This window comes from Drosophila innubila (assembly GCF_004354385.1).
Source record: "Drosophila innubila isolate TH190305 chromosome 3L unlocalized genomic scaffold, UK_Dinn_1.0 0_D_3L, whole genome shotgun sequence".
NCBI lineage: Eukaryota > Metazoa > Arthropoda > Insecta > Diptera > Drosophilidae > Drosophila > Drosophila innubila.
In genome coordinates this window covers 15,144,713-15,266,608 of record NW_022995376.1, presented here as the reverse complement: position 1 = coordinate 15,266,608, position 121,896 = coordinate 15,144,713, and the positions used below count along the sequence as shown (strand labels likewise).

Here is a 121,896-nt window from a genome sequence, read left to right as displayed (position 1 = left end):
AGCAAATGGCATTTCGCTGTGCAAGCTATAAGAGCGCACACAGTGAGCGCGAAAACAAACAAGAGAGAGAGAGAGAGAGTAACCAAAAATGGGTTAAGAATCAAAGTAGGCAACGCAGACGCAGACACAGCCAAAGACACGCAGCAAACCTGCCGCATTCCAGCGCTGCAGCGCAATAGTCGAGCAGCAGCAGCGGGAGAGGCAGCGGCTGCGCAGACGCCTAAGCCGCTGTGCCGTCAGTGAGCGTCGAGATCTTAAGCGAGCAAGTCGGCGAATTGGCGAGCGAGAGCGAAGTCAAAGCAAAATAGAATAAAGAAACGTAAAATATGCGCGTGCCTTAGCACACACATACATACATATACATTAAATTTATTTTTGGTGCTCTTTAAATCGTGCGTGTGTGTGTTAAACTTTCTTTTAGCTGCTGGTTGTTTGTACAGAAATGTAAATGTGCTGTTGTTGTTTGACGAAAGTAGCAAAGAAAAGTGCAAAAGCTTCTGGCAGCAGGTTTCTTGGCAGACGTGGCACAAATATAATACATGCCAATAACAAAGGGAGCGCGCAGTGATATAAATAATTCAATACATAAAAAGTGAAAGTGCAGCCAGCAAATGTCTGTCAATTAAATAAAAACAATAACAAAAAAATTCTCACGCTGCAACAATTGATGTTTTTTATATCATGTCCAGTCACAACAACGTACTGCGACGTAAGACAACGCGCTCAAAGTCTAAACAACACCAGCAACAGCAACAACAACAACAAAATGTTGCGGAAAATCTTATCGAAAATCAAAACGCCAGTAATGAGCAAAACGAAAGACTTCACTTTCGCAGCCGTTCAGCAACCTCAGTCTCAGCAGCAGCGGCAGCAGCAGCAACTACAACTACAACATCAGCGTCAGGCAATTGCAATTCACCTTCACCACTGTGCTGTAACGGCATGCTGCCCACCACAGCGAACATGTTCAATTGCTGCCGCGACGTTAACTGCCATTTGAACGCACCACTGCGCGGCAGCGTTGAGCGCAGTCGACGCTCTGAGAGCCGGCAATCATTTCTAAGCGATACGTCTAACTCAACATCTGCGCCAGCGGCAACGCCGACGCCGACGCCAACAGCATCTTCAGCTTCGCCTACATCTGCATCCAAAAAGTCGTCACGTTCGCGTTCACGATCGCGTTCCTGTTCGTGTGACGTCGGCGATGTGGTAGACAATGCGAAGCAGAGCGCTGGCAGCGCAGACAGTGCCATTAATGCAGCAGCAGCAGCAACAGCAGCGCAATTTACCGTTAGCTTGCATATTGATCTCTTCAGTTGGGGTCTCTTTCTGTTGGCGTTCTTCACGCGCTTCTACAAACTGGCAACACCGCCGCATGTTGTGTAAGTAAAGGTGTAATTTGCAATGCAGTAGAACTGCTTCTTCTCCACTTATGGACTTGTTTATCTGCAAGCACTTCTTCATGTTATTCCGGCCATTGTTTGTAAACTCGTAATCTACCCTACCTTACCTAAATCGAAACTGTGAATCGAGAAAAAATCCCAATATAAGCAATGTTGTTGCAGAGTTAATAAAGAGGCGTAATAATAATTAAATTGATAAAACGCGGAAAAATCGGTTAGATTTTGACAAAGTTAAGACAGTTTGAAGTTTTGGGAAAATGTCAAAGGGAATATATGGAAGAAACATTTCTAACTTTGCGGAATGCACAAAGAAAAAAACAAATTTATTTCTTATTTTTAAATTAAAAATTTTGTAAAAGTTTAGATTACAGAAAATATGGCCCAAACATGTTTTAGTGTAATACTATCTCTATTTTAATAAAATTCTTCCCAATTTTCAAACATTTTTCTCAATTAAAAAGCAGTTTCATTCTTATGGCGACTTTTTTAAACATAGAAAATACATTTTTTGATATAGTGTTGTTCGATTTCTGACTTCTTTTACTAAATACTCCACTCTTCATTCTCTTCACAGTTTCGATGAACTGCACTATGGCAAGTACATTTCCCACTACATGCGCAACGTCTTCTTCTTTGACCAGCATCCTCCGCTGGGTAAACAGCTGATTGCGGGTCTGGTGAGTTTCGCTGGCTACGATGGCAACTATACATTTCCACGCATCGGTGCCAGTTATGCCTCTAATGTGCCCATCTTCTGGATGCGCTTTTTACCTGCTCTTTGTGGCAGCCTCTTGGCTCCAGCGGTCTACAAGCTCCTCCAGGAGGCAAAGCTGCAACGCTGGACAGCCGCACTTGGCGGTCTGCTTGTCGTCCTCGATAATTCCCTGTTGACGCAATCACGTTTCGTGCTAATGGAATCGATGCTGCTGCTGGCCAGCACAGTGGGCATTGCTTGTCTGCTGCGCTTCCAGCGCTGCTCCCTCGGCAGCCTCACCTGGCTGTGCAGCGGAGCGGCAGCTGCGCTCTCTCTTGCCTGCGCCGGCTGCATCAAGTATGTTGGATTTCTGGCCCTGGCTCTTGCCGGTTATCTGCTGTGTCGTCATCTTTGGAATCTTCTTTACGATGCTAGATTGACAAGTGAGTAAATAAAGCACAACGTGTGAGAAAGAGATAAAGAGAGAGAAAGAAAAAGAAATATACATATAGAGAGAGAATATTGAAAGAAAGAGAGAGAGAGAGAGAGAGGGATAGAGAAAGAGATAGCAAAAAGAAAAGATACTGAGAAAGAAAGGATCATACAGAGGAGAGTAGAAGATAGGAAAATTGAGAAAAAAGTATAGTAGAATGAAGAGAAAAATAGAGATAGAAGCGACATAGCCAAACGAAGAGCGATACAGAAAGTCGAAAGAAGAAGAGAAAAAGGTAAATAGAGAGAGAGAGAGAGAGAGAGAGAGAGAGAGAGAAAAATAAAAAGGTGGAGAAGAAAGAGACCACACGTTAAGAAAGAAATAGAGCTGGAAAATATGAAAGAGACAGATAAATATGTTATATGGAGAGATGGCGAGAGTATCTCTTGCAAACAGATAATGAGAGAAAAGTAGAAAGAAAGATCCATGAAATGAAAAAGCTAGAATAGAACATGAAGATACATTGCTAATAGGATAGATCGAGAAATGCAGAATGAAAGAGACGTAATGAGAATATGTAAATAGAGAAAGAGGTAGCTTTAAATGGTATTACTGAGTTAATAAGCGAATGCTTCTCTTCTTCGCAGCTGGTCAACTTTGGATGCACACTGTGGGCAGACTGTTGTTATTTGTTGGAATTCCGTTGGCCGTCTACCTGGGCATCTTCTATGTCCATTTGAGGACGCTGCATCGAGCTGGGCCACACGACAGCATTATGACGAGTGCGTTTCAGGCATCGCTGGATGGTGGCTTGGCATCGATTACACGGGGTCAACCATTGGCTGTGGTCCACGGATCGCAGATCACGTTGCGGCACACACATGGACGCACCTGTTGGCTGCATTCCCATGCGGCGGTTTATCCGGTGAGGTACAAGGATCAACGTGGCTCATCGCATCAGCAGCAGGTTACGTGCTACTCCTTCAAGGATGTGAACAATTGGTGGATTGTTAAGCGACCCGATCGTGATGATCTCGTTGTGGGTGATCATCCGGAGGCCATTAAGCATGGCGATATCATTCAGTTGGTGCACGGCATCACCAGTCGTGCCTTGAACTCGCACGATGTGGCAGCACCGATGACGCCGCAGTGTCAGGAGGTCAGTTGCTACATCGACTACGAGATAAAGATGAAGGGCGAACTTCTATGGCGCGTTGAGATCCTCAACAGGCAGACGGAGGGGAATCGCTGGCATGCCATCAAATCTGAGATTCGTCTCATACACGAGACAACGGGAGCTGCTCTGCGTTTCAGTGGACGCCAATTGCCCAGTTGGGGATTCAATCAGCACGAAGTTGTCGGCGATCGCGAGCAGACGCATCAGGATGCCATCTGGAATGTGGAGGAGCATCGCTACACCAAAAGTAAGTCGAACATAACATAGCACAACACTAAAATTACAGCTTAAACTAATCAAATCCAAACACATCAACAGCTCAGGATCAGCGGGAACGTGAACGTCAATTGCTGTCCGCAGAGATGATTCCCACAAAGCGAACGAAACTCTCGTTTTGGGCCAAGTTGCTGGAGCTGCAAACGAAGATGTTTTGGCAGGCAAAACAGGTGCAGAGTCACATGTACAGTTCCCAGCCGCACGAGTGGCCACTGCTGGACAAGGGTATCGCCTACTGGCTCGACTCTTCCTCCAGTGCCCAAATCTATCTGCTGGGCAACATTCTCATCTGGTATACAGCCAGCGCGGGATTGTTTGTCTACACCATTCTTCTCATCTTCTATGCCGTTCGCCGTCGTCGTCTTTGCTTCGATGTGTCTTCGGAGGAATGGCAGCGTTTTCTCATTGTAGGCGACACCTTCTACATGGGTTACCTGGTGCACTATTTGCCCTATTTCTTTGTGGATCGCACTCTCTTTCTGCACAATTATCTACCGGCATTTGTCTTTAAGCTCCTGCTACTCTGCTATGTGCTGGAGCACTTGGATTACTTGTTGAGGCGCCACTGCATTGGACGTGGTGCTATGCTACAGCATATTGTTCGGATTTATCGCCTGGCGTTGATCCTCTGGCTACTCGCTGTCTGCTATGTCTTTGTCAAATTCTTGCCCCTGAGCTACGGTTCTACAAAGATGTCCGCCGAGGAGATCACAAATCTACGCTGGAAGGACACCTGGGACTTTATACTACAGAAGAATTATGCGCTGAACTAAACCACTCAGAAGGTGGTTAAAACATGTACAATAAATCACAATGATTCAACTGAGAAGACACTCAAACAGCTTGGCTGGAGCCAGGCTATGCTTAACTTATATACTTTATTCTGTTTTGCCAATAAAACAATTTATTTATTTAAATTAATGTTTGTTTATGTATTTTACGACTATTGGAAGGAACTATCCTAGATTTAAATCCATAGAATATTACATCGGTCTTCAATTTCATTGAAACAATTTTTTTATATTTGTCCTTAAAATTCACTAATCTTTAATACGCAACGAAAAATTAAAAGTTATTAAAGGTTATCTAACGACTGAGCGTCTTTCAATTCAAGCAATTTTCAGCCGAGCATTTATAATCACTTTTCGAAATTTAATACTTTATCCTAGTGAAACACTCAACAAAATATACAAACATATATTTTCACACTAATAAAAAAGAAGAAGCGAAGAAACGAGTCTTGCGGTATGGCCAATATAGGTCGATTTAAGGATCGAAATGCGGATCTGCGTGCGGCGGGTGTAAGTTCAGCTGTGGATTATGAGAACACAACCGGAAGCTGCATGGTTATATCGCATCCCGAGGAAGTTGCCGAGCAATTAATTCGAGCTGAATGCAAGCGATTGAGATTAAAAAGTGCGGGACAACTTTGGCCGGAGTCGCCATGTCTTCCCGGTATTAGTGTGCCGGATCTGCTGTCCATTGAGAAGTCCAAGTCGCGTTTCACCGTCTTCAAGGAAAAGTTCTCCGAGGACATGTACCTGAAGCAGGCCAAATTGGCCGAGGCGAAGCCAACGCACTCCAAACCGGACAGCGTTACCAACTGGAGTCGCACATTCGGACGGGAGACCAAGGCCAAGGAGAGGCTCTACGATCTGGTGCTGCCACCCAAGAAAGCCGAGCAGGTCAATCAGGAATATGGCGAGTTCCATGACAAATATGTTGTCAGTCACAATCATTACTTTCCCTCGGAGCAGATTAATCGCAAGTAAGTAAAAGTTTTTATTGTCTAATGTCGAAAAAACTATTAACAGGGGCAATTCAAAAGCTATAGCCTTGAGTTTGGGCATATATGATATATAATGTAGACTAAATCTGACCATAAAATTTCATTACAATCGGATAGTAATATTTAAAGTTATACAAGAAAAAATTGTACACTGTATGTATATTTTATCAAATAATGTATATTTGATTTACAGATATGCTGAGCCCTTTAATCGTCAAAACACTTATGGTGAGTTAACCCAAGGCGATATTTCTGGACAATCGGCAAAGCGTTGCATGCAACAATGCGCCGGTCATGTGATCATTATAAGCAAAGAGCAGATGGACTTTATCGATCGCACTTATTCGAGACTGGGCAAGAAATTTAAAAAGTAAGCTAGTAATTAAATATTAAAGTTACATACGATATTAGAATCTGTAAATCACTTGTTTTAGATATCCATATGCGGTGCCACAGTACATGAGCTATGGTACGCCGACTCCTGTGCCGGATTGCGATTGCAAAATGCTGATCGAGGATATATCGCCATGTAAGAGCAATAAACATCTGCTGGACGCATTGGGACATCTTAATATGTGGCGTCACAAGCTGCAGAAACGGGCAAACTTTCAAATGTTTGATCTGATTTCGGTACTGGAGCATAGTGATCAGGAGCAGACCCGCTATTTGCCGCTGAATAAGATCTTTGAGGTTATGCACAAGATGCATCTGTATATCGATATATATAAAATGCGCACAACACTCTCCCATTTTCAAATGATCCACGATGAGGGTTGTGCCACGGAGCGTGTTAACTACGACGACTTCTGCCGCCTGCTTAACATTCAGAATCCTCTGCCCACCACGGGCAACATCTCCACCATGCCGGCCAATGTGTACAACAAGGATACCACCTATCGCCTGCTCTGCTCCGATCTGAGCAAGGAACCAGTAAAGGCACCGCCTATGCGCAAGTTGCGTCCAAAACAATTGGATGATGATTCCACGCATGTCAAGGATCTACTTTCACCGGATATATCCACACTATATGGTCTGGCGCCAAGCGATTTCCAATTGTTGCGTCCCCGCGAACAATTGCAACAGATATTCAAGGATATAGTCAATAATGAAGACTTTGAATCGATTTGGCAGCAACTCATGCAGAATGATGGACTCAAGGAACAGAATGGTTTGTTCTCCGTTCAGCAGTTCCGTGAGGTCATGGACAACATGGACACACAGCGGGCCAATGTATAAGTAGGATCATTGCAGATCAAACATGTTATTTAATTTTAAAAAACAAAATAAATTCAAAGTTATGTTTACATATCAAATATTATTATATCGAACATTCACACTGCGAACATTCACACAATATATTATATTATGCTGCAAAAATAATTTTAAATCAGTCTAATCTACAGATAATTTACGATCATTACTGACATTATTATAATTATTTTTTTCACTTAGTAATTAAGTTTTATCTATAAACATTATAATTGCAAAATTAGATGAACCAGATTGAATTAGAAAATATTTTGACAATATTGTGGAAAACATTGCTCTTGAAAATGTATAATTATTGTTCTCATCCAATCTTAACTTGAAATTTTGATATACATTAACTTAATCAACGTCTTCCTTGATAAATTATACATGCTTTAATAGGCATAATAATTAATGACTCATGTATTCAAATTTTGCTAAAAATATCGTAGAACCCTATACTATACTACGAGCAGATAACCTTGCCAAATAATTTAAGCTTATTGATAAGCGAGTCGAGACGCCGCGGCGCTACGATTTCTCTACCAAAAAAAAAGTCTGTCTTCTATATACATATATGTATACTTATATAATTGTAGTTAAACAAAAAAAAGGTATTTGGGCTGAGCTTTGATTCGATTTGGATTCCACATTTAGTCTATCTTTCATCTCGTTGGAGTAAAGTTCTACTCTATAGCTATGCTCACTACGATAAGTTTAGACTGGGCAGTAAAAGAGATTACTACGAAGTGACCAGATTGGAAAGTGTAGTCAGGAACGACTCTTCTATTGAAGTACAGGTGTATCACAGATATCCAAAGTTCTCAACATTTGACCGCATCGATGATGATTGGGAGAATTATAGCTGTGTGTTGGCATGTTTACAATACATGTCTATTGTATAATTACATTTATTATTTGTTTTATACGCAGAGTGTCAAATGGAAGATAGTCGAGGATAAAATACATGATTCGGAATGAAGATGAATTTTTGAAAGAAGTCGGGATGCTTATACGTCCATCAGATTAATGAAAAGAAGTAAAAGAGTTATCACAAATATGGACAAATAATAGAATTTGTAAATTAATTAATTATTTGTAATATTTAATGCCATCTCTGCAATATATAGCAAAATAACTTTATATTTTCAGTTTATAATCTAAATTTTAAAAGATTTAATATGAAGGAGTTCCACTATATATTTTGATCATTCAAGCATATCGAAAGTCAATAGAAGCTAAGTACTAGAATATTCTTTCAAGTATTATCTTCTCCTTGTCATAGGACATTCTGTGTTCCTATCATCTTTCAATTAATTCTTGACATCTATACACAGATGATCCAGTTGCACTACTTTTCTTACCATTGAGTAACTAAAGGTTATTTTCAAATACTTGTGCCCGATGAATTTAAATGGAAAAAAGAGTCAAATTTCGTATACTTTTATGGTAGTATATTTGAAGAAGTACATATCGATGTAGAGCACTAGTATGAAACGCCGGAGACCTTTTTGATCCAGTCCAAGTGGGCAGTGACCCGAGTGAAACCGGCTGGAGCGACAGAAAGACAACTACTCGCATCGCTGAAGGACGTAATGCCAATGAGTTTCTTATGGGCGATCAGAGGACCACCAGAGTCACCATCACATATCGATCTGCCCTGGGGTGTATCCACACACAATACACTCTCTGGCAAGGCACCATAGCTGAGGGAGCACATCTGGTTGCTGATGACTCTCAGATCGACGCACTGCAGCCAGTCGGGCAGGGCGCTGCCATCGGAGGTGCTGCCCCAGCCACAAGTGGTGGCCAATGACTTCTCGAAGGTCTTGTTGCGTTCCTTGAGGCGTGGCAGTGTCACCTTATTAACCAGGGACCAGAAGCCCACATGAGGTGTGCGAATCAGGGCAATATCGTTGCCTATGCTATTCGGCCATTCCGGATGCTGGATGATATTATTAACGGTCACATTCACAGTGAACAATGGCTGTGAACGTCTGGTGGCGCCATAAAAGATGGTCACCGAGTCAATATCATCGGTGCAGTGTGCCGCAGTCAACACCCATTTGTTGTGAATTATGGAACCACCACACCAACTTCCCGCCGCTCCCGCCCGCAGCAAGAGGCCCACAATGTAGGGCGCTTGTCCCAATGTTGCCGGATATCCATTGGTTATAATATGATCGGCATTCTCTGCACTGACCGAAGGTGCAGCTTGAACCTCCATAAGGAGCACAACACTCCACACCAGAAATCCGAGCCACATCTTGTAACTTGAGCTGCCGATGGACTGAAGTAAATCTACCAAAGTGATTTACTTTTCCGCTTTTATTAGTCTCCAAATCCTCAACTAAATTAGCCAGCTTAAGTCTCACAAGTCAATTTCGTATCGTAATCAGTAACGACTTAAAGCTCTTAATGCGTTTTCACATTAACAAAGTAAATGCGAATCTTCATTCTAATGCTAAAAAAAAGTGCATGTTGATTATCTTCAGGAAATACTAGACTTCTAAGCTTTGTATACATATGTAATTTATATTAATAAATACAATTTTAGGTTTTCACAATAATTAAACCAAAAAAAGCTTATTAAATTACAAAGAAATCGAATAAATATATTTTTTAATTAACAATCAAAGAACATTTTATATATTTGCCTTTTGTTTTCTGTGAAAATACCCATGTTCCAAGTAACAGACGTGCGTATACAATACAAATACAAATTGATAATGCATGATTATACAGAATTATCATGCGTGAACCTTTGATCTCAGCCAGAAGATGGGAATATTCTTGGGCACGTAATCAGTTCTTTCGGCGCCTATAAATGTCATACAAAGCAGCAGTCGACATCAGATTGATTTCAATATTCAGTTTATTCGGTCGTCATAATGCTATTGAAAAGCATGCAGAATTTATTCCTATTTATTTGCCTACTGCTGGTATCATGGAAATCCACTTCAGCTTATTCAATTGAGGTAAATACAAAGAAGTGAGTGTGAAAAAATGTATTACACTATTATTATTTGTTCTAGACTGAAATGGCAGTTGACTCAAAAGATGCATCCTATCATATTAGCACATTCGATACTGTAAATCCAATTCTAAATAAGCTAAACGAAAAATTCAGGAAAATCTATGATAAAATTATGCCATATGATAGCGATTTGGAACAACAAAATGAATCAAAAACTAACTATGGGAAACAAGAATTTTTAATCCGAGAATTGAAAACCCACAATTTCGAATTACAAAACGCCAATGAGTTTTTGAAGAACACTGTTGAACAATTAACTAAAACTTTGGAATCAACAGTTCATAATTTGATCGAAGAACTAATAACACTAAAAACTGAAAAGTTACAAAATGTAATTACGGAACACGAGGCAACTATTGAGGAACTTAATAGCCAAATAGCAAAACTAAAACCCGAATCAGATTTCAAAACTCTTGAAACAATGTTTGAGAAAAAGTTGGCTGAAATTAGTGCTTCCAATGCCAAAAGTCTTGCAGAGAAAGACGAAGTGATTGATACACTAAAAAGTCAGGTCAAAATTAATCACGAAATGGAAACACAATTGAAAGAATTTCGAAATGAATTAAAACTGACAGAAGTGTCTTCTAGTTGCATTCGCTTTGGCGAAGATCCAGGTTTACATGAGATCAAATTGCCAGGCATCGAGTCTTTTGAAGTGTTATGTGACAGTGAGACAGTCGGACCGGGATGGACTGTAATCCAGCAGAGAATAAACGGAGAGGAGGACTTCTATAGAGATTGGAACACGTACAGTTCAGGCTTTGGCTCTTTCCTCGGCGACTTCTTTTTAGGTCTGGAGAAGATTCATCAACTAACGAGTTCTCAGCGCTATGAACTCTACATTCACATGGAAAACTTTAATGGTAGCACTAACTTTGCTCGCTACGATGATTTTAAAGTGAGCGGAGAAGATGAAGACTACGAACTGAGCAGCTTGGGAGAGTTCTCCGGCAGCGAGGGAATAGATGATATGTTGAGATGGCACGAAAACCAGAAATTCACAACATTTGACCGTGAGAATGATGATTGGGCGGATGGTAACTGCGCTGAGGACTGCCATGGCGGCTGGTGGTACAAAGCTTGTGCATCAAGGTAGGACAAATATTATAAAATTCAGATAACTTATATCTGTATTACTATATTTTAATTATGCAGCAATTTAAATGGAATATACTCGGACGTTGAAAGGACGGGAGGCCAAACCGTTTACTGGGCACATTATGTTGCTCTCAAAAAGGTCATGATGCTCATACGCCCGAAAGCTGATTAAAAGTAAATTATGAGATGATGAATTAACATTTTAAATCGATGGTTAGGCGGCTCTTATAAAGTTCAAGATTTAAAGTAAAATATAAACAAGTCTATTATGTTTGTCAAAATCGCATAGCAAATTGTTTCTTAAGTAACTTTAACTTTAAGTTTATTATCCGATCGATCACAGAAGACATTCACATCAGATAAATATGTATGTTAATGAGTTAAGACTAAATACATTTTATTTCATACATATAACAATTCTCAAAACAAAATCATATAGAAAATTAAGTGACGTATAATCGAAAAATCAATTAAGTCTAATAAAAATAAAGAGAAATGTTTTTAAACTCAAATTTAAAATTAACATAAAAATACCCATTTTCCATTGAATATGTGTATAAATGAAATTCAATTATTAAGAATTCTAAAATTTAGCTGACAACAAATTGCAGCCGGAATCAATTCACAGAAAAACCGTTTATTACATTCTAGACCTTTGATCTCAGGCAATAGGTGGAAATCTTATTGTGCACTTAATCAGCTCCCTTGGGTTCTATAAATATCATGTGAAACTGCAATTGACATCAGATTGATTACAATATTCAGTTGATTCGGTCGATAAAATGTTATTAAAAAGTGTGTGGAATCTATTCCTATTTATTTTACTACTACTGGTATCATGGAATTCAAGCTCAGGTTATTCAATTCCCGATATTGAGGATATTGAAACAGTGAGTGCTGAAAATGTTATGATGTGTCTAAAAAGCGTATAATGGTTTTGTGCAAGCGGAGGCGTGAAAAACCCCAAAAAAATATATACACTTTTAACCAGTATCAGTAGCTTAGTTGGTATGTCTGTCCGTCAGTCTGTATAAATGTGTCAATCTCAGAAATTATAAGAGCCAGAGACTTTAAATTTGGCATGAAGATTCCTGGATATCATAAACAGGTCAAGTGGTTTTTGGTACAGTTCCGTCTTTATCTGTCCGTCTTTTTGGTGTTTCTAAAGATATGTCAACCAAATTTGCAATTGTGAATCTCGAACAAATTTGGTTGAAATGTTCAAAACTTTAAGGTTGTCATATCTTAGGCGTGCCGAGTGGCTTTTAGGGGAACCGTCGTTTTTGAATAAAAATTAGTTCGCAAATATATATTGCGATATCAAAGTGCCTAGACGTAGGGTATCCTCTGTTGAGTGCACTCGACTGTAGCCTCTTCCTTTGTTTAATTATTGTTTTTTGTTTTAGAATGACTTGATAGTTGACACAAAAGATGCACCTCATTACTTGATTGCCTATAATACTGTGAAACCCTTACTTAGTAAGTTGAAGGAAAAAGTCAGGGAGCTCTATCAAATAATTGAACCTAATGATAGCGAGATGAATTATGTGCAGGAATTGAAAAGTCACAATTCCGAATTACAAAACACCAATGAGTTCCTGAAAAAAACTGTGCAACAATTAACTAATAATATGGAATTAACAGTTAAAGATGTGATCGATCAGCTAAAAGCACTGAAAACTGAAAAATTACAAAAAGAATTAGCGAAAAAAGCGACATGTATCGAGGAACTTGATATTCAAATTGATGAGCTGAAACCCGAAAGAGATTCCGATGTCCTTAATGCATTTGAGGACAAGTTAGCTGAAATTACGTCTTCCAATGCAAAAAGCCTTGCGGAGAAAGACGAAGAGATTGATGGGCTAAAAAGTCAGGTGAAAAATATTTACGAAATGGAAACACAAATTAAGGAATTTAAAAATGAGCTTAAGCTGATAGAATTGACAGCTAGTTGCATTCCCTTTGGAGAAGATCCAGGTCTACATGAGATCAAATTGCCAGGTATCGACTCTTTTGAAGTGTTATGTGACAGTGAGACTGTCGGACCAGGGTGGACTGTAATCCAGCAGAGAATAATTAACAGCGAAGGGGATTTCGATAGAGATTGGGACACATACAGAGCTGGTTTTGGCTCTTTTGACGGCCAATTCTTTCTAGGTCTAGAGAAGATCCATCAACTAACGAGTTCTCAGCGCTATGAGCTCTATATCCACATGGTTAGCTTTGGTGGTGTCATCTTTTACGCTCGCTACGATGACTTTAAAGTGGGCGGAGAAGAAGAAGACTACGAACTGAGCAGCTTGGGAGAGTTCTCCGGCAGCGAGGGAATAGTTGATACGAAAATGTTAAGATTACACGAAAATCAGAAATTCACAACATTTGACCGTGATAATGATAATGATGATTGGGCGGTTGGAAAGTGCCCATTGGACCAGCCCCTTGGGGGCTGGTGGCTCCATGCTTGTGCAAAAAGGTTGGCAAAATATTAATTTAATTTTAATATTTTATATATATTTAATAATAACATCTTATGCAGCAATTTAAATGGAAATCACTGGTTCGTTGAAATAGAGGAAGAGGAATCCGATTACTTTACTAGTAATATGGCTCTCAAGAAGATCAAGATGCTCATACGTCCTAAGTCGTATTGAAAACAAATTATAAGCATAAAAATGAGCATGGAAAAATAACAAGATTTGTAAATAAAAGTATTATTTCAATTTCTTAAAAAGTCAAGATAGTCATACGTTGAAAAGTAGACAAAAAATAATGGGAACTTTAAATGAAAATTAAAATGTAGATAAATAGATTCATTTTATTAGATGACATCTATGCAACGTAACAAGATACTCATACTTACATTTCTACTTGATGAATAAAAGTATAAACAACAGTTTTCCGGTTCTTAAACTCTATATACAGTACTTTATTTACAAGGCGTTGGATACTTATTTAGCATTATCCAGAAAGTCTTTGGCCTCGTTGATCTTGGCCGCCAAATATGGTGATCCACCGCGATCTGGATGATTGAGCAGCATGATTTTCTTATGGGCATCCTTGATCTGCAACATTCAGCATTATTTGATTATATTATTTATCCTTAATGTAAGATATCACTTACCTTCAGCTTTGGGGCACTTGGACTGACGCCGAGAATGAGAGCAGCTTCGCGTTTGTTCATTTTGGGATCGAAGCCACCTTTGTAGTACTTGGCATTGGCCATGCTTTCGGCATCGAATTTGGGTAGATTCTTGAGGGCCTCATTGAACTTGCTTGTCATCTGTGGCATGCGGCGCAGCAAGTGTTTCCCAGCGAAGCCAACAGCTGCCACGCCGAGACCGGCTAGAATAATCGAGCTCGTCTTGTGGTATTTCCGATTGAAGCCGTGATGCGTTGGCATTGAATTTATATATGGAATGATTGGCGAAATATTATGATAGTTAACAGTTTAGTTATAATTTAAATAATCTAATATTTTGCAATTTTGTACCATTTTTATGTAATCGATGTTATGTTGTTGTCGAAACCAGCTGTGACTTAAATCTGAATGTTACACAGCAATCGACAATCGATTTTGTGTTCACTGCTCAGAACAAAACGATAGCTAAACTATCGTGCGGTGCTGCATTTTCACGAGCAATCGAACATGCTACACCCACATTGTGAGAGTGTCACAGAGTGACACAGTGTCAAAATGGCAATACTAACTGTTTGTAGGAATGTAAATAAAAAACGAAAAAAGGACTCTACATTTTATTTGAAATTAAATATTTTAGTTTTAATAAGTTGAATAATATATTGTAAAAGAATTTAAAGTTCAGATTTGAGTTAAGAACTTCGTTTTGCATTAGTGAAATAAAATTATTTGACTTCTTTATACAAAAATTGACTACTTTTTAATGAACTCGGTTGTCTTTTAAATTTTTTTGGCGCATTTTTAAGGGCATGAGCAAAGCTTAACGATAGCTGAACTATCGTGTGGGGCTACAATATCACAGCTATCGATTATTTAGCAATCGCAACATTGTTATTGTGATAGCGAGCACATCACTAACACCATTTGTTGTGAAAATTTTAAGAATTTTGCTATAAGTTTTGCTGTCAACCTTTCGAATGGAGCGAGTTCGAAAAACGCCCATGACATGGTCAAAACTGCATGAAAACATGGTCTTAAAACTTTGGGAGCAAAATCTAAATGTTCTGAGGGATCAAAAAAACCGTCGAATGTATGAGAGAATAGCTGAAAAACTTGTTGAAAATGGCCTGAAACTCGTATGGCAGGATGTTCGAACCAAAACTGATAATCTTATCGGAAAATATAAGTATGTTTTGTTGAATTTATTAACTAATGCCTTGTGATAATAGAAATTATTATACAGGAGAGAAGTGAAAGAGGAGAAAACTGAGGGCCGTCCATCTACCTGGAAGCACTTTAACCAAATCCGTAGAATCCTTGAAAAGATTGAGTGCATCAAGTCTAACCCAGAGGTAGTCACAGGTATGTGCGTCGTATTTACTCCAGTAAAATTCTATTAATATTATTAATATTAATTCTATTAAATGAAAATAGATGAAATCATTAAGGAGGAATCAATTAATTATGACGACTTGCCTAAAAGTTCCTATTCTGGGGCATCGACATCTTCATTTGTGCACGAGGCTTCGGCAGAAGATCCTTTCAAGAGCTCAAAATCATGCCCAGTTGCAGCAGAAAGTCCTGTACCCAAAAGGCGTAAATCAGATGACAAAAACCAAACGACGCTCTATAATACATTAAAAATTCTAACAGTCGGTACGATTTCGACAGAGGATGATCCATTTGATTATGAAGATTTGCCTATAAGTTCCTATTCTGGCGCATCGAGATCATCAGTTGTGAACGAGAAATCAAATGAGGATCATTTTAAGAGCTCAACAACCTTTCCAGCTGCAGCAGAAAGTCCCGCACCCAGGAAACGGAAATTAGTTAATACAAACCAAATGACGCCTTTTGAGTTTGCAATGTTAGAAATTGAAAGAGATCGAACAGAGAAATTAACGGATATTGCAATGTGGAGACTTGAGGTAACGAAGCGTATGGCAGCTGAGAATGCAGAGTTTCATAGTAAAATTCTAGCCCTAATGAAGAGTAAAAAGTAAATATAAAAATGTTAATATAAAAAGTAAAAAGTAAATATAATTATGTTAATATAATATAGTTACAGTATTAATAAATGTATTTTAAGATTTGTTATGTTTAAGACAACTCTTGTTGCAATTTAAATAGTTGTGTAACATGCAACAACACAGTAAAATATGTCTAGGCCTCAATTCGAGGAGATCTCGCCTTTAACTGTATAAACGTTTGCTCCACAACTTGTCTAGTCTTAAAAATTGCCACGTAAAATAGCTTTTGTGCTGCAAATTAGAGTTTCCACATGCTGCAAAGGGCTTCATGAGTGTTGGGGTCAAAAATCATGGGAAATTGAGCAAAAATTTTGACTTGTAAAGGTACTTGATCCAATACTGACCAACTTCAAAACGTCAGAATTTTGTCAAAACTAAACCGATTTTTAAGCGTAATGTCATTTTAATCATAGTTTGGCTTCTAAATTCATTCAACATAAAATTCTAATTAATTTTGCCAAAAAAAAAATTTACAGTTAGAACTCCTTTCCCACTAGAGTAGACTAAGCAGGGTCATTTCGCTGTAGTAACACAACATTATACTTCCTTTTTTTAAATTAAATTAAGTTAAATTTAAATAAGCAATTAAGAATTTATCATAACAATAGCAGCTGTTATCGACAAAATGCAATAGCAGGCCCTTATTTTAACCAGGGCTGCAGCGATAGCTCAGCAGCAAAAACTGTTGTGGAACGGTTAAGAAACAGTTGTACAGCAGTTGAGAAACAGTTGTGGGACACATTAGTCAGCTGATCCCACATTTTATATACAAATTGGCCATATGCCATATACAAGAACTTAAAAAAATATGTAATTTCACTGCATTTTAAGACATTTGATTTAAATGCATGTATAATTAAAATTAGTATGAGGGAAATTTAAAACTATTCCTGTTGAATTGTTGTTTAAGCTATCAATTGCAACACTGCTGAATGCATCCATTATTAGGTCCCACTATCGAATGCATAGTTATCGATTGTCCTTGCTATCGCTCGAATCGTATCGGGCTCCCACAAAACAAGTGAAGAAGAAGCGTGAAAATTTGATGTGCAAAGTTTTAAAACGAAATTCGTATATTATTGATTAACAAAAAAGTAAAAGTGTCAACTGTCTTGCTCGGTAATAAATCAGTGCCGTTGCTATTGACGTTGTTGTTGTGGTGCTGCTGGGTGTGTTAGCTGTGTGTGTGTGTGTGCGTGTGTGTGTCTTTTAGGCGACAAAAACGCCATAGGCAAGAATCGAAAACTATTTTTGGCGAAAGGCAACAACAACAGCAGCAGCAGCCGTCAAACTGGAGCGTATTCCGGAGTATTTGCGCGACACGGTCGATTGGTTGATGGGGTAAGTAACAATTGCAATCCAAACTGGATACAAAATAAAACAATGCAAATGCAGATTATGATTATTTTTATAAATAGCGATAACACAGCGAGACGACAGCGACAACGACGTCGACGTCGCGACGTTACGTCGCTGCTCGTTTGCTTGGTTGTCGTTTCGTCTTCTCGCCGTCTCTTGGTGGTGTCTTTTATGTCCTCTGCGTTCATACTTCGTCGCCATTTGGCATTTTGCCAATTGGCCTCGTTTCTCATCTCTCTGTCATCCAAAAGAAATTTTCATTTCTTCGTTGTTTCTCCCTCTCATTCCTCCGACTGCCCACAAAATTGCTCATCTCCCTCATCATAGGAGTTTCGCCAGCCCCTATTATTATTATTTTCGTTGTTATTATTTATCTGCTAAATCAATGAAAGGCAAATAATTTTTATCGATTTCTCAAATGTAACGCAAGTCGCAAGTGTTTTGATTTTTTATGTACTCTCACGCATACAAACACACACACACACACACACAGAGACGTACGCATGCAAAGGTATTTGTGCATTTATGCACTCTGCTTCCTCGTCCATTCATCAAGGCCACTGCAGCTTTTTTTTCTTTTGATTGCGTTTATTTTGTCTTCATCTTTGACTCGCTCATTCACTCGCTCGCTCGCCTATTCGCGCCTTCTCTCGCCCTCTCCCTCTCTCTGGCATTGTTCGCCGTTCATCGCTTGTTTATGTTTCTACGCAGGCGACGGCGACGCCAAGGAGATAAGAGAAGCCGGTTTAATGAACTTGCCAATTTCATTACAATTTCCAATCACAAAGTAAAGCAACACACAGCACTAATAAACAACAGCAACAACGACAGCAACTAAAATAAACAGTTACATAGATCATTCAAAACACTTACAGATTAACCCATAAGTTTGTATCTGTGAAAGGTCTTGAACTCATAATAGTTGCACTCCAGTTAGTCATGCAAGTGTTTTCACAAATAAATTAAATAAAAATCCACACAAAATATATTTTCAGCAAAGAAAATATTTATAAAACATTTTATTGATTTACTGTAGCGCAAATATAACTAAGATTAATTTCACTTATAACATCTATCCATCATAGATGTATCTAAATTATTAATAGCTAAGATTTTATAAGAGGACCATAAGCAACTATTTTAAAATTAGAATTAAAACCAAAATTCAAGAAAATGAATGGGATCGTAGCAATTATGCTTTTTAAAATAAAAATTAAAGTAGTTTAATAAAAAAGAAGTTTTTTTGAGGTAGAGGTCAAAAGTGCATTAAGCTATGCTCCGGTAAGGGCTTTAAAAGCCATATAATAGTATTTTTTTCAAAAAAGTTCCAAAAGTGTGCTTAAAAGCCATATTAAAAAAAATTAAGTTTAATTTCTCGATCTAAATTACAATTACTATCAAATAATAAATAAACTCAAATTTTATACACAAGTTCATTAAAATCTGATTTTTTAACTAAATCAAAACCATTTACGCTCATGTTCAGCAAGTGTCATTATGAACTAAGTGTTGCGGAAAACAATTAGGAATTTTACTGGAAATGCAGATAGGAAAATATATTGTATTTGTAAATATTTTGTGGGGGATAAGCACTGTCGTCAACTGAGTTCAAATAGGTAGAAAGAGGGGTGGTAAAGGGGGTAGGGAGGCCTCGGCCTTGAGGCGCACTTAGTACAACTCTAATTAAATTAGACAATAAGCGCACACAAAGTGAAAGAAAGAGAGAGAGAGAGAGAGACAGATAAATCGCAAGCTGGCAACATTTGGCGCCTGGAATTGATTGACAAGCTTGACAAATCATTTGCTAAAATCAATTTTCTGCTTTGCCGTAAGAGAAAGAGAGTGAGGTAGAAAGAGAGAGAGAGAGAAAAGTGTATGTAGCGGGTCAAGGAAAGAGTGGGATGGGGGCACACTGTATCGTTGTGTTGCACTGCACTACACGACACTCAGTTGTATTTGGAACCTGCACGCGTCTAGTTCCATTTCCATTGCTAAATCGTGTTTCGGCCATGAATTGGGCCATCTCGAATCTAACGGGCGGCAATCGGGTGAGTCGTGCCCTTCTTGTGCGCTACTCCTCGGTCCCTTTGGCGGATGATGGCACCTCGACGCCAGCGGCAACAACTCCCCGCTCCTCCACCTCGCACTCGTCCCTCTCCTCGACATTTGCAGCCACATTTGCTCGTCATGTGCCGCGACAGCAAAATAACAACAACAATGGCAACAGTAATAATAATAATAATAACAGCAGCAACAACACTATAGGTGCGGCAGGTGGAGGTGCAAGTGTTGCAAGTGGAGCTGCCAGCAATCCATCCACACAGCTGTCACTGCCTCTCGATGTGGAGGAGACCGTCACCTGTTTCTGTCGGTAAGCCACACAACGTGGAATGGCAGGGAGAAAGGGAGAAGTAGAAGTGATAAATTGCAGACAAATCTCTTTAAAATAACACTCTTTTCTCCCTCCAATTTTTCATTCTTTTTTTATAGTTTAATTTAGGCTGCAAACTTCAAAAATTGCGGTTCGGTTCGCTTATATACCCCCTGAACCCAAGGTTTAGAAAACCATAAAATTTAAGCAATTATTTGTTTTTCGAACGGAACCTACGAGGTTCGGTTCAGAACCGGTTTGCAGGCTTGAGTTTAATACTAGTTTAAACATTTTAAGATAATCTTTACCACTAAAAAAGTTACTAGTAAAACTTTCTGGCTCTACGTTTAGCGAATTTTGCTCTCTTTAATTTAAGGAATTTTTAAGGAACAAACAGAAAAAAATATTGATTATTCTGAAATAGCTATAAAATAAAAAAATGATATATATTTCTCTATTATGAAATTTCTATATAATAAAGCGACTTTCTGTTTCCGTGTTAATTATTCAAAACAAGAAGCATAGATTTAATATTCCAATATTTAAAAAATTCCATTTGAATGAATTAAAGTTTTACACAACGGTTTTTGATTACAAATATGACATAAATATATAATTTAATATCCTACTAGTTCGTTTTTAATGTAGTTTGACTTTAGTCGCAAGGGAATAGTTGAAAAGGGTCTTTGTGTACAACAGATGTAACTTTGAACTAGCTTTATCAGTAAATTTTATATAGTCCACAGTACTGCAGATTTTACTGCCTACTCACACACACACACACACACAAACATATTTATCTTCATCGACTTCTTTTTAGTAATCATCAAAGTTTGCATAAACAACAACAAACATAGCGATAGAAAGAGAAAGATGGAGCTTTTTTTTGCACTTACTGCTTTTCTAGTTGTTGTTGTTGTTACTTTTGGTGCTGAAGGGAGAGTGTTCAGTTCTTCATCTTCTTCTTCTTCGAATTGAAATCGCTTGCAATAACAGCTGATTTTCATTTCGGCATTGTTATTGTTATTGCTATTAAAGTTGCTTTTGTGTATTATACAACAATGTATCTGTGTATATTTGTATGTGCGTGCGTGCGTGTGTGTGTCCTGTCTATACTGCGCATTTACCAAGTTTCCCCCTCCCTAGCAGACACACCCCTTCTTCGTGTTTTATTTACGTTTTCTATATTATTTGTAGGGTTTCCATTTGCACAGAAACCCCGCAAAGGGTCTAAGCTGATGTCCCAACTATTAAATGTACTTTGGATATTCCCTATGTGTGTGTGGAGAGTGGGAGAGGGATGGGTGGGGAAGGGGGTGGGTCAATGCCGGTTCACACCTACGACGCATTTAAACATCGCTCGATTTGTCACGCCCCCTTTTGGGTTGCTGGCGCGTCGCTTGAATAAATCACATAGCGCCTTGCCACAAATTGCACAAGTAAACGTGTGTATGTGTCAGCACACTATATACCCTAGAATAAGAATTGGCTAGAAGGGTATGCGTCAGGGTTTAAAACCGTAAGCGGAACTGTAACCGCTAACAGATATTAACCAATTGAAATTGAAAACCATAACTGAAGTCGTAACTGAAATAAACATTTTTATTATACCGAAATCGAAATTACCGTGTTGTAACCGATTGATGTAAAACGGCTAAACTCAGTTCAATCAAGCATTTAATTCAACTAAGTTGTTATTTTTTAACCCAAAATTTTACTGCTGTTTCGCAACTGAAATCGATAACCAAAAATGCGAATTTAACTTATCGGTTTCATACACTGGATATGCGTTATCACAGTGATTTATTTCCTTAGCATGGTAAAAATAATAAAACTATATTATTATGTACTAGTCGCCAACTCTCGTTGATAGGAGTCCAAGCTGTGCCTTTTTTTGTTTTTGCGCACTTCTAAATTCGTTGGCTACATGTGACGTCATTTGAAGTGCGCATGACCCAAAGCAACGGACGCTGCTCTAGCTGCTAAGTTGTTGTTGTTGTTTGTCTTATTTATGTGGTGGCGTGACCGACTAAACGGAACTGCCTTCGCTGTCGCAGCGTTGCCACAAACAAAAGATTTGTAAATAGCAACAAATCAACAAGCCGCAAGAACAAAACAATAGAGATGGAGAAGGAGAAGGAGAGAGAGTGTGATATTTATATTTATTGCAGAAAATAAACTCTCTTTATGTCTCTCTCTCTCTCTTGCAATTGCATGCAATTTAATTTATACTTTCTTAAAGAGTTATTTACACACTTACTGATTGCTATCGATTATGATCGATAAACTGAACTAAATAATTTACCGTTTAACATTGATTCTAACCCATTTGCTCCGTCTATGCTCTTACTTTTCGGCACAAGCTCTTACTTAAATTAACAGACGAAGAGACGCCGCAGTTGGCGGGGGGCATGAAGGGGATGGCGGAGGATCGTGTGCCGTTTGATTGCTGGCCGTCTGCACTCGACTGCAACGAGGCTGCAACAGTCGCTGCAATAAATAATGAGCGCAAAGCAATTCAAATAATGGCGAATTGCTTTGCTGCTGCTGCGACGACGCGTCGCTGTTTGCTTTGGTGTAACCGCTAGAAAGCAGCCAAGCATCGCAGTTTGCAGCACAGCCCACTCTCCGTTGTATGTGTGCGGGTGCGTTTGTGTGTGTGCAATATGAAGAGGTTCAGTGCAAATGAACTTGCTGGTCACACAGCAGTTGCGTTGCGGGCGGTCACAGGTGTTTACTGTCCAGCAGTAGAAGTAGAAGATGCAAGAGAACGCAACGAATTGCCCTTGTTCTCTCTCTTCCCATCCATCTCTCTCTTTACTGACATCTGCTTGGTTGGCTTGTTGTTGTTGTTGTTCTTATAGTTCCTGTATTTGTGTTGAATGACGGTGCCTCTTTTTGATTTTGGCATTTGATTCTATGGAAGCCATGAACCAAATGCAGTTCCTGTGTTATTCTGTTTATTCTTTGTTCTTTGCTTTATGTTATGCTTATCAATGGCACACACACAGAGTGTGTGATAATTATACACAAGAGTAGAGGGTAGATGGTGCTAATGACATTACATATAAATGGTCATGCGGGCTATAATGGTGGATCCCTGTTTGTGTTGTTACCTGATAATATCATCATTTAAGTTTGTCTCTTTGTCTATTTTATATAAACATTCTATTTTTCTTTTCTTACAGGTGAGTGTTCCAATAATTTAAATCATTTACCAAAAACAGGTAATTTAAATTTAAAATATAACTTATAACAACGTCCTGTTTTACCTTCTTCACTTGGTCGTAAATTCTACTACTATTTTCATTCAGTACTAAAATATTTGGCTGTCTGGCAGCACTATCTGCTGTCAGCTGCTGAGCGCGGGCAAGCGTATCGAAAAAATGGAATATTGTCTCTGTATATGTGGGACTCAGCTGTTGCGACGCAGCGCAGCGAGAGCATAAGTCAGAAAGAGAGAAAGTGTGTGTGTGTGTAAGGGAGCGAGCGAGCATGCTCAGCTGTCAAACAAGTGGTCGTGTATATGGTAAAGGTGTGTATGCATGTATGTATGTATGTTCTGGTCTTGCTTGACTGCCGCATTTGTATGCAAAGCACACATAGAAACATTCACTGGCTGCTCACTTGCTCTCTGTCTGCTGGCTGTTGTTGCTCTCTGAGCAAACCAGTTAATGTGTGCAAGTGTGCGTTTGACTTCGGCAGCGACTGTGACTGCGACGCAGACAGCATGAAAAGAAACTAACTGCAGCAACAACACCATCATCATCATCATCTTTGGCTCTCCTCTGCTCAGCTCAGCGCTGCTCTGCTTTCATTCGGCAGCTTCTTTGTGTGTGTATGTGTGTATTAGTGCTAGTTGGCAGTCAGTCAGTCAAGCAGCTGTCAAAGTCTTGCCGCTGCTTCAGTTTAGAAATTTCCTTTGGCATGTTTGGTCGTACGGTCGTCGTCGTCGGGTCGCCGTCTCTACGCGTTTTAATTTGTTTGGAGGCGCGCAGCAGCGTCGCAGTTTTAACATGAACAATTCTTCTATGTGTGTGCAAATGAAACAATTAAATAATGCATTTAAAATAAATATAAAATGTGAAAATTGTGGATAGAAAATAGAAAAACAAGTAAGCAAGGAGTTCACACCACTGTGCTAGTGTTGTTGTGTATGCCTGAGTGTGCGTGTGTGTCTGTGTGTGTAAGTGTAAACTGTGTCATTCACAGCGAACTGCATACAAGTTTTCAATACTTGCAAAAAAAAAGAAAAAACTCAACTCTATTTTTTCTTTAGTTGCTACCTCTTCAGCAGTAGCCGCATTACAACTTTTATAATTGTTGTTGTTGTAGTTGAAGTTGTTGTTGCCACGGTTTGTTGCTTCACTGATTACGCGCAATGCAGCAAGCAGCAAAGCAGTTGGCAAAACCGGCGAAGCGCGACTGTTGCCAATGCAACGTTTAGAATTGGCACAGCGAGCAACAGCAACAACAACAACAACAGAAACAACAGCAAAACAAACAACATTAACTGTTACGCTGCATCGAGCTTTTGCTTTGGCCACTAACTGTAACCACTAAGCAGACAAAGCAGCATCACAACAACAATAACAGCAGCAGCTACTAACAACAACAACAACAGCAGCAGCTGTAAGCGCCAGCAGCGTTTACCAATTGTTGTTGTTATCGTTTTGTCGGTTTTTTAACCACTTCCTTTGCCACACTCTCAGCCACTGTCTGTCACTTCCTTTCCGGACGTGTTTCCTGTCTCCTTCCTGCATCATCCCCTCCTAAAAGACCATTTTTACACCGTCAGGTGGCAACCCTTCGCAAATAACAAAAAAAAAAAAATATATATATAAAGTCCTTAAACATGCCACTCAACAACAACAATTCGCTGCCCCCTTCCGCAGCCACTTCAAGTTGCGCCAATTTTCTCACTTCTCCACCTCCTCCTCCCCCTCTTTCTCCTCCTCCTTTTGCTCTTTCTTAGTGTCAATGCAAATGCGTCACCATCTCCACAGCCAGTATGCCACAGTGTGGCAAATATCGATTTCTGTTTTTGCGTGCTACATTATACAGTGTATGTACATATATATTTTTGCAAATTTTATGACTCATAATACAGTGGGTCAAAGTTTATTTGTGCAGGCTTATAAAATGTTAAAAGAAATAAACAAGTAAGCTTTATGTTAGCCTGTTTATTATAAAAAAAAATTAAACCAACTTTTTTTTTTTAGATATGAACAAATAAAATAAATTACAATTTACAAAATAAGCAGAATCTTTAAAGCAAAACTTCTATTTCTTCTTCAAATTTAATAAGCTGTTCCGAATTAAATTAAATCTTTAAAAATAAATCGTACTGCTATTTGCCATTTAAGCTAAACAAAAATGTAACTTAATCAATTAACCGCATTATTTCAGTATTTCTCTCTGGGATTTACCTATTTTCAACAATTTTCAGAGGCTTGTTAAGAGTTAAGGTAATTGAGATGCCATAAATTGACTATGGGGTAATACTCGCATTAGGGACGTTCCCAGCGATCTAAACGATTGCCGGCATGTTTAATCGTGTTCAATCGTGTCATTGCATGTGCATCTTTCGCTCATGTCACACAAAAGCAGCAGCTGCCACAACAACAGAGACAACAACAACAGAGACAACAACACAGGTTTACAACTTGATATTGGAGAAACTAGTTTTATTTCTCTTAATAGTAATAATTCTATGTCTAAGCTGAGAACGAGAGCGAACGATAGAGAGAGGGAGAGAGATAGAGGTGGTAAGATAGGCTAAAAGCATTGATTGTTGTTGCCGTTTCATTTCGTTTTCTGCCTTTGCTTTTGCTGTCTCATTCTGCGTCTCTTGCTAAATGCTCGTTTGACCTTTAACGGTACTTTGCCTGGTCGCGACTTACACACACACACACACACACACACATATAGTAAAGTCGCCAACAATTAAGCTTATTCAAAATGCGAGCAATGGAAATTGAACGTACACTCAAAGCCGTTAAATTAGAATCACTTCATAAATTTTGATTTAATTGCTGAGCTGTTTGCTTTTGGCACATTGTGAAAACACAAATGCCAAAGAGGAGAGAAAGAGAGAGAGTAAGAGAGGGAGAGGAAAAAACCAGCAAATTGACTTCAATGCGAGTTGAAGGTTAAAGCGCGTTGAAGGCGACACGGAAATTGAACGCTGGGAAAGGGGAACTCGAATTCGAATTCGAATTGAAATTGCCAGTTGGCAAATTGGCGAATTGGAATTGGAGTTTGCATGCAAGAGACGGAAACAATGAAGGAAGGCATTAAAGGGTGTAATTATATGTAAATGAATACATTATGCAGTTGATTGTGGTTAGAAATTGATAAATAATGCACACATAAGACACGGGAAGTGGGCGATAAACTATCCAAAACGACACTTTTATTGATTTCCGATATATGCAGAAATATTATATGTATCGTTGGTTCAACTTTTATCGTGTGGACAACATTTCTCTTTTTATTATTTATTTATGATTTTTGTCATTTCTGTCTTATTTTTTGGCTTTTGGTTTTTACTATAAATAACCTTAAATGATTTTTGTGCGCCTCAAGCAAACGATGAAAAGTGTCAATGTCAGCTCAGCTGTTTTTTTTAATACTCTTGTTGTTTGTTGTTGTTTCCCCCCAAAGTCATAATAACAACTACAACAAAGGCAAAAGATGAACCAAAAAAAAAATCGAAGAGCTGTGCTAAATTTAACATGGGGGACTGTATTTTTTCTATACCCCTTAAAAAATACCCTAAGGTCGGGTAGATACAAAGTTTGTAAAAGAACAAAAGCAAAAACTGTGACAAGCAGTGCAAACTTGCAATTATACAATATATAAGTCTATAGATTTGTACAGGGTATTTACACGTCACGCATACCCTATAAAAAGGCACACTCTTAGTTGCTTTTAGTGGGATTTGCTCTCATTTTGGTTCTCATCAAAGCCTGCAATGCGTTGGGCAACCCGTTCTCTCTTTCTTTCTCTCTTCACACTCTTTCTAACGGTAACACGTGCCATTAATTGCAATACAGGACAGAGAAAGAGATAGAGGGAGACAGGCAGAGACAGACTGTGTTGGCAGGCTTTTTAAATAATTACCAGCTGTCACTTGTTGTTTTTTCCTATTTTCTTTTTTAAAAATATTAAGAAAATGTGTATAAAATTCATGTTGCAATCATGCTGTTTTCCATGCCACAAAATCTTGCGATAGTCTAAGAGCTCAACACACCATAAAAAAAATAAAATGAAATGAAAATTCTAATCCAGCTCCCACAACTGTGTGCCAATTGTGTTCCACCCACTGACAGCGTGACCCACTATGCACAGTGGTCTTGTAGTAGGCGGAAATCGGTCTCCACCTCTCTCCCTGCCTCCTCCTCCTTCCTTTAAAAACTGGCCTTAAGGGACTACACAGCGAAACGTTAATTGCATTTTCCGAATAACAACAGCTGCATTTCCGTAGAGCAAACGTTTCAATAAATAACAAAATTGATTATACAAAATTTAGAAGATAATCGATAGCATTTTTAATGGGACACTCGAAAACAAGTATGAGTAATGCTAGTGAATGCAATTTGATATAGAAATAGAATAAAAAGTATTCGTAATATATAGAAAATATTACGTATACGCAGTGTTGACTTCCTCTGTAATTCAAAGTTTTCCAGCATAACTTTATAGTTTATTTTAAATATGGAATAAAATGTTCAGCAAGTCTTTAATGTTTTTCGATTTTTTTACTGCACTTCCTTATCAATAATATACATAATTTTTAGCTCTACCTCTGTCTTCTAAGCAATATATTTGTCTTACAAACCAAATACACCCATTAAATTCAGTTTATAGGGTATAAAAAGCTCTTAAGCGTTACAATGTTGTTTTGCCTTTGAAAATGTTGCAATAAATTATGAAAGATTTCAGATTTTTTTTTTATTATTGTCTGTTTTAGTTGATGAAAGACCCTCTTAAAGATCTTCCCATGTGGCAACATACCATTTGGTGGAACATTGTCTAAATGTTCCACTGTGCAATTTGAAGGTTTCGTTGTTGTTTTAATGCCATTGTTGTTGGATGTTCTTCTTGTTGTCGTTGTTGTCCAAATGGCCGCCCACTGGCAATAACGTTGGCATCTGTGGCGACTACAACGCAACAACTATAATTATGCGGCATCTTTTGGCAGCAGAGAAGAGAGGGAGAGGGAAGAAAGATAGAGGCAGCCTGTCTCTCTGGTTACTGGATAGTGAAAATTGAGCTGATTTTTCATTGAGAGTTGAACGTTTCTCTAGCTAATTTTCGGCTACTTTTGTTGTGCGGACACGATTCCCTCAGTTGTGCTTTTTTCTGTTTTCCTCTCGCGTTTCCCATTTCAGCCAAATTGAGTTAACTGAAAATTACTATAATTTTGGTGGGAAATTTTATGGGTCAAATTTCTGCCGAGTTGTGTTGACAATGCAAAGGCAACGACAACAACGACAACTGAAAATGTAGGTAAAACAAAAGCAGACGAGACGCTGACCACAGCTGAGTTTTGTTTTTGTTTTTATACTATTATTATAATTTTTTCCATCGGTGTTGTTGTATTTTTACTAATTTGCTTAATTAGCGCGTCTTACATATTTCATTGTTTGTGCTTTTAAATGGGTCTATGTGCTTGTTTTTATATCCTATACCAATTGAAGGCAATCCGATAAGGTCGCTATTTTTATGAATACTTTGAAATCAGAGACTCAGAAATAAATGGTATTATTCAGCATTTTAAGTATTATTTTGGAAAACAAAATTCTTATTAAACTCTCATTATAAATAGAGATATCACGAAAATTTATCCGCAGCATTTCTGTTATTTTCCTTAATCTTTGTTTTTTTTATACTTTTATGGATTTCTTTTTTTTCTATTTCAAATTCATTTGACATAATTGTATAGAGTATCTTCTTGTTGAGCACATTGCACTGCAGCAAACTACGTAGTTTTCTCAATTTTGTATTTTATTTTTGGTAGTTTCAATGGGTCTCTTTTTTATTTCTATTTCTATTTCATTTGACATTTTTGCATTTCTCTCACGTCTTGAGCTCTGTACAAATTTATTGCCATTGCCTGAGATCGTCGTCGTGGTGAATGAAGTGGATGGGGAGTACAGTGGAGCTAAAGTAATCAAGCTAGAGTTGAAGAGACGGGGGAGAGCCCTGAGTGGTAACTGAGTTTCATGATTACTGGAAACGTGATGTGCGGCGTTTTGTGTAATTCGCCGTGAGAACTTCGCAGTCCCTGCAATCGCTCAAGTTTCAATTCATTTTGTTGAGTGAGGAGAGGGGAGCGAGGAGAGGGGGTAACCCTGCCCAGTTGCACGTAAATACAAAATAAAGCGAGTATGCAGATCGATTGACGATTGCAATTGCCTTTGCGATACATACACACACACACACAAAACAGAAACAGATGCAGAAAAAGATACAGATACAGATAGAGTTATATATATGTAGATACATATACATATGTCTGTACGTGGCACACTAATCACTCTCCACTCGACTCGAATCGGTTTGTGGCCTTCAAAGTGTGAAGATTGAGGCAATCGCTGCTTGGGGCATGCATCGAGAGCCTTGAGAGCAGTTGCAAGTTGCAACGTGTCTCAATTAGATTGATCGAGCGTGAATCGCATCAGTTTCAATTATTATACTATAGCATATCATCCCCAAACCATAGGGGAAGTGTAGTGTAATCGATTACAAATCGATAATCGCTTACAGCTGTCAGTTTTTTTATTTTTTGAAATTCTTTAAATAATCGAATCATATTATTTAATTTTTGATATTGAAAAAGTAACGAAGTACTTTACATTAAGAAAATATTTTGGCTAGCATTGAAATTAATCGAGTGTCGATAACATGCTAACTGTTTCTCTATTTTCTTACGAATTGAATGAATGAATTTAATGGCTTTGAGTATTGCTTTCCAGTTAATTTGAAATGAGATTGTAATCTATAGCCTCTTCCCGTGTATTGATATTGTATCATTGATATTCTTGCTCATCTTCAATCTGTTGCACAGATAACAATGACCCCAAAGTTATAGCCAAAGCTAAGCGTGTGTCTTAATCTTAATCATCAGAATGATGATGATGATGATTACGGGAAAGAACCGCAGAGCTAATTGCTTATTCACAATGCATAACCTTGCCACTTGACGATGTGTCTTGCTTCGCTGTACATTAACACTTGCCGCAAACCCTTCTCCTTCACTTGCCACAACAACAGCAAGAAAAGATAAAGAAAAAGAAGTGGAAAAAAGGAAAACTTTCATCATTGAGAAACGTTGAGGTTGGAGACTTAATTGAAAATGCTGTGTAATGCCAAGCTGAAAACGACAGCTGCTTTGGATTGGGTGTTTTGGATTGGGGAAAAACAGCGACAAGGAAAAAGTAGAAAAGAAAAACACATTAAAATAATATAATTATTATGATTATTTCAACTCTTTTGTTGGCTAGACTTTTATTTTGTTTCTACCTCTTTTTTATTCTTTCATTGAGTTGGTTTTTCATTTTGCTTTTTTGGATTTAAGCTCAGAGATTTCCGCATGCTTCTTCAACCGTGAATAAGCACGAACTTTCATTTTAAAATTCTAGCAGCGCAAATCCCCTCTCTTTTCCCCCTATCTCCTCCTCTCCCCGCCTCCTACCAATTTCAAGTAGTGTCAATTTGTCGAGTTGTGCATTAAAAATGAGACCAACGAACCGCTGTCTCTCTTTAACTGTCTCCAACTGTAGCTCATCTGCTTCCCAAATCAACAGCAGCAACAGCAACATGTTCATTATCACCATCTTTATCGTCATCATTAGCATTAACCGTACTCGCATGTGAGCTAAATTTTCTATTGAAATTCTAGAGGTCTTAGAACGTGCCTGGAAATGTGAATATGCTCGGCGAAAAAAAACCAAAATGTAGCATGAATTAGTTGAGAATTACAAGCGCCCTTTGATTCCATTGAAATTGTAGAAAGTTTCTAGAGAAATTGGCAAGTTGATTTTGAACTTTTGCTTTTTAATCTTATCCGAAAACTTTCAATAAATTTGTAACTCCCTGCCGCCCAATCTTAACAATAACAATTTTCAACTTCTTTGTGAAAGTTTTCTTTACTTTTCTTTCTCCTCTTCTTTAAAACAAAAGTGTCAAATCGTTTTGAGCACTTTAGTTTCTTTCACGCCTTTTTCTTTTACTTTTCCGTGTTGTCGTTGCCATTTGTTATTTAATAATGTTGTTGTTGTTGTTGGTAGAGCACCCCATTTACCAGATATCCCATACTCTTATACTCGATGTCTTTGCGTGTTTCCAGTTTGCTTGATTGAATCAATTTGCCACTTTGCTATAGCACGTCTATTCATTCATACTGATGTTTTACCCATCCAAGAATTGCAGATAAGCGCGTTTAACTGTGACAAGCGTTGGGAATTTCGCATCTTGTGTGCCTTTTTTCCCCTCTTTTTATTTTCTTTTTCATATGAAAAATCTAAAGATGCACGCCTCGTTGGCTTTTGAGTCATGAAATCGCAACTCTTTAAGAATCAATGTGGCAAAGACAACGGATGTCGAAAAATTCACAATTTGTGTCAATCTGTGTTGCAGAAATCTTCGCAAATAAATCTTTTTTAATAGTTATTCCATTTTAATATAAGGTCAGTAAAAGTGGACAGTAATTCATAGTTTTTTTTTTGTTAACAGTTTTAAGCTTAAGAATTTTGTGGAAATTAAAGTGTTTTTTGAAATAACTTTAATAAATGCATTTTGATTGAATGCTGATTAAATTATTTATAAATATTTTTAACAAGATTTGAGTAATACAAAAAAAAAAATCTAGATTAAAAATAGATTCATTGGAATCAATGCGTATAGTTACAAAAAAAATAATTTGACCTGTTTCAAATAAAAATGTCGCTCGATTCATAAATTCCCCTTAGGGGATTTTATTATGATTCACCTTTAATGAGTAATCAGAATTAAAACTGTAGTTTCTCCGATGTGATGTCCAACTTTTGGGCTCAGCCTTCTCATCGTATAGGTTCAATTTGTACATCTATATTTGGGTGAAGGTTATCCGGTTTTGACTCCTGTTTGACATGCTTCCCGTTCGATTTTTATTATGCTGCCAATTCCCCCTTTATGAGCTGCCTCTGCCCCTCCCTTTTAGCTTGTGCCTTCTTTAATGATGGGTTTTAATTTTGGTTCGTCTTTTTCGGTTTTGTGCTTTGTTTTTTTTTGCGAATTGCGTAAGCACTGCGGATGACACCACCTTTTACTTTCCTTTTAGGCCCTGCCGAGCTAAAAAAAATATTTAAAAATAAAAAACGAAGCAATTTGAAGATTATGATGTGATAGAAGAAAGGGAAGATAGTTAGACAGAAGATGCGGCAGACTTTGTATGGAAATTATCATTGCTTTTATTTGATTTACAATTAAAATGTATATATGTAAATTTTTTGCTGCTGCTGCTGATGATGTGAATTTGCATGAATTAATGTGCGCATAAAAGAAGAGGAAAAATAATAGATATAATAAAGAAAAAAAAAAGATTAGAAAGAAGTCCACAGCGAATACTTTTTAATTCATTTTTGTAGTAAATCTAATTAACATACATATGAATAAGCGGATTTTAGCTTAGCAACCTCGCGAAAAAAATAAATTTATGTACTTATTTACATACTCACCCATAGCTCACACTCACACACAAACACGCACACTCACGCAGTTGTGAAATAGCTCACAATGAGGCAGAAAAACTCACGCGATCGTGTTTTTTTCCAAAGGCGCATTATATTTATAATAACAACAACAACAACAAGAAAAACAACAACAACAATTATAAGAAAAACCAACAGCAAAGTTCCAATATAGAAACGCGCACATTTGTATATATGTATATATATATAAAGCAATCATTACCTAAATAATAAATATAAAACATAAGCCAATGTTCCAATCGTTGCACAGTGCTTCAAGAGTAGTGAAAACAAATGTTGTCATATTCTTTATATTACTAACAGAAATAAAACTAAAATATATGTCTTCAGTAGAATATTTCAGTAACAACACTAAAGCATTTTACTTCAAGTAAATTTTTAGCTGAAAATCATAAAGTTAAACTCGCAATAAATAACTAAAGCAATTAAAGAAAGGACACACAAAAAAAGAAGCTTAAAATATTAAATTATAATTGCAAAATTTATGTATAATTCAGGTAACATTTTTTATTTTCAACAAATCTTAAACCACTGTCCGCGAATAGCGTTTTTCTTTTGGTCTGAAGTTGGTAACAAGAAATTGAAACTAAACAAAACTTAAGTTGAAAGTTGTGAACTAAGCAAAAATCGAAAATCATTTTGTTTTTGTGTTTTACTTTAATTTGGATCTTGCAATATTTTATTTTCTAGAAGAAAGTTGAGCTCAAAAGTGAAAGAAAACAAAACGAGTTGAGCTAAATTTAAATCAGTACAACATTCAAATGCTACTAAAATTGAAAATTAAACAGCGAACAAATGTGCAAAACATAAACAATAACAACAAAAACAATAACAACAATAATAACAACAACTGGAACAACAACGAATCAAAAGCTAAAAGCAAAAGTGACTGTGAATAATGTTGAGAGCGCCCACACAGCACATTGTGGAACTTGGTTTCGGTGCGACGGCAGCAGCAGCGACAGCGACAAGCGAAAAGCAACAGCGCAAAAGCTTACTCCAAAAGCTCAAGCAGCAAAAGCTGTACAAGCCATTGACAGCGACGGCAGCAGCGACAGCGGCGCAAACGGAAGCGCAGGAGACAAATCAAAAGAGAGCAGCGATAGTAGCAGCTGATTATTATTTCAAGCAGCAAAAGCAGACAAGCGAAAAGTGTTTGTTATTGCTGGCAACAACAATTAACGCAGACGAGCAGCAGCAGCAAAAAAAGAAGAAGAAAGAGCACACTAGCTATAGTTTTGCAGCAGCGCTGCGACGCAACAAGAAGCCAAAAACAACAACAACAACAATAGCAGCAGCAGTGACTGCAACAGCAACAACAACTACAACAACAGCAACAATAACAGACGACGACAGCAGCAGCAATCAAAGCTGTCGCAGCATTAATAGTAATAGTAATAGTAATAAAAACAACAACAGTTTGTCTAACCAAAACAACAACAGCAACAGCCACACTCATTATAAAAACAGTAAAAACTGCAACAGCAGCAACAACAACTACATAAGTAATTACAATTTCAAAACAAGTGAACAACAAGCGTGGAAAACGACAGCAGCACCAACAACAACACAACAACAGCTGCTCATTAATAGACACAGCAGTAATCGACTCAATAACATCCACAATAACAGCAACAACAACAACATGTCACCCACATCACAGGCGCCAACACGAACATCGCTCTTCGATTCCTGCCATCGCAAGATCCGTTTAATTGGCGGCGGTCCAGTTGCCTTCTTGGGCGGCTTAGTGGCGTAAGTTGAAACTCCCCATTTGATATGTCTACTAACTAAGTCTCCTTCCCACCCTCCTCGCTCTGTCAACCCTCACTACTATACTATATGTATTATGGCAGCGCCATCAATAAACCCGTTTGCAATAACATTCTTCCCAAGCGTGGGATTTGTTTGAAATTACTTCAATAGTTTGACAATTGAAATACCAGGGATCGTTGTGATTAAATTTAAATTTACAAATAAAAATTATTTGTTGATTTTTATCATTTAAATTAAAGACCTAGGAGTCTGAAATTTTCACACAAAATGGCTGGGACAATTTTATCGTGAAATAAGACGGCGTTTTGCTAAATTCGAATTGTAACTTTAAATATTTTAATTTATTTTTATTTATTCAAAATAAGAGTTAAAATAAACTCATTAACATGGAACTTCAAATACAATTTCAAAGATATTTCATCCATTAATTATCCAGATCATCAATTCATCCAGATCTTCTTTTTTGTCTTTATATTTAAACTCAACTGATTCCTTTCATATAAATCGTATTTATATTTACAAACGTTGTCATAATATTTAAGATTTGTTGCCTAGAAGACAACAAAGAGACGATATTTATGTTTCAACCCTTTTAAAATACATTAAGGTATCTAAAATTGTTTGGTGTTAGAATAGAAATAAATGGTGCAGTACACTGGTCAAAAGGTCATACCAAAGAACAACAGAGACTTTTGGGTCTAAGATAAATAACATGTTCAGTCTTATTTGCTCATTTTTTATGACTTTAATTACTATTATTTCTCAGTCGGCTTTTGTGGGTAAGCCTCTAAAAGCTCTTTGTAGTGCAAATTCAAGGCTTTTGGGGCAATTAAAGTATCAAAAAGGCAAAACGAAACAAAGAGAAACAAAAACAAAAGAAACTTTTTGGAATGTTTACACACAAAACTCCGACTCAAGCTGGCAAATAGGCCTAAAAAGCATTTTGACTGAAGGTCAACTCTGGGTCAGTGTCAGTGTTGACACACGTGCTGTAAAAGCGTTGTAACATGCACTTAATAGAATGCTGTTAAGAACTGTAAACGGAACTGTTAAAATGCAGCTTCCTCGTTTACTCAAATTATCAAAAAAAAAAAGTGGTATATGCGTAAGCAGTTAATTTTAAGCACAATTAACAACATTAGCTTTACTTTTGTTGTTGTTGTTCTCTTTTAGAATGCAAAGTTAAACGAACTCAAATTGTGAAGGTGGCAGATGAAGGCAACCACAAAGCGTTGACACTGTTGTGCGTTGACGTCGCTGTCGCTGAGGCTGCTTCAGTCAACACAAAAGTGCGCTGAACTGATAATTAGTTAGAAATGTAAATATTGACTGAAGTGAGCATGCATAAATACATACGTAACACACATACACACACACACACAAGTGAAGGAGGCGCGTTTTAAACTTTTGCTCTCTCGCCCTCCAACTCACTCTCGCATTCTCTAAGAGCGTAAACTTTGGAGCTGTGGAGGTTGCCTTTGTGCATGCATTGATGACTCTGCATGTCTGTTGGTATGTTTGCATATGTATGTATATGAGAACAATGACTAAAGATGTGAGTGTGTGTGTGTGTAGCAATAGGAGGACAAAGTAAAAGAACAAGCAGCAAACCACGTAACAAGTCATTTGTTATTGTAAGAGGAAGAGCAATGATGATAAACCTGTCAAAGCGTACGGCACAAAGTGTCAATGAAAGAGAATAGGAAATTTGCATAATAATATCTATATGCGTTTTTCAGTTTCTTTGCTTCAACGTCTTCTACAAGAAGTCCAAATTTGAATAAAAAATGATGTAAACAAACAAAGCTATAGAAAAAGAAATCTTCATAAATGAGTAATATTGTATTTTACCAGTCATTCATTTACCATTTTGTTGCTAACTGTACTTTGTTGTTTGCCCGATGAAGGGTATCGGATGAAAGGGTGGTGAGGACAGGGGGGGAGAGGGCTAAGTGATTGCTATCAAGCGTTACATTGTGACAAACTTTGGAGTGTGGCGGTCAGCTTACAGCTTTTTAGCATTGAAACTTTGCCAATTGGCAAATTGAAAGCCCAATTGGACTGAATGAGACCCATTCAATTCATAAGTTCAACATTGACGGGTATAAAACGAATTAACTGTGGAAATATAATGAAATTTGCATGCACCGAATAAGTGTAATCGATAAATAGGGCATTAAGTATTTATATAGTATTTAAATAGGCAAAAAACATGTTTATTGAAAACTTAAAAAATCGTTTAAGATGGTTGATCAAGGCTTAATTAATTGATAAATATATACATATATAAATTTTTATAACCCTATAATTTTAGTTTTAAAAGTCTTGTGTAACATTTAAGGCTTTTGTAGATCCTAACATTGTTCCTTCTTGGCATCAACCATAACATACTATAATTTATTAAGCTTTCATAGACAATTTTAGGAATTTTTTCATATGTGGACTACTTTAGTTTGAAAACTGAATGGCCAGAAAAACGATGAAGCAAGTCTCCTTCCCCTTAACATCCCTTTCAAACTGGACATGTTTTATGTGCTTACTTGCACTTTTTATATGTGTGTGTTTTTTTTGGTGCTCTTTACACTCGTATTTCTCCATGTTTTCATTATTCATCTGGTGTTTTTGGGCTCGGCACAGTTACTTTCTTCGCCACTGACTGAATTTATGAGCCAGGCTAACAAGAGTTTGCCTATATTTAAATTGGGGCAAAAAAGAAAAACAACATTAATTTCCTGCTCTATTTACCGTTTTCATATGTCGGATTTTGATAGACGATGTGAAATATGTATCTGTATCTGTATCTGTGGGAAGTGACAAATGTTGGACCTCATTAAGAGTTGCCAAGGTTTGCACTTAACCTGCCAGACCAACAGCTGCTCTGTGATCTGAACTTGAGCTCATATTTATTTACAAGAAGGTCCCTAACACCTGAACACCTCTTGGACCACCTGTTCTTATTTCATTGCCCTCAGACCGTTTGTCGGCGCGTTCATTGACATTCCAAACGAAGTTACTTAATGACTTCCCAAGATGATTATGGGGCCAAGAAGAACAGCTGTTGACTGTACGCTGAGACAAAAGAGTTTCAGATTATGCTGAAATTAGCAGACTCAGAAGGCGTATCAAAGTTTCTTCTTTTTTTTTTTTGCCTTTATCATCTGCAACTGTCGGCTTAAAGACTCTGGAGCAGCAGCCCAAGACCAAGAAAAGCCGATCAACGAGGTAGAACGTTCATACCGGAAACATCAGCAGGAACTACAGTTTGCAGCAGCTTAAAAGTTCGCTGAATTGTGTTGAATTAGTTGAACATCACTAGTTAAAGAAAGAAACTGTAAAACTACCGATAATTCTACTATTTCAATTAATTAAAAATAGTATTAATCATTCTAAGAACCAATTAACAATCATCATCTATAAAAATACAATATGCAATGATACTAGATTTTTACCAGATTAGTTTAAGTAGCAATCCCAATTACAATTTCAATTGATTTAATTGAGATTAGTTTAACATATATTTTGTTATCAAATAGTTTTTCGACACACCACGCTCTATTTTTTTTTTATTATATATCTGTGCGAAGAATTAAGGACAATAGTCCAATCGTTGTCACAAGTCATTTGTCAATTCTATTACCGTAATTATGAATAAACAATTGCCATAAAACCAGCTAGTTTGCTTCCTGCCAATTCCCCCCGAGGTCATTTGTCTATTGTCCATTGTGCTGGCAGCAACGGTAGCCAGGTCAAAAGCGTTAGTTAGTTAGCTGTATAGTATGTGTGTTGTTGTGTTTGTGTTCTGATGCTGACTGTAATTATTTGTCCATTAGCTGTGGCAGTTGTTACAAATTTGGAACACGACACCGGAGGGGACACCAATGGCAGAGCGCCAGAGGTCAAAATCAACATCAAACGGAAATTTCTATTTCCAAGAAGAACAACGATAAAAAGATGCCAAAATGTTGACAATGGAGTGCGATTTGCACAATAAAATTGCATGTAACGGCAATTGTTAAGTATAAATTGGGTTAATCTAATGGTTTTTCATATTTCAGGCGTCTTTATTGTAGTTTTCAATTCATTTTCTGAGAAATTTCAGTCATCGTTGATAAGCAATAAATATCAAAGTAATTTTCTATAATTATTTTCCTTGTAAATTCTGAATACGAATTCAAATAATGACAAGATATAATCTTAGATTTTTGTGGCTGATATTAAAAAAAAATAGTGACGTTTCAATTTAATTAATTTTTTTTAATTAAAGATAACATTTAACGTTAACAGTTTATCTCGAGTTGCTTTAACAGGACTCTGTTAAGTTGACGATAGCAGTTTACTCACGTGTCCATCTCTAGTTCTTGTAGCATATGCTAACTGCGCTCTGTTAAGTACACAGAAATGTTAAGTTGGCCGCAGCAGAGTTCAGTAGTTGCAGGTGAAACTCATTTGGTTAATTGTTGCTGTTGTTTTTGTTGTTGTGAGTCGCTAGAGAGCCAAAGGCGAACGGAAAACATTTAAAAAAGTTCATTAAAAAACAAGAGCATAATGAGTTGTTGTTTTTTATTGGACTCTGTCAACTGCAATTGCTCACACACAGACACACTCGGTTATTTTCACAATATTATTTTCAATTTCACCCGCATGCAAAAAAACAAAAAAAAAAAACAACAACAGAAAAACACGACTGTCATAAAACTTCACCTTGAAGCTGTCTGACGTCGACAGCGTCGCGAACGTCGCTTCGTCAAGTTCCGGCTGTGGCTCATTTACTCTGTGCTGGTTTGCTTCTGTTTTTGTTGTCCCCCACCTCTGCTGTCACTCTCTCTCTCTTGCACTGTCAGCCGTTTCACACCTTCTTTTCTTTTTTAATCCATTTAGCTGCATGTTATCGCCCATCATCAACATCATCTATCTACATAACTGTCTAGCTGTCTGTCTTTTAAATACTTTCCATTATAATTATTATTATTATAATTTTGTTGATTTTTACCTTCATCAGCGATGACAATTAACATTGGCTCTCTTCTCTGCATGGCCTCATGACTCACAACTCATTACACACGAACACACACACATACAAAAGCTCACACACACAAAAGCTGCTGTCATCAATGCGCGCTCTGCCTCTCACTCCACTCCCTCTCCCAGCCCGCCCACTGTGATGCGTTTGTCTCTCTCTTTCCTCTAGTCTGTTGCTCTCACAGCGTGTGATTCTGGTTGATGTTCTTGTGCTCTTTTTCTTATTAGTATGCTAACAGAGTGCGGTCAAAAACGGTACTTTGCAATTTATGGCTGGTTTTGTCTTTGTCTCTCGGCAACAAACAAACGAAATACCAAAAAAAAAAAAAAAATAACATTTGGAAATTGCGCTTTTTTTGGCAGCAGCTGATTCATATCGCACCATTTGGCTATTTCCCCTATTTGCCAACAGTGGAAGCGACAGTTTCTAACATACTCCAAAACTTAATTAAATTGTGTATTCTATTCACACAAACACACACTCATACACTCTCTTATGCATATGTTGTAAATGTGGTTTGAGTTTGCGCTTGATTAACGCGTAATTTGGTATTGTTAATTGTGACACACATTTATTCGAGTCTTCCTCCCCCTCCACCTCTCACTCCACCCATTTAAGGAGGGCGTAAATGGAGCGTGGCTTTGATGGATTATTGTCTTTGGCCACATTTTTATTTGTTTGCTTGTAAATCATCATCAATATTCACTAACCACATCCAAAATCAATAAAAAAAAAAACGATGTAAACAACATACCAATTTAAGCAATTTACTTATTGTGTGTACACACTGGCAAGCATTGCATGTATATGTGTGTGTGTGTGTCTGATAAGACTGATAAGTTTGTTTCCTTGTTGGATATCTATTTCAATTTATCGATTATCGATTGTTGGCTCTTATCCGATCACAGTCAAATTAACGCTAATCAAATATGAAACAAGCTTAACGGGAAATCACAAAATGTTCTGTTAGTTCTTGCTTAAAGACAGGTTTTTCTTAGTCATCTTTTTAAGATGTTGTATTCCTAAGTGGGTTTATGTATGTGTCTGTTACGAATATTCTAATCATTGTAAATGGCACAGTTATTTATTTTATTGTGTTGTTTCTCTTTTTTTGTTGATTGTCTATTTTTATTAATTTATAGCTCAATTTTTGACACCTTCATTTAAAGCAGCAATCATGTGGGCAGAGAGGGAAGCAAGGCAACAACTAATTGAAAGTGTTCAAGCAAAATGAATATTAATTGTTTTAAATAATTTTGAACTTGACAAAGGCATAGATACACACATACAAGCACACACGCACACTCACACTCCTCATATTTTGTTGACAGCAGCTTCGCTGTCGCTGTCGCTGTCATCGTCAGCGTCGTCGTTGTCTCTTTCTCTGTCCCTGTCAGCGCAGCTGTTTTATTGTCGCACGCTGAAAGGCAAATCGTACGTGTTCTTCCTTCTCTTCTTCTTCTACTTGTATTACGCTCATTTGTCTGCCGCAGTCATCATCGACAGCGACAGCAGCCGGCACAGTTTTTGGGGCATTTTGTGTGCGTCATTCGGCGATGTCGGCGTCGATTTCGCTGCAGAGCCGTTTGCATAACGTATGTTCATTTAATTTATTTGTTGTTTTTTCTGTTTTTGCTTTAAATTTGCGCAATCCAATTGGAAAGCACACACTACCGTTACCAATTTCATTCAAAGTGCAACGAGCACTCAAACGACGGCCTGTGAGAGCGCGCACAGCTGATTCGTTTGCGCTCTCTATGGCTCTCTCTCTCTCTCTGCTAAAGCACACGCTCTGTTCTAACAGCGCTACACACACAGACACACACACACATAGACACTTACACACAATCAGAAACACAAAACAAAGCGAACTGCGCTATGGCAAAGGTGCGCGGTCGCGTCAGCCAGTCTTCTGATTCTGCTGCTGCCGACAGTGAAGCGCGCGCGCACGCAAGCAAACAACAAAACAAGAGGAGCAAAAAAACAACAAAATAAAACTTAAAAAATACATAAATAAAGCAGAAAAAATTAAAGAAAAAAAACAATAACATAATTGCTACAACGATCGCTTCCTCTTCCTACTCCATTTAACGGTGCGCGCATTCACAAATCTAACATGTGTGTGTGTGTGCAAAAATATCGAAATAAATGAATTTCAATTGAAGACTTTGAGGTGAACTTTGACGCAGCTCTCTTTCTCTCTCGCTATCTCTCACGCTAGCTGCCTGCAAGCGCAATAAATCACAACAAAAGTTGACCAAGTGACAAACATCATCATCAAGTGGACTTGAAAAACGCGTTCCACAATTCACAATCGCTAGCCTAACCGGCCTGATCGGTCCGCTCGCTCGGTCATCCATCCAGTTCCGCCCACCCGCGCCCGCACGTAACCTTCAAAATAAGTTTGTTGCCTCCGCTCCCCTCTCCTCCCCTCAAATGACGCCAATGCGTCTATGCCATGATTTCTTTGGCCTCTCTCTCTCTCTCTCTCTCTCTCACACACTCACTCACTCTTGCTCTTGCATGCGTGTAAAACAGTTACAGTTAGATTTATTTGCGCGTGTGTCTGTTTGCATTTGTATGCGACACTTCACGTGATCAGTGTTGCCAACTCTACGGGTCCTAAAAAAGATAAACTAGAAATAGCCAGAAAAGTTTGTTGGTAGAGTAGATTAGTAGTGAAGCGATATACTTTTTAATTGACTTAATCCAGTATTTTTGAAAACTTCTCAAGTTCGTCAAGCATATCGTTTTCTGCAGCTGAACTTATGTAGGTCTGATTGGTCCCTATCTTTTTTAAACATTGTTCATTTGGCTAAAGACTCTTTCCCCCTCTGCGTTCGACCATGGCAGCGATAAAAGGCTTAGCGCAAATGATGCCAGTGCTGAAAATTTTTTATTTCCTGTTGCATCCACGTTCGAGTATTGGAGCAGAATCTCTTCAATACTGGTTGATTCTACCTTGCTCGGAAAGTAGCTATAATTCCCTCTAGCCGCTATTTTACAATTTATCAAGCATTTGCCAATTGCAACCCGCTAGATCTAGCGGGAAAATTGCTAAATTGGCAACACTGCACGAGATCGCAGATTGCAGCTGGTGAAACTAATCGTGCAATTTAATTTTTATCGATACGTGCATGTTATGATAAATGTGCATGAGTGAGTCACGTTATTTTAACATAATTTATTTTGGAAAGAAACCAAAGGATGGGTTTATTGATATTTTCAAATGTATAATTATCGATAAAATATAAAAAAAAAAAAAATTTATCCTTATTAGTTACTAACAATTATGTACGACTCTTATCAGATTTTGTTTAGTTAAAAATCGTATTATGTATTAAATTTGTTTATAAATAGAAAGACTTCATTATCATTCTGTAGAATGTAGATTACTGCAGTACACACTGATTTTTTAATCTTTACAGTTGCACTCTTCCTAAAGCAAGTCTTCCAGTTTTTTACGAACTGAGAGCTGATTCACAATTGACATCGATCAAAAGGGGGCAAACACTCTTCGTACTTGACGATCATGTTGTTCATTTGTGGAATTGCCATTAATTAAAGACTGCAATCGTTCGATATTTGCTACACGATAATTTATACGCACATGCGAAATTTACTAGTTTCCCCCTGGCTTTTATTTTTTTGTTTTTCGTTTTGAATTTATTTACAGCTCGTTTGCTTGGACTTGTTTATGTGTGTGTGTGTTTTTATGCAAATTTCAATTGGCTTTATTAAATTATTCGTGTCAATAGTTGCGATGATCGTCATTTGTCGTTTGTCGTAAATGAAGTGAACTGATACTGAACCGAATGTGAAGGCGAATCAATAATTGAGAAAGTCATTGTCAGGCATGACGTCATCCTCTTGATCAGCTGACTACCAGTTTTATAGTACTACATATACATAGTGTTATTGTTGTATATTTACTCGTATATTTTGGTGAGAACATTACAAACCGGTTAGTTGTAAGTCACAATATCATGCGATATTTGTACAGGCTGAAATGAGTTGTAATATTAATATAGAGTAGTCGATGTATAATATAATAAAGTAGTTTTCCATGTATATCTTTCTCTCTAAAAACCCATTTATGATTGTTATCGCTACTGTTATCTATAATCATATAATGCATACTTTTAATGTATTTATTTGAGCTAATTGTGTATCGTAAAATTGATCAAAATTGGTAATATTGTTTTGGTAATTTTTTTTTTACTAATGTTTGTTTATCATCATTATAACATAGTATAAACTGTAAAAGACTTTCTGCATTGGTTTTGGCTTTGTAACTATTTTTTTCTATATATTTTTTAATATTTAATAATAAGGAATACCAATTCACTTTTGCTTAGGAGAAAGCTCAGCGTTATCGATAGCTCTGTAATAATTCACACTTGTTCATTAGTTGTAACACGATATGGCATCAAGTTGTACCAAATGAGAATCGTTCTTTGTATATGGCTCAATGGAATGAGTATATCAATGGGTTCTTTAATGTTTTGCCATTATTCTGTCACGTTTTCATGACTATGACTCAATTGTTAAGTCGTCGTCGTCGTTGTCGGGGTCGTCATTGTGGTTGCTGTTGTTGTTGTTGTTGTTGGTTTGGGCCATTTACTTCAAGTGTGGCACAGAAAACAGCAACACCAAAAAACGAGCAACTGGAGAACCAAGTGAACTCAAGCAATGAAGCCCAAATTTATAGCGTCTCTTGTAACATTACATCATCAACGTCATCATTATTATTTTTTTGTATAATTTATGGGTAAAGAAACTGAGAGAGAGAAGCGAATAGGAAAATTCAGTTCTGTTGAGTTTATATACATATAGTATATCTTATCGGGCATTGAGTTGCTGATATTGTGACGACTGCATTTTATTTACAAAAGTTACTTAGCTCTCATTTGTAGAGCTTTTATGGTTATTAACTTATCATACGAGTCAGCTATTACTACAAAATCTACTATCTATTGTTGTTGTTGTCGTTTCAACACCTTTGGACACTTACATAGACACGCGGAGCCGTCGCAATTGCTTTCAACATCGTCAACAGCAACACACCCACACACCTACACACACTTGTTTGTTGTGTTGATAATAGTTGGAGAAAAACAAGAAGAAGCGGAGGGGGAGGAGTAGAAGAAGAAGCAACCTCATTGTCTATTGTAGCTGCTTTGTTTCTATACTAAAGATACTCGTGTAGTCATTGTCTCTGATATTTGGTAATATTTTGTTATTGTACATCGTAATTCCATTTCCAATTTATGCTATAGTCTCTTTCCTGGTACCGTTGTAATCAGTCCACCATATTTGCGTGACCCATTTGATTTCATCAGCCGATCCCCTAACCCCGTAACCCCGTCTCTCTTCCAAACAAAATCACAATTGCATAGGCTAAACAACCAAGTTGTATCATCATTTATACATATATACATATATGTATACAATGTGTGTAGCCCCATTCTACAACTGATTCCCCCTGTTATCTATTCGTTATGATTTGCCATATGCTGTCTATATAGGTAAACATGTTTTTATAATGGACAAATCAAGTTCTATATATATTAAAGATTAGATATATGTGAAGAAGGGGGTTTTCACAGTTGTGAAAAATAGTTTAAAGTTTAAACAAATAAAGTCTAAGCTTCGGTTTGATTGTCACACCATATTCAAATATCTGTAGATCTTGCCAGTCATATATCAACAAGCTATGGCCTCATAAGAAAATGAAAAAATTATCAAAATGCAACAAAAAATAAATAAAAAAAAATTGTTCCGGTATTCCAAACCACTAGGTTCTCTCTTTATTATCCGATAATTGCTCCTTTAATTTATGCAAATTTATTTCTGCTTTGATCGTTATTTATTTCTCTCCATATATCATCTGTAATGAACTTAACCTTAAAAAGTTTCAATGAGCTGTAATATTCTGAAGCATTTGACATAATTAGCTCGACCTTTCAATAGACTGGCGAGTTTTCAGTACTCTTACTATAATTATTATTATTGTTTATGTGAGCAATGAGGCAAATGAAACCAAAAAGCTTTTAAAATTGATGGATCAATTTGGCGCCTATCGAAAAATGTACTGAATAAATAGAACACACGGGGGAACACTTGCACTTATCTAATGTTGTCGAATGGGGGCAGTGGCAGGGGCAAGATAGGAGAAGGTACGCGACATATGGGCTCATGGTCAGCCAACAAACATAGGTGGATGCGGTAATGGGGATACAGGTCTGTGAGTGATTGCATATGGCCCAAAAAAATTTGTTGTGTTGCAACAAATGTTGATGTTGCCACATGTTTAATAAATATTCTATTGGGACAGGTTCTCTCCCACCTTAAGGCATACAAAGCTAACGGTGTGCTCTATTTAAACTAACTGTTTATCAGGTGAGTGGGTCAGGGTTGTCGTTCCATCAAAATTGTATTATCGCCAGTTTTATGAACCCTATTTTGGGTTTCATTTGGATTTCCGTTTTGTGTTTTTAGTCTCTCAGCGAAATGCGACTGAAAAACATAACGTGCCAATTTTTTTGCGGACTACGCTGCCCCATTTATATGAGGTCTATTATAGATTATACACAAATGTACGTAAATAATATCTATATATTCGCGATGTGATTATAGTTCTTGTGAATTTCTTCGGAATTATCGCGACGTCATTCAGATTTAACAGTCGAATTGCCACATCCCTGAGATAGTGTCGTCTTATCATATAGCACGTGTTTCTGGTAATACCTACATAAGTACAATCTATAGATCAATGAATACTACTACAATTACTATCTATTGGGAGTATGGACAGGAAATGGATCTTATCTATATATCTTATCTACAGATAATATGCAATTTCACCATAATGATAAGTATTTGCTCATTTTGAATTTGGGTCAAAGAACTTTAAAAGTGCATTAAATGAATGGATGTGAATTGTTGTTGGGTACATTAACTGTAATGCGTTGAGTGTTTGTATTTAGGGTTACCATGTTAGACATAATGATGCTTAACTATTTGTTTGTACTTTTATAGTGATTATAATCACTATCAATAAATATTAAAAAAAGTGGATAAGGATAGTAAATATCTTAAACGGTGTTAAACTTGTTAAGTTGTCAAATATCCTTTCATACTCTATCTCTTCTTAGTTTCCCAACACAATTTATAAAGTTTTTATAGCGCTTTACAAGTGTTTAACTTAGATTTGGATTAGTTGATTGCAGTATTACAATCTTTTTGCATTTGCCCTAAAATTTGTATAGCTGTCGGAAATATCAAACCTCGCCCCGAATCAAATCTTTTTGGGCCATCAACAGAGTTGCATTAAAATTGAAGCACGACCTTTTAAGCGCCTCTGACACGCAAATTACTAACAAATTGAAATTGAAAATGAAACTCAAATTGAAATGTCGAATGGAGGGTCGTTTCTTGGGGTCGCTTCAAAGGTTGAAAAAGGGGCAACAACGACTCGTTTTTCCACTGTTATCAGAGTGCGACCTTGTCCATGAATATTTAATTCTTTATTTTGTTTTTTTTTTGTTTCTTCCATTTATTTATTTATTTTGTTACGTTTTAAATTTGCCTGCCCTTAGTTTCATTTGTCAACTTGACAATGGAGGCCACTTGTGCGCAAAATGGGTCGGATAATTTGAATGGAACGAGGGGAGGAGAATGGAAGGAGGAGGGCGCAAATTTTCATTATCACCTGCACAGACAATGGGGGGCCAGTGAACTGACAAGTCGATTGTGTACACCTGCTTACCCAAGCAAATAATGGCACCTACCTCCCTCCCTTCCCTACTCTTTGATTCTTCTTCTTCTTTCCCTATGCTGTATTTAGTGCTCTTATCGCGCAAATTTGGTCAGCATGCTTCGTTGCTTTGTTGTACAATGTACATACTAAAATAATCATACTCCATATGGGATTTATCTTTGTAAAGCCTAAAGCCTAAATATCCGCTTCTCCACACAGCAATTATACAAATGGAGCAACAACAACAACAACAATAAAAGAAACAATAACAGTAATATGTAAATTTTAATTCAAATGTTTTGTTAGTTTGTTTGTTTGATTTTTGGTCTCTGATAAAAGGTCTTACGATGTGTTCTATCTGGCTTAGAAAGCGTTACCAGTTCTTAGTTATTCTGTTTATTTTTATTTTCTGTAAATTTAAACTAAGTTATATGTTCTTATAAGTTACTGTTGGTGGTTGCCTAAAGAGAGATGTGGCTTTTATTTAGAAAATTTGTTTACTCCGAGTCTAGACTCTTGTTCTTTCCACAAATACTGCAGGTGCTTAAAGGAACTTTATCTGTATCTTATTTGTATGCTCTTTTACGCTCTTAATTCGTTGAGATAATTATATTCTTCTTAGCGAAAAGCTATCGCTTTTTTCTCTGAAAGTATCTGTTTTTTCATTTATGCTTTGTGATGCATTCGTAAACGTTTCTAATGCTAAGCACTAATTTATTTATGATCTATTGAAAGATCTCTCACTGCAGTCTGTTCTCCTGACGTTTTGTAAACGTTCTTTGACAGTCTTCTATGTGGAATTCGTGTAAAACTTATATAATTTTGTAGCCTTGAAATGTCAGCGCACAGAAGTTCTTTGTTCGATTGAGAGAGCAAAGAGAGCAGCGAGAGAGAGAGGGAGAAGAGAGCATAGAGAGCGCTATCAAGAAGTCAGCATATACAGAAGTTAAATTACTATATGTAGTCGTATATTCCGTAATGCCAGGGGCAGTGGCATTTTGTCCATGGGCACGACGGTCGTTAGAGTCGATTGTTTGTCGGTTTTGTTCGGGCGATAACGTTGGCCGTAGATTACGGGGTTTTGTGGTACGGCTACGGTTACGCTTACGTTTTCCCATTTTGCAGTTGTTGTCGGAAGCAGAAAGAGTGAAAAATGCCTACATTTAAAATAGAATAAATAAAACATGAAAGAATTGCCAAATCACAAGTTGCCAAAAATTATAGAATACGAAACGCAATCCATAATCGATAACAAATTCGATAGCAAATCTGAAAAGTCAAAGACAAGAGCAACAACAACGACAACAACAACAACAACAACAGTTCCTCCCGCACCTGCATCATTTGTGATTAAATGTCTGTTGCGAACCGCACGATTTATGTGGCAAGTGACAACGATACCCGCCAAAATCGGTGATACCATAGGCACCCTGTATCGCTATGCGCAGGATTCGGTTGACACTTTTCTATGCGTAGCTGGGTGAGAACCAATCACACGGTCTTTTCCCCATTCAACTATTGAATTCTTTAATTAATTCGAACTTTTCTTCTTCTTTTCTTTGTGTCTTTGCAGAAAAGCGCGTCGCAAAGAACGCGATGGCGATCAAAATTCAACAGATACCAAATTGTATTTGGAGGAGAGCGTCCTAGAACGTAAACTACCTGAAGCTGATCTCAAAGCCCTTGTCGATCTTCCAGCTGGCTTGGACTACAATGAATGGCTGGCCTCACACAGTGAGTATCTTTAGAAATCCAATCCAATTCATTTTCAATTTTGATTTATTTACATCTCTATTGTTATCGCTTGCTTTCGAAATTTGATAGAGTCTAGTCCCTCGTGACTTATTTAAAAAGAAAGAAAAAGAATGGTAGAGAGAGCATTGACTGATTACACAAACTTGGCCAACTAAACGTGCTCAATGTGGGCCAACAACAGGAAGCTGTAATAGAGCTATCTTTAAACACGGCTTACAGAGCTGACAAAGTGGAAGTGGAAAAATACTCAAGACAGATTACAAAATAGAAAGAAGAATTGCTATGAGACTTTAAGAAACTAAGATAGTGACAATTACAAATACAAACTCAAGTATCTCTATTTTATCTATTCAAAAATATAAAAGAAATATGGAAAAGTTCTATAAAGCATATTTTAAAGCTTAAAATCGTTTATATTTAAAGGACTGAGTGTAAAAAGAAAGTGTACAGAATTGAATGAGAAAGTAAAACTTTAGCTAAAGTTTTGAAAGTCTTAAAACGTTAAAGGATGTTAGACCGCAACCTCCCTTAAAAAATTAAGACATGTAGAGCTTTGCTAAATTAAATCATTGATTAACTAAGCCCCCCTCTTTTGGGTGCTTAGTGATACCAGCTGTTGGTTAGTTAGTCAATCAATGGGGGGTACTTTTAATTAATTGCTTACCCCCTTACATCATCGTCTGTTAACCAAATTTGTCAGAAATTACATCATCTGGTTGGTTTATTGTTAATCTGTTGAAAAATTATAGATACGCAAATAGAAATGGCTTGCAGCGTTGTTGGTTGTAAATAATTGGCAATGTTTCAGCAATTTGTATCGTACATTATTCTTTAACCCCTCTTCTGTTTTACATACAATTTTCTTAATAATATTGTGATTGGTTCGAGGAGAGGTTTTGTAATGTCGTCATCTGAGAAACAAAAGAATTCGCCAGTTGACTTCATATCTCTCTTTACCCCTACCCCTCTCAGTGGAAAATGAGCTCATCCAATGGGTTATTTACCTCTCCCCCGCTGTCTGCTCAAACAGCGCTGAGAATGCAATTTCGTCTGACGTAATATCATACTCCCTGATTTTTCTTTTTATCTGTCTTCATTGTTGTCTTAAAATTGAACTTCTAATCGATAAGAAGCCTCTTTGCTTATTAAACGGCTGTTTAAATGTCAAGTTTGACACATATTTGCAATCGATCTGCAGTTGATTATGATAAGAGACTTCTTCTCTACCTATCTAGTTATTTGTTTCACCATTTAATGCGAAATTTGCGGTTTATTAAAAGTGTTTTGACTTTTTCTGCTTTTTTCCCGAAAAAGTTTTATAACTCTATTAATTTTACTTCAACTATTTTACAGTTCCATTCTCCCTTATATTAATTTTCTTTTCTTTCTTGTTTCTCTCTCATTCTTTCTTTGTTTTCTATAACCTCTCGGTCTTTCAACTGTCTCCTGATTCTCTAATATCCTTTCGTTTCATTAAATCTTTGCATTAATGCTCTGTTTAAATGTTTCTTACAGCTTTGGCTCTCTTCGAGCATGTGAACTTGGTCTATGGAACTATTAGTGAATTTTGTACACAATCCGGTTGCGCAGACATGACCGGACCAGGCAACAGGTAAGAGGATCAAGCAATCTATTAACTTGTTTATATACCTTTGACTAATATAATTGTATTTATTGCAGAACGTACTTATGGTTCGATGAGAAGGGGAAGAAGACGCGGGTCGCAGCGCCGCAATATATTGACTATGTGATGACCTTCACACAGAAGACGGTCAGCGATGAGTCGATATTTCCAACCAAATACGCGAACGAATTCCCAGGATCGTTCGAATCGATAGCCCGGAAAATATTACGCTTGCAATTTCATGTGATAGCGCATCTGTATGCGGCGCATTTCAGAGAAATCGCGCTGCTCGGCTTGCACACCCATTTAAATTTGACGTTCATGCACCTCACGGCCTTGCATCGCCGCTTCAATCTGATTGACGAGAAGGAGACGGACGTGTTGCGTGATCTGGAGGTGGCGCTGCGTCTCACCGATGACAACACTAGTGTTTGTGGACAAGATGCAACAGCAACAACTGCAACAGAAACTAACAACAGTTCCAACTGCGAACAGTTGCAGCAGCAGCAGCAACAACAGCACAACAACAGCAGCAACAACAGCAATTCATCTGCAGAGGCGTTGCATGTCAATTCGCAACAACATAGCACCAGCGGCAACACAACAACAACAGCAACAACAACATCAGCAACGCCATCATTGATCGATGGCGATGCCGCTGCGCCGCCAATTTGTACACAGCCGGAGGCTGGGGCGGGTGGAAAACCACTTGGCAGCGGTAACTTATTGGGTGGCATACTGGGCGATTTGACGAGCGGTGAATTTGGTGATACAACACGTTACTGCACCTCGGCAGTGCCGTCAACACAACATGCAACGTTGGATGCAACGTCGGCAACGGGGGCAACAGTGGCAACAAATGGCGCTGGCGCATTACATTTAAATTTTAGCAACAATAACAGCAACAATCACAATTTGAATCACTATCAACCACATCAGCATCATCATCATCATCACCACCATCACCATCATCATCATGGACATCCGCATCCACAAACCCATCTGCAACATGCCACATCGCAGGCAGCGCAGTCAACGCAACACAGCGGCCTCATACAATGCAATGCGGCGGGTGCAGCGGCGGGAGGTGGTGCCACCGCCAGCAGTAGCAACAGCAACAGCAGCAGCAGCAACAACACCACAGCAACCACATAGTGTGACAGCAACAGCAACAACCACAACAAAACAAATACAACAACAAAAGAACATTAGAAATATTAGAATTACGCAAAAATGTTATTTAATGTTATTACTTCTATGATCCTAAAGTTGAAAATATTGTAAAAATAATAAAAAAAAAAACAAAAACAAAAACAAAATACAAAAAAAAAGAGCAACACAATTATCGATAATTAACTATCGATGTGCAGTCGATAGTTGCGTAGTTCCATAGAGCACACACACGTTCAGTCGAGACATATAAAATGTATAGACAGTTAGACAGATATAGAGAGAGAGAGAGAAATAGAGAGAGCTGCAAGCTAAGACTTAGAAAGAGATAGAGAGTGGGGTCTTCTGCTGTGCAAGACGCTAAGCTTTACAAAGTATTACCTATCCCCTACCTAACAACCCCCTTCCCTTAACGTTTTCAACACAACTGACAGTTAATAAATAGGCATAGCCTAAAAGGCCACAAACAAAGCACTTGAAAAACAAAAACTTAAAACTATCAAATAAATTACTAAATTGTTTAAGTACACACTGGCACGGTCACACTGACAGCTTATACTACTACCTAGCAAAATAATCCAAACAAAGTACTTCAACTATTACATATAATATGGGATCTAATTATATCTGTCGATCATTTCAAGTCAAGCAAAATAAAACACATGATTATAATATACCTCAGAATTATTTAAATGTGCAAAATCTTAAGTATTCCAGTTATTTTCTAATGTTTATGTTAAGTGAAGAAAACTCTTTGGCCTTAAACTATTTGTCGTCAATTTTCGAAAAACACAATGATAACAATTAAAATGTTTTTTGTAACAAAAAAAAATTAAAAATATAATGTTATGCACATTTAAATATTTGTATGTTGATAAAGAAAGAATAACAAGAAACATGTTGTATATAGTTATTCTCAGTTCTCTTATCTGTACAATTATTATATTTTGAGGTTAGTTTAATATATCTTTCGTTCGCAAAGCTTTCATAAATTCCTAAAAAAAAAATGAGAACAGCTTTTGGCCTTGAACTTAAATGAGCACTTGAACTTCTTATAGAGTATATACTCTTAATTGCTTTTAACTTAACCTCGTATACTTCTCATACATTTTCCACACACTGAATGTTGCACCAGTTTTTAGCCAAAATTACACAAAAAATACACACTAAAATAAAATAAAAGATGTTAAAACTGAAATGAATATAACGACTTGACATACCAAAGGCAATGAAGCTAATTTACTTTAAAGTTTAAACTATAAACTATGCAACAAAACTTAACGAAACTATTAAACAAAAAAAAAAGTTCAGTGTATATTAGATTGTTGTATGTTCGTGTGTGTGCATGTAGGTCTGAGTGTGTGTGTATGCGTATATGTGTTAGTGTGTGTGCGTGTTTAGTTGAGGAGCTTCATTTGTGCTGTAGTTTTTTGACCCAGACAACATTTATTATTCAGCTCACTGCAAAAAGTCCAGGCTTTAGGCTTTATCCTTACCAAAACCAACCTAACTTAATCCTATATACACATAACGTTTTAGATCCGTTGACACCTAAACAAAATATGTGAAAGATTATTAAATGCATACGGGATATGACAGAATCTTGAGATACTGTGCGAGTTTCCAAATGGAATTAAAGCAAACAAATACATTTTATGATGAAAGACAACAACAAAAAAAAAAACAAAAACAAATCAACAAAAATACAAAAAACAAACAAAATGCAAAAATGATAATAAAATAAACTGTTATGTTCAATTAAAAAACAAAAACTGCGTCATGTCTATTATTTGATTTATATCGATATTGTTTGGAGATAGAACGCCTGAAATCAGCTGAAATCTGTATACATTTTGATATACACAGTATTTTTGATCAATTTGATGGATGTTAAACTCATTAATTGATTGATTACATTACTAAGTTTAATTATTTTAATCCGACTTTAGTATATTTTTTAGTATTGCATTTTAGCTAATTTTTTCCTCTGTTACGAGTTTCAATTTCTTTAATTTTAGAGTAAAAAGGAAATATTGTAAGTATGATCGCAAAATATTAAAGTTATTTAAAATGTACACTAGAAAATTAAGTAGCAATCCACCAAGTGCTTATTCTGCTTTGAAACTGATTTTAGGGTATCTAGTAATAACAACTTACAAGATTGATCGCATCACAACAAACATTACAAACATCAACACATAAATACGTATCTACTCTCAAATAAACAAATATATCATGTGCAAATATTCATATCAGAGTCTCAACAGAGTTTCTTTCTCACTTGATTTTCACTCATAAATCTATATAGATTTGAAACTACACACACATAAGACTTAATATAAATAGAATAACAACTCGAGCACATACTTATACACATGAGAATATACTTAAATTGGTATATGTATATATACATTCATTCCAGTTCCCGTTCCAGTCGCAAACATAAACAAGTATGAAAATTATATACTTGTTGTCCGTCGAAGATTGAATACTCTTTAATGATTTATGGGATATACAAATATTTTTAAGTCATAACCATCCTCAAATCAAATTCTTCTTGAAAATTGTTAAGTCCGTATATCAAAAAAAGTTGTTTTTTTTTTTGTATTCAGAAATACAAAAATTCTTAAGTTCTGAGCTAAATTATTAATTCGTTACACAACAACTGAAAATAGATTTATACCCTTAGGTAGGGTATAGCAATTTGCCATGTTCGTGGTTAAGTAGAGTGACGGATGTGCTCAAATTGAGAACTCTCTCAATTCAGTTTGGATTGGAAACGCAGTCGAAGCGAAACGTATTTCTCCCTGGTTTAATTAGGGGCTGATACACAAGCCCTGATAAGAAACATGAGCAACTGTTGGCTCATACTCGTAGCACTCATCTATGGAGTCTCTGGACAGGCTCCGCCGGGTCAACGGAGCAGGTACGAGCCGAATTGGGCGAGTTTGGATCAAAGGCCGTTACCTAGATGGTATGATGAGGCAAAGGTGGGCATATTTTTGCACTATGGCGTCTACTCAGTGCCCAGCTTTGGATCGGAATGGTTTTGGACCAATTGGAAATGTGAGTCTGAAGCATAAGTATTTACTTAATATGACAAGAACATTTTTAAATGATTAAATTAATACAAAACTCTTAGATATATTGGTTTATTACTGTTTTCGTATACAAAATACCCTCACATTTATAAATATTAATATAACTAATAAGAAGCAGGCCAACAGACATAATGTGGGTAGAAATAGGGGTAAAATTTAACATAGTAAAATTTGAATTGCAATAAAAAAATTGATCAAAATAATATATTTTAAAAATGTAAACCCAACTGATTCAATATTTTTTGTAAGCGGATATAAAATAAATAGATGTGCTGGGTATAAATGATTTTTGACGTTACAGCTCTGCGAAACCCGGATTATATACGCTACATGCAACGGAACTATAAGCCCGACTTTACGTATCAACAATTCGCAGAAGATTTTACCGCGGAGCTTTTCAATGCCACACAGTGGGCCTTACTCTTCCGAGACAGCGGTGCCAAGTATGTAACTAATTAGAAATAGATCAATTATTCAGTTATTGGTAAAGTTATATATCTTTTTAGATATGTCGTGTTGACCAGCAAACATCACGATGGCTACACGTTGTGGCCCTCGAAATATAGCTTCGGCTGGAATGCAATGGATGTGGGACCCCAGCGAGACATTATCAGTAAGTCTTAGTACAGTCGAACTTCCCTATATTGTACTTCTAAATAATGAAGTTGTCTCTCTATTTGGCTAAGCTCAAGTACACAACTTCATCTTTCTGCGTTTCTTCTAATTATAATTTAAACATAATTATCATATATTGAATTTATCAACGCCAAATTTTAAAAGCTTTACGCTCCCTGAAAGCTATTTTTCTCTGAAAAATTTCCTGATATCTTACAATTTTTATTGATATCAAGTTTTTTAAATAAAATATAACAGGGTAGAAATGCAATGATTTTTTTGAAAACTTTTTTAGATAAAAGTTATAATTAATAAATATAATAAATTTTATTATTTCTTTATTTTTTACAAATAATAAAGGCACTTTATAGGAAAGTTCGACTATACATATAAAGACGATTCATAACTGTAATTTCATAAAGTATTTTTTCACACTTTCTAGAGGAACTGGCAGCAGCTATACGTAGCTCTACGGATCTGAAATTTGGACTGTATTATTCCCTATTCGAGTGGTTCAATCGCATGTGGATCGATGATAAGCTGCATCTGCTGCTCCAACAGCATTTCGTAGACTTTAAGGTGAGACCGGAGCAAATAGAGCTGGTAGAAACCTATTTGCCGGAGATTATATGGTCGGATGGGGATTGGGAGGCACCGGCCAAGTACTGGAGATCGGAGGAATTTATTGCATGGCTTTACAACGATAGTCCGGTCAAGGATACGGTGGTGACCAATGATCGTTGGGGATTTGGAACCGCCTGCATGCATGGTGACTTTTATAACTGTGCAGATCGGTTTAACCCTGGCGTGCTGCAGACCCACAAATGGGAGAATGCCTTCACATTGGATCGTACCAGTTGGGGACAACGCTTTGATGTTACTTTATCCGACTTTATGAGCTCCAAGGATGTTATCAAAGGTTAGAAACAAAGCATATATATAGATAACAGAATTTATCCTTTTTTATATTAAAATAATGTCTATTTCAGAGATCGTCACCACCGTCAGCTGCAACGGCAATGTCCTGATCAATGTGGGACCCACCAAATATGGCACTATTCTGCCCATATTTGAGGAGCGTCTGCGCGACATGGGACGCTGGCTGAAGATCAATGGCGAGGGCATCTACAGCAGTTCTCCATGGATCTATCAGAATGATACACTGACTCCCAATGTATGGTACACCCGAGGTCAGCAGTCTAACAACGCCAGCGTTGTCATCTACGCCTTTGTTCTGGAGTATCCCTACGACACCAATGAGCTGGATATTTATCCGCTTGGCAAGGAAATTAACATATTCCGTAATGTGCTGCTTACGGGCTTGGACATGGGCAGCGATAGCGATGTGCTCAACAAGGAAACCACTCAGATTGTTATGCTGGGCATGGAGGACACTAAGATATCGGTTTGTAGTTTAACATTACCACCATTAATAACTTTAACTAACCGTTATCATTCACAGTGGACGTCAAGTCACAATAAAGTGCATATCGCTTTCCCACCTAAACATCATATCGATAAGCGCGGGCTGGATTTCGCTTGGACATTCAAAATAACTATCTTAAATTAAATTTAATTATTAAATTTTTTAATATTTTAGAGAAGTGACCAACTGTTGCCACGATTTTAGGGGAATAAATTGCTGTTTCTGTCAACTTTCTTAGCACCGGCCTTGGCAATTATTGCTAAAAAAAAAAAACTAAATAAATTCAAACTGCGCGCGTTTGCAGATTGTTAAGTGAGGAGCAAAGAAGAAGTAACGTTAAATTGTATACCTAAAATATACCAGAACATCTGCTAAATTATAAATACTGAATTAATGAGAACGCGTTATTGGTCGCGCGTGGGCACTTTAGAAAATTTAAATTTATGTTAATGCAAATTTCAAAATGCAGTAACTTTGCAATAAATTAAAAAAAAATAATTCAAAAAATTCTATCTTCAATATTAAGAAAAATTTAAACCTAGGGGAATTTTCTGGGGTGCAACCAAATTTGCAATTTGATTAAAATGGTACAAGTTGCCAGATTGGGAAATTTTCAGGATGGCAGCCTTTGAACAGGGTGGCAGCCTTTCACACCAGTGCTGTCAAGTTTTTAGGGTGAACAATAGTTGTTTCTGGCTGGAAAGCATCTAAATACGATTTTTCTTGGTACAGTTGCGATTTACCAAAAATGTTACGAGCAAAACTTTGCTGAATATGTATTTAAGATAGCAAGATTTCCAGCTTATAGCAATTTTGAAATTGTTTTAACAAACGAACTCTGAATATAGTCAGAACTAGCTATAAGATAGCTAAGTTGGCAACAGTGGATATATCGCGAGTTCAACCATCTCTAGTCTGATTGGCACAACAAACGCGAAAAGCTGCAAATTTTGGCGCTGGGTTTTCCTTGCATTTTGCAACACGTAAATGCATAATATTTGTTACGAAATTTGTGTTAAATTGTTAAACGAGTCTTGAAGTGCACTTGCCAAAAGAAAAATGCTAACTGCTAGATTTTAAAATAACATAAATTAAATAGAAAAAAATTAACACTGAACAAGTGCAGGGGCAGCAAAAATACCAATACAACAAATACTCAGAGAGCGTGCGCGTGCCAGGGAGAGCGAAAGTCAAAAACAGTGACAGAGGGAGAGTGTAAGAGCGAGCTTGCGGTCGTGGGTGCGTGTGTGAGACATGCTCTTATCAAATGATGCGGCAATTGTTTTTGTTATGACTGCGACAGACGTTTATCCAGCTGCGGCAAAGTTTGTGTCTTCTACGTTTGTAAAAGTTAAAACAATGCGACGTTCGTTATAAAAATAGCTAAAACGACGACATGCGAAGGCCACCTGTCGTGTGCACTGCCTGCTGCCTGAGTAACCTGTGCTTATTCAGCCGTGAATTATGAGGTGCTCAATGTGGCAATCATTGGATGTGTCTAATTAGCGTTGATTTGTGCTTGCCTTGCAAACAATTATCAATGGACTAACTTGCGAGCATATTAAGCCAAAACAATCAATGCGTCATGGGAGTGTGTGTGTGCCCAAAGAGTACGGCTTGGGGTGGAGATAAAGAGCGAATTCAAACAAATTGTGTGAGAGCCGTTATCTAGAGCGTTGCCACCTAGTTGCATAATTATGTGGAATGACTGCTCTGCAAAGTAAATAAACGTAATTTAGCTATTAAAATTGGTAAATATATTGTAACAAATTATTAAAAAAAAACTATCAATTATTCTAGTGAATAATTAATATAGTTGGGTTCAATTCGATTAGTTCCGTGAACTGTTTGAATAATGAACGATGACTCGACAACCCTAAATATGCCTCTGAGCAACGGCAACTCCATTGTCAAGAGCGCGCACTTGTTCTCCCTCTCTCGCTCTCTATGCTCTCAACCCGTTGCCATACGTCACTTTTGGCCAAAACACGCTAGCGTCTGACTCTTTCAGTCTTAACTGTGGCTACTAGCGTGAGTAAGCGTTTGGAGTGCGTACGGCAAGCAGCAAAAGCAACGCGTGTAAAGAATTGAATTGATGTAGAATGAAAAAACTCAGATAAAGCTCTGTAAAGATAGAGTTCATTATCAACAGTGACTAAAAAAAGTGCATAACAAGTGCAAGTGCAGTGAACCAATCCCAGCGGACGGCGCCCTTGAATGTAAACTGTCTGTCTCTGTATGTGTGTGTGTGTGTAAGTGTGTATGTGTCGGGTGATGTTTCCAAAAATGTTCAACGTAAAAGTAAAAATATAAATATAAAAATACAACAACGCATAGCAAAATTCGATTAACAACAAAAGCAACCTTGAAAAAGGCAAAACAGCGACTGACTTGGCTATTTTTGTTTTCAAGTGGAAATGCTTCAATTGTTTTCCATGTGCTATGCTTTGTGTGTCCAATAAGAAAAGCGCAGCCAGCAACTGAGAGAGCGGCCAGAACAATTGAACATATCGTCGCATGGTCATTAACACGACGACGACTCTCAGTGCCTGTGTATGTGTGTGTGTGTGTGTGTGTTTGTGTATCGCTGTGTCTGTTCTGTTTTGTGCGTGTGTTCTTGATTTCTTTATGTAATTTTTAACATTTCTTTTATTCAACGTAGGCGTGCAGGAATTTGCATACGCATAAAGCGCAGCAACGCCAGCAATAGCAGCAGCAATCGCAGGAAATAGTAGTAGAAAGTGTAGTAAACATGGCGCGCTCGTTAATTAACTAATTAAAATAAAGTGAGGGAACGGGAATAAATAGGTGTAGCCTTAGTCGACACCAAACAAGTAGAAGACCCGAATATCGTAGTCAGCATATAGCCAAGTTTAATATGACATCATACGCAAATGACACAACGACTACGGCAGCAGCCCCAGCAACAACAACAACGGCAAACGCAGGAGCTGCAGCGACAGCAGCATCAGTAGGAACAACAACATCAGCGTCTGCAGTCGACGCAACTGCTGCGCAGCTCAACAAGCAAATGTCGAGCAACAACAACAACAACAGTCGTTACGACGAGGACGACAACAACAGCTTGGATGGGCGAGAGAAAGCCGACACGACACCCGAGAACATCAAGAAGATTGCCGAGATCATAAGTGACAAGGAAGCAGCGGCCGCAGCAGCAGCAGCAGCAGCGACGCCTACTTCACCTACGCAACGACTGCAGCAGCAGCAGAAGCAACTGCATGCGTCGGGCTTTGTAGGACTCGGCGCAGCCATAGATGAGTCAAACATTAAATTCTGCCTTGGCAAACCGCCGCCGTCACCGGCTGAAAAAGGTGAGCAAATCCATAAAGAGTTGCGGTTGCTGTCACCGTCGCCGTCGCAGTTGACGTCGCTGTTGACAAAAGGCAGCAACTATAACGACAACAACAACAATGTGCCAATATGCTAGCGTCATTATTCATGAGCTTGCTGTTGTTATTGTTGTTGTTGATATTGTTGTTGCTTGTCTCTTTTTATTTTGCTTTTAATTTGAATTTTTAATGAAGCTATTTGGCGAGTTTTGGCCACGGCTTTAACGCAAATATTTATTGCACTAGTCATGGCAAACAAACACAAACAAACACACACATAACACACAACACACCCATTAAAGAACAAACGGGAAAAGACAGCAGCTGCACAGTGGGACAATAACTTTAGAAGCCTGTGCAAATTTTAGGCAGTTAATATTAATAAAACGTAAATGATTTCAATTCAGTTGTTATGACAAATAAATATTACTATTCAATCCATAAATAATAACAACATAAATTATATTTTGTGAATTCTAGAATGGAACTTTTTGCGTATATAAGCAACCTACACAATTTCAAATCAATTTGTTAGACGTCAATTATTTAGATATTAAATCAAATTGAAACAAATAAGATGACGAAATATGAATGTACAAGAAATATTTGAAATTTCTCAACATTTGTTAACCTTATTTTATTTTTGGTCTATGACGACCTTAACGTGGTCTAATCAAGCGTGCGTAGAAATGATCAATTTGGACACAAGGCCATTTGCAGCATTTTTTGGCAACTTGCCCATCGTTTTTTTTATATATTGATATCATGACATAATAAAATTGCAAATATTTTGAATACAATAATAAAATGTTAATTCCAGTAATTGCAACTTAAGTAATTGTTTAAATAAAAACATTTGTTGTTCCAATTCTGTGCAATTCAATAGCTCTGATTGTTTATGTGGTTGCAACAATCTCGACTGAAACCCGGATGACATAATCAACCGATCAGCTGCTCTGCAAGTTGCCAGCTTTCCACAGTAATACTATATAACTGTAGTGTATAGTCCCCAGCGGTCTATTTCTATGTTGTCATAACTTTAATCAGTCTTTTTTCTTTTTTTTTTGACGGACAAAAATCTTACACAATCGGCCAGTTTGCTATCATTATCTCCCATTTTTACCCACAGCAAAAAACACAATTTCAAATGATTTTTTGAGTGTGAGTCAGCGCGCCAACAATGATCGATTGAATAAGGGGGAGGCCAAGTTGTAGCCAAGTTTTAGAAATTCAAATGTAAACATTTTGGGGCGATAAGCAATTAATTGCTATTCTACATTTGGTATCTCAGCAAATCTGCACAATATCAAGCAATATTTAACGATCTTATGAACATTATCGAGTGCAACTCTTAAATATGGAGATCTGTTAAAGATCTGCTGATTAGGAACATCAAATTCAACTAATAACTAGATAATAAACCAAATAGAAATATTATTCAAATAACGTCTACACGCAGGCACTTGACCCAGTAACAAACTCAACTTTAAATTAGTTTTTTTTTTTAGTTATAACTAGCGATATCTAATCAAAACTTGACAACCTTCATTACAATCAGTTTTAGTTGAAAGAGTTAAAATTGCTCAACTAACTGCATAATACCCTGTGGCTTGTACTATGAAGAGGTATGCTTTAAACTTAGCTAAGTTTACCATAAAATTGGATACTAAATGATATACCACTTAGCTTTAAGCTATATCCTGAAATCAGATTAATCTGTTTTGACTAAAGATACTCTCCTCTTAATGCTACCTTTATTAGTTATATTATCAAGTTATTTCACAAAACTAACCCACTTAAATATTTCAATCTGGGTAAATTGCATTATGCAATTTTATTGCAAAGTAGAACAGAAATTTGCTCGCATTGTTGCCTCACAAAATGATCGATTGCAGTGAACTGTGGCAGGAAATGTTGTACTAATCCACTGTTCCATTATTCCACTGTTCCGCTGTACATTTACAACTGAATGTAGCCACAAAATAACAGTAATTACATTGACCAACCAGCATGCCAAAATGTTGTCTTTTGTCTGTGATTCGTCGTCAATATTCGTGGAGTTGAGGTATTCACTTTAATGACTGTGTCAAGTGACATTTAAGTCTTTTGTTACAGTTGCACATACCTGTTAAAAATAGAGTATGGAGCGCATTAGTAAGAGATATCTATAGACTGCATTAATACCCTACACATAAAATATTGATAAATATAGCTACCAATAACATTCCTTTTTGCATAAAGGAATCTATTTTCAAGAAAATAGATTTTGATTAAAATTAGTAAATGCATTTAAGGAAATTTTAAAAGAGATATTATGTACGTCTGTTTGAAAATGTACAGACAACAAATCTAATTTTTTGATATAGGGCTAGCTATGTAAAAACTGAAAAAAAAAGTTTACAAACTTTGTAATAAAAAGAATTTGACTTTTCCCATAGTAATTTTTCACGCAGAGTATCCGCTAGTCGAGTTTTGTTAATTGGGTCACTTTTTTAAAACTTTGTTATTAGTTTTATATATTTTTTTGTTACGTGCGCTTTTACTTTTTGCAATAAATAAAAAAACGTTTACTACGCCACATTTGGCTATTTTATTTTCTGATTGCTGAAACTTTAAGTCATTATTTTGTTTTGGTTTTTTGTGCTTTTTGTCGTTTGGAAAGTTGTTCACTGAATATTGAAGGGTCCATCGCCTGCTGTTAACTTGGGCAACGCTTTGTAAATTGCGTGTACTCAACTATTTTCAAAGTACCGGTAGAAAGAGCATTTAATCGAGGAATTGACAAGCGCGAGCATCAATAGTAATTTTATCGGTCTTTTTAGTCTATAGTAATTAAATGGCAACAGGTTCCAATTGGTTTCTAATTGGGTTCACTAAACGCGTGTCTTACGTCATGCACAGCTTTGAAAGTCGTTAAAAAATTTTATTTGTAATTTTATTGCAGTTTTGAACCTGTTACTTAGTTGCTATTTATTAAAAAACAATCTGTAAATGAAAACAAATGCTTTAATCTTGCGGTTTTGCATCTGATTATTATATTATTTATATATGTATATTAAACAACAGAGAAAGCCCCCATCATCATCAATTGTCAACTTTGATTGAGGTCATCGCCTCGTCCATTTGTCGTGCGATGATTCAGTTGATCAGTATATGGAAAGTGGACAAATTGAATCGACTGTGTAGATTCTTGTGCTTGAGAAATTAGAATTTTATTAAAGATAAGAGGAAAGTTACATTTTACTATAGAATCTTATGCAGAAGAATAACAAAAACTGTTCCTCAAGTAGTTAGTGATGAATTAGATTGGAAATGATTGGAATGAAAAAAAGAATAGATCGATACAATATTGACAAAATGAACTGTATATTAAAATTTATGTTAGTTAAGTTTCCTTATTCGAATGCCAATCTTGACCCACGGATTTCTTTCTTATACAATTTTAACGTATTAGTTAACTTTAATCGGCATAATTAATATTTCATCAAATCTTTTATACTTCCCTTAATAAAATAACCCAAAAAATATGCCTTTAATTTTCATAATAAAAACTAAATTAATTAAATCACAAGCTATTTAAAGCTTTTTGCCAACGTTTCCTGTCCCCAATTTTAGCCCATATTTAATAAACTAATTCGACTCAAAAATAAATTGATTTTTAGCCAAAATAACAAAAAAAAAAAATTTATTTTTTTGAGTGAAATCGCGTGAGATTAATATGGTCATCTGCGAGCAAACAGAAAAATTGAACGGCGGAACGGAAGACACGTACGCCCCAGAGTTCCAGTTAGGAAGAGCATTATTATAAATGTGAACGAAATCAACGAACTCTAACCTTCATTTTCTGCCTTATAAGATGCCATAGATCACAAGTGCCGTCCGCACTCCCAACCTGCCTCTCTATACTACTACTGGGCATTGGTGTGGCAAACCATAAAGCAAACCATTTGATTTTCTTTCTTTTTACTTTGCCTTTGGCGCGGAAACGTATAGAAATTCGCTGGCGGAAACAGTGGGGAAATAGCTTCATTGAAGGTTTAGGGGCAGGCTCGATAGGAATGGTCAGCTAGGTAAATAACTGGCTGGAGTCACTGTAGTCATTCAACTAACCATAGCTCTCATATTTTTGGGTGTGCTTCGAATATAATTTTCGTATCAATTTCACTAAAATTAATTTCACGGAAAATTGGGGCTATTAAAAAACGGCAAGTGTGTTGTGTACATTTCAATGTAATTCTGAAACTGTAATTTAAAACACTTAACGTGCTGAAAATTTATCTTAAAAATGAGAATTGTGTTTATATTTTCCTCTCTTTATTATTACCATTACTTGTTTAATTATGAGTTTTATAACTCCAAAAATATATCCGAAAAATTCTATCTCTGGCCATTACATCGACATAGCGATTGATTGCTTATAATAGCAATTGTTATAAATATGATGAATAAATTTGTAAAATGCCAGCAAATTTTCAATTCTTAAATTTAGTTGTAGAACTAATTACTTCATTATTTATATTCAGATGAATTAATTTAGAATCTTTGTTAAATTTTCGGGGCCAACACTCTTGTTGGCGCCCAATAACCCGCTTGCAGATAGAACCGGCCGTGTGTTGCACTTGTGCTCACTCGCTTGCCACTTGAGTTGTTTTGTTGTGTTGTGTTGTGAATTCTTCGGTTGCAAGTTTAGACTCGTTTTCTCCGCTTAAATGGTAATAATAATAACTGTAAATAAATGTTAATTTAATTGTATATCTGTTGCTTCTGTTCCATTGCAGCGACTGTGCTGAGCCGAACGAATCATCATCATCAAAGCAACAGCAGCAGTGGCAACAGCAACAGCAACAACAACAAAGATATCTCCACGGCGGATGAAGACGAATCGACGGCATCGAATTCAACAACAACAACCACAACGAAGCAATCGCTGGCCTTCACCATTGATCACTTTGACGCCACGGAGAACGAGGCAGCGGCGCAGGCAGCGCGTTATAAGAACATGATGGAGCGCTTTCAGAGTCGCCACAAACGTGGCGCCTCGCTTTCCAAGCTGGAGACGGAGGGCAACAGCAGCAAACCCATAACAGAAGCTGCCTCAGCGGCTGCCACGCCCACAAATGAAACGTCTGCAACGCCAGCGGTGAAGTTGCGAGTACGCGAACGCAGCGCGTCGCGGGTTCGAGACGCCTCCAAGCGGCACAGCTGGTCGCCACGCAGCTCTGGCAGCACAGCAGCGACGCCGGCAGAGGCAGCGCCTCGGGTGCCCAGCAGGACGAAGCAGTTGCCGATGCAGACACAGCCTGCACCGCCAAAGGGAACCGCCAATCAGTTGGCCAATCGCACCACTCAGTTTATGCCACGTTCGACGGCCATGCAAATGGCGCTGCAGCAGGTGGAGCTGCTGTGTCCACATCCGCCGCTGGACGATGTGAAGCAGCGGCTGCAGGAGGAGGAGGATGCTGTCAGCGAGGCGGGCACCTATACCCTGGATGGGGACAACTATACGGAGGAGCAAAAGGATCTCATGAACATCGATAGGAATGCAGCTGCTGCGGCCAAGTTGCGACCCAAACAGCTGTCGGTGAAGCCAAGCCGGGCCAGCAATGTGCTGGAGGTCAACTATTACCACGAGACGCCGCAGCAGGAGCACAAGGGCAGCAGCAGCAGTGCGACGGGTGCATATCTGGAGCAGCTCAAGTCGCGTGTGCAGCGACAGCAGCAACCACTGCATCCTCAGCATCCACAGCAACCACAGGCACCTCCAACACCACCATCGCCACGTACACCAGCCGCTGATGTGGGCTGCTTCACCAGCGTCACCACGAGCGGTGTGTTGGCCAAACAGCGTGCCTTGGACACGCATCCCAAGCTGACGCGGCACACGCACAGCTTGTCCACCTCACAGATCGACAGTTCCGAGTACGTGAGCAACGAGGCGAAGTTGAGGCATGCCCAGGCAATGGCTGCCAGTGCCACGGATCGACAGAAGGCCGAGTATCGACTGAATGTGTTCACCACCAGTACCACTCAACAAAATCATCAGCATCATCAGTTGCCCGAGACGCCGACAACGCCGACAATGACGGAGGCAGCGCTGCTGCAGTCGGCGCCAACGAAACAGGACTGGATCCAGGAATGGGCACGCAATGCACGTGCTCGCAGTCTGGCCCAGGATGTGAGCAGCAGCTCCGCCAGTCGACGCAAGCAACAGGCGCAAGCTCAGGCACAGGTCAGTAAGAGAGCAAGAGGCACAGTATTGAGTTTGTATAACCTAAGCTAAGAGTATTGTCCAATCAAAAGAGCTGTTAATTAAACTCCGTCTTCTTTTTGCAGTTGATGACACGCAGCTACAACTGCTCGGACACGGGTGCTGGAGCGGATTCGCTGACCGATGATAGCCTCAGTCTATACAGTCAACAGCAGCGACAGTTTGCGGCTGCAACAAAGCTCAATCGCAGCCTGGCAGAGCGCTATCGTCTGCTGGGCGACTGTGACTACGCGAGCGATCCGGCGCTGTGCAGCCATGGCGGACAGGGACAGGTGCCCGGTGGTGAGCCGTATAAGCCACCGAAGAGTCCCAGCAAGATACCCTCGCCGCTGCACACGCTGGGACGTGCGCGCAGTGCCAGTCGCTCATCCAGGCCAGCAGCCAACCAGGAGCAGCATCAGCAGCAGCAACAGCAGACGCCATCGTCGCGTCGCAGCTCGGTTAAATCGCCGGCAGCCCAGTGCAGTCCACAGCATAGTCTGGAGACGGGCTATCGTCGATCGCCGCTGCATCGGGCGCTCATGACCAGCAGCATCAATGAGGCGCAGCTGCAGCTTCTCACGAGCGGAGAGTATCTGCTGAAGCAGCTGCATCGTCGCAAGAACTCACTCGATGATGTGGATGATGAGTTGCCGGCTACCGTGTCGCCGCTGCGACGTTCCAGCTCCTTCCAGCAGCAGCAGCGTCCGCTGCAGAGCGTGCGACAGGCGCGTCCCAATTTCCAGAATCTATACACGCCGCCAGCAGCGCGTCACGTGCAACAGCAACAACAGTTGCTACAACTGCAACAGTTGCAGCTGAAGAAGTCGGCGAGCAGCAACAACTTTGAGCAATCGTACAGCGATTACGACAACGAGCTGCAATATTATATCAACGATGAGGACGAACTGGGCACCACGGGTCCCTACTACTCCAGCGGCGAGGAAGAGCTGGCGGAGGAGGAGGAGCAGCGGCAGCAGCCACATGTTGCTGTTGACACCACAGTGCCGCTGAGCAACACGCGACTCAACAAGGCGCTGCTCATGCGCATCGAGCGCAGCAAGCAGCGTGTGGCAGGCAGTGCAAGTGGAGGCAGTGGCAGTGGCAATGGACACACGCCAGCCAAGCCCAGCTCAGCGCCAGCGGGCAAACTGAGTGTAGGACTCGTAGCCTGTCCCAATACGCCGGAGTTGCCGCGTCGTGGCATCAAGAGTGCGCCACGTGCTGCCTCCGGCTGTGGCCCCAAGCTGCGGCAGTCGATGCCGCGCGAGACGAGCCTTAGTCGACTGGCCCAACAGGTGCCCAGCAGTCTGGCCAATGCCAAGAAGCAGCTGCTGCAGACGGCCAATGCAACGGCGAGGGAGCAGCAGCGTGTGCAGCCCAAGTATCTGGACATATCCAAGTACAAGTCGGCGCAGTCCAATAATTTTCTGCGCAAAAACGATGCCAAGAGCACGTTGAAGCCGGCGGAGCAAATGAAGCGCAGTCCCAGCGCCTCCTCGATGGGTCTCAGTCGTGGTGAATCGAATCGTGCCAGCAATCGCAGTGTACGCTCCACTGTCTCCGCGATGAACAGCAGCACCACATCCCTTGGCGGTGGCGGTACACGTGCCACATCCGCCGTGCGACGCGATGCCTCCAGTAAGTGGCAACAAATTTTCAAATTAAATAAAGATAGTCTCTTAATCTATTTTCTATCTTTGGCTGAGCAGTGAATAAACAAAAGGAGGCCGAGATGGTCATGTGGAAGCGACGTTCCACCTACGATCCCATGAAGGCGGCTGCCGAGGATCGACGTCGCAAGGAGGAGGCGCGTCGTGTCCAGACTCAAACTCAGACTCAGAATCAGATTGAGGAACAGCGTCTGCTCAACGATGAGGCCAACGATGTGCCCTTCGAAAGGTAAATTCTCAGCACCTGCGAGCGGTGACAGCGTTAGAAATAATAACTTTTAATAGGATTATGACATTATTCAGGTCTCCTACAGATGTATCAGTAAGGTTACCCCAACATTCTTCCTATAAACCCAAATTCCCAGTTAGGCAGAAAATAGAATAGAATCGAAACTCTATATAAATAGTTATAGTTAAATTAATCGGATTGAATCAAATATACGATTAAGAAATGTACGATTTTCATTCTCAGTCTGCCCCAAAAAGTATGCTTTATAAAATTGAAAACCTTCAAAAGGGCACTTATAAATATTCCTCTTTAAATAAATAGTAACTTCCTTATTTTTAAACAGACTAAATGAAACTAAAAAGATCTAAGATTCGAAGATTTTTCTCTACATTATGATGTAATATTATTAAAATATGGCTCATGAATTGATCATTTATTGCAGAATTTTCAACTGATTTTGTGTATAACAATGATATATTATATGTACTTCTATATGTTTACTTAGATCTTCACTAACTTTTAAAATAACAAATACTACAGTTATTTATCTATATTATGTAATTGACAGATCGAAACTATTCGATATTGGGGAATGACCTTAGAAAGGTATCAAATAAACTGTAGAAATATAGGAGCTAAAAACTCACTGATCTCAAATTTAAGAAAGTAACTAAAATTATGACTAGAAACAGGCTTCATTTAGTTTATAAGTAATTAATTAGATTGTATAGAATTTTAGTTAAAATTAGAGAGTTATGAGACCTTTGTTTGTATTTACTTTTTGTATATTATGCGTAATATTTCTGGTTCTTTTTCTTTTTTAATATTTCTTTTATTATTAGCTTAAGGTTTTGGGTAATTTCGCGGCTAGAGGTAAAGGTGCGTTTAACGGCCATAGATGCAACAATAACAATATATTCTTTCTTATGCCCATTAAAACATAATCGTCAAAATTGTAATACACTTTTGAATTTCCACGCTTACGACCCACATCAATTGTAGAGTCCTTGAAATAATCTAGGAACTTAGTTAATGTAGAGAGAGCATATTGAGAAGTCCTAATAGATAAAATATTCATTTGCTATTATAATTTTGCTAATTGATTTCTTTTCTTTTAATTTCTGTACACCTGATCCAATTCCGATAACCGATAACCACAAAAAAAAACTCCACAAATACACACAATCTGTAGACCATCACGATCACACTATCGCCGTGGACAGTTATGACCAACGGATGGTGTGCTAGTTACCGATCTGTAAACCAAAACAACAACCAACAACATTCGAACAACAATCTTTCCACACACAAATACACACATAATACACACTCTACATTTAATACACGGTGCAAGCAGAAGACTCCAGCGAATTGCGGTTCCCTAACAGCGTAATTAATCTTGATTGTGACACTAGAAGTTAATTCCAGTGCAAGGCAACCTCCAAAATCAACGTTATTAATTAAGGATATATACATATATACAATTGGTATATATGTACATATAAATACGATTCCGAATTCCTTCAACGACAACGAATTGCTGCGATGCTGCATTAATTCGACGAGTTGCCAATGTAATGAAGAAATTGCCACATTAAGCGATTAATCGCTACACGTTCACTCGTTGCTCGTTGCTCGTTACTTGTTACTCGTTACTATTTATTGCATTGCCTAGCTCATTTTATTCGTTGCTCTTGTTGCTCGCCTATTGTGCAAATGTCTGAACAAAATTGTATATATACCACTCGTTAATATAAGAATAACTTGATCGTCAGCTCGTTCTCGCAATCGTATGTCTTGTGCCGCTTTGAAAAGCGCCTTAACAAACACAAAGTACTTAGTCTAATCATATCATTTGGCATCTGGAATAACCTCTCTAACTGCTAACAATCAAAGTAACCATAACAATTTTAACAATCGTTTGTTAAATGTACAAATGTTTGCCTTGCTTTCTTTCTACTCGTACTCATCCATACAGCCATAAATCCATATAAATATATCCTCATATATAATATATGATATATGGAACAATTCTAACAAATCAAGTAACACAACATTCACACAATTAATTAGACTACAACAATTAATAGCTTAGTTAGTTGCTAGTTTAGCACTCAATTTGTATTCACCACATTCATTGAATACATTTAAAGCATTCTAATAATTTATATACAAACTCACTAACATGTTTCTTCCTCTATCGCACAGTGTCCTCAGACCGGCAAACAATTTGACAATTACGGGCAGCATAAACTACAGTCCAAGAAACTCAATGGAAAACGACGCCTGGATGCTTGGTGAATCATCGGAGTTTGGTGAATATCCTGAGGATTACGACGAGGATGTTGAAGAGGACGATGAATATGTGGCCGGCCAAGAGTCTGACGATGTATTTGAGGTCGAAACAGCGGATGCAACAAGTTAATACCAGCAACAGTGATATCTTTAAACGATCTAATGATCATTATGAATAACAATACGAGTATATATTGTATTTGATAGCAAGCGCAATGCGATTTAGTTGTAATCTGATCAGTCCTGATATCATATGATATGATTTTGAATCTGCTTAACTGAATTATTTATATGAAATGAAGTATATACACTATGTATATATATATATATATAGAAAAACAAAAGAAAGTTCGAAATAAAATGAGTAAATGCTTTCTGAAATATCAACAAATATTATTTACGATGCTGTCCAAAACGCCATAAAAGAATACTACTTATATACATTTTATGATTATCGACTAACGATTTTAAACGAAATTTATCAAAATAACTGATCTACCTAAGTTACGATCATACTTTCAGATATGTAGAACAACCAATACTCAAAATCAGCTCTGGTCAAGTCACAGTGAACGAGCGGATTTGATTTGCTATAAAACTAACTATACGGAATTGAATGAATTTGCTCGATTACTGTTGCAGTTGCCCAGATGCTGATCACAAACGAATTGTCAGTAGATTTTGTATACATATATGCCTGTACTAAAGGCATACATACTATATATAAAGATTTATGGATCAAAATATAGTTTTATATATAACATACGAGTAGGGATTATATATGTGGTATTTGCTTTTAAATCGCAATAATTATTTAAGCAGCTTTCAACGCTTTCTGAACAAAACTTATTGATTGGTTGTATAATTGATTAATCTACCAAGTACTGTACTATAACTTCACTTCAAAACTGGTGTCGGTGTCCATTTTAACTGCTGCTCTTCAAGTGGAATCTAAGCTTTAGGTGGAACCAAAAATTTTGGTTCAATCGATTCCACTTGAGATACTCTGAAGCAGCTTCTTGATTTTAATTTATTAAATAAATGTATACAAACATATATAAATTTATATATTTTAATTTAAAAAAAGGTCAAAAATAATTTTAAATATTGTGTAACTTTCAAAAACAATATGTATTGTACAACTTGTTTCTTGTTGTTTTATTTCTAGGCAGATATAAATAAAATGCGAATATTTAAAGTGAAAATGTGTTTGTGAAATTAGTTATTTGGGGTGTGTATTCAATCTGATTTATATTTGGCTGAACCAATTATTATTTTTTTATTAAATAGTAAACTTAAAACTTCTGAAAATGTATTGGAAATTTATTGCAATTTTCACTACCTAAAATTTAAATTTAGCTAATGGTTGTGGTATCTGCTATGCTCAGAAATAAATTGTCCAAATATGTTGCCTACTTTTGGGCTGACACAAATAAAGAAATAAATGTGGCTGTTAAATTTAAAATCTCTGTATAGAGAAATGTGGCATCTTTTCAATTAATAAATAATTATCTCTACAAATTCAGAAATAATTTGACAAAGCTAAAAGCTGCGATGATAACAAAGTTTTATTTAATCTACTTTAAAATTTCCACTTATAAGCGAAGCTAAAAGTAAGCACTAGTGGGGGAAAAACAGAAGGGGGAATGTTTTAGGGTCGGGATTTAGCAACGGAAATGCCAATTAGAGATTTTGTGTAATACTCAAAACGAAAACTAAACAATCGAAACAAAACGAAATAAAAGTATTTCTGTGAGGGGAAAAGAGCAATTTTATGAACTGGCAGCGGACGAGGACGAGCAAAGGGAAAAAATTCAGGGGCCATAGCAGCAAAAACAAAAAGCAACAAAAATAACAACAAAGCATAGTAAAATGAAGCAAAACTAATTAAATTAAATAAAATAGAGTTGTAAACAAAAGCGAAACAAAACAAAACAGAAACACCTACAAAACAAATAAAACCACCATAAATATTTATTAAAAAAATAACAAAACAATCTGAGAACAAAATTCCAGAAATTAAGAACAATGAAAAGTTGTTGTTATGCAACTCGCCTGATAAATGAATTAATTAGTTTTTATGCGGCAACACCTAAATACAGAAGTTGAAAAAAAAACATTTCAAATTATGAATAATATTGTTATAATTACTGAGCTGAGCTGAAAAACTATTGAATATCGTGTAGTCAGATTCTAAATTAATTCGGTTAAAATATCATTTTTTAAGTCTTTAAGTTTATTTCAGCACAAGGTAATTTACATTTAATAATTACAGGGTATACAACAAATATGTATTATTTTAGAGCATCATTTGCGTAATCGCTCAGTCTCTTAACCTCTGGCTTAATACGCAATGTCTTATCATTGGTAGAAATATATGTTTCGAGCTTCGAGCATTATAAAAACGGTCAGTCAAATTATTGTACAAATAAACACGGAGTGCAGTTTACTATTGAAAACTATGAAAATCAATTGTATTCAATTTAGTTTATATATAGTCCCGTTACTGGGCATAATTGAAGTATATGGTGAAAATTCGGTAAATATCAAGAGACTACATACTTAGTCTGATTATAGTCACTGATAGCTATCAATAATACATGCACAAATTCTATATTTAGGTTTGTCAAGCATCCAAAGCATTGGAAAATCAGTGCGGATCATATACGTATACTGTTGTTAAGCCATTGCTTGACTATATACATCAGTTGAAAGAAGAAATGAGTAAAAGCGAATGCAAAGATACAGAAACAATGGTTTTACGGGCAAAATTGGATCCACTTCAGGAACTGGTCGACTCGTATAAAAACCAAATTCAAGATCTAAAAGCACACGTTGAAGATTTACGCGAATCTCTAAGATTTTGCAAGGGAAGAACGACAACCAAAGATAGCGATTCAACGACTAGCAATGATCTTAAGAATCAGAAAAGTAATACCCGCATTCAATCGAAATTATATGATCTGGATTTAAAGGACACGGACAAAGCAATTGCGGGGACTTCTTTTTCTAGAAGTTGTCTTGACTTTGAAGAATCCTCGGATATTCATCAAATTTCTGTTCCTGGAATTGTTCCATTCAATGTTCTATGTGACGCTACGATAGCTGGACCTGGATGGACAGTTATTCAGCAGCGAGTTAATGGAAAAGTTCATTTTTACAGAGATTGGGCCTCATATCGTAAAGGGTTTGGTTCCTTTGACGGTGACTTTTTTCTTGGTCTAGAAAAGATTCATCGGTTGACGTCCAACAGTCGTCATGATCTCTACATTCATATGGAAAAATTCGATGGATCCACCATGTATGGCCATTACGACAACTTCAAAATTGCTGGCGAGGAAGATCATTACAGACTTATCAGCTTGGGGAAATGCTCTGGTACCTCAAGGTATGATGCATTGAGAAGTCATGAGCACAAGAAATTTACCACGTTCGATAATGATAATGACGAATGGCCTGAAGGAAATTGTGCAATCTTTAGTGGTTCCGGATGGTGGCACGACCATTGCGTCAATACGTAAGTAATAACTGATACGACTATATTATTTAAACTAAATATCATTTCTTTTACTTTTTCCTAGTAATTTAAATGGAAAATACTTTAATTCTGAAGTTCAAAATGAGCAAAGCATATTCTGGGAGAACAAAACTTCGCTGAAGAAAGTTAAAATGATGATACGCCCGAGAGGGAATTAAATGTCTTGCAAATTATATTATATTATAGTAAACTGTTTGGCGCTACCATTTCTTTAAGACTTTAAACAGCCATTACTGCCGTTCTATCTGACCGATCTTATTGCATTAAATAGTTTAACAAATAATAATAATTTAAGGAATTATCTGCGAAGGGCTTACAGAAGTCGGTGTGCCACATTTGTGTTGCCACACTATTTGTTTTCACAAGTTGCTAAATTAATATTATACCATTTGCAATTGATTTAATTAAGAAAAGAGAATTCAACTTAAAAATCTTGATTGTTATTGCCATATATTGTTCTTCCCCCTCTTTTAAAAGTCTCGTGATACGTTCAAAGTTCTTCTTTTCTTTTGAAATGTAAATTTTAATATCTTTTTCTGTTTAGTCTGGCACTTAAGAGCTTTATTATTTACGATTATTTAGCATTTCTGTTTTCAGTTTGGTAATAAACAAATAATGCTTAATGTGCATGCAATCATAAACAATGTGAATTATTATTTAGAAAATTTGATCAAAACTATGGAAAACTCTCGAGCATTATAAGCCACATTGCTTCATTTGCTGTTGCGGGTACTTGAGGGCACTTTTATCCAATTGATATATAGTATGCTATGGAATGTCATGGTATGGTATTATAAAAGAGGGGTCGATTGATGGCTTCAGTTCTGAATGGCCATCTGAATGTGAGTTGAAATCCATTTGTCATTTCATTTTATTAAATTTGTATACTTTGTATAGATAGCTTTCAAACTTGTTATTCTTATTATCTATGCATCCGGATAGAGACGTTTGAAATTGTAGTATATGCTGGGATTATAGACATCATATAGTGGGTGCTGCATAACAATATATCTGAAATGCCAATGCTCGATCAGAATAGCACAGATCGAGATTAAGTAGCCAATACCAAGCGCCACAAAAGAGCTCCAAAACTTGGTCAGATTCATTAGTGCCTCCTGAGGTGCCTGTTCCTCTGCCGGCAGACGCTTGATCGCATCCCGCAGCCACTTGGCAATGAATCCTGCAAGGGAGTAAAATATTTAAAAAAAAAATTCCCTACATATACATAGAAAATTTCCTTCTCACCGCCCTCACTTAAACGCTGTATTATATCATCCACGTGCGGCTTAAGCGCTGAGTTCTTCTCTAGTGCCAAAACTACAGGCATATGGATCACACATTCCTTCATAATGTGCAGCGCAGTCGGTCCCATGCCACGTGCCTCACTTGCCACACGGAGATACCGCAGATAGAACTCGTTGTCATAGTATGCACAGCGACCTCTTGCAATTCTCTCCGTCTATAGAGAGAGAGAAAGTATAGATTTGATAAATGTGTAAGTTGCACTGCTCTTGGTTAAATAAATTTATTCATTTTTTTGACACGCGTTTAAAATGATTTAGAGAATATTATCTTATCTAAAACATAATACATTTTATTAAGGATTGCAGAGTAATGCAATGTCGGAAAGCCCTTATTGCAAGTTTTACATGCACTCAATAACCTTCCAGTCTTATCAGTTCGATGTTCATATGTAAAGATGTAGATGCATACACGTAAATATTTCATTGGAAATCTTTTGACCTAAGCTCAGTAACGATTTGAATTCGCAATTTAGTCTGTTTTTCATCAGGTTTGTGTGCAGTCAAGTATTGAAAATGAGAATAAGTATTTTCTATAAGAGTATAATCCTAATTCTGGCTATTAATGTACTTAATGCAACTGCATCTCAGGAAGATATTGTAAGCATGAACATCTTTTATGAAAGTAGTGTACAGTGAGTGCTTAAAGTAAATAAACTTTCTCTTTATCAGTCTTGTAAAGTCAACCGAGAATTGGAACAACAATGTGGCTCATACACGTATGTGGTTGTCAAGCCATTTCTCGATTATATAAAACAAATTAACGACGAGATAAATCAAAATAAAATCAAAGACAGAGAAATAAATGATTTAAAGGAAAAGTTGATTCAACAAAATTCAAATGTAGCGATCAACAATGTATTGAAAGCTCAGATTGATTTTCAGCAAACAACTATAAATAGATTAACTACAAGTGCGATATCAACAGATCAATGTGATCAAATTAAAAAAGAACTAATTGATAAGGATGAAATGATTGCAGAACTGAGAGTCAAGGCAAAAACTGATACTGACAATTTGAGAGCAACTCAATTGCAATTAGAGGAGAATCTAATTAAGTTAGCAAAACAAAAGACAGATTTACAATTATGTCAAAAAGAAGTAGAAAAATTTAGTAAGACAGAAAAGAATCAAAAGCCCAATAGTTGCAATGCATTTGGAGATTCTTCAGGTATTCATCAAATACAAGTTCCTGGAATAGATTCATTCGATGTTCTGTGCGATAATCAAACAGCTGGACCTGGATGGATAGTTATTGAGCAACGATTGAATGGTGGAGAGAGTTTTAACAGAGATTGGGCCACATTTCGAAAAGGATTTGGTTCTCATGACGGCGACTTTTTCCTGGGCCTGGAAAAGATTCATCGATTGACTAACAACCAATATAATGAGCTCTACATTTATATGGAGCGATTTGATGGACGTATTGACTACGCTCGATATGATCGATTTGGGATTTCCAATGAAAATGATAAGTACAGAATAAATATTTTGGGTGAGTTCTCTGGTAATGTTGAGGACAAGTTGCGATCACATGCATATATGATGTTCTCGACATCTGATTCCGATAACGATGCTTGGGCTGAGGGAAGCTGTGCTCATTATCGAGAAGCTGGTTGGTGGTACGAAAGCTGTGTTACCTCGTAAGTTTCAATTAAGATCTACATTGCCTAAAAGTAATCTTTGGTGTTGTCTTGTATTTTCAGTTTCTTGCATGGAGCATACTATAATCGGGCTACAGATAGTTACAGTTCCATATATTTCAATTATCCTCACACTATCAAAAAGCTGAAAATTATGATACGTCCGATTTCTAAAAATTGAGTAGCCTACAGTAACTAATTGAATAAATAAAGTTTACAGCCTGCTCAGAATATTGCCAATCTTACATAAAATAGCTATTTTTTATTATTAATGCCAAAAAATATATAATGATCTTATAAAGAAAATTGATGATTGTATGAGCAAACTTACCAAATCCTCGATGGGTTCCACAATTTCCATGTTGGCGCCCACTTCGCGAGCCGTATCATCGATGGATTCTCGAAAGAATTGTATGTTCTCAATGGCGCCCGTAGTGGGCGGAATGCGGGCACGATTAAGTTCCTGCAGTGTGTCTATGGTCACCCTAAACGGAGGATAAGTTCAAAATAATAAGTGAGTGAAAGGGACAGGAAATTGTCATGACTTACCGTGCCGCTGGATTAGCCAGAATGGCGGTAAAGCTGGCTCTGTAGGTGGCCACCAAAAGGATGCAGTAGATCCAATACCAGCCGGTGAGAACACGCAGTGGCCAATGGTGTGGCATGCGGGGCAGTGCCACATAGAGCAGCATGCTGTAAGTGAGCAGTATGCAGTTGGCATAATCATCAAAGAGTTCCCGTCCAGTTCCTTCAGCTCCCAATCCCCGATAGCGACCGAGCTCAATGCGAAAACTCAAACGTCGCCAATCTCTTGGCTCCCGTCTACGTCCCTGACTCCGTCGGAGGCAGTGAAAAAAGGTGGAAGCCTGATTGCTGTCCAGGAGCAAGGCATTGAGAAAGCTGATGAGATAGAAGATGGTGCCGACCACAAAGAGTGACATCATCACACCCGTCCACATTCCGGCGCTAAAGGGCAGGATGAAGGTCTGCCAGGAGTTGTCCGTCGAGGACTCGGGCGTCAGGAAGGTCAAACACTCCACGCTATGCTGCAGACTTAGCTCCACATGTTGCACATAGCTCTGGAACAGATGCAGATCCCCAATTCCAAAGCGGGCATTGTGATGCGCCTACAAACAATTCAAAAAAGTTCAAGAATTTTAACAAAGATATCTCATAGTCGACATTAGCAATTCCCGTTTGTTTTGTTAATAAATTCAACGGTTTAAAAATTACTGCATACTTTTAGGCGCTTGCGTTGCCTTAAAACCGCCATAAATATCACAATACTCATCCAATCTTAATGCAACCAACACATAAACTGTACATAATAATAAAAGAAAACTTTATTCACCAAAAATAAACTCCTATCTTGAGCAGAGCTGGCGTGGTATAGACTTTTGCGGAATGTGGAGTACCCTAACTTACCACTTCTCCAATTAGTCCCGTCTCCAGTCGCGTCTCGTTCTCCTCCAGCATCTGATCCCATTCAACTGCATTACTCTTATTAAAACTGTAGTAAAGGGGCTGAAAGTGCAATGTCTTGGCCAAGGCATCCATTATCATTACCTCGACACCCTCGTATGTATTTGTGGATCTGTTTAGATGCACCATTGGCTCATGCTCGGCAATGGCCACAGTTAGAGAAGCACCTGAAAGGAAAGAAAAGAATACGATTTGATTAGTTTTACCAAGAAAATACCTCCTTTAGTCTATCGTCGAACCGAGCAGATTTCTTGTTTTATCCTTGAAGAGAAGCTTTTTATTGAAGCGTTTGCCAGGCGACCAGTTGGCCAGTTGTTGCAGCACAAGGACACCGCTCAGAATGCCCGGATAGGCAATGGTCGAGATGCTGAAACTACAGGGTATTCAGAGATTATTCCAAAGAAATCTTTAACGCTGTCTCACCTCTTCTGCTGATGATGCCGCCTGAGGAATAAAGTGCTGACAAACACACTCCAGATGTGCAACATCTCGTGATCGTAGAGTCTGACATCGTGCAACAGGACAAACTTGTGTTGCATATGCAACGCACGATTGTTGTACACAAATTTGATCAACTGTTGCACCTGCCAACCGTTCAACAGGGTGATCACATGCAAATCACAGCCACTCGACTTGATGCCGTGCAACACGTGCAACATTTGCGAGGGAGGTTTGTTCAGATTCTCGCTGTCATTGACACGCACCATGTAGAAGGCTCTGGGATGTTGCGACACTGCCTGGAAATATTCCCCATCATAGATCGTTGAGTGCAGATCATCTGTGATGATCGCCAAGCAACGTTTCACCTGCGCCTGCCACATCAACTGTTGCAACAACTGTTTCAGCTCGTCCTGGTAGAAATCCACGGCCACTGGAGTCGTTAGATTGGACATGCCGAGAGATATCCATGTGGCAAGCAGCACTAACCGCAACATACTTGCAACACGCACAACAATCGCGGCATTAATGCCAAACTCCTTGCCACATTCCGTATGCAGATCTAATTAAACTTGCCGCAACCCTAAGTGAACCCAAAAAAACCCAAAACTGTCAGTCAACTTCTAACCTGGTCAACTAGCCAATTGGCCAACTGGTCAATTGACCTGCTTTACTTAATACAATTAAAGTCTACGATACGTGATTTAATTTAATTTCGAAATGTTAACTTAAGTACAGCTAGAGTACTTTAAATATTACTAGAAATTCTATTGTAATGTGTTCTCTGGATGGAAAAATTTAGATTAATTTTTATATTCTTTGAAAATCATTTTTATATCCGATTCTTATGGAATTTATTTAAGAGGCTTATTTATTTTTTTGTTTACCCAATTTCACATTTAAATACTTTATTTTCATATACTTGGATTCTATCTTAATTTTTCGTATATTATCTTAAAATTTCATATTCACTATAAAAACTCACTTTAGAGATATAACCTTGGCTCTTAAAAATGTCCATTAAAGAGGATTCTCTTAACGGACTTTCAGAATCAATTTCAGAAACAATTTCGTTTTGTATTTAATTTTGCATTCAAACTAGATGAAAAATTCACTTAATCCAATAAAATACTAAATACTTATTTTTAACACATTTCGACTTTGGAATGGTAATTCGTTAGAGATTATTTCTGTACTCGTATTATTAAATTAAGTGTTTTATAATTTAGACAGACTAATTAGCTCATAATCACACCATAGCCAATTAGTTTGTCTGTCTTCATTAGCTGGCGACGAATGAGATAGAGACATAGAGGCATGATAATGATTTTGTAGCAGACGTGTCATCAGGAATCAGTCAAAAGAAACAGAAACCGATTAAGAGACGGACCAGAAGCCACATTTAAATGTACATTATTGTCAGCTTAAGAGAGACAGAAGACATTCAAAAGCCAACAGACTAAACTCGATTGCAAAATGATATCGTTTATATGAGGTCTTATGTACCTGGTCTGCAACAAGCTACCAGTTACCAGTTACCTGTTCCCTGTTCCCTAAAGTGCCAATGCGACTGGACACTGTATCTGCTCTTTATTGTCATGTAATTAACTTTTTCCGAATCTCCGGATTTCGTATTGTTTGCACATAATTGCAATTTAATTATTTCCATTTCTTCGTCGTCTTGTTTGCCCTTTTCCATGTTTTTATGGATTTATGTGGGTCGCCATTAGCCATTAGCTGCAGGTACCACAGACCAAACCCAAAACCCAAAACCCAAAATCAAACCCAACAAAAACCAGGTAAATGCACAAGTATTTTCCCAATACTGTTTGCCGAATTCAGCTCGCGTTTTGTTTACATTGACACATTTTCCATTTGTTTTTCCAGACGACATTTTCAACATAATTTATGGGTTTCTTGAGTTCTTCACATCCACATGTTGATCCGATATTTTCTGCTATGGTGTGGTCTATATGCTTTTCTCACCCATCGATTAGTTCTGCTACTGTTTAAAGTTTCCTTCGGCCATTTAATGCGAATTGACCAAAGTGTGAAATTACCAGTTTCATGGCCTGGGAAATTATGACAGATTATGCTAGCAAACAGTTTTCCCACCTTTGCTGCACATTTCACAGCTGCTTCTTTGGCCTAAATATAATTAATACACCTGCTTAAAACGTTGTCACTTTTTTATTTTTAATCCGGAAGTTAATCTAATTTAAATTTCAGCATATGCTGAGCTCATTTCTATACAAATCTATTCCCACGCTTTCGTCAATATTTAAAATGAACTGGTTCCAAAAGCTCTTGTTTTTGCACGCGTTTCAAATTAATTTAAATATAGAAAAAATAGATGTTGTATTTACCGATGCTCTGCATAAATTTATAATTAAGTGATAAATTAATTAGACAAGTCTTTGATTAATTTAAACAGTCATCAAGCTAACAAATTTTATAAAATCATCATCTAAATTGTCTACTTATTTCAGTTTAAAAGTTTTTTATTGTGAACCAATTTTTGTATCTAAATACTTTAGTCAAGCATAGAAACGATTACATATATTCAAATTCGCTTAGTAGCAGAGTCGAAGTGAACGAATAATATATAGAGGTCTGTCAATCATGCGACTTGCGTATATATACATATATATTATCGATGTAGCAGATAGAGGTCTTTCAATCAATCGAGTTGTTTGCACTAAATTCATTATCTTAATGAGGCATTATTAAATTATTCACGTTTAGAAATGTGCCAAGTCAAATGCGAACACGTTGTCAATATCAATGACTAATCTATGAATACATCGAATACATTCACACTCACACGGGTACTCGTATCTATAGAATATGTGTGTACATTTTGGTTCATTGAATAAAAACTTAATCAGCATTCAATTAAATGCACAGAGCAACAACAGCTCAAAGGGGGGGCAAAGCAAAAAGCAAAAAAAAAAAAATACAATAAGAATGAAGGAAGAGAGGGAGAAAAGGATAGAGAGGGGGGGAGAGAAATAAAGCGCGTTTTTGTTGATTATGTAAATCAATTGAACAGCGAGATAAAAACAAATTTCGCTGATATATCGTTCTTTAGTATTATTTTCCGATTATTTCTTTTCACTTGACGCTCTGACGTTGACGCTTTTTATATAATCACATTGACAGTTGTTGTCCCAACGATTTTAATACCCTGTAACTATTGAAAGCACGGGTATATACCACAATTAAGTATCAAATTCCATAAATATACTTAATTATTATTAGAAATTTTATGGACAGTAAATTTTATAAAAATATTTATAATATCTCAATTTTAAGCCCCCAGAACTTGTTTTATAAATTTATACAAATATTTAAATAAATAACTTCAACTAATTGTGGTATAAAAAATATATAGATCATTTTATTATAACGTTATGAATAATTAGAAGTAATTGAATCTTAAAATAATCTTATGAACTTTCTCTTTTTGTGGCATACTTTTAGGGGTACAGGGTATTTTATAGCAGGAACTTTTAATATATATGGCAGGTTTTTTGTCCATGTGTTTTACAATAATCGTGTCAATCGAGCCTCTTTTTTGATTTGTCAATAAATGAAAACTAGAAAAACGCTTAAATTAACAAAATGAAAAACGAGTTGACACCATTATGTCATCAAAGTTGGGAAAAAATCACGATTCATATGTATACTAAAATAAAGCGAATCGATAGTGGCAAATTTAACGAATGAAAAACTGCATACAACATTTAATTAAAATAGTTTAAATTTAAGCATTAGTTTTAATAATCATTTCTAAGCTAGTTAAAACTGATATAAAATGATTATTCAAGCCCAACATCGAATCTTTTAGAACTCTTATCACTTTATTCCAAATTTCAGTAATATGTGAAATTCCAAAAATTATATATTATAATATATATTGGCAATACTTTATTTCGCAGTTGTCACAAATTTTGCTAATGAAGTGATGCAATATTTAAAACTAAACAGAAGTCTATTATTTCGTTTATCGATAATGTACCGCAGTAAAAAAATATGACTAATAGCAATCAGGCCTATGAATAGCACCTGTTGTCTTTTAGACTCAGGCCGAAGAAATGCAATTAGTTTAACTAAAATATTGAGTCATGGAACAAATATTTTGGGTCACCTTGACTTGAATGGGTTATATAAACTGAATAATAGGTCTGGTAATACTCCCTTCCTGTCTCTCTTTGTCTTGCTCTGTCTTTCTTGGCGCTTCTCCTAAAATGACGTGTCCAATAACACGAATCTACAGAAAAGCCTCGCAAGCTGGCGAAATGCTAAAACCGCACAAAGACAGCTGAGTAATTCGAGTCGAAGCGAATCGAAAGAGAACTGTTGCCAGGGGTTCTATAATTATGTGCATGATGAAATCGGTACTGGAATATTGCCCTATATTTATATACAGAGCTACAGAAATAAAGCAGACCCTAGCAATACCGCAACGAATAGGAGGCCCGTCAATGACACACATTTCTTATCAGTTTCTCTAAGTGATCTAATCAAAAAGTCTCATGTTCGTGGAGACATTTTGTCTACGCGCTCAATGACATGTTGCCCATGGGTCTGGTTCTCGGTTCTGGGCTCTAAGTTCTTTGTCTGGGAACTGGGAACTGTAACCACGCCATTTCGCCATATCTCAAGTGCAATACGCGTCGCGATAAACACGCGACCTTGCAAAATTAACTCCCCTTCCCCTTTCTATTTCCATTTTCCACAACAAAATCAGTACATACACACACACACACACTCACACACACTCTCTCTGATATATATGACGCATATTTGCCCTAGCACCGTTAAATATTGATTTAATATTCTTTAGCTCTACTGTTGATAACTATTTACTTTCATATAAGTACTGTATATATCTAGAGATATATATATACAAATAGAACGAGAAAGACAGAGAGAGAGAGAGGGGAGAACAAATATCTGGTGCACAGTCAGACGATTTGTCGTCCAAGTTGTTGAAATTTGATAAGGAGCTCCATTTGGTTCCATCAATTTGCCCCTGTAATATAACTTGTCCGATTGTTCTAGGCAAACATTTGATGTGCAAACTGTACACTGTTGACTTAGTGATTGCATAATGGAAGAGCTCGTGTCACGACACGATTCCATCGCTAGTCTAGCAATTATTATCATGTGGCAGCTTGCAAATTTAAATAAATATGAAAAATTGCCAAGACAGTTGAAAGATAAAGTATTTAAAGAGTACATTAGTCACTAAAAATTTGGTTTAGTGATTTCAAAACGTAAAGCCTCGTGTCACGACACGTTGTGCTTACTAATTAAAAAGATTCAGTAATTATTTCTTTCAAAATTTGTCGTGAAATCTTAGATTTCGGGGTGTTTTTAGTGTAAAATGAGTTTAGTTATCGTCTAGTTTACCATCGCTATTAAAAGTTACAGAACTAGTTAAGTTCTTAACAAATAGATAGAAATAATTAAATTTATATTTTTAAATAACCTATTAGCTTTCTAACTTTACTATTGCTGCTTTCATTTCATTGGCAGAAACTTCTCGAAATAATGCTCAGATTATGGAAAAGATGACCTGTGACCTTAGGTCACAAATTATCCGGGTTACTTTATAGGCGACTCATAACACTTACCTTTTTTCTCTAAAGGTAAACGCTGGAAAAACCCGACGGGTAACTCATTGTGGAAAATTTGCGGCTCATTTGGGAAAACGCTGGATCAGGTAGCCGATGATGGCACTAGCATCAGGTAGAGCTACAGATATAGATAGATGTACTTGATGCCAAACTGCAGGAACAACAACAGCAACAACAACCAGGAACAGCAAAGTCCACTTAAAAGATGGAAAGGGATTGTATAGAGGGATGGTCGCTGGAGGGTCGGGGGGAGATGGAATGACAGTAAACACTTTCAGCTGATGCAATGTCATCAATTTGGAAAATCAACTCGAATTCGGACCCTTCCCGTGTAACGCTGTCTGGCCCTGGAACTGCGACTCAAACTGGGACTGTTTGCATAAATTACGCTCCGATTCGAGTACCCAAAAACCGGGCATCGAATGTATGTGTGTATGAGTACACTCGGTTCAGAGTTGTTGTTGTTTTGGTTGCCAGGTCAATTTTGTAGTGAGAGTCGGTCGGAGTTTTTTAATTGATTTAGTATGACATGACCCAAGGTTGTGGATCTGGGGACAGCTATTTTTAGTTAGTTTTATGCAGGTCGTCACCTTCTCTATTTCTATCCCCATTCCCAACTTCTACCTCCCGGCCTTTAGTCAGGTTCGAGCATTGAATCAGTTGCTCTTCAATCCATGACCTTCGTTTCGGATGGCGCACACGCAATTTTAAGGGTGATTAGCGATTGGATTTTGGACATAGGGCGGTGCCAGGGGGACTTACTACGTCAGGGAGTTGAGTTGAGTGTTAAATTGATAAATTGCCCTTATTGGAAAGGAAGTTGTGAACTGTCTGCGATTGCCACAGATACAACTGGCAACTGTCGACTGGGGTGACACTATTTTTATGACCATGACGTTGCTGTGAGAATTATCAACTAAAATCCTTACAGTTACACAATTTATAAATTCAATTTAATCTTTAATGTGCTTAAGTTATATTTTTGTTTCTAAACATATTTATTTATATATTTAACTTACACTTATAATATTTCATTTAAACTTTAAATTTGGAACTACGATTTTAAATTAACAATATAAATCAATTGAATAAAATTTTATACTTACAGCTTAAAAGTAAAGAAGTTGATAGAGCCTAGATATTAATGATAATTGTGATATAAAATAATATAATATTTTTTTTTTTATTTATATAGAGAGTTTCCCATGGTATTTTTAATTTATCCTAACTTTTCCGGATAATGGTTTTTTTTTTTTAAATAGATATTTAATTTAAAATTTATAAAAACAAATAAGTTTTTGTAATATGTCTTTATATCTAATGATATTCTACTTTAAGGAACACCTTTCAAACTTCTCCCTGTTCTTAGATCATTTTTAATACAACGTTTTTTATGTCGATTCATATTTGTAGATTCCAAGTTTATTTCATTTATTTTCAAAATAAATGTTTTTGTTATACTAGATACAGATTATTGACTCAACCCATAATGTTGATGAACGATTATTGTTTTGATAGCTTATCTATTGGTTATCATATTTATAGATTATAAATATAGATACAATAAATAAATACCATAAAATTTCAAAACTTGAATCAGCGTGACAATTTCACAAGATCTTAAATAAAATAATAGGCGATAAAGTCTTTCTTTTTTTCCAGCTATCTGCCTCTCTATCTTGTTCTTCGCTCTTTTGCTTTGGCACAACTACAACCACACAAATACATATGCATGTATGTATTTACATATATCAAGAAAACCAGTAGCAACAACAACAACATTCTCATTCTCATTTCGACTAATTTTCTATGGCACAAATCTTACAGAGTTTTAAGAGTTTTGCATGATTAGGAGAAGGAGGAATGTCGAATGGGGTAAAAGTGAGTAATCGATTTAAAGAACTAAAAGATTTAATTTTTATATTTTAGAAAACAAATATCGTAAATTGTTTATTATTTTGTTTTCTCATTTTTATTACATTTGCTTAAATAAATAAACAAAATCCATTGGGTTCAACTACTTTTAAAGATAAAAATCATAAATGTTGTTTGTCAAAACAATTACTTGACACACTGTGTGTCCAATACGTGTATGTGCGTGTGTGTTGTTGTTGCACTGGTCCACAGAGAGCATGAGGATGCGGATGAATTTAGGGAGAGTCTTCAATGGAGGCGCCGATAACTCGCGTCAGGTACTCACGTATGTCCAGTAATTTCATCATTGCTACGTTTTCTCCAATTTCATGAAATTTTACGTAGCTAAAAAAAAAAACTAGAGAGAGAAAGAAAGAGAGAAAACCCGTTGCCAAGCAGAAAATGAACTATTGATGGTAAAAAAAGCTGACGGGCGAATGCAACACAAGCAAAAGATACAGAGAAATGACTTTGTATGAGATACACACATACATGCATGCATGCAAGTCACTCAGCCAGTGTATGTGTGTGTGTCTGAATAAAACAGAATAAAACAGATGATTGCCCATAAGCAAAGCAAAAACAACGACAACGACAACAACAAGTCAAGCTCAAAAGCTGTGCGACTGCGACGCAAACAGCGACAGCGACAGCAACTGAGGCCGGCCGGGCCCCACTCGGACTTGGCTTTGGCTCTCTTGCGCTGCCAGCGAAGACATAAAAAATAAATAAATAAATAAGCGAGCTGAAAAGAAAGAAAACAAGCAAACATCAACAGCCGCAGCAACAGCAACAAACATGCAATACATACACACATACATACTTGCATACAGACAAACATACATACATATGTGGAAAACAGATGAGAGCGACGTTGCCGCTGTTCAACTCGTTTGCAGGCGGCTCTGCAAGCAAAGTAAGTGAAAAACGGCAACAATGCGCAGGCAATAAGAAAACAGCAACAACAAACAGTCACAGCAGCAGCAGCAACAAAACCTTAGGCAAATTACATACAAACATACATCTTATATATGTACATATATACATACATCTGTATATATGTTTGAGTGTATGTGTGTTTTTGGGGGGCGCGTTGACTGCGAGAAACGAGTTGGAAAATCAAGATACTCGCTGAGCGTTTGGAGTAGCAGCAGCGACGCCGGCAGAGCTGCAGCGCACGGCCACTGCTGACTTTGTATACAGCAATGCATATGTATGCGACACATGCATATACACTGGTACATATGGGCGGGGGATATGCGGGGAACCTGCTGTGCGCCAGAAAAACAGATGATGAGCGAAACAGCTGCAAAGTCAAATGCTGTCGTTCTCCTTGTTGCTGTTGTCTTTTCAGAGAGCGAGAGCAAGAGCAAATGCTCAACATTTGAGTTCAATCAGCTGTGCGCTGTTTTGCACTCAAACCAACTGCCTGCTCAACATTTTCCCTATGCTCGTCAGCTGTGAGTTCAAGAGCACACCACTGAATTAAGCACTCAAAGAGCAGACTTAAGAGCACAATGGAGCAAGGCAAACTCTTGAGTAGACATGCTCTTTAGACCACAGTAGCAAGTGAGTTGAAGTGAGCGAAGAGAAATTGAGTTAAAATATTCACTTGTGACAATTCTGTAGCAATTTCTTTGGTAGAAATTTATGCAAAAAAGATAAATAAATGCATATTTATTTATGCTAATGATTCCTTCTCCCCTCTCTGGTCGCTATTACTTTGGTTCTCTGGTCAACACGACAACAAATTCAAATCACAAAACTTTTACGCAAAATTGTGTGAAAAAGTTGCCAAAGTGCTTTGCATATTGAGCATAAATCAATTATGCATCTTTAAGATACTTTTCTTGAGTTGCTTTGAAAACGCAAATACATGCATATTAAATGCCATGCACATACAATAATAATTTAATCTAATTTTAAGCATTTCCGCGAAGACACAACACAATTTTCCGCAACAACAAAGAAAATACATGAAAAATTGCCTATACATTAAACAAATTGTCATTGTTGCTGTTGTTGCTGCTGCCGCTGCCGCTGCTGCTCGGTTGTCGCTGACGTCGCGACGCGTCGTTTGACGCTACGCTGACTTATCGGAACTTTTGCTCGCTAGATGGAGCCACACGTATCGTTTTTGAGCGTCAATTGAAAATCTCTTAGTATTTTTTCGCTTTTTCTTTTGCATTTCTTATTGCTTATCGCTTAATATCTATGCGTGAGTAATTGAGTGTGTGTAATGTAGTATTATTATCTATAATTGATAAATCAATTGCAATCAATTGTGATTTTCTTATCGATAAACTTTATTATTACTGTTCACCTTTTTATCAGTCAAATGAAAATCATTTCAGTTTAAAAATACGAAATATTTCTCCTTGAACCGCATTATTAATATTAGTCTATTATAAGACCTTTAAGTAGATTTCCGCGAAAATTTATGTACAATTTAATAGATCTGCATAGACAATTTCCGAGAACTTTCCACGTTTCTTTTCATTTTTCTTTTTATTCTCACTTGGCATAATTTTGCACCTAAAACACACATAAAAATCTAGAAGAACTCAACTTAATTCTTGTTAAATTTCGTGTGATTTTCTTTGCTCTGCACGTTTTTCACGTAAGCACATGTATGTATGTATTTATATGTGTGTGTTGCGGAAAAACGGAAAATGTGGTTTGTTTTTTATATAGAAAAAACTAATTAAAGCAAAGATTGTGCTTGGAAAATTAAAAAAATGGCTAAATTTGAGAGTATTTTGAGATGTTTTCTCAGATTTTAATAGAATTTTCAGTCGAAAAACATAAAACAATAATTTTTGGAAAGTGTTTATATTGTAATAATTATGGTTTAACTAAGAAATAATAAAATAAAAGTGTAAATTCAAATATTTCTGATATTCTCAACTTTGCAGAAGTAAGGTGACTTTTTAGCACAGTTTTTACTTTGGAATCAATAGAAGTGTATTGAAATTGCTGATTGCAAGAGCAATAATTAGTTTATAGGTGATTAAATTAGTCTATTTATTAGCTAAACGTGCGTCTGTCTTGTGTTGCACCTTGCTCCCGTTTAATCAAATATATATATACATAAATATTAGTATAATCCAATTGAAAACTTGCTGTGTCATATTTGCACAGATTGTGAAATTCATGGCTTTGATTTGCATCATCATTTTTGAGCAATAAAAATCTATTTAAAAAGGAGGCAAACTTAAAGTTTCATTTGCTTTTATTATCTGGCAAACATATCTATACAAAAGCTAATGTATCTGACAGCAGCATAACCCAAAGATACGTACACACACATGCATACATAAAAACATACATATTTCAGAGAATTTCATTTCAATTCAAAACGAAACGCAACGAAACGAACAGGCACAAACATGCAAACACACAAGGAAACAGGTTCAGATACATTTCAATCTTTCGTTTTCAATCTACGTGCAACAACAGCAACTACAACAACAACAACAACAACCACAACAACAACACTGGCATAATCTAAAAGATGCATTCAATTGAAAGGAAAGGACTCAGCATGAAATCATGATATGAATATGAAATTATTCTAATATAAAACCAAGAAGAAATGAAGATATAAAACTCGACTGGCCTTTCAAATGCTGGTGAAATTCGTAATATTTCAACTTGAGCATATAAGAAATAAATATAAAGAATAAAAACATGCCCAACATACATAGATAAATTTTTATTTGTATTTGTGTGGTAAATAAATAATAAAAAAAATAAATAATAAAAAAAAGTATCAAATGATGAAATTCTTTAAGGCTGCTCACAGATTTAGAGAGTTGCGATTGGATATATGATCTATATAATATTTTTTAATTTATAATATTTAATTAGTTATATGTATGACATATCTGTTTATTTATTTTTATGTTTATTCAAAACTCAGAAAAAATGGCTCATATTAATAATATTTGTAAAACTGAAGATCGTTTTATTTTTAAAAATAGTTAAGCCCCAGGGAATTTAATTCTAAAATTATTCTAAGAGAGATAATCATAAGTAACTATAATAAAATACGAAAAACTAGAAAAATCATCAAAAAAAAGTTGTTTTCTTTTTTAACAATAAGTAAACCCAAACCTAACCCAACTTTTACAAATCATAACCTAGATTAACATGTAGCTCAGTCATAGATCATAGAAAATACTCCGAAATACAATTGAAATACGGTTGTTTTTTATGGAAAACTGACATTGAAGGAGTTTTTCGACGAGACAGAATTTCCATCTTTTGTGAGATCTGTCGGGTAATTGTTGTGAAATTAAGCGACATAGCAACAACAACAACGACAACAACGGCAGGAAAATAAGGAAAAGAAGGAGGAGGAGGAGGTGCAACAGTACTCGACTTTGCTACTTACCACTTGGTGCTTGTTGCAACTTGATATGCCATTAGCAACACATTGTGAACGTACAGAGAACAGAGTCCGCAATCCGCAATCCGTTGCCGGAGTCAGAGACGGAGTCGGAGACAGAGAGAGAGAGAGGGAGAGAGACAGAAGTAGGCAGCCCATTTGGCCACTGGGCTTCGATTTTCGAAGTTGTTGCAAACTGCAGTGGAAAATTTCAATTTTGACATGGTGCGTTCTCCTGGGGCAACAACAACAACAACATCAACGGCAACAACAACAACGGCGGCTACAGAAGTGGCAGCAGCGCAGCGACTGCGGGCAGCGCAGTAATGTGGAACGAAACGTCTGCTCAACGGGAGGGTGTGAAGTGGTGTATGTTTGTATGCGTGCATGTGTGTGTGTGCATTGCGTTCGCTGCGTTGCGTTGCCTCCTTCCATCCTTGCCAGAGCACTGAGGGAGCGAAAGAAAGAGAGGGAGAGAGAGAATATTTTCATCATCCTTTTTGGCCTGACTGTCTGTCGTCTGCGCCGGCAGCAGCGAAACATGCTCAACCGGCACTAAAGTCACGTATGCATGCAGCCACATACACACATACATATATACGTATACACTGAGTGAGAGATACACGCATACATACGCATACACGCACTCGGTCGACAGAGCGACGAACGACAGTTACATGAGAAACAGAAAAAGCGACAGAGACACAATGCCGGGGCCGGTTGTAGGTGCGCATGAGCGAGCCAGTTGAAGAGCGTTGAGTGAAACAGCTGATGAGTGAAGAGAGTGACTGTGAGTATGACTGCGACTACGACTGCGACTGCGACAGCGTTGGAGCGTTGTAAAAAGCAGCCAACTTACATCAGCCGTTTTGCTCTGTGCTTCTTTCTACCTGCAGTCACAGCAACAACTACAATTACAGCACCCACATACACACACACGCACGTACACTGGTACACATATACTATATACCTATTGAGTACATACGTGCTTTGTAGCGGTCTCTTTGCGGAGAGCACAACCGCTAATTGCTCAGCAAACACATATAGCATTGTTGTTGCTGTGCTCTGCTGCTCTCCCAACGACTCACCACCGGCAGCAGCAGTAGCAGCAGCAGCGGCCGCGGCAGAGCGCAACTGAGCAATTGAGCGATGTCGCCTATAAATAGCCGGTGCAGAGGACATGGCTTCATAGTAGCTTCGAAACATTGCTGAGGTAAACACATAGAGAAGTAAGAAACGGCAAAGCAGCAAGAAAAGAAAGCAAAATTAGCGTGTGTTGAACATTTTCTACTGTTGGACGATTTTAAATACACGACACAACACAACAACAAAATCTATATTGTTTCAAGAAGAATTCTATGTTTAAATAATTACAAAAAAAACCAAACATCTAAAATGTATTTGTAATTGTAACTGTAAAAACCAAACAAAAATAATTTTATGAAAATTATTAAATGTAATAATTGCCATCAAACAAATGCAACGGACCAACGCCATTTAAGTGATAAAACACAAAACAACCAACAACAACAAAAGTGCTGTGATTTCCAACTACAACTACAACAACATTAATAAATGTTTAAACAACAACAACAAATTTGAAGCAATCAGCAGAAAAAATTTAAAAATAAAAACAACCAGCAAATTGTGATAAATTAATAATTAATTCAACTCAAACAAATTAGCAACAAACACTATTAATTAATTTGTTAAAAATAAAAGTGATAAAACAAGAAAAGAAGCAAGAAGAAAGAAGAAAGCGACAAAGAACATTTTCCCGATAAACAGCGATAAATTCAAAGTCAAATGAAAATGGAAGTACTCGCAATGCAATCCAACTACAACTACAGTGCTGTCCTGGGATCCAACAAAGCTCGAGGTAAGTTCGAAGAGTTGACGAAAAACTAGTTAAGAGAAACTGGAACAAAAGTTTTAGAAATTTAATTCGAGAAATTTCTGCTAATGAAAATTTAAAGTTAAAATGTAAAATTGAAATGTAAAGTAAATGTAAAGTTAAAATGTAAAGTAAATGTAAAATTGAAAATTTTTTATTAACCAAAAAAAAAAAACTAAAGTTGAAATATCAAATTGAAATTCAAAATTAATTCATAAAAAGTCGCATAAAAAGCAGAGCAACAACAGCTGCGACAAAGTCACGTACACAACATGCAACAAAAGCAACAACGAAAAGTTGAAAAAAAATTATAAAAATAATAAAAATGATTTTTCGTTTGCGTTTTGCTGTTTGCTTTTTTGGGCCCTCTGTCTTGTTCCGCTTTTATCTCGTTCGCTGCTTGTTGCCAAGCGCGTATCTGTGTGCAAGTGCGTGTGTGTGTGTGTGTGAGTGAGTGAGTGAACATTGAACAACAACAACTCAACAACTTGAAGACGCTTTATCGTCTACTAATTCCATTGCTTACAATTAGTCTCAAGTTGTATTTGTTAATTTTTATTAGTACTTATACTTATCAATGTTTTGTTTTGTTTTGTTTTTGCGCTACTTTTAGATTGGACCAGCACATTGACACCGCCCACGTCCGCCGCAGTGGCTAAGAAGGTCGCCGTCTCTGCTGCCGCCAGCAGCGCAGCTCGCAAGAGCGTCAGCCAGAACACACACAGTATTAAGCACAAGCAGCAAGTGAACCGCAGCAGCAGCAGCGGCAGCAACAGCAGCAGCGGCGGAAGCAGCGTTAGCAAGAAAACCAAAACAATGAACAGCAGTCCTTACAGTAGCGTCTACAGCTGTGATGAGTTGGATGAGCTTTCGGTGCGCAGTGATGTTGATGCGGCGGCTGTAAACGAACTGTCGCTCAATCTGCTCTCAAAGCTGCGGGAGGCAAAGGCGCGTCATTTGACATGCACCGAAGTGTCGCTACCCTGTGATCTCACGCCCAGCATTGCGGCGGAAATAATACGTGTGTCGGAGAAGGAGCCATGCGGCATTCGCGGCTGCACCATCTATGTGGAGTTCGAGGATGAGCCGCAGAATTCGCGACGCATTGCATCGCTCAAAGTGGATCCCGAAACGGTATCCACATTCGAGGTATATCTAACACTGCGACAGGATCATCGCGGCTGGACGGCACTGTTGCCGCAGTTCATGAAGAGTCTGGCACGCACCATCACCATCAGTCCAGAGTATACCATCACCAAGCATAAGCTATACTCAGCCGATGGCTTGGGTGCCAGGCGTACCTACAGCTTTGGCTCAAGCTCAAGCTCAAGCCATAGCCAGGCGATTGCAACGCCAACGATATAAGTGATTAAGAGAGCGCGTCTCGAAAGAGAGTGATCGAAAGCGAGCGAATGAGAGAGAGAGAGAGTAAGATAGAAGCGAGCCCAGCGAGTGCGAATTATAATAAAGCGCGCCCAACACCGCCCAACACCCCCTGTGATGTCGAGAGCAGTAGTTTGTTGCGAGCGCAACGCGACGACGAAGCAAGTATTCGAAGCCACCCCACCTACACACACACCAACACACCAACACATACACACATTAAACACTTATACGCATACGAATTAGTATACGACACACACGAACACACACAAACACACTCATACTAATACAATTCGAAGATTGCTGTGAATCTCACGCAACTCTTCGAATTTCAATTTTGTAATTGTGACTCTCACCACCATTTTACTTAGATGCGTAGTAGATGCTATTAAAAAGCAACAACAAAAACAAAATAACAAATAACTAGTGTTTTAAGTTGTTTCTCCTTTTTCAACAAAACAAGAAAAAAAAAACAAAATTAAAATACAAAAAAAAAAAAACAAAAACAAAATGAAAACATGAAATTCAAAGACGGCAACCCGCAAGCCACAGGCAGCAACAGCAATCTGACAAGCATTGGGCAACCCTAATCCCCCCACAATTTAACCACCCCCTTGGTGGCCAACAGCTTTGAGCGCGCTCGCTGCCCAGGCCGCTGCGAGGGTTGCTTAGTCGACAACTCATGAATATGTGATACTGTTTAAGATGCTAAGAGTTTTTTTGGGTGCGCTCGCAAGTACGGCCACCCAAAAAACGAATGATAAAATATATACACACACACACACACAAACACACCCACACTCCACACACAAACACACAACAAAATAGAAGAGATACAACTAAATGTGAACAGATTTTTTTAAATTGTATGCTATTATAGTAATAAACAAACCAACAACAACAACAACAACAAACAAACAAACAACAAAAAAACTTGATCTTGATAAATTTAAAATTTAACTGTACGTTTAATATGTAGAACGAGCATAAGATAAAAAATGGAGATAAAGCGAAGCAAGAGAGAAAGAAAGAGAAGTTGATAACGCTCCAATTTTAGTTAGACGCAGCTTGCTGCATTAAAAATTTTTTAAATTATTAATTAATCTTAATTAAAACCAACAAATTTTAGGATTTTAACCAATTTTTATATATTATTAAATGTATAGCGCCTACTACAACAACAAATACAAAAACATCATTAAAATTACAACACGATAAAAATAAAAATACAAAAAAAAAAACAAAAATTGATTAATAATTAATATTTGCTTAAATGTTAAGGCAAAAAGAATATCTCAGTAAATGTGAAAGCGTAAAAAATTTGTAAAATTTTTTTTTGTCTGTGTAAAACTCCAATTGCGATAAAAATAAATAATTAAATTAAACAAAAAAACAAACAAAACGAAAAAATTTAAATGTAGATGCAAAAATTAATAATAATTAAAGAAGCAACTAAAATGCAATGCGATATAATTTTTAAAAATTACGATTAACGTAACAAAGAAAACTTAATGTTCTCACACATACACACATACACACACTCACACACAAAAGTATCTATACCAGCTAAAAGTATCTTAACTTAAAAAATCGAAAACTATTTATTACAACAACACAAAAAACGATAAACAAAAAAACATGTATTAATTTTTTTTATATTATTACGAAAACAACAACCACATATTGTATTTAATGTTAAGTTTTTTTATTGCGTAATTTCAACAACAAAACAAAACAAAATTTGTGAGAAATTTGTAACCAAAATGTAAGCAAAACAAAAACAAAAATACAACAAAAGAAGCAAAAACAAAGGCAAAAAAAAAACAACAACAACAAACAATACATCAACAAGAAGAAAAGAAAAAAAATTACAAAAAATAAAAGCATATAATTTTTCCTGCGCTAGCGGAAAATAATTGTGGAAAAAATTAAAACAAAACGGCTTTCTTTTTTAATGCCATGGGCAGGGTGACCAGCAAGGTGTGAGGGGATCGAGGGGGAGAGGGGAAGCGGGCTGCTTGTAGCGGGTGCTTGCAGCTTGCAACTTTCTTTTGCAGCCAAGTGAAGTGCGGCAACAACGCATCGGCATCGCCATCGGCAACGATAGCAACTGCAACGATCGGTGGCAACCAGTTTGCCATTTGGCTAGCCCGGTTTTCAGCGCGGGGGAGAAGAGGAAGAACGAAGGAGAGCTGTGGGGAGAGATGGGGAACAGCTGGCACTATGAACTTGACTGAAAAGCGGCAACAGCGCTCAAATCAGAGTTTTTACATGAAAAAAAGAACTAAACAAAAGTGTGAACAAAATGAAGAGACCAGTCTTAAGGCCAGTATGCAGCTCACTGAACGCAACAAATGTCGTATTTAATTTCATATAAATTGAGTTAGCATTTGAAAATATATCTTTAAATTTAACTTTTATTAAATACAACAGGCATAATTAATTAGAAACTTAAATAGTCTCTCAGTAAATAAACAAATTCTTTTTTGATGTATTCATCTGTAGATTCAATTAAAACTAATTAATTAATCAGATAAAAGGGTGGCCATATCTCCTAATATTTGCACAGGTATTAATAAGAACACAGCTTTTCTAAGCATTTCTAAGATTCAAATTATTTTTCAATGTTTAAACATTCATTCAATCAAATATTATCATCAAAAAGATTAATTATTATTTTTCTATGACAAATTATTTGTTAAGCTGATGGAAATGATATTTAATTGATTGCTTTTCAAAAATATAATATGAAATAATTCAAATATCTTACTTTTTATAATTCTGAATACTCATCGAACTTACTACTTTTCGGAATTTTCATTATCATTTACATCTTAAGTACAATTAAAAGCATTAACTTATTCTTTTGAATTGAAAATTCTCACGTCATAAAAAACAACGTTAATTAAATCAATTCGAGCCACGTCACAAATTTTTGCTTGTTTTTGGTACATGTTCAATTTTAATTATTTGTTTTTTGAACTTTTCTCTCTTGTTTTTGTGCGCTTTGTGACGGCGCCAGCGTAAACGGGAAGCGTGTGATGAACCGGTGCAAAGGGGTGATGTGAGGGGAAGAAGGGGGAAGCAATATCAATTTTGCTGACGCGCCTGACGCTTTTAATTTCCTTGACTTTGTAATTTATAGTTGTTTTTATAAATATATTTCGAAGATTCTATAGTTTGTCTATGGAAAAACATTTGCGACACACGCGTTCCACAAACTATTTTCGTAATACCCTGTAATACTCTGTAGTGTGGGCAAAAAAGAAAGTGGGTAGCTATTTTATGTTTGTTATGGTATGTAACTGATAAAAATAGGCATCTCTGGATTTATGGTAAATACTTATATGAAAAATTTTAAAATCAAGCGCATTTTTTGTTTGAAATTTCTATGAAAAGGGAGATGTAAAGCACACTTGCAGAGTATCTTCTAGTTGATGTTGCTCTTCTTATTCTACGTTTGTTCTGCTTCATAGAATACGCCATATTTTGAGTGGTTTCTATAGTTTCTGGCAGCTGTATCAAGTTTTCTTAAAACAAGTGCTTGGTATTTCCCGATATGGAACGTTAAAGAACAAAAAGCAGAAAAAACTGACAATATTTGCAATATTATTTATTTCGAAGTTACCATTCAGAAGATAAACAAAAAAAGTAAATGAAATGGCATCGAATGGAATATAGAATGGAATGTATGTGTCATTTATAAAATGCGGAATTTCTGTTATTTTCTCTCTGTTTCAATATCGACAGCGACAGCAATTGGCAAATATTTAGTCAAGTTCTCGTGGTTTTATTTATACAATATTTTAATGCTTATTTCAGATCGCCCACCTCCTAACTATTCCGACTTTCATATTTCTATTTGTATTTTCAACAACACTTGTCTGACAATTTATTTAAGTTTTGTGTTTTTTTTTCTCTTCTTGTTTTCGAGTATGGAAATTTTCCAGATTCTTGGACTCTTCAAATCGCGGCACGTGTCGCAAAAAATGCGAAAGAATTTTTTTTCGTCTTTAAATAAAAAGAAACTAAATACAGAGAGAGAGCTATAAACGATATGCTGTTAATCCTTAAGAAATTGTACAAATAGTAAATAGTTTTTAAGGCAAGTTTCAGATAATATTCAAACCATACGCATACCTGGGCCAGAAGACTTTATCAATGGCTTTATCAGTCTATCAGTTATTTCACTTTGGAGGTAAACATCTTATGTTTAGACAAGCACTTGAGTGTGTACATAGGAACACGAGTATTTGGTTTTCATTATACAATCTGCACAGCTATCGGATTGTACAGTGAAGACCCTACTGAGAAAGTAGAAATGTATGAAAATACAGTGTAAACTTCGTTAATAAAAAAAGAAAAATATCTGAGCTGATCACTTAAGCAATATCGTTCATTATTATGACTTATTTTTGAAAACGATCTACAGGAAACTAAACCATTTAGCCATTAGTAAACCCCTTTTATCGCACTTCCGTAAATAATATCTTAATTTTGGCTATATGCCCAAAACAGTTATTTGTCCAACGGATTGTCAGTTTCTATGACCTTCGAAGAACCTTTTACCCATTGTCCTTTTGTCTCAGGGTTCTTTGTGGCAGGCAACCACAACAGATCGTAGCATATATTCAACTAAATGATATGAACCCTAGACAGACCCTCACATTTCCATTTTGCAACAAAAAAAGAGCCTACGAATCTTTTTCTTACATTTCATGTATCTATAAGATACAATCGCATAGATAGACACACTTATGAGTCTTGGACCTTTTGTTGTAGTTTTGTCAGAGCTGTGTTTGTCAACTTGTCGTATCTTTTTTGTCTCTGACTCAATTGCTGGTATCGCTTAGATTTGCCCATTTCAAAATAAAACAAAACTGATAAGCGAACAGTTCTTGGGCAAGATACACAGAGAGAAAAGATTGGGCAAATAAATTAGCTAAAAATAATAAATATTTAATATAAAAATAATTCAATTAATATAATCGCTTTATAATGAGACATGTTTTAATTTTTATTTTAATAATATGCTGACAGAAAAGATTGCGGTAATATTTCTCAATATTGAATAATTTAATATTCAATAATATTATAAAACTATATGTTAGAGATAAATATTGATTGTATTTTTTTTAAAGCATAGATTCATATACATTGAGGTTGTAAATATGTAGACTACAAAAATATAATAAATCGTTTAAATGAACAAATTTATATGCTCCTTCAGTCAATCCAACAATAATAACACGTCAACTTTATTAACATTTTTAATGTTTAAAATAAATTGTTCTTTGTAGAGATGCTTGACTGTAGTTACATGTGTGCCTTATTAAGTTTCTCTACAATTTAATGTGAGTGTTTTTGAAAAGAAGCTTGTTTATTTCTCCCAGTGTAGCAGTTGATGTGTGTGCATTTGTATCAGTCAGTGTATGCATGTGTGAGTGTATAAGTGTATGCTGTAGCTGTTGCCAACTGTGCTGTGGCTGTGACAACAATGACGACTGTTGCTGAGGCAGGAAAGCGGAAATGCGAACTGGGCGAAGAGAGCAACAACAGCAACATTAACAACAACAGCAACAACAACAACAACAAAAGTCAACAGTAATTGTAGCGTTCCAAGGTTTTCACAATGTGAATGATGTGTGTGTGTGTGTGTATGTATTTGTACCTGGGCTAGCAACAATGCGTCGACAACTTTTCATTGCAATAACAAAAGAAGCAAAAACAACAGTAACAACAACAATAGCAACAACAACAACACTAATGAACAGCGAAGGTTTCATAAGTCGCAGCAGCAACAACAATAGCAACAATGAAGTACTTAAAACAGCAACAACAAAAACCATAAGAGAAAACGACAGCAAACCAATTGTGAGTCATTTGCCAGCTCCTCTTTAACGCTTGCTCTCTCTCACCCGCTCACTCGCTCTCCTCACGCTCTCTCATCTGCATATGTCGACCTGCATATTGTTGTTGCTATTGTCGTCTGCTTTGAATGAACTGCAACAACAATTAGCCACATGTGCAAAATTTTGAGCATAGAAAGAAAAGATAAGCTAGAAAACAAGTGTGGCACAAAAGAAGATGCTAAAGAGAGGGAGAAAGAGGATAAAGCAGCAGCGCTGCCCAAAAAGGTCGAAACACACACACGCGCATAAAAATTTGTATGTTTTAACAGTCACTCCCAGCTTATTTCAACCACTATGTCCGAGAATACAGCTGCGAAAAATAAAATAGCACCAACCTTAAATGCAATGTATCCGAAAATGAACAACCATTTTTTATTTATTTATTTTAATTTATTTTTATTTATTTTATTTATTTATTTATCCACCACTTAAAGCAGTCGCCAAATAAAAAATGACCAAGTATAAAAACTAAGTTAAACACTACAAATACAAATAAAATTAAATATAAATTATGAACTGTAAAGAAAAAAATTAAAGTTTGATCTGGCCTAAGCAAAAATTATAAATGATCCAATATTTGTTGCAAGGTTTCGGGTAACCCAGAAAAACCCAATCAGAAAAGTGTTGTTAATAGTAATAGAATGAATGTTAGACTATTACTAAGTAACATAACAAGTTATTAGAAATTTTTAAGGAAACTTATTAAAATGTGATATGAGATATAGTATGTTAAGCAATGTATTATAAACATACATTTTTGGAAAATCGTATCCTCAACTATATTTGTTTTAAAAAATTTTTGTTTTCGCAACTGTTATTAATTTAAAAAAAAAAACAATTAATTAAAGCAGTTTGCAAATTAATTTAGTTTTATTTTTAACATCTCAATTAAGCAATAAAAACAAAGCGTAGTCAAGAGTGTAGTGGATCTAATAAGCTGGTAGCGACTGTATACACACATACACTGTGAATCGCAGTCACAATGTATTACGAGAATAATCCCCATGGCGGGCAGTTTGGTAAATTTGCTCAAATGTATCTCAAAGATATGAAATGTAACGGCTGCTGCGGCTGCTCGGCAATTATTGTACAAGTGAAACGCAATAAAAATGTAAATTTTTTCGTGGCTTTCAAATAGCTGCTTATCTCTGTTATACCAACAAAGCCCCCTTCCACCGCCAACTCCAGCAGTCTATCTATCTGTGCTCAGCTGCAAAAGTATCTGGCAGCTACATAATTACTTACAAATAATACACACTTTAAGCAGATTTCTTATTATTCTGCAGATTGTCTAGGTATTCCCTATCTGGTTAAGTTAACTGCTTTTGGGATTAGCAAAAGATACAAAAGTATCTTTAAGATACAAAAGGCAAAGAAGCTATCGCTACGTTGAAACAACTGATTCACAGGCAATGCATTGTTGTTTTTGCTATTACTAGGCAGTTTGTATTCCCTGTACTTAATGAAAAGCAGGGTATTAACAGCGCAAGATACAGCAGAAAGTGTCTGTGATCCTATAAGATATTGTTTCTTTATAGTTTTCTTTCACCTCTATAGTTTCCTTTTGTAGATTTATCGATCCTTAGATTTGTTCAATTGTAAATTCTAGACTATCAATTAGGAATTTTAATATATATATGATTTATAATGTAACTTTTAAAAGCTCTGATCAAATTATACAATTAAGAGTAAGAAATCTATACGAGAATTAGTTTTATTTGTTTATTATTATTATTGTTTTTCCCATTTGTTTACATGTTTTGAAGAAAAAAAGTGTTATCAACCGCCCTGGGAACGATTAATCAATGAAGCTTACGGGTAAATGTTCGCAATCATAATTGAATGTCAAATTAAAAGCAACAACAAAATAAATGTATACAAAAGTCCCTGGGGAAATTGGTAAATTGCCCATGTATGTGTGGGTGCTGATTTTAGTTCCATTTTTATAACTCCCTAGGGACAAACAGTTATTTTCTTTGTTTGAACTTGGCATTGGAAATACTTATTTATAAAAAGTTCAAATAAAATAAAAAGTGTATAAAACTAGCATATATGTTATCTTAAGAGCTTGAGTCTAATAAAGCCATTAGATAGTTTACTTAATTCTTTTATTGAATTCTGATAAATAAATTCTGATTGATAAACTTATTGTAAGTCTCCCTTGGAGAAGATTCAATAAATAAAGGCAATGTAAATTAAAAAAAAAAACAAAACAGTGAATTCTTCGCTTACTTAGACTATAGAAATATGTGTCTTGGGTGTACGTAATTTAAAAGTTTCTTGTCTCGGATATAAAACTATAAAATAAAAAGACTTTACAAATATTAGATACGCTTTCCTTTTACTTTCGGATACAATAACTACTCTTGAATATACTATATGATCTACAAAGATCTAGTTTATTGGGGTATGTCAAGACCAGCTACACTTTTTGACCCCACCAATGCCGAATCTTTTGCTGCACCACTGAACCACTGAACCACCACGCAGCCATCACTCACGAACACAACGATTCGTCAGGTTGACTGAGAAACCGCAGCAATGACTTCGCAACGTGAAATTCGCTCAAGTTTTTCTCATTTTTTTGAATACCCGGTACTCGTAGTGTAGAAGGGTATATTGCAATCCATGCAAACAGGGAGAAGGAAATACTCTCGATGCAATATAATATATATGTGTTTATCTAATCCGCCGTCTTTTAAGTTTAAATGAAATACATATTTAAATAAAGTACCGGGTATCTTAGTGTCAGTCAGTGATTGGATTATAGCGTTCTTACTTGTTTGTTTCTGAAGTTTCGATGTTCCATGTGAGTTGCTTGGCCATCGCATTGTATTAGTCATCATCATTATAATTATCATTTCGTTTATTATCGGTTTGAACATCATAATGAACATTTATTGCGGTTGCATTTTTAATTTTTGTGTACTTTTCATTTCAGCTGTGTTAAGTGTTAAAGTTGTTATTGTTCGGGGCGAGTTTTTGTAATTGTTGTTATTGTAATTGTTGTTGTTGTTGTTGTTCTTATTGTTAGTCTTCAACCTGTTGTCGTTTATTGTGTACTTGACAGCCATCGAAAGGGCAAGCAAACACATTTCGCAAAGCTCATTAAGTTTTCTGTTTCATATACCCTAGAAACTGCTTTAAGTGGTGATCGTGAGCTATTAAAAGTTGCTTAAACTTAGGTATAAAAGCTACAACTTTCGAATTTAGTAAATGGACTTAAATACTTCTTTCCATTTATACAAAGATCTATTGTAAAGCCTAGCAGTGTAATCCTTACAGGTATACTGCTGAAAAAAGTTATTTATCTAGATAATTTATGCTTTTTAATGCCTAGAGAGTATCTGCTAGTTAAATACCCTCAATTCGTGCCTATTTATTTGTTGTTTTCGGCTTATTTAGTTGCTCTTTATCATCACAAATGCTATCCGTAGCGCCTAGCTAGAGGTAAAGCTCTGGTACGGCTCTGCGTCAGCTTCGGCCCGACGACCCAGCAACAACTTGTGCTAAATTTCGTAATCGAAAGTTGTTTTTGATGGCTCAGTTTAGTGTCCAATGCTTAGTCAAAGGTATTAAGTAATACTTAGATGAATTGTACTACATATACATATACATATTTATACTTATACTATATACTTATACATATTTATATATCTCGCAACGGTATGTAAATGCAATCGACTTGGAATTGAATTTTGTTGTTGAACCCAAGCCAAATAAACATTTGTCCAAGTTGTGGCATTAGTCATAGGATAAACATTTAGTATAGAATGGAAAACAACAGTTCGAGTCTATTTGTAGAGCCCATGTATAGCTAGAGTCTTGCCTGGGGGCTGGGTCTTGAGCTGGAAGCATTTCTTTTGTGCTTTGCCTAAAGACTGAGTCACTGTTTTAGTTACTTTTTCATGGATTCTCTTTGAATAGAAGAAACTATAATATAATTAAAGACAAATAGAAATGTTAGATAGTAGATAATACTTCTAAAGCTTCTAATATACCTAAAATATATCTTCAAATTTATATGTATACCAATTTTTTGCTCTATTTCTAGAAAGACTTTCTACAACAATATATATTCTAGAACAAGACTTTGCATAAAGCTCAATAGTTACACAACCAATCAGATAATGAAGGAGCTATTGTAATTGGGTAAATTTGAAATAATCAGCAGACAGTTAATACTTTTTACAGTTATATGGTGGGTCTATCGATCGATAACAGTGTGAAGTTGGAGAACACTCGTAAGTCACATGGCTACAAGATTGCACTAGAAAAGCGCATTGTCTACTATACTTGGTGAATTAAATGGGTAAATATTTGCACATTCAGAAACTGTCTGGTCTGAGGTTCTTGACTGCGACACCGAGCACGTGGTATCAGTGATTCAGTGAACTGAATATGGATATTATTAGCGTGTAGTGCAGTTCAAACTTTAGACTCGATGGCGTTACTTTGGTCAACTTCTAAATAAATTACCGTCCAGTTTCTTCAGCTTGTTTATTTACCTTCATAAAATAGAGCTAAACTTCAAGGTCGAGTGTGACAGTTTGACGCTTACGTCGATATTATTTTCGACCAGTTGGTAATACTGATAAGAACTTTCAGACTATCATTAAAAACATTTCACGTAATCTAATTGTTGTTGTTATTTCTATGGGTTTTCATTTATTATTATTATTCCTTTCATTTGTATTCTACGGTCAGCTCTTGTTATCAGATTACGGCTAGAACTGTCGATCTTTATACAGAAGTCTATCCCTATCTCTTTTGTCGCGAACCTTGCAGACGTTTGGGCTTTTATAGGTTACGCAATAAGCGTGTACCCTGTAAGTTGTAAAGTCAATTAAAATAAACAGAATACACACGTATGTACAATAAAAAAATTGGGGGTTACAAATTTTACAAATAATAAAATAAAATTAAAATCTATTCTATGTACTTGACTTCCCTTTTAGAGTATCCTGCTGGTGCAATTCCCTTAAATTATATTACTTATTTTATGAAATAGTCAAAGTTAACAGCTACAGGGTATTACTTTAGTAGCGCTTACTTTTAAACTGCGATATCTCACTTGTTTGTGCCAAAAAAAAAAAAAAAACTGTAAACAAAGCTCTTATATTGAGCTGATAGTCGATTTATTTATTCAAGCGAAAGAATTCAAAGCGTTCTTTGAAATATGATTCGTTGAAAATAATAATACTAGTTAAAATCTCGAATAACGTTGACTATAGATCTGACTAATAATTGATTTTTACAATGGATAATATAAAGTAAAGTAATGTAAAGTCAACAACTGTCATAAGTAAGTAAAATTATTTTAAAAAAAGTTTAAAGTTTCTGTTTTTTGAGTTATAAAATTCTTGAAGTAAAGCGATATAACGAAGATAAATCTAAGAGCATTACGACTGTAACTAAGAAAAAGAGGCTGAATTTTTAGCATAACTTTTCTTGATTCATAACTCTCTGGGTGTTCTCAACTATTTATGCATAACCTCGAATAAAGCTAATAAAATCTTGAACTGCGAATCTTACGTTCAGTTTGACCCTGGTAGCACTCCCTCCTCACCTCCCTGGCTCCACGCAAGGGGTGGGGCATGTGGGTGTAGCCCATAAAACTCTAAAAAGCGACAGACGAAGGACGCACTCGGGGAATTAGAGTAGTGGGAGGAGAGGTGCAAACGTACAGTTGTGTGCCATTGTCGCCTGTCAGCCTAAATGTCAACTGCTTAACCCCAGAGCAGAGTTGTGTGTGTGTGTGAGTGTGAGTGTGTGTGTTGTTGTCATAAATCGCTTATATAACTGTTTTGCATAGGCAAACACCAACGCCATATAAAAATGTCGCAGTCGCAGTCGCTGCGTCGCCCCACAGAACGCAAACGTCAACGTCGACGTCGACGTCGCTGCTGCCGTTAGTGATTTCTATGAGCGCTGCGTAGCGGCGACTGCGCCGGCTGCTGCATCTATCGCTGCTGCTGCGCTGCTGCTGCGCTGCTGCAGCTGATGTTTTTTTCGCATTTCATGAAAATGACCTACAAATATATTAAGCGTACAACTTTGCAAAGCTTCATTTGGGTATATACGCTATTAAGCCGAGTTTGGCAACAGATTTGAAAAATATTTAATACAATCAGGGCTGCAAACCTCCAAAATTATGTTATAGGTTCGGCTCGGCGATTCGAACCATAAAGCTAGACATCGCTTCGGTTCGCGAATTGGTTTATATACGCCCTGAACCCAAGGTTTGGGTTCTAACTTGGTTCAATTTCTTACAAAAAAATATTTTTATTGTTATAAATTTTTCTTTACATTTTGAACTAATTAAATTTTTTTTTTGTGTTAATTAAAATTTATTTGATTTTTATATGACTTATGTTAACCCGAATATTTAAATAATTTAAATAATTAGAATACCATAAAATTTATGTGATTATTTTTTTTTTCGAGTCGAACCTTTTATTTTAGAAAGTGGTTCGGCTTAGGTTCGGGATCGGGTTCGTGAAGTAAATAATTTCATGGGTTCGGTTCATGATCCGGTTCAGGCTGCTTAAAACCTCGAACCGAACCGGTTCTACGAGGTTCGGTTCAGAACCGGTTTGAAGCCTTGAATATAATATATATAGATACGCTGTTGCTGGGCCCAAAACGCTAATGTTACAAATTTATAAAAAAAAAATCGTTTGTAATAAATGCGATATTAGAGAAAATCAACCGCTGTAATTGATATATCCTGCATTAATTAATTCAATATTAAAAATTTGTTTATAAAAATGCGATACACATTACACGCTAAGGGGTTTAGCGACAACCCCCGTTTGAGTGCTCTGTATACAATTAGCATAAATAATTGAATTGAAAAACTTGTTAAATTAAATATTTAAATTTTGAAATGACGCCGTCGTCAGTAAAACAATATGACAAATAATAATCATAAATATGTACGTATAAATATATAAATAAATGTAAATTCAATTACATGCGAGCTGAAGCTATGTAAGTGCCCCCTCCAGACGTCTGATGGAGGCAGGGGGAGTGCAACATTTATAGTTGTTGCAATTGATACGAGCAGCCGGTTCAAGAATAGAAACGAGTACACATAAATGTGTACATCTGTATGCATATCAGAGAACTGCAACTGGTAAGAGATGTTCGATCAGACTCGAATATTGACTCGTACTCGTTGTGATTTTTTCACTTTGTTCAAGCGATCGGAGCGGATCGTTCGAACTGAGCGTTTGATTCGAACGGTCAATTCGAATCAAATCGTCCGCAATCATGCTGATCGTTTGTGAGCGTTCGTTTCGATCCAATCACGTTCGAGTAGCAATGATCGAAATGATTTTTGAGCGTTTGTGAGCGTTCGTTTCGATCGAGTCACGAGTCATGATCGAACTTGCTGGTTGATTTGATTTGATTCATACCCGTTTTGTTCAAACGATCGAATCAATCGCCGAGTCATACTCGAGTTGACTCGTTCAGAACAGAGAACTGCAACGGGTAAGAGATGTTCGATCAGACTCGAACATTGACTCGTACTCGTTGTGATTTTTTCACTTTGTTCAAGCGATCGGAGCGGATCGTTCGAACTGAGCGTTTATTTCGAACGGTCAGTTAAATAAATATGCATTTACATAAATATAATATAATTACATAAATATAAATGTATGTACATATATGCGCACATTTACTTAGAAGAAGAAGCAGGAAAAAAATACAAAATCAACAGTGTCGTTTTCGATCGTACTCGAACAATCACAATCAAATCAAATCAGTCAGCAAGTTCGATCATGACTCGTGACTCGATCGAAACGAACGCTCACAAACGCTCAAAAATCATTTCGATCATTGCTACTCGAACGTGATTGGATCGAAACGAACGCTCACAAACGATCACGATCCATGACGATCGTTGCTACTCGAACGTGATCGGATCGAAACGAACGCTCACAAACAATCACAATCAAATCAGATCGTATGACTCGAACGCCACTTGACCCGAATTGTTCGAAAGCAAAAAAAATCATACCCGCGACTCGATCGTAAACAAAGAGACCCGTGACTCGATCGGACCCGTTGGAACCGAGTCTCTAAGTTGATTTGATCGAACTTTTCGCTGTGGTGCTCAATCATACTCGAACATACCCGTTGCAGTTCTCTGATGCATATGTGTGTTTATAGTTTTAGGCAAACAAATTTACATAATAACTACAAATACAACTGTGTGCCTGGACTTATCAGCTAGACTGTGGGCCATGTTACATGGCGTCTTTATCTTGGACAAGCTAAGAGCGGCAAATCAAAAGGTTAATGAAAACTTTCAAAGTGTTGAAAATGGGGAGAGAGTGGAGAGAGAGATAGAGTGTCTAATCAGTAATGTTAACATAGCGATGTTAACGTCACTTTAACATTAACAAAGATCTTTGTGGCTCGAGTTTTATCTTAAGATTGATTCTTTAATTAAAGTATAAATTAAATGGGATATATAGAGATTCTTGTAAATTGTAATAGATAAAAAGAGAAATAAGAGTTAAACTCATTCTGCACTGCTAGCGTCACTCTGTTAACTTAACATTTCTGTTATTTTACAATGTTCGACTTAAAACTCCAGTTTCTTTTCCCACATATTTCATTTCTTGAAATATAGGACCACAAATAGATAGACGGAAATAACTTGCAATGGGATCTGTTAAATGTATCGATAGTTTGAACGATCAAGACGGCTAGACATTTAATAGATCGATATGCATACATAACAAATCACAACAAGTCTGCTCCAGACGAGACGTGACGAAACGTGCTCGTTTCAATCGATTCACTGGCCACTTGAGGCGATAAGACGAGGAAACGAATTACGCAGATTCTACAGAGCTCAATAGAGCTCTCCAAAGACCCTCTAGCAGACCCTCTGCCCAATCCCTCTCCAAGTACAAGTACGTATTTTATATTTAATTCTATGCGAAACTGGCACATGTCTGACGGGGTTCTCATCCCTCCTCTCTCTGCTACTCCATAGGTCTTTCTCTTTATGAGTTACTCAACGCCTCTCAGCTATGAATGTCTGGGTGTTTGAGTACTCGTAAGTCCCATTGTCCATGTGCTGAAAAATCGAGTAAATATTTGCAAACTGAGAACACGATTTTACTATTTGTTTACAGACGTAATCAATATTGGAATGCAAATCAAAATACAAAGAACTTACGACGACAATAATACGATTTTTCAACACCCTTTTACATATACTTATAGATAATTTTCTAAGTACAACTAAACATTGCTTGAACTAAATTTTATTAATCCTTTAAAATTTCAGTTGAAATTACATACGCAGTCAAACAGTTATAGTGCACAGTATAGGTATTTAAAACACAAACACGAGCGAAATAAAATCCGAATGCGAGTAGACACAACAAAACTTTGAATATTTATGAGTTGTCGTGCGAGTTGTTTCAATGTTACGACTATTTCAGATGCAAAATTATGATTGAGTTCTATGCAAAAGTGTGCAATCAATTCCATCTACTTCAATGATACCCTACATTAAAGTAAGAGATTACAAATTTATTTTTTGCTAAAGAGAAATTGAGAAATTTTCTTATCTGTGCCCCCATTTTTCTAATTGATTCTAAATCATTTTGTCAAGTCATTGAATTATTGTGCAAAAATTGAATAAATGCCATATCATTGTATTCCAAATTGAGACAAAACCTTTATAACATACTTGGCTTATAGAAGTACCCTCGTCTAGGCTGAACAAATGCGTATCAGGAGCAATTTTAAGGCTATTAACAAACCTTTAATATAGTGACAGTATTCCAAAATGCTTGACTATCAATATTTATTAATTATAATTATTCAGAATTTATACGGCTCAAATCCTTTGTAAAAAAAATCCTATTAATTTTCAAGGCATTATTTGAATAGTAAATGACTTAAGGCTTAATATTTTTTCAGTTAACTTAACTGTCACAACTTGCAAGTGTTGACTTTATAATTCAGCTTATTACTCATACGTCGTGTTGGTTTTGTAATTTGCGCAATAAACAAGCAAAAGATAATTATATATTTTGTATAGGCATTAATTAGCTTATAATATTACAGTGCCTTTATAAAATGTCGAGTGATAAACATTTATCTCTAAAAATATATATCTCCCAGAGTGTAAATGAAAACGTGATCAAAAGATTATTATCTTCACACGAAAGATTTTTTTAATATTTGAACTGATACTTAATTTTGTAACGAAAACAAAAGTATTAAAATCGGTATACAAAAATTAATAAATATATCAATATTATCAATTCATATATTTCAATTTGTTATTTCTTACATATTCTTTTGTGTTATGATTACTTAATTTGTATCTCAATTTTAGATTGAATTTATTGTATTTCCATAAATTAGTGATATCTTCAATCTATTAATTTTTATCGTTATTATTAGACTTGTTCTTTATTTTTGCTTTTACAATATAACATTCCATTTTATGTTCATAACATAAATTTATTTTATTACTTTATTTATAGTTTTATTAAACTTTTTTTTTACATTGCTTCTCGATTTTATCATACCGTATACTTTTGGTAAAAGGGCATGCAATTTATCAGCCTAACCGATGATTTTCCGTTGTTTATAGTTTTCATTATAATTTTGGGTCTCGCCTTTGAGAATTTTAGTTTTTTTTTTTGTTATTTGCTTCTATATATATCTATATTTTTTTTATAATTTTTATTGCGCTTTGGCGAGACACGAGGCTATGGGGCCACACCTTCAGCGCGTCTGTGTCCACAGGCAAGTAGAACCCAAAGCTATACGACATTTTGTTGTTGCTCCAGGTGTGCGTGTGTCTGTTTGTTTACATGTTTATCGGATCGCAGGAAGGGGGAAGAGTCTTGCTCAGGTAATATTCTTTATTTGCATAGCAATTTTGGTTGTATTTCATTTTATGTGTGTTTACTTTTCAGTTTTATGCCCATATGCGAAAACAAGACCGCCAAAAATAAATAAAATCATAAAATAACATTGGCTAAGAGAGTATGCTTGAATATCACATACCCTGCGTAAATATAAAAAAGAATGATTTTCTTAAAGCACTTATGGCTGATAACTTATTTTTATAATTAATTACAAATCGATCGAATTATCAATAATTTGATTAATTTAAATTTTTACCGAGCAAAGAATTTTGAAAAATTTGAAACCATTTTGTATGCTCACAAATTTTTAATGATAGCTTAAAATATATGAAACATGTGAGAAAATCAAAAAGACCTTCTCATATTCATATGATGGAGTTTTTGCTCTTAACTTCTTCTTCCATTTTTTTAAAACAAGGCTTAAATATGCGCCGATATCTTTTTAAAACCTTTTCAAAAAAACATTGCAACATTGAAAAACATTAACTGAACGGAAGTAAATTGAATTTTTTTTGTAGTCTATTCAAAGGAGCCCACAAAAACGAGCACCCTCTTTTAGGGTAAAATATTCATATGTGTAGTCAAACTTATAGCGAACACTGCACAACAGAAACTTGACCTAGACGACAATGAAGGCATTATCAACGTCGCACGCGTGCCGCTAAACGGCTGCTGTGGGGTGTGAAAACGAGACAGCTAATGGGTTGAGAGGGGGAGGAGCAATAACAGCTACACCCTTACACTCACGTATTCTCAACTCGTTGTGCTCCGCTTTTCGTTTTATTTATAGAAATAATCAAAAATTCAATGTGAAATCAATATTTGACATGGCGTTTACTTTAACTGTTAAACGACTCGCCCAACCCCACAAATACTCCCCGTAAGGCCCACCCTCTTGCCGGTACATGGTATTATTTATTGCGTTGAAAAGTTTCATTATCAAAAAAAAGAGAAAAAAAAAAGGAAAGAAAGAAAACAAAAATATATATATGTGATTTTCAACTTTTTTGTTTAACAATTTACATAAGGCAACGTCTGTTGTTGCCGCTGCAACTTTGTTGTTAGTGACTGTAGCAAGGGTGGGGGTAGAAGGGAGTTGAGGGAGTTGCTGTTGCTGTTGCTGCTGAAATATAATGGCCGCAACCGAAAATAGCAGCAACAATGACACCAAATGGCAGTGTAAAAGTTTTTTGGTGATAGCAGCCAAGTGGAAGAGTACAGTGGAACCAGGCACATAAAGGCCACAAAGCGAAATGCTCGCATGACCCAAAAGTACCCCTAAATCCGGGCCCCAATGTGTGTCCTCTGTGTGCTTAGAAAGTTGCCACAATTTAATGGCCTTGGCATTGCCTCGAGTTTTTGCTTTATGATTTATCATCGCAAGTTCAAAACAAGAAAAACTTTTCTGTCATTGAAGTTGCAACATCGATACCAAGTTTCATTGGCATTGAGAGAACATTTTCTCAATGTTTCATAAAAGAAAAACAAGACATTATCTCGAAAATTGCAATTTCCCATCAAATTTACCCAATTTAAGACAATTTGTATAAGTTCCCGCGTTGCACTTGGCGTATACGTAATCTGTGCTATTTATAGATATTACGTATACGCCGCGTAATCAGTTTATAATTTAATTTTAATTGTTTAATTACTCAATTCGTTAATTAGTTCAGCTGACTATTTAATTTAGAATTATCTGCACTTGTTCACAGGCATTTGAATCACTGTGCGACAGCTGAAAACAGTGCAACAGCAAAAACAAATGCCATGAAAACATTTTAAAATTCAAATCAACGCGATTTTTGTTGTTTCCTTATTTTATTTTGCACAGTTTTCGAAGCTGGCGCAGTTTTTGTATTTTTATTTTCATTTTAAGTTGTTTTTTTGTTTTGTTTTTTTTTTTTTTTTAATTTCTGGTCACGTATTTGTTTTGTTTCGTTTCATTTTTGGAAACAATATTGTGCCACGACAATAACATCACCAGTCGAGTCGGCTACATGTCCGGGTTAAGGAGCGGGAATTGGAGTACGATATGGAACTATAACTCGAAATGGAGTTGAAGTTGGAACTGCGGCTGTGGCTGTGGCTGTGGCTGCAGCTAAAGCTGCTGCTGTGGATGGTGTGGATGGTGTGGATGGTCTTTGTGGTTTGCATTCGCCGTTGGATTCAGCAGTGAAATTTCTGTAATTTGAGCCAATTACTGGAGGAGGCTTTCGAGTTTGCTTTCCGTTTGGCAAACTGTTTAGCATTTATTTTTCACAGGGGGCAGCGGCGTCTGGGGAGCTAACCAAAAAGGGTGAACTTTTAATTTTCGGCTTGACGCAAGACAAAATACCCTGGATTTTAATTTACTTAGTTTGTGGCTGTTATGAAAATATTTTAAATTGTAAATATCATTTATTTCTTTGCTTAAGTTGACCAAAGTATATAAAAATAAATTAACAATTAAGTTTACTTAATCGTCAATTAAAATAATTTTAAAATATATGAAACATGTTAGAAAATCAAAAAGACCTTCTCATATTCATATTATGGAGTTTTTGCTCTTAACTTCTTCTTCTTTAATTTTCAGCTTGACGCAAGACAAAATACCCTGGATTTTAATTTACTTAGTTTGTGGCTGCTATGAAAATATTTAAAATTGTAAATATCATTTATTTCTATGCTTAAGTTGACCGAAGTATATAAAAATAAATTAACAATTAAGTCAACTTATAATATTCATCAATTAGAATAATTTTTTTATATAATTTAATGGTGGAAATTTGTTATCCAAAGTCAAATATACCATATTTCATGTTCCATAAGCAGAACTGCAAAATTGGAAGAGTTCACATAGCTGCTTAAGCCAGCTGTATGTGTGTGTTACGCCCGTCAGACACTTTTATGACTCCAAGGTATCTATAGAAGCAAACTTAAAAAAAAAAAAGGTATTTAAATTTATTTTTTGTGCACCCACAAAAAATATTTGTTGGTCTTTAAATTTGATTGTCCTGCTGCTCCGTCTGTACTTGTATCTGGGCATAAATCGTCCTTCTATTATGGCATGCACATTTGCAAAATGCGAATACGTGATCTTCGTATTATAATTACTCTTTCGAGTTCTCCCGTTCTCCGAGTTCTCCCATTCTCCAGTTGCTTTTCTGTTTTTGTATTCTTAATGGCCATGGCACATTTCTCTGCCATTTCGTGCATTTAATGATTTTTTATTTGTATTTCCTTTTTGTTTTCATTTTTATTTTCTGGCCAATTTGATTTGACTGCTCTGCTATTGTTCGCTCCTCATCCCTCGCCACTTCTCCTCTCTCTCTCTCTGTCTCCATCGCTTGCTTCCATTATTAGTCTCATGAATTTAATGGACCTTTAATTATTTCTTATAATTTTAAAGCCATTATGCGAATCATGAGACAGCTGACAAAATTATAGATGCTTAAATGCATTAAATTATTATAGCTTGTCGCTCAGACTGGAAATATTAAACTGAAGGATGAAACTTTAATCAAATTATTATAAAATCTTTTTTTAAATACACGTACATATGAAAAAAATTATTTAATTTAAGTCTGTATATAGTATAAAATTCCTTTAGTTTATAGAAAAAAATTAACGAAATTAATTTTTTATGATTTATGTCTAGGATAAAAGGTCAGAGTTTTAAACAATATGGCTTTAAGTAATTGAAAACAACAAAAAAAAAAAGCGGAAATGTTATTTTAGTTTAAGTAAACATATTTTTAAAGTTAATGCAAGTTAAAGCTATAAATAATAAATGTCTCGTATTTGCTGGCAGCATTGATTAACAACGTTGCAGCGACTTCCTCTTCCCCTTTCTCTCTACTCTCTACTCTCCCCTTTGCCTTTAATAAACTTCCAGCAAGTTGGTCAGTAGCTTTAGCTGTTACCTAGTCTGCGCTCCTCGAGTGCTGTCCCATTAGGGCAACAAATTAGTTGCAAGCGCTTCGCCTGCCAAGCAACGCCTTCATCCAACGTTGTTGCAACATGAGGCAAGAGCACTGCAGGCGTGTAGGGAAAGGGGGGCGGCGAAGTTGCCACATAATTTACGAGGCAGCAATCGCAGACGACTATCGTAATAGCTGGTAACAGCATTTGTGCATTTGGTTTTGCCATAAATCATATCGGAAATGCAAGTTCTACGTACCAGAGTTACCACCTTCTTCCTCTTTCTCATCCCCCCTATAGCTATATCCTGTTGCAGCCCTATAGCTAAACCCAATTCCCAACCCGCTGCCCTTTTCAGTTTGCACTTGAACGACTTTGTCTACAACGCAATTTCTTGACTTACTTTTCTTATTATTATTATTATGATTGTTGTTAGTGTTGTGAAAGGGTTTTGGCTAATTGATTTACAACACTTTCCGAACCTTTCCCAATACCAAGCTGACAAATGCGGGACACTCTTTAGCATTGCGCATATCGAGTATTCCGTATAATATGTAACTCGAAATGCGATAATGACACTTTCACGCTCCTCAAAGTACTTATGCCTTATCATCACTGTGAACTGTCTATGTGAACTCAGTCAGTTCGATGGCTATGCTGTTGAAACTTCATACAACTGTTTGTTGTTGTTAAAGCTTACATATATGTTGGATTCGTTGAGAACAGCTAACTATATCATGTATTTTACATAGGAATATGATGTGGAAATTTAGTTTTTGTATGAGAAACTTTGTGAAAAAACATAAATTTAAATTGAAATATAAAAGAAAGCCATATCTTACTTTAAATTTATATTTTTATTAATATTGATATCATATTCCTTTTTAGGATAATAAAGATGGTAATTGATTTAAAATAAGAATTTTGCTGGCATGAAAAAACTCGACTATATTCGTATCTAAAATGTATAGCTATGTGTTTATATTATTTTATATAATTATATCCATAAATATATCTAACAAGCAGAGCATCAGATGTTCGGCTTTGATTTATCCTTCATTTTATTTATCGAACTTCCCTCTGGATGAGGGCACTGCGGGGGCTGTTGGGGATGTTTGCTGTGACTTGCTCAATGTGCGATTGTGTGACAATCGCTATGGAACTGGGACCATGTGTATAGTGTGTAAAGTATATATATGTATATATACTCGTATGTAATTCTTTTTTTATATATATATTTACTAGGCTGCTTATCAACATTGATGGTGTTGTTGCTGTTGTTGTTGTTGTTGTTGGGCTCCCTGGGGCCGCATTGGGGAGTCGCGAACTGTTTGCGAAAATAATTTATGGCAAACTGTTGATTGTTGACATGGGGGCCCCTGAGCTCAAGTTAAAGCCTCTCAGCGCTCTCAATGCGTCTCTATGCGTCTGTGTTGGTGTGTGTAGAATTTATCATTAGTTTTATATATTTGTTGCTATTGTTGCTGTTGTTGCTTCGCGTAACGAAACGAAACACGACGAGCAAAATAAAAGCGTTAAAGCGACAGCTGCTTGTTGATGGTTTTCAAAAACATTGCGTCATTTTCAATTCCCCCCCTCCCCTCACCCTGCCCTCCCCATCCACTCCCTTAACCCCTATGGTTCGCCAGACGATCGGAGCACGTTGCGCCGTTTGTTTCCTAGAAAAACGCCACAAATTCTGCGAACTGGCAAAGCTCACAACGTCAGTTTCATATAGAAACAATCAATGTACTTGTCGTAAGTACATGTATATAGTATTCGAGTATCTGTAGCTATATCTATAACATGTCTGTTATTTCTTGTCGGCAATTACTCGTATTCGCAGACGTGCGTTCTGTGCCTCATGCGATCTATCTAATTGAGGTTGTGCTGATAATACAATGCGCAAGCAATTGAAGCTATCAACTATGAAGTGTATAGATACAAATGTATCTCTATTGATATTCGAATACGTGTGTATGTATGTGTAACTACATACAACACACAAACTAGTTTCTTGATAAGTACACAAACTTGATGTTATATTTAGATCTGATGAATTGTAGAACAAGATACAAATGGGCATAAGATACATTTGTATCTGTTATCAATGCGATCATAAGCATAGATCAAATAGTCTTATAATTAGATCTATTGCATAGACATTAAAGACACTTTTCATTTACCTTTAAGATACCTAAATTGTGCATACGCCCCGTTGCTCAGTTGTGTATAGTTCAAATATGAAAAATAAATTTACTTTTATAATAAATTTAATAAAATCTCTTCATTCTTCGCCTACAGCTCTTAAATCACAATTATATATTTGTAGTTGTTTGAAAAGTATATTTGAATTTCATATGGCCTTGAGCTAAATACATACGTGTACATATGTATATTTGTGCAAGTCCATTCAATATTTCTTATCAGCTGGCATTTACTTTAAGCTGTTATCAAAATGTACATAATAAATAATAAATTACTCAGTTACTTTGATAGTTTATGATAGTATACCCTTTCTGAAATGAAATGAAAATTATGGAGTGAAAGAAGAAGAAAAAAACGAATCCAAACCAATTCAGAATTCAAGGTTTTTATTATATTGGCAAGTGTTTATTTTTAATGGACAAAAATACCATAGAATCAATTTTATGGCAGAAAGTAATTACAAATCACCTTTGAAATACAAATTATTTACATTTATTGTTACTTTTATAGTTACACTTGTTCTTTTGTTCGTTAATAAAACGAAAATATTGAAGAGAAAAAATCCTAACTAACATCTGAAAAAAATTTTAAATATATATTTAGTAGTACTCGAAACAATTTACTGGCAGCTAAATTTTTCAACTATTTCTAAATTTTAATTGATTGCAAAATAAAAAACAATTTTAATGAAATTTGTTTAAATACTTGACTAATTCAAATAATTGTCTTGTGTTGGAAAAATCAAAGTAAATCTAAAGATTTTTTTTAGTAACATAGAACTGATTAAAATAAATTATCTCTATTTCCACAGTTTCTCCAATTCTAAAGCTGTAGGAACAATTAACATTATTTATTTATGCATTAGAGAAATTCATTTAATGTTTTATAATTTATTTTTTAGCGTACTTTGTGTAGTTTCTTCGTTACAGTTGAGAGAATTGTTGATTTATGATCAAAACAAGCCACAATTGTTTCGTTTTCATTCGCAAGAACAACAACGAACTCCATTGTGCTCACTGTGCCCCAGAATCGAGAACCGAGAAGTCATAACACTAAAACCCGCTTATGAGTATTACGAGTAATCGCATTCGAAATGCGCAATAGGCTGAGCTTTAAAAACGATTCGAATCGATAAGTAAACAACTTGAAAAAATCAATAGAACCACAATTCAGACTGATAGAGTTAAAATTAACAGATAATATTCTAAATTCAGTAGTAAAAGTGGAGATAATATATATAATACATACCATACCTATATTGCATGAATTCCAATTTGTCGTCCCATTAAAAAAGGCGTAAATATCATTTTCAAAATGAAATAATTCAACAGTTTTTATTAGTTAACTTTAGCTCAATTCAAATTAGTTTCAGTAACAAAAAATAGTAATAGATACTTTAACAATAATTATAAATTGGTCATCCTCTTCTTCTTTTATTATCATTCTATGTACAGAGCACTTTAAGTTGGATGCATATGCATATATATATATATATTAATTAGTAAGTAGCATTTGGCATATCATCCGATCCGAAAGAGAAGAAACTTAAATAAATTTACAGTTTTGTTGTTGCTGATTCAACGTGGGCACTTAGCATATAGATACATATATGTATCTAAAGGTATATGTATGTATATTAATTAATGTATATCGATTCATTAATGCATAAGATAACAACTCTTAATTGACTACAAAATAAAGGCACCTGAGTTCAAAGTGTTATTGCCAAATGTAAATAAAGTAAACAAATAAAAATAATAATATAAAAAAAAACTCAAAATACATACATTTGTATACATATATGCATGTATAAGGTAATGTATTATTTAATTCATTTTAATTAATGGTATGTTGATATTTGCTGTTCATCGTGGGTTGCTGACTGATTTGACTGACTGTTGACTGCTGATTGACTAAAGTGTCATTGATATCATGTCTATATACTTATGTATTGATTATTGTTATAATTATTATTATTATATTTGTATAAAGTACTTAAATGGTCTTTGTCCCTGAATGAAATGCGCTTGGCTAATTTCCCCCCGCCCCGTAATTAACTCTTAGAATTGTTGGCTTTCTCTCTTCTTTACTTTTTGCATTGCTGACTAGTGCGTTCTCTCATTAATTAACTACAAGCCGCTTGTTTTTTTTTTTGTTACTCCTATACAGAATTCAACTATTTATTATTGCATCTTGTACAGCTGCGGCGGTTCCTTGGATGCCGGCATTCCCTGATCATATTTCCCCAGCTCAGCCTCATAGAGCAGATTATTGATCAGATGCTTCACAACGATCTTTGACTTGGATGTCTTCAATTTGCGTATGGTGATGGCGACATACTCACCAAACACACCATATTCATCCACATGGTTGCTACCAATATTGTTGTTGTTGTTGTTGCTGCTGGTGTTGTTGTTGTTGTTGCTGTTAAGCTTAATGGGTGTGGCAACAATGCTGGATATGCCGCTGCTGCTGCTGGTTGTTGCTGTTGTTGTTGCCAGCGAATGCAACTCCAAGGATGTGGACGAATGATTATTGTTAGTGGTTATATTGTTGGCCTCACTCGGCGAGGAAGAGAGATCACGATCACGATCACGTTTTTGTGCCATGTTATTGGAATGTTGCTGTTGTTGCTGCTGCTGATGTTGCTGTTGATGGTGGTAGTGTTGTTGGTGGTGGTGTTGCTGCTGCTGCTGCTGATGTGGTTGCCCATTGCCATTGTGGTGGCTGTTGTGGCTGAGATTGTGGCTAAAATGTTGTTGCAGCGCATGAAATGCAATCTGACTGTGGTTCATCTGTTGCTGTTGTTGCTGCTGTGTCGTGGATTTGATTGGCGTCAAAGTCAGCGCCCCGACCACGCCCCCGACGATGCCAACGCCCACACCACCAACACGCACATCGCTGCCATCATTCTCATCCATCTGCGCCTTGCGCTTCCGATGATTATAAGTCAGATCTGTGGGCTTAAAGTAACTCAGAGACAACGGCGTACTCGTCTGTCGGTCGAGCATACCCAACTCACTTTCGTGCTCGATCTGTGTAAAAAGAAGAAAAACGAAAATGCAGAATAGGAAATAGAGCGGGTTGATTAGTTCTCCTGATTGTCAAAAGTTATGAAATGTAGTAATAAAAGGATTCAGGAAAGATTCAACTGTCTCGCAATCAACAAAAACTTTTGTCGAGTTCTATTAATTTTTCAAGGCATATTTATTTTTACAGGGCATGCAAAACTGCCAGCCTTAGACTATGTCTTACATCTATAAAATTTACAAATCGCATCGCAATCTTTTAAATTCTTTATAGAATTATACCAAACCTACAACTCTTAAAAACTGCTTTTTTTTTCTTTTTTTTAAGTATACAGGGTATTTATCCAATTTATTTAACCGTGTAAGCAAGATTTAAGCATTCCTATTGCCCTTGACATAAAAACGACATTACGATTGGTAAAATGTTTATTTAGTCCATGGACTTGAACATTACAAAGGGTCAGTTATATCTTGTATAGTAACTAGTAATTTATTATGTATACTTGTAGATTCTTTTAATAAAAAAAAACCTTGGCTAAATTAAAATGTAGATCAATTTATTACTTCAATATTTCGGCATTTCCCAGTGTAGCCCTATGGTTTTCAGTTGACTATCAAAACTGCTAAAACCATTTATTCAAGTTAATATACCTCAGATGGCAATATAAATTTGTACAGGGTATTGCAACACCAATCCGTTGAGTCAATTAAATGGCAATTAATAATCGTGTTGGGGTTAACTACAACACAATACAATACAATACTTACAATTTCTGTTTTCACATCTTCGGCGCTGATATTACAGTAATTCTCGCCGTCCAAATCGGAAGAGGAACGTGTCTGCGAATGAGAGAGCAAAGACAAATCGTTAAAAAATTAGCAACAACATCCAGAATAGCAACAATATAAGAATAACTACAACAATAATGGCAATGCAAAGAATTTGTCAGACAAATATAATAATAACAGCAACAAAGCAGAGAGAAAAACAAATTAGAATAGTAATAAAAAATAAATAAATAAATGTGAGAGACTCAAACTCACACACACACTAACACTAACACACACGGACAACGGCGATTAAATTAGTTGTTACGTTTGGAGAGAGAGAGAGAGAGAGGGAGGTGTGCAGAGAGGGAGAGGGAAGGTGGCAGCGCAGCAAAGTCAACACTCAAGTGGACCAACGAGTGGCCAGCCAAGCAGACGAATCGACGGACGAAGCAAAGCGAACGAATAAACGAACAACCACAAAAAAAAGCAGCAAAAATAAAGCGCAGCGCAGCCAACTTACTACGAGAGTGTATTGAGTATTGAAGCTGCTGCTTAGGCGGGTCCATTGCCAAGTCAATTCGTGTGGTGGGGCAGGGGCAGAGGCAGTGGGAGAGTGGGGCAAGGGGTTGGGGGGGTGGTGGGTGTGAGGCAGTCGGAGTCAGCTGAGGGGCAGGGTCGGTGCA

At 36.7% G+C, this 121,896-nt stretch overlaps 15 protein-coding genes across 34 annotated transcripts in view; 11 read left to right on the top strand and 4 right to left on the bottom strand.

Moving 5' to 3' along the window:
* The first annotated feature begins 942 nt into the window (after positions 1-942).
* Positions 943-4,905, top strand: LOC117787101 (protein O-mannosyltransferase 1). The gene is made up of 4 exons (XM_034625545.1): positions 943-1,382; positions 1,978-2,540; positions 3,178-3,954; positions 4,026-4,905. Exons 1-4 carry the CDS (start codon positions 943-945, stop codon positions 4,754-4,756), a joined length of 2,511 nt encoding a protein of 836 aa, XP_034481436.1. The 3' UTR covers positions 4,757-4,905.
* A 301-nt stretch (positions 4,906-5,206) lies between these two features.
* LOC117788982 (EF-hand domain-containing family member B) lies at positions 5,207-7,085 on the top strand. The gene is made up of 3 exons (XM_034627953.1): positions 5,207-5,751; positions 5,966-6,142; positions 6,207-7,085. The coding sequence occupies exons 1-3, from the start codon at positions 5,231-5,233 to the stop codon at positions 7,006-7,008; spliced, it is 1,500 nt and encodes a 499-aa protein (XP_034483844.1). The 5' UTR covers positions 5,207-5,230; the 3' UTR covers positions 7,009-7,085.
* A 1,367-nt stretch (positions 7,086-8,452) lies between these two features.
* On the bottom strand, positions 8,453-9,317 carry LOC117788990 (serine protease 1-like). Its single transcript, XM_034627963.1, has one exon. The coding sequence runs from the start codon at positions 9,284-9,286 to the stop codon at positions 8,507-8,509; it is 780 nt and encodes a 259-aa protein (XP_034483854.1). The 5' UTR covers positions 9,287-9,317; the 3' UTR covers positions 8,453-8,506.
* A 563-nt stretch (positions 9,318-9,880) lies between these two features.
* Positions 9,881-11,667, top strand: LOC117788984 (fibrinogen-like protein 1). The gene is made up of 3 exons (XM_034627955.1): positions 9,881-9,998; positions 10,056-11,149; positions 11,213-11,667. The coding sequence occupies exons 1-3, from the start codon at positions 9,912-9,914 to the stop codon at positions 11,325-11,327; spliced, it is 1,296 nt and encodes a 431-aa protein (XP_034483846.1). The 5' UTR covers positions 9,881-9,911; the 3' UTR covers positions 11,328-11,667.
* Positions 11,668-11,895: 228 nt separating this feature from the next.
* LOC117788986 (angiopoietin-related protein 7-like) lies at positions 11,896-14,048 on the top strand. 2 transcript variants are annotated; one of them, XM_034627957.1, is made up of 4 exons: positions 11,896-12,045; positions 12,562-12,948; positions 12,988-13,628; positions 13,692-14,048. In XM_034627957.1, exons 1-4 carry the CDS (start codon positions 11,938-11,940, stop codon positions 13,804-13,806), a joined length of 1,251 nt encoding a protein of 416 aa, XP_034483848.1. In that variant the 5' UTR covers positions 11,896-11,937; the 3' UTR covers positions 13,807-14,048. The 2 variants fall into 2 exon arrangements, with proteins under 2 accessions (XP_034483848.1, XP_034483847.1); XM_034627956.1 differs by having other exon boundaries at positions 12,562-13,628.
* A 7-nt stretch (positions 14,049-14,055) lies between these two features.
* LOC117788991 (mitochondrial import inner membrane translocase subunit TIM14) lies at positions 14,056-14,747 on the bottom strand. The gene is made up of 3 exons (XM_034627964.1): positions 14,646-14,747; positions 14,277-14,516; positions 14,056-14,217 (listed from the first exon to the last, which is right to left on the bottom strand). The coding sequence occupies exons 1-3, from the start codon at positions 14,646-14,648 to the stop codon at positions 14,104-14,106; spliced, it is 357 nt and encodes a 118-aa protein (XP_034483855.1). The 5' UTR covers positions 14,649-14,747; the 3' UTR covers positions 14,056-14,103.
* Positions 14,748-15,219: 472 nt separating this feature from the next.
* On the top strand, positions 15,220-16,394 carry LOC117788989. Of its 2 annotated transcripts, XM_034627962.1 has the most exons (4): positions 15,220-15,477; positions 15,535-15,653; positions 15,726-16,279; positions 16,314-16,394. In XM_034627962.1, exons 1-4 carry the CDS (start codon positions 15,269-15,271, stop codon positions 16,326-16,328), a joined length of 897 nt encoding a protein of 298 aa, XP_034483853.1. In that variant the 5' UTR covers positions 15,220-15,268; the 3' UTR covers positions 16,329-16,394. The 2 variants fall into 2 exon arrangements, with proteins under 2 accessions (XP_034483853.1, XP_034483852.1); XM_034627961.1 differs by lacking the exon at positions 16,314-16,394 and having other exon boundaries at positions 15,726-16,307.
* An 882-nt stretch (positions 16,395-17,276) lies between these two features.
* Positions 17,277-52,559, top strand: LOC117788981 (MOB kinase activator-like 2). Of its 12 annotated transcripts, none has more exons than XM_034627942.1 (5): positions 33,500-33,771; positions 33,856-34,564; positions 48,941-49,101; positions 50,638-50,734; positions 50,803-52,559. In XM_034627942.1, exons 1-5 carry the CDS (start codon positions 33,708-33,710, stop codon positions 51,899-51,901), a joined length of 2,130 nt encoding a protein of 709 aa, XP_034483833.1. In that variant the 5' UTR covers positions 33,500-33,707; the 3' UTR covers positions 51,902-52,559. The 12 variants fall into 12 exon arrangements, with proteins under 12 accessions (XP_034483843.1, XP_034483835.1, XP_034483833.1 ...); XM_034627943.1 differs by having other exon boundaries at positions 33,521-34,111; positions 34,370-34,564; XM_034627950.1 differs by lacking the exons at positions 33,500-33,771; positions 33,856-34,564 and adding exons at positions 41,438-41,698; positions 48,493-48,847.
* Positions 52,560-54,687: 2,128 nt separating this feature from the next.
* LOC117788983 (putative alpha-L-fucosidase) lies at positions 54,688-57,291 on the top strand. Its single transcript, XM_034627954.1, has 6 exons — positions 54,688-54,982; positions 55,319-55,460; positions 55,524-55,630; positions 56,075-56,551; positions 56,622-57,037; positions 57,095-57,291. The coding sequence occupies exons 1-6, from the start codon at positions 54,766-54,768 to the stop codon at positions 57,200-57,202; spliced, it is 1,467 nt and encodes a 488-aa protein (XP_034483845.1). The 5' UTR covers positions 54,688-54,765; the 3' UTR covers positions 57,203-57,291.
* Positions 57,292-57,968: 677 nt separating this feature from the next.
* On the top strand, positions 57,969-72,050 carry LOC117788980. 3 transcript variants are annotated; one of them, XR_004617813.1, is made up of 7 exons: positions 57,969-58,041; positions 59,721-60,390; positions 65,187-66,637; positions 66,742-68,296; positions 68,368-68,557; positions 69,750-70,131; positions 70,766-70,903. XR_004617813.1 is itself a non-coding variant. In XM_034627940.1 (7 exons), the coding sequence occupies exons 3-7, from the start codon at positions 59,937-59,939 to the stop codon at positions 70,980-70,982; spliced, it is 3,867 nt and encodes a 1,288-aa protein (XP_034483831.1). In that variant the 5' UTR covers positions 57,991-58,041; positions 59,070-59,277; positions 59,721-59,936; the 3' UTR covers positions 70,983-72,050. The 3 variants fall into 3 exon arrangements, 2 of the variants coding, with proteins under 2 accessions (XP_034483830.1, XP_034483831.1); XM_034627940.1 differs by lacking the exon at positions 69,750-70,131 and adding an exon at positions 59,070-59,277 and having other exon boundaries at positions 57,991-58,041; positions 70,766-72,050; XM_034627939.1 differs by lacking the exon at positions 69,750-70,131 and having other exon boundaries at positions 70,766-72,050.
* Positions 72,051-73,378: 1,328 nt separating this feature from the next.
* On the top strand, positions 73,379-75,031 carry LOC117788988 (fibroleukin-like). The gene is made up of 3 exons (XM_034627959.1): positions 73,379-73,391; positions 73,474-74,369; positions 74,434-75,031. The coding sequence occupies exons 2-3, from the start codon at positions 73,573-73,575 to the stop codon at positions 74,546-74,548; spliced, it is 912 nt and encodes a 303-aa protein (XP_034483850.1). The 5' UTR covers positions 73,379-73,391; positions 73,474-73,572; the 3' UTR covers positions 74,549-75,031.
* A 247-nt stretch (positions 75,032-75,278) lies between these two features.
* LOC117787100 lies at positions 75,279-79,709 on the bottom strand. Its single transcript, XM_034625544.1, has 7 exons — positions 79,240-79,709; positions 79,056-79,189; positions 78,760-78,983; positions 77,884-78,461; positions 77,666-77,819; positions 75,636-75,849; positions 75,279-75,570 (listed from the first exon to the last, which is right to left on the bottom strand). Exons 1-7 carry the CDS (start codon positions 79,707-79,709, stop codon positions 75,317-75,319), a joined length of 2,028 nt encoding a protein of 675 aa, XP_034481435.1. The 3' UTR covers positions 75,279-75,316.
* LOC117788987 (ficolin-2-like) lies at positions 76,205-77,586 on the top strand. The gene is made up of 3 exons (XM_034627958.1): positions 76,205-76,291; positions 76,364-77,334; positions 77,398-77,586. The coding sequence occupies exons 1-3, from the start codon at positions 76,208-76,210 to the stop codon at positions 77,513-77,515; spliced, it is 1,173 nt and encodes a 390-aa protein (XP_034483849.1). The 5' UTR covers positions 76,205-76,207; the 3' UTR covers positions 77,516-77,586.
* Positions 79,710-92,859: 13,150 nt separating the features above from the next.
* LOC117786508 (protein scylla) lies at positions 92,860-96,070 on the top strand. Its single transcript, XM_034624807.1, has 2 exons — positions 92,860-93,082; positions 93,711-96,070. Exons 1-2 carry the CDS (start codon positions 93,010-93,012, stop codon positions 94,460-94,462), a joined length of 825 nt encoding a protein of 274 aa, XP_034480698.1. The 5' UTR covers positions 92,860-93,009; the 3' UTR covers positions 94,463-96,070.
* Positions 96,071-118,716: 22,646 nt separating this feature from the next.
* LOC117787672 (probable basic-leucine zipper transcription factor E) overlaps positions 118,717-121,896 on the bottom strand; it is a 6,802-nt gene continuing 3,622 nt past the window's right edge. For 4 of the 5 annotated variants that reach the window (XM_034626254.1, XM_034626253.1, XM_034626257.1 and 1 more), the window contains 2 exons: positions 121,211-121,282; positions 118,717-120,448 (listed from right to left, as the gene is read on the bottom strand). In XM_034626254.1, coding sequence (XP_034482145.1) covers positions 119,597-120,448; positions 121,211-121,282 — 924 coding nt within the window. In that variant the 3' untranslated portion in view covers positions 118,717-119,596. Of the gene's footprint in view, positions 120,449-121,210; positions 121,283-121,508; positions 121,525-121,896 lie in introns of those variants that run through there. The other variant, XM_034626256.1, reaches the window with a different exon arrangement.

Coding starts and splice junctions, on each gene's coding strand:
- LOC117787101 (XM_034625545.1), top strand. CDS start 943: ATGCTGCCCACCACAGCGAACATGTTCAATTGCTGCCGCGACGTTAAC. Junction 1,383..1,977: donor GCAACACCGCCGCATGTTGT/GTAAGTAAAGGT, acceptor TTCTCTTCACAG/TTTCGATGAACTGCACTATG. Junction 3,955..4,025: donor GGAGCATCGCTACACCAAAA/GTAAGTCGAACA, acceptor ACACATCAACAG/CTCAGGATCAGCGGGAACGT.
- LOC117788982 (XM_034627953.1), top strand. CDS start 5,231: ATGGCCAATATAGGTCGATTTAAGGATCGAAATGCGGATCTGCGTGCG. Junction 5,752..5,965: donor TCGGAGCAGATTAATCGCAA/GTAAGTAAAAGT, acceptor TTTGATTTACAG/ATATGCTGAGCCCTTTAATC. Junction 6,143..6,206: donor CTGGGCAAGAAATTTAAAAA/GTAAGCTAGTAA, acceptor CACTTGTTTTAG/ATATCCATATGCGGTGCCAC.
- LOC117788990 (XM_034627963.1), bottom strand. CDS start 9,286: ATGTGGCTCGGATTTCTGGTGTGGAGTGTTGTGCTCCTTATGGAGGTT.
- LOC117788984 (XM_034627955.1), top strand. CDS start 9,912: ATGCTATTGAAAAGCATGCAGAATTTATTCCTATTTATTTGCCTACTG. Junction 9,999..10,055: donor CTTCAGCTTATTCAATTGAG/GTAAATACAAAG, acceptor TATTTGTTCTAG/ACTGAAATGGCAGTTGACTC. Junction 11,150..11,212: donor TACAAAGCTTGTGCATCAAG/GTAGGACAAATA, acceptor TTAATTATGCAG/CAATTTAAATGGAATATACT.
- LOC117788986 (XM_034627956.1), top strand. CDS start 11,938: ATGTTATTAAAAAGTGTGTGGAATCTATTCCTATTTATTTTACTACTA. Junction 12,046..12,561: donor ATATTGAGGATATTGAAACA/GTGAGTGCTGAA, acceptor TTTTTGTTTTAG/AATGACTTGATAGTTGACAC. Junction 13,629..13,691: donor CTCCATGCTTGTGCAAAAAG/GTTGGCAAAATA, acceptor CATCTTATGCAG/CAATTTAAATGGAAATCACT.
- LOC117788991 (XM_034627964.1), bottom strand. Junction 14,218..14,276: donor CAAGTGCCCCAAAGCTGAAG/GTAAGTGATATC, acceptor TGAATGTTGCAG/ATCAAGGATGCCCATAAGAA.
- LOC117788989 (XM_034627962.1), top strand. CDS start 15,269: ATGGAGCGAGTTCGAAAAACGCCCATGACATGGTCAAAACTGCATGAA. Junction 15,478..15,534: donor AATCTTATCGGAAAATATAA/GTATGTTTTGTT, acceptor ATTATTATACAG/GAGAGAAGTGAAAGAGGAGA. Junction 15,654..15,725: donor TAACCCAGAGGTAGTCACAG/GTATGTGCGTCG, acceptor AAATGAAAATAG/ATGAAATCATTAAGGAGGAA.
- LOC117788981 (XM_034627941.1), top strand. CDS start 33,708: ATGTTGAGAGCGCCCACACAGCACATTGTGGAACTTGGTTTCGGTGCG. Junction 49,102..50,637: donor TGAATGGCTGGCCTCACACA/GTGAGTATCTTT, acceptor TGTTTCTTACAG/CTTTGGCTCTCTTCGAGCAT. Junction 50,735..50,802: donor ATGACCGGACCAGGCAACAG/GTAAGAGGATCA, acceptor TATTTATTGCAG/AACGTACTTATGGTTCGATG.
- LOC117788983 (XM_034627954.1), top strand. CDS start 54,766: ATGAGCAACTGTTGGCTCATACTCGTAGCACTCATCTATGGAGTCTCT. Junction 54,983..55,318: donor GTTTTGGACCAATTGGAAAT/GTGAGTCTGAAG, acceptor TTGACGTTACAG/CTCTGCGAAACCCGGATTAT. Junction 55,461..55,523: donor TTCCGAGACAGCGGTGCCAA/GTATGTAACTAA, acceptor ATATCTTTTTAG/ATATGTCGTGTTGACCAGCA.
- LOC117788980 (XM_034627939.1), top strand. CDS start 59,937: ATGACATCATACGCAAATGACACAACGACTACGGCAGCAGCCCCAGCA. Junction 60,391..65,186: donor GCCGTCACCGGCTGAAAAAG/GTGAGCAAATCC, acceptor GTTCCATTGCAG/CGACTGTGCTGAGCCGAACG. Junction 66,638..66,741: donor AGGCGCAAGCTCAGGCACAG/GTCAGTAAGAGA, acceptor TTCTTTTTGCAG/TTGATGACACGCAGCTACAA.
- LOC117788988 (XM_034627959.1), top strand. CDS start 73,573: ATGAGTAAAAGCGAATGCAAAGATACAGAAACAATGGTTTTACGGGCA. Junction 74,370..74,433: donor CACGACCATTGCGTCAATAC/GTAAGTAATAAC, acceptor ACTTTTTCCTAG/TAATTTAAATGGAAAATACT.
- LOC117788987 (XM_034627958.1), top strand. CDS start 76,208: ATGAGAATAAGTATTTTCTATAAGAGTATAATCCTAATTCTGGCTATT. Junction 76,292..76,363: donor CTGCATCTCAGGAAGATATT/GTAAGCATGAAC, acceptor TCTCTTTATCAG/TCTTGTAAAGTCAACCGAGA. Junction 77,335..77,397: donor TACGAAAGCTGTGTTACCTC/GTAAGTTTCAAT, acceptor TTGTATTTTCAG/TTTCTTGCATGGAGCATACT.
- LOC117787100 (XM_034625544.1), bottom strand. CDS start 79,709: ATGTCCAATCTAACGACTCCAGTGGCCGTGGATTTCTACCAGGACGAG. Junction 77,820..77,883: donor CTGGCTAATCCAGCGGCACG/GTAAGTCATGAC, acceptor TCCTCCGTTTAG/GGTGACCATAGACACACTGC. Junction 75,571..75,635: donor ACAGCGTTTAAGTGAGGGCG/GTGAGAAGGAAA, acceptor ACTCCCTTGCAG/GATTCATTGCCAAGTGGCTG.
- LOC117786508 (XM_034624807.1), top strand. CDS start 93,010: ATGAAAATGGAAGTACTCGCAATGCAATCCAACTACAACTACAGTGCT. Junction 93,083..93,710: donor GGGATCCAACAAAGCTCGAG/GTAAGTTCGAAG, acceptor CGCTACTTTTAG/ATTGGACCAGCACATTGACA.